The sequence below is a fragment of the Pyxicephalus adspersus genome, chromosome Z (genome assembly GCF_032062135.1).
Source record: "Pyxicephalus adspersus chromosome Z, UCB_Pads_2.0, whole genome shotgun sequence".
Taxonomy (NCBI): domain Eukaryota; kingdom Metazoa; phylum Chordata; class Amphibia; order Anura; family Pyxicephalidae; genus Pyxicephalus; species Pyxicephalus adspersus.
The window spans coordinates 10,143,800-10,277,517 of NC_092871.1; the positions used below are offsets into that span (position 1 = coordinate 10,143,800).

General features: G+C 40.0%; 3 protein-coding genes across 3 annotated transcripts; 2 read left to right on the plus strand and 1 right to left on the minus strand.

The window, feature by feature from the left end:
- The first annotated feature begins 2,267 nt into the window (after positions 1-2,267).
- LOC140343690 (histone H3-like centromeric protein A) lies at positions 2,268-10,216 on the plus strand. Its single transcript, XM_072430523.1, has 5 exons — positions 2,268-2,397; positions 5,236-5,350; positions 6,592-6,734; positions 7,813-7,890; positions 9,627-10,216. The coding sequence occupies exons 2-5, from the start codon at positions 5,272-5,274 to the stop codon at positions 9,759-9,761; spliced, it is 435 nt and encodes a 144-aa protein (XP_072286624.1). The 5' UTR covers positions 2,268-2,397; positions 5,236-5,271; the 3' UTR covers positions 9,762-10,216.
- Positions 10,217-15,376: 5,160 nt separating this feature from the next.
- Positions 15,377-23,515, plus strand: CYP21A2 (cytochrome P450 family 21 subfamily A member 2). The gene is made up of 10 exons (XM_072430733.1): positions 15,377-15,602; positions 16,307-16,396; positions 17,128-17,276; positions 17,426-17,605; positions 18,798-18,893; positions 19,458-19,568; positions 21,421-21,507; positions 21,598-21,809; positions 22,531-22,634; positions 23,011-23,515. The coding sequence occupies exons 1-10, from the start codon at positions 15,509-15,511 to the stop codon at positions 23,280-23,282; spliced, it is 1,395 nt and encodes a 464-aa protein (XP_072286834.1). The 5' UTR covers positions 15,377-15,508; the 3' UTR covers positions 23,283-23,515.
- A 6,470-nt stretch (positions 23,516-29,985) lies between these two features.
- TNXB (tenascin XB) lies at positions 29,986-108,489 on the minus strand. The gene is given in 25 exon segments (XM_072431773.1): positions 29,986-31,516; positions 31,655-31,818; positions 32,868-33,029; positions 34,308-34,404; positions 35,846-35,997; positions 43,780-43,912; positions 44,815-44,945; positions 45,243-45,386; positions 46,837-46,956; positions 47,045-47,182; positions 48,103-48,225; positions 48,783-49,079; positions 49,820-50,122; positions 51,634-51,906; positions 53,876-54,148; positions 55,711-56,001; positions 69,459-69,734; positions 70,623-70,736; positions 73,343-75,724; positions 78,952-79,215; positions 80,840-80,990; positions 81,686-81,810; positions 82,584-84,866; positions 90,513-90,742; positions 108,297-108,489. Coding segments are annotated over 24 exon segments (8,697 nt in total). The 5' UTR covers positions 90,715-90,742; positions 108,297-108,489; the 3' UTR covers positions 29,986-31,417.
- Between the last annotated feature and the right edge of the window lie 25,229 nt (positions 108,490-133,718).

The window sequence follows — 133,718 nt, forward strand, 5'->3', positions numbered from 1 at the left end:
ATAGAGAAGGGCCCTCATACATTGGTGGTCAATGGTGAAGGCCCTCATACATTGGTGGTCAATAGAGAAGGCCCTCATAGATTGGAGGTCAATGGGGAAGGCTCTCATACATTAGTGGTCAATGGAGAAGGCCCTCATACATCGGTGGTCAATGGGAAAGGCCCTCGTACAATGGAGGTCAATGGAGAAGGCCCTCATACATTGGTGGTCAGTAGACAAGGCCCTAATACATTGGGGGTCAACAGAGAAGCCCTCATATATTGGTGGTCAATAGAGAGTGCCCTCATACATTGGTGGTCAATGAAGAAGTCCCTCATATATTGGAGGTCAATGGAGAGGGCCCTCACACATTGGGGGTCAATGGAGAGGGCCCTCATACATTGGGGGTCAATGGAGAGGGCCCTCATACATTGGGGGTCAATGGAAAAGCCCTTATACATTGGAGGAGGGGGGCCAATAGAGAAGCCCTCATACATTGGAGGGTCAATGGAGAAGGCCCTCATACATTGGGGGGTCAATGGAGAAGGCCCTCATACATTGGGGGGGTCAATAGAGAAGTGGCCTCAGTCCAGCACTACACCAGAGAATTCCAGGGCTTCTCTTCCCCCTCCATTGGATTGCTCTGTAGCAGGACTCTGCTATGGAGAGGGAAGCTGATGATGAAGTTGTCTGAGTCTGGCCAGTTGAGGAGAATTAATGGCAGATCTGTCCTGCCAACCCATATGACAACAGATCACTGCTAGGGCCAGTGTCAATGAAAATGTAATGCAAATTAGTTTTTCATTTTCATATCAATCAACTTGCCGCAGGTTAGAAGATCACCTGCAGGTCAAATACACCTTTTCACTTGGAAGCGTCTCAAACTGATGACTTCGCCCACCTCAGCATAGAGGTCACAAAAATAATTGTTTTTTACATCAGTTATTCAGTGATAAAATCTGAAAGTTTATTGTTGAGATTTCCACGTCCTCTTCGGGGCAGGGTCCTCTCCTCCTCCTGTTTCACTGTCTGTATTCGTCTGTCATTTGCAACCCCTATTTAATGTACAGCGCTGCATAATATGTTGGCGCTATTGTAATACTGTTTAATAAAATCATAATCTCCACAAGCCCGATATCCATCCTCATACGCTCTAACACGGATTTATTGCTGGATGGTTACTGACAACGCATCACTAAAACATGTGATTGTTGCTGCAGAGCTGCTTCTGGAGATCAAATTCCTGGATAAAATGGGGGAAGAAAGTAAAATAGTTAGAAAAAAAAAACGAATCGTCTGCAAATGCAACTTGATCCCCTCTTGGTGATCCTGTTACCACAAAGTCACTTATAGTTTACAGTGTTCTCCCTAGCTTCCTTTAACTGGGCGCACCACCCGGCACTGTTCAGTAACTACCTGGCTGTTTTTCGGTGGTTACTAAAGAGTTAGGTCACAACACAGGGGATGACACCCACCTAATATTTCTTCCCACCCAGCTTAAAAAATATTCTGGGTTGAGCATTGCTTTACTATTTCTATCTACCTTTTAGACAGCCTGTGTTTTTAATATCCAACACTTTGCTGATTCCTGTAAGTATTTATCTGATGTGTGAAATCCGATCCAATCAACATTATAAGGATAAATATTAGGTCTTCATAACATACATTGTTATGTACAACAGTGATCTTTTACCTGGGCGCACCACCCAGCACTTTTCAGGGGCCACCTGTTTATCTTTATTTTTTGCTTGGTTGCTGAATATTTTGGTCACAATACAGGGTCTGCCACCCACCCACAGCTTCTTCCTACCCAGCTTAAAATCATTTCTAGGGGGAACGCTGTACAACACAACCATAGAAAAACGTAGAGACATTCGGTCAGCAGATGTCACTGTTCACATTTTAAAAATCCTAACCAGTAAGACATTTCCATCATTCAGCTTCTAAACACTAAAATCTATTGAACCTATTTCCATCGCTGCTATATAAATTTATACAATAGCTGTCTACTTTTATTTGATTGGAAGCTATTTGAAATTTCCCTATTTATACAGACATGAAAGCATGGGGCTAAATGACGACTGCATGCAATATTTTTTTTTTTCTCCACTTTCTGCATCCCTTATCAGATTACTTAGTTAAAAAATGTTCAAGGGCTTGATAGGGATTAAAGCAGCATGTTCTAAAAAAGAAAGCTTTAAAAGTGATTGGCATATAGCCTTTGATTTGACAGCCAGGAAACATGATAGATTTATGACACCAGATAAGACTTTACTGGTCCCAGCACACTGAATAAAGTGCTTTTCTTCACAGATATCCAGTCTTCCTGACCATTGGCACCCTTCTCTGGAGAGCTGCCTGAAGAATACCTTCTGCACCAGATGAGACGTCTTACTGTGGTCCATAAAAACCTAGAAGGTAAGTGTGTGGAGAGCGGAGTCTTGACAAATTCTGATTTGCTGCCCTGGGTGCAATAACTTTGCAGCAGTTGAAGCAGTACAAGAATCTTTTTCTCCAAAAGCAACTTTCTTTAATTCAGACATTCTACACCCAGCAATAGTTGCTTGTTCGCATTTGTACAGCTTCTGCTATACTCCTGGCACCCCAAGGACCCAGCACCATGCTTGTATCTCCACTTCTGCTCCTGCTTGTTCACCAAACACACAGCGCCTGATTAATTAAATCTGCCGTAGGCTGGAGAGGATTCACTTTCATCTTTTGTGAATCTGAAAGAGAAAAGAATGATGGAGATATATCTGTGGTGCTGTAGCAGCAAAAATTGAAATCTAGGGGAAAACTTTTAGTGAGGACATTTTGGAGGAATTTCCTCCTATTTCCTATCGTGCCTAACCATGCACAAGAAAGCCCACATCCCTACCAACCCCCTGCCACCTTTAAAAATACTTTGCGATAACTGGAAATTTTTGCCTCAAGTTATAATAATAACTTCAAATTGCGGCGCATAATAATGAAAAAAAAAACACTGATATTAATTTAATGACACATTGCAGCACATCAAGTATATGTGTCACAACCTTGAGTTTGACATTTAATATCTGACATGTGGTGTTGAGGCTGTTGTGCTGTGAATGCAGCCTGAAGATACATTTGAATGTGTGCAGAAAAGGGCAACTAAACTAATAAAAGGAATGGAGGAGCTCAGTTATGAGGAGAGATTAGCTGAACTGAATCTATTCTCCCTTGAGACGTATAAGGGGGGATATGATCACCCTGTATAAATATATAAATGGTCCATATAGAGAACTCTCTTCTCAATTATTCAATTTGAGATCATTACAAAGAACAAGAGGGCACTCTTTGTATCTGGAGGAAAATATGTTTAAGCTCCAGAGAAGGAAGGGATTCTTCACTCTGTGTGAAAATGTGGAATCGGCTCCCTCAGGAAGTAGTTTCAGCAATTACTATAGATTGCTTTAAGAGAAAGCTGGATGATTTCTAGAAGCACAGAATATAACTGGGGATTAAGGATTTAAAGTAAAGGTAACAGACTGTTGATCCAGGGAACATCCGATTGCCTCATGGAATCAGGAAGGAATTTTTTTCTTGTAGTAAACTAAACCAGGGTTTTTTTTGCCTTCCTCTGGATCCAGTGGAGGCTTCCAGTATGTTTTTCCCCAGTGGTTGAACTTGATGCTTTTCTTTTCAACCTGATTATGGAATACACTTCCTCTGTTTTTGTTTTGCAAGAAAGCAAAAAGCAAAAAAAAAAATTCTGCTAGCAGGCAGCTCTATATTAAAAATTTGATTCTGCCTAATCTGATAATTATAGCTTCTCTTCCGCCTGCTGGTATTGATTATATCCATTTTCAGATTTGTAGGGGGCGCAGCTTGGAGGGGTTTTCCCTTCATAGTAACTAGGGAAGGATAATATGGGAAACATTTAATAGAGAGTAACTGCATAGTCAGAGTCCTTTCATCAAGCAGTTATTAAAATTTGATTGATGGTTCTCTGGTTATAAGTCATTGGCTGCTCTAACCAGTTCAATGTGTGCTGTTAAAGCTAAATTGTGGGAAGGACAAGGATTTACCCTTGCAGTGAGTCCCCCCTCATCATTAGCTGCTCGTTCTGCCTAAAGGATGATGATAAATAAGGATTTTTACTTTATTATATACTTATATTATATACCGCAATCTCACAGGCTTCATCTCTATCCTCCTAACCTAAACAGACAGCAGCGGAAAAAAACAACTGTTCTCACAGTTCATCTTTAGTTTATAGAGCTTGGTGTTAATTTGTGGCAACTGTGCTTTCTATCTTCCTGCCTCATTTTCTATACAACTACTGTATTGGTCCCATCTACCTTAGATTGTAAGCTCTTTGGGGCAGAGTCCTCTCCTCTTGTGTCACTGTCTATATCTGTCCATCATTTTCAATCCTTATTTATTGTACAGCACATCCTAATATGTTGGTGCTATATAAATACAGTTTAATATTTAATAATCCTGTCCCTGGTACTGGACTGAGAATTGCCCCCGCTGTTTACTCTTTTATATAAAGTTTCCTACATTTTCCATCCGAAGTGTAACAAAAAGCTGCCAATTCCACAGTGAACATAATATCTGGCCTACAGGAAATTAAGAGAAGGAAAGAAGAAAAATAATTCCAGCGCTATTTAAATATCTTCAAAAATATCGAGGGTGGGAGTAACATTTTTATCTGCTTTAATTTCTCATATTAGCCAGACTTTTATCATGGACTATGCCATTGTTAGCACTTAAATGGCAATGAATGGTCCACAGTCCTTTGTCACACACGTGGGATCATTCACTAATTATCAGCAACTAGATGAGTGATTTCTATTTATTGATATTGTCTTGATTTTTCTTTTATTTAAAATGCATTTGAATCCATTTACTGCAGAATGAATTATTTCCTTATCAAAACTGAAATGTGCTGGACATTTGACAATGAAAAATTGCTGGACATTTTTCAGTGTGTGTGCCCATCCTTTATTACTTCTTGCATATTAAAGTTTAAAACACATGGCTAGTGATACACTTATAAAATGCAGGAAAATGGTTAGACTGGGCTTCCTTTACCAGAAATCAAAAGATCTTTACTTGGTGGTTTCAGTCATATATGCAGATCCTTAAAGCAAACCAAAATCCATAGTGCCCTGCAAGTTTTTTTTGTAAAACAATGAATGTGTCTGTGTGTGTATATATATATATATATTCATATTCTCAGCTAGGTAAAAAATTGACCCGTTTATTGCTTCACTTTTTGTTCTGCAGGATCTTGCCATTTTAGATGAACGGTGTAGAGTCAGAATGAGACCATCTGAAACCCCATCATCTCGCCGAAAGTCACGGCCTCCCAAGAGGGTGACTCCACCTCCACCATCTCCACGTAAGAATAAGATCTACAATATTCAGGAGCTTACACAGGGTTAGAAAAGGTTACCAACATAGGAGCGGAGAGACGCAGGAACCCTGAAGGGTAAGTATACTTGGCAGAGGATTTTGCCATAAGAGTATTTGCCACTTTGCTCATTTGAGACATTGGGCCTGATTTATTAAAGCTCTCCAAGGCTGGAGAGGATACACTTTCATCATGATTTCTGTATCACTTTATTAATCTCTCAGGTAGGATTTTGGGCTGAATTTTCATTGGCAACTGTTAAATGTTTTTCACTCATGAATAATCTTTAATACTATTGAATTATGGACTTCAGATTGTTTGGAAATGGTCCAATAAGCTTTCCCAGATTGATTGCTAGTTGCTTCTCTTAAGATCATTGCTGATGTCGATCCTCCTTAACACACACCTGAATGCTGCAGACTTGCAAACTGACAACATTTCTACTTTTAAAAAAGTGGTCACACTTCTCTATGATCATTAGTGCATTTGATTTACAGAACCTGGCTGCTACTTACCTTTTAATTACTGTGGAAGTGGTAAGGGTGTACTTAATTTTTCACACACTGCTTATGCATTTTTACTTAGCCTTTGTTAAATAATGCCATAGGGTAGTATGATATCTGTTGTTAATCTGACATTGTGCTTACCTTATTTTAAGTATGATGTTTTCTCCCGGTATGTCCAACCTTAGAATTGTAAGAGGGTGTACTGTTTTTTTTTTCTCATGACTGCTTACCATCTTTCTCATGACTTTGTGTGTTTGTATGTATGTACACCGTGTTAGTACTGAATTGGACCCCCTTTTGCCGTAAACCTTCATATCATAGATTCAAGAAGATGTTGTAAACTGTTCTGGGGGATTTTGGTCCATATTGACCAATATGTGCAAGAAATATCCCCCAAACCATTACACCACCAGCCTGAACTGCTGAGACAAGGCAAGATAGATCAGTGTCTTTAGTGTTTGGCATCAACACCATGAACTAAAGCCTGACACTAACAGCCGTGCCACATTCAAAGTCATTTAAATTCCCATTCTGATTCTCAATTAGAACTTCAGCAGGTCCTCCTGATAATATTCTCATCCTTTGAGTTTCTGCCATATGATTGGCTAATTAACTGTGTGTTTCCAAGAAATTGGAAAAGGTACAGGTAGGTTAGTATAAATAGTTAGGATTTGCATACACTTTGTTTTTCAAGGATCTTAGTAATTCAGTTTTAAAATGCAGGACCGGGACCGAGCAGAGAAAGTGCCCCCCGCAGACGGCAACGGGTACATCGTTATCGGCCAGGAACACGAGCGCTCATGGAGATAAGAAAATATCAAAAGTCAACAGATCTGTTAATAAGAAAAGCTCCCTTCGCCAGACTGGTGAGTGTATTGTTTTTGGTTTAAAGGGGGTGTACAGGGAGATACATTTAGGTGTGTAATATAAAACATTTTTAGTATTCACACTCATCACTTAGTTCACCAGGCTCCACCTTTTTATCTTGGTTGCTCCGGATGTTCTCCCTGACGTAATTCCAAATATTGGTACTTTTCTCCTGAGATTGTGTCCCATCGCATTTCTTCAGCCTTACCTTGTCTTTTACCACTGTTATAGGAGATCACGAGGATTGCACCCCCCGAAATGAACTTGTTTTTGCATAGCATTTTTTTCTTACATTACCTGCTGAGGTATAGATTGCAGTATTCTCCCCAGAAACTTTTTTTTTTTTTTATAGATTGCAGTATTCTCCCCAGAAACTTTTTTGTAGGCTGAGTGGTAAGAAGCTGAAAGCGGGTGATGGTCCCTGCATTGTGACCCAGCTTTTCAGTAACCATCCAAAAGTTGGTTTGTATGGTAACTGAAAAAGTGCCGGGTGGTGCACCCAGCTAAAAGGGCTGGGGAAGACACTGAATTGAGTGCTTTTAGCCAACTGGAGATGCTGATCTAACATCTGAGAAGCTGTCAACCAGCAGCAGTCTTGGACTTTTAGATGTCTACAGAGACCTGTCTTTTTAGGTAAAAAAAAATTAAAATGCATGTATATTAATATGGGCAGAGTGTTGTTAAAATAAATGATTTAGCAAAACAACATTGTCTTTTTTAATATATAGAACACAGAATTCATTTTAAAGAATTGTGTTGTAGCTAATGGCTCAGAATAACAGACAGGTACCTAGAATCTTCATCAGATCAGTAATGGTGCATTTGAAGATTGTGAGGGTTAATGTGCATTGAACAGCATGTGAAATGAAATTTCCGAAAGACCAGGGAGAGCTCCTGGTTGTAAAGAGCTGGGGAGAGAGGAGCAAGCTGTATGAGCAGCAGAGGATTCCTCTTGGGACAATGTTTGGAGATCAGCCAGGAAATACATAAATTGTGCACAGTAAATACCTCCCCTTTTTATTTTAACCTAGGTCATGTATATGTTATCATTTTCTTTACTATTTGTTTTATGTGCAGGTAAGAGAAGTCTGCATGGAGTATACTCGTGGCATGCCATTCATGTGGCAAAGTATGGCAATCATGGCATTACAAGAGGTCAGTCTTTGTGAATTCTTCCAAGTATTGGATATAGTGCAGTGTTTAACCCAGAAATATTTTTTAGGTGGGTGGCAGCCCATGTATTGTGACCTCACTCTTCGGTAACCAGCCAAACAGCCTGGTAGTTACTGAAAAGTACTTGGTGGTGTGCCCAGCTAAAAGGAGCTGGGGAGAACACTGGAGTGGGTAAGTTAGAGCCTCTATGAGGTTGGTGGGATGCACTCCTGAAAGGTAGGACCAGTTTACATATACACACTGTAGGAATATGCTCATTGCAGCAGTCACATAGTAGCGTGCATGGTGTGTGAAGCAGTGCCATTCATTTTTAATTACACCTCAAAGCACATTCAGAGTACATGCTGCTGCACTGCAGGGGTACACACTGAGTTGCCCATGGAAGAGGAATTATCCAGTAATGAGTTTTACAGTATCCAGTAAGAGATTTAAAGAGCGTGTTCTTGTTCTGTGCACTGGAATAAAAAATAATCTCCCCAAAGAAAACCATTTTTCGATGAGCTATATAAAGCTCAATCTCTTTTTCTGCCCATACCCTGCAGAACTAAGAGAAAGTCCAAGAATGAGGATTTTAGGCAAGTCACTAAACGGATGGGGAAAGACCAGCCAGGTTCAATAGCAGGATCTTCTAAAAGCAGACAGTGCTACTTGGTGGCATAGCCTGCAAGGAAGTTTTGTGGGCATCAGTCACACCGCACATTTGCAATGTTCTGTGGTGTTTTGTCTCCATTGCAGGAAGTTCCTTCTCTCAGCACAGATTTTTCTTGGATAACTCTGTTTCCCTTTCACTCTGCAACAAAAGTAAACTCTGGCAGGTGCTAAACTATAAACTGCTTTGGCTACTATACTACTATCAATTTATTTTAGATTTAAAGCTCCTCTGGACAGAGTCCTCTCCTCCTTCTATGTGACTGTCCCTGTCTGTCTGTTACCTGCAACCCCTATTTAATGTACAGTGCTGCATATTATGTTGGTGCTATATAAATAATGTTTTATAATAATCATAATAGGTTCCCCACAATCATTCTGTTCTGCCAGTAGATTCAGTCAGTCATTGTTTAACCTCCCTAGCGGTCTAATTCCGTTTAAATTTCCATGCAAAAAGCAGTACATTTTTTTTCATAGAAATTTATTATTCATTGTAGGCTATAATTCTTACATAACTCACCGATATTTAATATAAAACTTTAAATACCAAAACACAAAAATCTGTTAAAAAAATGTTAAACATGTAATATAACTGTACAGTAGCTTGTATAATATATATATATATATATATATATATACACACCGACCTCACCAGTAAACCCCAGAAATCAACGCTGCATTCGCCGGCTGGAGATCAGAAGAGCAGGAAGTTCCCCAGGACCCTGGGGGCATCAGCAGGATGCCGGGGCACAGAAACAGAACAAGGTAAGTGGGTTTTTTTTTTTTTTTTTAAGTTAAAAGCCACCCAGAGTGTGACTTGGGAATACTGATTTTTGCCTCAAAAATCTTCCCTGAGTCACACTTAGGATTACCGCTGGTGGTGGTGGGGGGGGTTAATGGTACCCAGCATCATTCATCCTGGAGGAATGAAGACATCTTGTGGGTACCAGTTGTCCTAGACCTGTTGCCTGTGCATCACCACAGCTCTAAATTGTAGTATAATGCTGTGAGCAGTGCTAAAATGAGCTCCCTGTGACCAAATGACTGTTTTGTTCTATTTTTATGAGCAGGCAGCTGAAGCCTTCCTGGTGCGACTCTTTGAAGACTCTTACCTATGTTGTCTGCACGCCAAAAGGGTCACCCTGTTTGTCCAGGACATGCAGCTCGCCCGACGAATCCGAGGAACACATGAAGGACTAGGATAACCTCACCTCCTTTTATTCAATGTTCTTATCTTTCATTTTAAATTTGGGTTTTAAGAATAAAGTAGATTTTCTACTTTCTTTAACAGATCATAAACCAAGCCTTCCTCACACAGTATAAGGGCTACCAGCCTTAGCTTGTCTTTTATGCCATGAACTTTACCAAGCCAGGTGAGGCAATACAAAACAAAATTCATTTGTTCCATCAGCTGGAGATATATAGGTTACAGGCCAGTAGTTATTTTTCTGTATATATGATTTCCTGTATATTTTTAAATTAAGTTTTCAATGGCTGGTCTGCTTTGTGTGGTCTTGACTTACAGAACTTGTGAACTGTGGGTTACTCTCAACAATGTGGATCATTCTTCAGTCAGGGGGTCAGTTTTAAATGTTAATATTTTTTCAGAGAATCTGCTTTTGTAAAGTTTTCTAAAATAAAAATGTCTGTTTTTACATTATATTTTTGATCTTTGATCCTTGGCTCATATATAATGGTGTTTAAAAAGACTTTTACGTAGCTCTTTCAGGGAAAAGTCACAGCCTCATCAAGTCTTCACAAACGCTGATTTATACTATGGATCCCGGCCCTGCATGCTCAACTTTTAAATGTCACAAAAAGGAGGAAGAGGGATTTCCAAACACTGGTGGCTAATGCTCATCTGCCTCAGGCTCTTCAGCACCCCCTAGTGCCCAGGATTCAGTTCTTCCACGAAGGGTGTATATAAAATCATGTTCAACCCCGATTGGGCCGGGTCCCTTGTATTTGTAATAATAAGTAATCTGACCTTTTCTCTAATTAGATTACTACACCGACCGGAGGGGGGTTTAACCAAGTTCTACTAAATTTACTTTCATATTGGTTCCTTCAGTCTATCGTACAACAGAGAAACATATTGCAAGGAGCTTTAATACTTAATTCATATAAAAACACAAGTTTAAATGTAAATTTTTGCAGCATTTTCCTATTTTCTGTGAATTTGTTCTATTCACAATGTCACTTCGGTATATACTTTAATACAATCCAATCTGAATATAAACCCAGGTTCCTGCTTTTACCTTAAAACAGGAAAATTTCATTGGGCTCTTTTTATAACACAGTGAATACCCTTGTTGGTATAAATTATTGCCATTAAAACACATTGACCTGAACAATACCCACAATGGGAGGTTTAAGGGAATGTTGGATTCTGTTTTATAAATAGAGCCCACTGACTCGATTATAAACCTAGGGAACAAAATGCTGAAGTAAATCTCTAACATTCAAAGAAATATTCAATAGAAACTACAATAAAAGTGATGTAAAAATACATCCATGTTGTTATTTTTAAAACCTTTAAATAAGGGGGATAAATTAAAATCACAAACAAGTTCTGAGACTTTTTATGTTTACTTTAGAGTCTGTTTTATTTATTTATTTTTTTAGTTGAGATCTTTGTAGTTAATGATCTATAAATATGGCAAGAAAATAGACCAAAGGAAAACAAAATATATTCGATTATATGGGGGGAGAAAAAGGTGCAGCTCATTTTTGCCCTGATGCTTCTATATTATTTCATTCTTAAATAGGCAAGTTTCTTGGGAATTGGAACAAAAGTTTTTGATGTTTTGTTAAAGCAGAACTAAACTTACACAATAAAAACAATTACAAATTGAGACCCTTTATTGCAGAAGGGCCAGTCAATGTCACTTTTCTAATAATAAAATAATTTTATCTGCCTGATCGCAAATTTTTGCAATCAACCCCCCTCCATTGTGGGTGCTGACATCTTCACTCAGCCCTTCGGTGGATTCTGGATCTTTGACCAACTTAACTGGCAATGCTGGAAAGATGAAAATCACAATGCATGCACACTGGAATTTATTATTTCCTAGCAGCCAGCTGTGCCAGTAATATACACTGAACTGAGCATGCTTAGTTCAGGGTACAATAAAGAAATGATTTGAACAGGCAGGTGAATTTGTTTTAAGGAAGAGACAAGCGATCATGAACCTCCTGCTCACATTTATCTGTTATTTAAAGCAGAACCTAACCCACGATACACTTTTGTCATTGGTTTAAGACAAAGAGCTGGGGAGTTCTGAAGTGGCCAGATATGATTCCAGATCTAAATCCCATAGAACACCTGTGGAGAGATCTAAAAACAGCAGTTGGGAAAAGGAACCCTTCAAAACAGACCTGGAGAGGCTGGCAAAGGAAGACTGATCCAAAAGTCTAGTAGAGATGTAAAAGACTCATTGTTACAGAAAGCGATTAACATCAGTTATTTCTTACAAAGGGTGTGCTACTAAGTATTAAGTTGAGGGTGCCAATAATTTAGTCTGAGAGATTTTTGACATTTTGTGTGGAATGCCTTAGATTTTTATTTTATTTCTCTGCTTTTTTGTGTTCTTTCACTGTCAACAAAAGAAATAAACATAATACCAAAGCATTCGTAATTGAAGCAATTTCTTGTAGAAGTGGAGCATTTTCTGACAAATCCAAGGGTGCCATTCTATAATATATGTAGGGAAAATAAATGTAAGCCGCTTCACTCTATTCTGTGCCACGGCTATCGCTTGCCCCATCTCTCCTTGACTTTTTTTTTTTACAATGAAACTGTTACTGACACCAAGGTCCCCTGTCACATCTATCAGATGAGGAGATAATGCAGGAGAAGGTCAGGGCTCCCTCTGCTCAGAGATGATTTATTTGTTTTTGGATCATCCATACGCTGGCTTTGTTTTTGCAGACCAATTTGTAACTCATGAAGAATACATAAGGCTTGCCTAAAACAATTTACGTGAGCCCACCTGAAACTAAAACCTCTGGGGGACCCTGTTGCAGAGGTTTGTGTGTATATATGTGCATATATTTTTTGTGATAATGTTATGTAAAGCTAGAACCCACAAAGTGCAATGAGAACTCTCTTAGATGGACAGAGACAGTCAGAAGATATAGGATTGTCCAGATGGAATACCCAAGAGTTGCAAGAAGCCCGGGGCTCATCACACTCCAACTATGAATAAATATCACTCTTGGGTGGACGGACCCTTTACATTTACAGTGATTTGTGCATAATGTATGGAGATAAAGAAGGAAGATCAGGAAGTGATCAGAGGATAAACACCCACTGTGTGCTAATCAATGGCTGAATAATCAAAGATTGTTCTTTTATACCAGGGGTGCCCACACTTTTTTGGCTTGTGAGCTACTTTTAAAATGACCAAGTCAAAATGATCTACCAACAATAAAAACGTGCACGCTGGAGTTTATTTTGAAAGGCAGGGCTCCGCGATCTACTTGCATTGCCTTTGCGATCTACCGGTAGATTGATATCCACCTGTTGGGCACCCCTGTTTTATACAATAGCTGCATGGATACACAGGAAACCATATGTATCAAAGTAGATCTGAACCCGAACTGAATGACACTTAATGTGATAAAGCTCTGTGTGGCGTAACAATTGCCATGTTTTTCTTTTAGAAAACACTGTTTTTAACTTTCTTTAAGCCTTTGTTGTAGCTCCATGCTAGTTCAGTGCTTCATAGGCACTCTGTCCCCAACTAGGTGCACATTATTACTCTGAATGGCACCCCAATGGTGACCACAGCGAAAACATTCACTGCAGCTTCAAAATGAACAAACCCTTCACGGCGGAGTCACCAAATTTTTTGAAAAGATAAAAAAAATTCAAATGCAATTAGACAAACAGATAAATACATAGATGACCTACATATATGTATAAAAAAAACATTTTACCTGCCCAAAATAATTTCTCAGTCCTGAAATATATGCAGCCCAACTTTGTATGATGAGGCATTTTTTTAGGGCATTTTTTTTAGGAACGGATACAAGTGATAGGTGATATACATATGTATATATATATATTTGAGCCTAAAAAAAGAAAATTTGCCTATGTGAATTCAGAAAACTTTAGGGATACTAAATGGGTAATGTTTGTTTGCTTTTCCCCTAAACACTTATTGGTTAGTTATAAGTAAGGTGGTGGTATATATTTTTAGTTGTGTTTTTTCTACACATAAGTCACTTTGAACGTATAAAAGTTTGTAGGATGCGTACAGGCATAATGTACATTATTAAGGATTAAACTTCAGTTAGATCATAAGCACATGTTAATGGGTAGTCACTTGCATGGAAGTGAGGTAGTAATAGAGAATTTCTTTAATGTCCAATGAGCACTTTATTATGGGGTTTATAATTAATATATAAATGTTGGCTGTGTAACTTGATTTAATCGGGAGTTAGGGTTGTATGTATTATTGTTTGAGGTGACCTTTTCTGACATTTTCAAGAAACACTTAGTAAACGGATGCAATTTTGGCTTTCTTTACACACAAGCATAGGCTCATCAATAGAGAACAACGAACTGCTCAACCTTTTCAGCATCATTACTGAAAAACTTTATGGTTGATGATGTCATCTGCTTTCTCCGGTATCCCTCTCTTCTTGCCTCCCTTCCCATCTATGTGAAGAGAGACATCTCATATGTGAGTAAGATATATATCTTACTCACATATGAGATGTCTCTCTTCACATAGATGTATACATGCTGTAATTTTTGTGTAAATATTCGTGGTTTTTGGAAAAAAAAATTCTGATTCTTTCTGATTGCACAGAAATTTATTTGGATGTATATACTTCATAAACTGCCGTTAAAGTCCTTCTTCTGTCCTTTTTCCAAATATCTGTTGATCTTGGGATGTGGCAAGTGTACTTTAACTGAGTTGGCTGTGGAATGTTCTGTATGTTTATTGCATCGGTTTCTGAGTACTTCTGCACTAGAGGTAATTTTGGAGCAAACCCTTTGCATCATATATATATATATATATATATATATATATATATATATATATATATATATGATGTATTGAGATCTGCCTGGAGTTCCTGGAGGTTTTGGTGGTTTAGGTTTGTAAGGGAAAATGATGTCAGGGATGTCAATGTTATAAGAGACATAATTTTCCCTTATAAACCTAAAATGCCCAAATCTTCTGGCTGAACTAAAACTCAACCCAGGACACAAGTTGATGATTTCTGATGAACTCAGGATAAAAAAGTTGTCTATTCCTAGATCAGCCCACAGCTGCCCATAATGTTATAGCCTTCTCTTTCTAAACAGTAATGTCTTCCTACAGCCCCCCCTGTGTCTTCTCCTTTATTGAGGCATTATGCAGAATTCTTGGTGGAAAGGTATGGGCCAGGTGACTGGTAGGTTAAGAAACGTTGGGTAAATCATGTAACAGCTGACATTTATTTGGCATATGTTTTGTTTTTTCCTAACCCCCATCTTCAATTTATTGTATTTATAACTGCGTCTCCATTTTTCTCTATAACTTCCTAAAAACAACCCAGCACCCTGATGTAGCCATTGGGTTGGCTTTTGGGAAGAGTTATGCAAATATTAGAATGTCTTGATGGGTGGATGACAGTCTGGAGGGCAGATTTAGTTTTTTACAAGGTGTCATATTTATTATATTTTCTCTTTCTGTTTGTTCTGTGACCTTTCAGTCATCACATCTCCTCCCCTCTCCAGCTCTCGGCCCTCCCAAGGTTCTACTCATCCCCCCTATACATATACTCCATCAGTCCCTGGATTCTGTGTGTCACTATGGTCCTGTACCTCCTGCTCCCTCCTCTCCTCCTCCTGGTCTGTCTGTACTTAAGATGTTCACCATGGAGAGTCCCCAGAACAGGGCCAACTTGCAGAAAGTACCCCCCACGTCCCTTGTCTCTACCATTGCTGGGTAATATGTTTGATCTAGGGCACTCAGATCTACCCCGCCATCTCCTGCACCTTTCCCAGAAATACGGTCCCATCTTCCGACTGAGCTTCTGGGGAAAAGGTAGGCATGCAATGCAGTGTATGTTTGTATAAAGTTTGAAAATTGTTCATGTAGTATTCTGGTATTGGTGTAACATTTGTAGGAATGTAGGAAATTATTTACTGGCTTTTCAACACAGCATTTTACTGCGTGCTGCTAAAGCGTAAACCATACATAGAATGAGAAGGTTGCAATGGTTTTCTTTGCATGTGTCTGAAGCTTTGTGTCACACTGTAAATGATAAGCTTTGCTGATGCATAGAATTACATAATGATTAGGTATTTTCACCGAAGGTTCTCCCAAAGCTTTACCCAAAATTTACACATCTACAATACCAAATCCAACACAAAATATACACTTTTTCCAATAAGATTTTATTAGAAAATGTGCCAATTAAATTTTACCTATAATTTATGTATACATTTCCTATGTCAGTCAATGGTAAGCTGCAATATTTTTATTTTTGTGTTTCAATACACTATAAATTGTGTGGAGTAAATGCAGCTAATGCAGTAATTCTGTACTTAAAATAGTTTGGGCTTTAAAGAAAGCTGACGGGAAAGAAGTAGTCTTATTTGTTGTATTTTGAAACTTTTGTAGTTAGGCAGTCTGTGTGATCTATTAAACTAAATCTGAGGATGGAAATCCTTTCACTAGCTCCAGATAAGAGCATTGACATGGCCTAGCATTCACCCTTTGCTGTTTTTGTTCTGTTCTTTGAATAGACATCGTTGTGTTGAACAGCGTCGGGTTAATCCGTGAAGCTCTCATCAAGAACTGGGCTGATTTTGCTGGGAGACCCAAGAGCTACACTGGTAGGTACATCCAATTTGAAGGTCTGCTTCTGGCACCCAAACACCATTCTTGTATTAAAAAATTTGTCTGGTAAAATATAAATATAAGGTCATGATGTTCCTGGGAGCAGGGAATAAATCCTGACTGACCTCTGTACATCATTAGCTCAATGATTCTTCATTCATATAAACCTCTTGGTGAGTTTTTGATCCCTTGGAGCTCTTTATCCTCTCACTGGCTAGACGATTTTCTGTAGAGTGTAAAAGCAGACAATTTGTTTGGCCCATGTATGGTACCCAAGATAACTGAATCTTAAAATTCCTCTAAAAAGCCGTTTTCAAAGTTTTTAATATGAGGGAACTCTTGGAAACACTTTCAGGTCTTCGGGGAACCCCTTCTGTAATTACTATATCCACAGATACACAGTACATTAGTGTGGAGGTAGGAATCCTTCTACATTGCTGACCAGTGGGAAGAATGTCATGAGATGCACCATTACTCATGGAACCCCTAGTAAGCACTGGAGGAAACCTAGGGTTTCACAGAACCCTGGTTGAGAAACTCTGCTTTAGAAAGTGTAATTATAGGACCAGAAACAGTCTAAGCAAGCATTACACCTTTATAAATGCATCCTTTTTGTCTTGTGCCCTGTGTATGTGAAACTGCTGTCAAAACGACCATTTTTTTATTGACCATTTGTTGTGAGCAAGGAAGAGGTAGATCTAAATTGTTTTTCTATTTTTATCAACAGACCTTAATATGACCATTTCACTCCTTGGCATTAACAATTCCTTAGCCAACAAATGTATGGTTTGTGAGATACTAGGAAAGTGTTGTGGTATACGCTTGGAATATCGGTGTAGAGACGTTGGGCCATTCATTGAAACCATCCAACGTGCAGCACAAATGTAGATGGGTGTACATCATGTCGAGTGTTTATCATTTAATGATTACCAAAGATTGTAATCGGTCTACAAGTAGACTAAAAGCCCCTTCTCATATAATCCAGATATTGGAGTTGACTGCATGTGACTCCAGATATTTTATAGGTTTTGTGTCTCCCCTGTGATTCAGGTGACCTGATATCTTTTGGTGGAAAGGATGTGTCACTGGGGGACTACACCGCCGTCTGGAAGGTACAGAGACGTCTCACACATTTGGCCCTACAGAAAAGAGTGCGCCGTGGCCTGGACAACCTGCTGGAGGAGGAGGCCAGGAAGCTGTGTCAGGTGATGGTTTGACAGGGAATGGTAAATGTTGCGCCTATTCTTTAAGTATATCTGCAAAATTCTCAAAAAAAAAACCCAATGGGAGCTGCTGTCTCCCAACATCCAAATATCATGTCAGTTCCAGTACGTCAAAATGTGTTGATGCCCTGAAAGTTCTGCAGCCAGGAGTCAGATAAGTGACTATTTTATTTTGTATAGTCCGGGGAAAGGTTGGGGCTTGTGTAACAATATTATTGCCGTTTGTACTCTATTTAGAAAGATTTGCAAGAACTTCTCTTAAGACAGAAAATTTATTAAAAATCTCCCTGGAATCTTCTCAGCAGGACTTTTTTTTGTATGGGCATCAGAGGGATAAGAGTGGAGAAAATTCTCATAGAAATAAATAAGAGGATCAGAAAGGTCCAAGGAAGGACTGGGCATGGGGGCATTTACCCCGGGGCCTCTTTTATTAGGCTATGTTGGGCTGGTGGCCCTGAGAGGAGACACTTTACCGGTCGTTCATTGATCACAGCAAGAGCCGCTGCCAGGGTCACATGCCGGGCATAATATTGTTATCTGCTGTCTGTTAAGACCTGAGATCACAGCATCTAACAGATGGAAGTCTTCAAACCTCTGCTCTAAAATGCCATGAGGTTAAATGAAAAAAACTGTAGGTAAGTCGTTGCTGCAAAATGTGTGATTTTTAAATAAACCATGTCTTTTAGGAACACCTACCCTTCACTATGCCAACCAATCCATAAACCTCCATGGCATATTTTACATAATATACTTCTTTATTGGAATTTACTCCCTACCCAGGCCCCGCCCTACTGCTTCGGTCAGGCGCTACTGCTTCAATTATCTCTTTGTGGATTTTCTCCTGATTTGCCCCCATAAAGGGCAATATGGTTTATGTTGGTCCCACAATCCAAAGTTTTCCACTCTTCCATTGGCCACAGCAAGGATGAGCAGGAGGATGAACTCCTAACTAGACAAAGTCATGAAATGATGGTTATCCCTGTTGGAGTCCCCAAGGTCTATAGAAAGCCAAGGGTCAATAGGCCCATAAGTAAAGTATTATTTTTGTGTGGATTGACTTTTAGGGTATGCTGTTATGAAGAAGCAATGCAACAGTCCAATAGGATTATAGAATATTGTCTGTGAGTGGGTATGGTTTGGATATCAACTGACCATGGTTGTTCTTTCTCTCCAGGATTTCCGCAAGCGACTTGGGGATCCGATAGATGTAGCTGAGGAGTTCTCTATGCGCACATGTAGGGTGATTGCAGTTATGACATTTGGAACCGAGGTAAGAATTACAACTGTTAAATCTACTGATAGTGAATTGCTTTTATTGTCAGAGAGGGGGAGACAAAATTTAGGGAATCATGGGAAAGAGAACAGAGGATAAGGCATTGAGAAAGTTCAGGCACTCTGTGATCGTTTCCACTACTGAAAAGACATCAGAGCAGACCTCAGCTTTAAATAATCTGTATATAGGTGGCTATGATTTCTTTTATCAGGATCTCTGCAGGATTTCTACAGAGATCCAAAACCTCACACCTATATGTGTTTCTGAGTGTTTCAGGCTTCTAGACCCCCTTGTATGCATGTTCACTGAAATAATGTGTTGTCATTTGTCTAGAAAGTCTTTGACTTGTTACCATTTCTGATACAGACAACATGTATTAATGATTTTCTTTTCCAGACTGAAGAACTAAACAAAGTAAATGTTTAAAGACTTAATAACTAAACATATGCATTAAAGACTAATTAAACATTGACATTGTGCTAAATATAGACTTCTGATGAGTTGTGATAAAAGGTAAATGTATATAGCAGGCATGCAAATTCTATCTCATTTATCTTTCAGTGTGAGCTCTCAGATCCGGCATTTCAGGAGATCCATCAATGTATATCTAATGTTGTGAAATTATTTGAGGCTCCAGCTGTCAATGTGTTGGACTTTATCCCAATTCTCAGGGTGAGAGATAAACATAAATTTATACAATAGACCTAAACAAGAGGCATTTTATGAGTCTGCCTCCACCCCCCGTATGTATGGGAAAGCTATGAATCTCTCCCTCTTCCTTCAGGGATACAATAACAATAGAAGGTTATGACTCTGTCCTTCCTCCTGCAAGGTGACAAACAGAAGAGGGTTGAGTCTGTTTTTTAAAGGTGTATTGGGGTGGGCATGCCGTGCCCTCACTTTTTTTGGAAATAGGCACGCATTCCCACTTTTATTTTGCAAGTAATTCTCTTGTGGTCTGTGGCTCTGGCTGGTCTGCCCCCCGCCTGCGGGGTAAGGAGAGAGCCCCCACTGAAGGGAAAAACATTGCTGCCCGCCATGTCTCCCGTATGGAATTGCAGGATCAGGGTGGTGGGCAGGTTGTCTCCATGAACACCCCAATGGGGGGGTTCTGGTATCATGACATCACATAGACAGGGCTATAGTGGGGCGGGCATGTTTACCGCACCCCCTCTTCTTTTTTTTACGACTAAACCCCCTCTGTTCTTTTTCCTGAACGTAACCTAGCTGTGAATTGGTCCCACTTCCTGTAGGGTGGCACAGGCAAAAGAGAACTAAGTCTGTCCATTGCCTGCGGGGTGACTCAGATGGAAAGAAGCTTATGAGACAGAACAGTCTGGAGCGGCCACGTGCAAGGAGGTGGGCGGAAGGCAGCCATGACCAGGGGGCTAAAGGAAGCATAGGGAGTTTGAATAAAAGGAAGTTTTTGATGGGTATTGTGAGAAGGTAGGGGATTGATTGGAAATTTGAAAATGGGGAGGATAAGGTGTAGGTTAAAAGAGAAAGAGAAAGAGAAAGTAGGAGGAAGTGAAAAAGTGAGGGAGCAAGCTTCCCTTTCACCCGCCGTATGGTATAGCTAAGGGGTTGAAGGTTGGGGTGTGGCAGAAGGGAGGACCATCAAAGGTGTGGAATCTCCAAAAGGTTAGGGTAATTGGGACCACCAAATCAAGGAGGGGCTGTAAGTAGAATACTTGTTTTTGAGTCGATGGGCTCTGTGGCTGACAACAGAAGTGATGGTTTTGGGCTGCTCCTTCCAGTGCTATAGTGTGGTGAGCAGCCTCTCCGAGGGTTTGCAACCATGAAGTTTTGAGTGAGGAACAGTTTTAGATTTGAAGGCTTCAGGGTATGGAAAAGTATAATTGTTATTGTTACATAGGGTTATTTATTATTTATTGTTGATGTAATGCTCGTTACTAATATGTTTTGGTTATGGTAAATGCCATAAAGCGGTCACTATGGCCATTTTCCCACAAAAAAGGAGTGTGTTAGTGTCGTAGTGTGGTGGTAAAATGGAAGCGGGTGGAGTGAAATAAGGGGAACAATAGGGCGTGGTAAGTATGGGGGAGAGCATCCTAGCTACCTGGGTCATGCCCCTTCACCTGCAAGGTGACAGACAGAAGGGAGCTTTGAGATTGTCCCTTACCCTACAAGTAACCCAGACAAAATGAGCTATAAATCTGTCCCTCCTCCTGCAGGGCGACATGGGCAGAGGGGATTTTTGAGTATGTGTTTCTTTCTGTAGGGTGGCAAAGAATGGAGCTAATAATCTGTTCCTCCACCTGCAGGATTGCAGACAGACAGAAGGGAGCTATGAATATGTCCCTCCTGCTGCAGGATGTCAGAGTGGGGAGCTTTGAGCCCATCCCTATTTTTGCAAGGTGACAGACAGAAGAGAGCTATGAATCTGTTTCACCTGCAGGGAAATAGTTGTGCTTCTTTATTCTTCTATAGGGTGACATTTAAAGAAGATTTCCGAGCCGTATGTGAAAATCCTCCATTCATATCTTTTTTTTTTTTTTTTTAGAAACTCCCAAATGGAGCCTTAAACCGTCTCCTAAAGGCTACAGAGAAAAGAGATCACTTTGTGAACGTTCAGATGGAGAAGCATAAGGTGTGTGAGCTTAACAATGAGCTTTGTTTAAAGTTTTTATCCTTAAGGAGGAAACTCAAACAATGTTGTAAACTGTTGTGTCCCCACCAGCGTGATCCCCCTACGGAAGAATGTCAGGAAGTCATATTGGATGAAATGCTGCGCTTTTTAAAGGAAAAGAGCAAGGATGGAGGCAGGGACTCCTCCGAACTGACACAAGAACACTTACACATGGCTGCAGTAGATCTATTCATTGGAGGGACAGAAACTACGGCTTCCATATTAACCTGGACTGTTGCCTTCCTTCTCCATTACCCTGAGGTGTGACCCCCTTCCCCATTAAAATATAATCCATGTTTGATAGGAAGAGGTGGCAGTTTAGTCCCTTTTTCTGTGCAATTACACCTAAGGCCCCCATTTTCCCATAATCTTCAAAAAATGAAAAAAGTCCTAAATCCCTAGGGGGTTACAGATTCTTTAAAGCTGAACTCCAGAAAACAGCTGCAAAAACCTATTGAAATTTAAATAAAGAAGATCCACCAAGTTGGCTAGATTTCAGCCCAACTGGGCAATCAAATATTGTTGATTGCTTTCTTTTACAGAAAGAAAAAACATTTTCCCAATGCTACTTAACACAACAAAGCCACCTTTACTTTGGTGATTACAACCAACTTTGTAAAATCTTCACTTTTTTATGTAATCTTTCTATTCTATGGAATATTCTTTGTCTACCTATTCTCCTTTTACTTTGTTGGGTAGCCCTACTGACCAATAGGGAAGGCTCTGAAAAAGCAGGAAAAAATCTATTATGGGAAATGTTGGGATTTGCCTATAACCAACTAATGATAATTGGTTACTTTGTTCCACATATGCATGTTTTTTGGTTATGCCTATAACAGATTTTTTATATAAAAGGGCCATATTTTGATTTCTGTTAACATAATAGGTGGTCAATGTACCTGTAACTGGACCTAGGAACAGACTATAGCTAAAATACAAATTTTTAATGGATTGACCTTTTTAATATGTTCTCCTCCTGTACAGTGTTGCAGGTTACATTATTCCCAAAGGCACAACCGTCATTCCAAATATCTTTGCTGCTCATCATGATAAAAGCATCTGGCAGAATCCTGAACAGTTTTGTCCTGGTATGTATGTTAATCAGCATCCATTGTTTAAATATTTACTATAGAAATTAGATACAAGAAGATTTATTGAACTTTTATCATTGCAGTGAGATGGGTACCAGCAAACCAATGGCACAAACCAGAATCACGGTTTTCATTGATTTGTAAAAAATAATGAAGGCTATGTAGTGTGGCATTGGGTAGAATAGGTACATACCACAATACCTCGGCTCTTTTCCCTTCTTGTTGGAGGCTTTAGGTACAATGATACACCTCATGCTATGATAAGTGTTCCTGATGACTTTATTTTTTTTAGAATTCACAGTTCTGCTGACCCGGTGTCACGTCCCTTCCTTCGTATTTTATTATTCTGATATAATATTACTTTTTTTTTCAGAGCGATTTCTATCTAATTCAGAAGTGACCTCCACCACACGCTCTCTCCTTGCGTTCAGCATGGGCGCTCGGCTCTGTATTGGGGAATCGTTGGCTCGTATGGAGATATTTTATTTCCTAGCTCACCTTTTAAAGGATTTCTCCTTTTCCCCAGCATCCCCAAACCTTTTGCCAAACCTCCAAGGCATCTTTGGGATCAATCTGAGGTGCCATCCTTTCCTAGTATTGGCCCTGCCTCGAGAGACCCTCATCATACCTCCAGATACCTGTTGACTTGATATGGATAAAGACTGACTTTTTCAAGAGTACCTGTCTCCCCACAACCAGAAGATGTTTTTAAAGGCTAAGCCCCTTACATTTGCTCGTTGCCTTCACTACTTACTTGCGTGCAAAACCTCATCTTCATGTGTAGTTTTCATGTGCCAGACAAATGATGTTTGCTATTTCACAATATTGTGACTTTTCCAGTCTGATATTTGTGTATAAAGTATGTTTGAAAAAATATTCATCAGGCCAGTGACCTCGCCTTACTAACTATCTTTGGCAGGCATGGGGGTGCATCTGATATTCATATTGCTAGTTGAAGTTAGAGTTAAATATTTAGACTGATGGGGTACCACACCCATGGAAAAGGTTGTTTTTTTAGCTAAGCAAAAAACATTTTCTATAGACAGTGTATTGTTAACATAATCTAATAGAGGGAAACGATGCAGCTGTCACTTTGTAAATGAGCCTCGGCATTACAATCTACGGGACACATACAAAGCTAGATAAATCTGGTGGTGGTGATAGGGGTTCCACAAAACCTTAAGAACCCTCCCCATCCTTCAATTTAACTGCTGGGGGAGAAATAAGTCTGAGTATTATAGTGTTGCTTCTGTCCCAGCTTTGACTCTACCAGGGCAACTGCCCTCACATCCAAGATGGGGGCACCCAGTAGCAGTCTTTTAGATGCCTACACGGACGGCCTTTACAGGTAATGCCATGCATGGCATATGTGAAATACTCACAGAGAACATTGGGGTCAAATGGCTTATATTGTGTTGGTCCCTTTTGTGCCACCAAAAGAGATCGACTGAGGCATGGACTTCAGAAGACCTGAAGGTGTCCAGCACCAAGACTGTAGCAGTAAATTATTTAAGTCTCACTGCCTAAACTAGCCTGCCTTCTTCCCGTAGTTCATCCAACTGCCATCTCTTCTCCAAGTAAATAGTGCACACACCCAGTCATCCATTTGATCTATTAAACCCAGACAATGCACCATAGTTCACTTGTATGCCCATTGAAAAAACTTTAGGTCTTTGGTTGTGTAACTACATATGGAAAAAGCTGTTGGGATTTGCATCTTTCTCTCAGCAATTGGTTCTCCAGTATGATGGCCTCCCAAACCCAAGGAGCCTTGGGTACGCATGACCCTGTTAGTGGTTGTCCTTCCATGGATCACTTTTCCAGGTGCCAACCACTCAATACAGGATAGCCCAGAATACCTGCTGATTCAATATGCTCTGACCTAGTCATCCAGCTCATCAAATTAACCTAAATCCTTAGACTTTCCTATTTTTCTTGCTTACACACATCACCTACAACATATGGCTATTCACTTGCTGCCTAATATATCCCAACCCATGACAGGTCCCATTTTAACCAGATCATCAATGTCATTCACTTTCTCTGTCAGTGGTTTTATTTAATATTGCTATTCATTGCATAATAATAAAGATAGGTTGCTATTAAATAATCTGATGACAGGGTCTCTTCAATTCCTCAATCCTGCAATTAAACATTTGAACAACCAGTTGTTTTCTTGCAGTGTTGGCTCAAACTACAAAATGGAATAAAAAAAAAAATGACAAATGCACTGGCTAACTGACTTTAACTGGGATGTATTTTGTTAGAAACACATGGGCTATCGATAAATTCTAACAAAATTAAAGGTTACGAGACATTCCTCAGAGGAATTATTGGTAGCTGTGAGCTATTACATATAACATGCAGCTGACTTGGGTCTGTATTGAGATTATGAAAAATGATGTCAATGGGAAGGTATGTTTGTATGCAGACAAGACGCACGCCATTACTCGACGTGTGATATAGCGACATTGAAGTCATGGATAATGTTGTGTCAACTTTCCCCTCGCGCCAAGCATGACCACACAGCCGTGAGCCATAAATATTGTTTTAATGGTGCTAAAGCTGTAACTTCACATGACTTAGAGCCCTCAGAGGTGTAAAAACAAATATCCGCTTATTCCATTGTTGTGATGGAGTAACCAACAACATGAACACAATAATACTTTATTTAAAGTGGAACCAAACCTTATTTTCACAAAATTGCAGTCAGGCAGATCCTATATCCCAGAATGGACAGACAATGTCCCTTCTGCAATAAAATAACCTTACATGGTTGATAGCCATCTTCTTTTCAATACATGGAAACAAAGTAAAAATATATTATTTAGCATTAAAAAAAAACTGGTATTGTACATGAAACATAAAAGCTCCTCTTGTGGTCTGGATATAAATAAACTTAGCTCCAGGAATAAAGCTATAAATCAATGGACCCAACAGCATAACTCTGAATATGGATATATAAAGCTGATTTATGGAAGACAAATCTCCATTCAGAAACAAATGCATTCCACATGATTTGATGGATCGAATCCACTGAATCCCATATTGTTCAGTGAAGTATACCATCTCTTAGTAATTCCTTGATCCATCATTAAAAAATATATCAAAAGGTTGAGTATTAGTATTTAGGAAATTCAATAACTTCTAACATAACAGCGTCTGCTGTATCATAGCTATAATGGTCAGGCTACATAAGGGGACATTTTGCTTTGCCATTGGGTTTAACTTAAAATAGCTGAAAATAAACCCTGTTTATATTTAAATCTGTAACACCAAAGTATATGAGATGGTCAAACAGATAAAAGTATGCCGTATTATGATTTCTGATGAACTGAGACCAACTTATAGGGGGAGCGGCTCAGTGTGCTCCACAAGTCTATTCCTTCACATTGAATCATGCCATAAACTCATTAAACATTCATTTTTCAATCTTGAACCACAAAGTATATGAGATGTTTAAAAACATGAAAGTATGACTTGTATTTAAGATTTCTGGTTAACTGAGACCAACTTAGGGGAGTACATAGTTCTTCAGTATGAAGCGCTGGCTCACATGGGTCTTCTTTAGAGTTGCCACCACAATCCAACCATTACACCAAGTTCCAGGACTTCATGTTCAATTAAGTCATATTATAACTTATGAAATAATGAGGTGTAAGGAAAATAGCTGGCAGTATACACTGTTCATATTTACACCCTAAACCCCCAAAAATATGAAATGGTCAAAAAGATAGAAGTATGACATTGTATTTATGACTTTGGGTCAACTGAGACCAACTTAAAGGGTTGGTCCCAGCTAAATATGTTCCACAGGTGAGTTTCTCTACATTGCACCATACAACAAAACTCGTCCGTACAAAGCCCAGGCTTACATGGGTTTTCTTCACAGTTGCCACCACAATCCAACCATTACACCAAGTTCTAACACTGCATGTTCAATGAAGTCATGTCACTCATTACGAAAAAATGAGTTGTAAGCAAAATGGCTGGCAGTATACACTGTTCATATGTAAATCCTAAATCCCCAAAGTATATGAGATGGTCAAATAATCGAAGCATGCCCTTGTATATATGACTTTGGGTCAACTTAGACCAACTTAGAATGTTGGTCCCAGCTCAGTGTGCCCCACAAGTGTGTTCCTCCATAATATACCATACAAATAAAAGGGGCACTTAGCTCAGAGTGCTCCAGGGGTGTGTTTCTGCACATTGCACCGAACAAAAAAACTCATCAGTACAAAGCCCAGGCTCACAGTTTTTTCTTCACAGTTGCCACTACAATCCAACCATTACACCAAGTTCTAACACTGCATATTCATTGAAGTCATGTCACTCATTCTGATATAAGAGGTGTAAGCAGAATTGTGATGCAGCATCATATACATAGGAACACTGTTCGCTCCATATGTACCTACTTCATATAATCCAAGCAATTATCTCACAGATAGTATCCATATGCTATGATGTAATAAAACCCAATTATACAATGATGTAAAAAAAATTGCTGTAGTTTTCTGCTGGTACATACATTGATATTGTGGTGCTTAGATCCAGAATCAGAGAATAAATCCTAAAAAAATATTAATATAGTCAAAATTCAAATATATCACCTTGTTATATAGGGATATGTATCAGAAAGCCTTTAGGCAGATCATCTCTTTCAATGCAAAAAAATATACTTATATTAAACAATAAATATTTATTGAGATTCCAATAAAATCATATACATATAGACAGTGTTTAATCCTGAAAAAAGTTTTGTTTGAAGACATTGTGAAAAAATCATCCATGGCTTATTTTATCAGCTGGGACTGGTTGACTCTGCCAGACTGGCCACACCACTCTCTGGGGCATTTACCAGGATACCCTCAAATGTTGCACTCATATTCCTGTTTAGATACAAATTTATATGTTCACATTTAGGAAACTGTTTCTGAAATGTCTTTTTCTGACTTGAGGCTTTGAACAAGAAGACTCACACAAGTGACATGGCAGCAGATATGAAAGTCTGCATTAAAAAGATAAGGTAAGTCTTCATTGTATTAATGTCTATCAGTACTGTACATTGGCATTATAGAACCAGGCAAGTTGCCCTTTTTTAAAAAATTTTATTACACCTGCCCCAAGGTTCTGGTCACTCATCTTCTAATTGTATAATATTGGGGTCACTTACCCAGGTCTAGTATGCAGCAATGTCATTCCTCCTAGTTTGCGCTCAGGGTCCCTGACCTACTGAATGGTAAAGCCAAAGGTTGTGTATGACAGAACAGCTGGGGATGGCAGCACATTGACTTGTACCATGACAGGTTCCCTTTAGACCTATAAGGCCTGCCAACGCATTATCTTTTCTGAGTTGTATTTCATAACAATTGCAACAGCGTTCGGCGCCGTCTGCCGTACACGTGTGATGGGGTGTAGTGAACCTTGCATTGTGTTTGTCATTGTGAATCAATTTATCGTTGTGAATGTATGAATCAGCAGCTGTTTATAGCTTTGTTTATCTGTGGTTTTAATTGTCTGCAGCTGTGCTTCGCGATGAAATGGTGAATCATTCCGTTTTCTGGAGATGAAAGTCAGAGGAGCTTGAAATAAAACCAAATTACAGACCAACATTCCCAGTGGATCGCCATTTATTGACCTCTGTGTAAGAGGTTACAAGGCGTAATAGTGCGCAGGAACTCCATGGCAGCCAATCAGAAGACTGTCTGAATGGAGATTCCTGGAAGCCACCATTGACCTACCGGCTTTTATATAATTTGTAATCTACCTGCCAATCTGTTCTTTTGCTATTCATCATGTCCATCATGTCAAATATGTCACATCATTCCCTTGTTCTTCTTACACCTCCTTTGCTTCAGACCATTGTGGTCTTCACAGATTTATTTTAACCCTTCATCCTTTCTCGACCTTTTTAACATGGGTGACCCCTTGAAATAACTTTAAGGTCTCCAGGGAAGCCCGGCTATAATTACTATATTCACACTCGCAGTACATTAATGTGGTCGAAACTGAGAAGATCCCTCTACTGATACACTCCAGAATTCTGTCTATTTGGTGGAATCAGGACCTCCTTCCTGCTGTTGGTTATCCATTTACCAATACACCCCAGAATGCTGTCTATATAGGGGACTTAGACCTTCTTCCTCATGCTGGTGATCCCTCTAGTGATGACCCCAGAATTCTGGCTATATGGTGGAATCAGGACCTCCTTCCTGCTGCTGGTGATTCATCCAGTAATGCACCCCACAATTATATCTAAATATGGGAATTAGGACCCTTTTCTTTTTGCTGATGAACCCCTAGTAATACAACTCACAATCCTATTTACTGTATATAAGGGAATACTGTATATAGGGGAAAACCCCTTTCCTCCTCTTGCTGGTGATCCTTCTAGTGTTGCATCCCAGAGTTCTCTCTACTTTTTCTACTGGCAGGCGCCGCTGTTTGCTCACTTTCCAATTAACAGAAACCTTATTAGTTATTAGTTATGTTAAAGAACATCCAGCGGCCGGTTTATAACATATACCCACCTCCTAGATTGTAAGCTCTTCGGGGCAGGGTCCTCTCCTCCTCCTGTGTCACTGTCTGTATCTGTCTGTCATTTGCAACCCCTAATGTACAGCACTGGTTATATGTTGGCACTATATAAATCCTGTTTATTAATAATAATATTAATATTAATTGGATAAATGGCCAGGAAATGGCTTTATTTATGTTACAACATTTTTGAATGAAAAAGGAACTGTGACTTATATGTGATGAGCCTTGGTATAAGGCGACATTTTACCTTGGCTTAACTTCAGCCTATCTTAAAGAAGGAAAATACTTGGTTACCATTGTAGGTATTACCTTTGAAACTGATATTTTTAACTAAAATTGTGTAGCTGTGCTTGGTTGCAGCTGTGCACCTAACCACTAATGGAGTGGACAGACAATGGCACTGGATCGGCCATTTTCCCCCAACATAGGAAACATCAAGGGATCTGTAGAGTCAATATTGTGTACAAGCATGTCGTGGTGAGCTGCAGTGTTGGTCCATCAGTTCTCAATGCACTGTACTTTGCAGTGCCATTCATACACTCCCTAGAATACCATGCATTGTGGTGACCAACAATAAAACCATTGTCAAAGTTCCATTTGTCATTGTCAAAGACCATTTGTCATTGACAAATAAAACCATTCCTGTCAAAGTTCTAACCTTTCCAAGACTGAATTAAGAATTTCCTTCAAAACCCCATAACAGTCAATGGGATTCTTTTATTTCATAAGAGTTGGAATCAACAAATTGAGCATGGAATAGAAAACCAATGTATATTCAAATTCCCAATCCACACAAATACCAATGCCATGTCCCGCCATGTTTTATTAGAAGCAGTTTACAAATAAAAAAACACATTTACCATCTGTTCCCTCCCATAACGCCCCTTCAATACTGTGTTTTTATAAAAATAGACAGTGTATACATCTGCTATATATATATATTTATATAAAGATGGAGGGTAGAGGGCCAAATCAAGCCCCAATCCTGCCACCATTTTTTTAGATACCGTGGCACTCTCCTCTTCCCCCACCCTGGGTGCTGAGGGTTCAGTCCTTCACTCTTTTGTCTCCATTGTCTATGTGACATTTCAGGTTTTTGTATTTTTTTCAGACATCTACATTTTTTTACTTTCACTTACAAGCTTATTTATTGATAGCTATGTGCAAAATGCAACAGCCAAACTTCAAAGCAATCCCTTCCCAAAGTCCTGGGAATCCTGAACTTGAAAGGATAACAATATAGAACAGCTATGACGTACTGAAATCAAATATGGCTGAATGAAAAGGGGAAGAGGGTTCTACCCTGGGAATAGACATTCAGTAACAGAACATTTCCCAATTCCCTCAACTCATATCCCTGCTATAGCTTGGTGTAAAGCAGCCCCCTTCATTTGAGTTTGTGTTTTTGGCAATATGGTGGGCATGCAACTTTAGCTCAGGTAGGAGAAGTATTGGCAAATCCTTTCCTGCCTTTCATGGTTACAGGTCTGGTAACATTCACAGACCTGTAATAAATACATCACAAAATAATGGAACATTCGTATTGTGTGAAAACAACATATGAATAACCCTAACAATAGATGACCCATAAATGAGCCAAGAAAAAAGGGGATTGGGGTGGGCTTATATTCCCCCAAAAACACCCACCTGATATGGCTATTCTAGAAGCCCTGGAACTCCAAAATTAAATGTATATGATTTTCCTTTTTTATATTTGAAATGAATATATCAGGGTAAGATATGAAGGTAAAAAATTCAGTCCACACAACTCCATGTGTTACCCCCTAAATTGTTGATCCCCCCAAAATATATAGAATGGATCCCTTAGCTTTCTTTTTTTAGTCACTATTTATCTTCCTCCTGATAATCCACAAAATTTTAAACCATTTTATATTTTTTCTTACTCCTAATTAAGAATTATATGTCATTGTCCGGTCAATATCACTGGGAGTTCCTTATACTTTGGCGGTTCTTCAAGACCTTGAACATCAAATGGTGGCCATAGACCCAGGATCACTTCTTGACTGGAAGTCTCTTAACCACAAACAGCAAACCAGACAAAAATCACAAACGTATATATGTTAAAAGTTTTAAAGCCACTTCAGATTTCAGTTCCCTTGTGGTTGACCTTGGTGGGTATCCTGTAGTGATGTTTGGACTTGTGTTGGGGTTTCAGGAGATGCCACGTTGCTTCCAGTTTTCAGTTGAGCGATTCCACATTGTCTTAGGGAGGGGTTCTATAGCCGGCGCCAGTTGCCCATACCACGTGGGCGCATTTTCATCTCGGTGAAGGGGATGGAAAACTCAAAACCTTTCCACGTCTTCCAGTTTACGCCCTATAAAAGAAGCAGAAGGGTGCGTCACACAAGAATTTTGGAACATCCCACCATCAGATGTATGTGAGGGTGCTGGACCTCCTATTTCAAAACCATAAATATAAGATACAAACATACTCTAGTTAAGAAGTTATTTACCTGATGGTCTCTGTTGTTTCCGTACAGCCCATTGAGATTGGCATAGTGGCAGTTGCGATACCACCATGCTCCTCGGTATGACATGGCACATGGCAGGATCCTTCGTTGAGTGTCTCGATCACGGGTTGAGAAGACCATGTTGTTGTGATAGTCCATAGAGTCACCTGGAAAGACAGCAGCTGTTAGCACCCCTCCTTATACTTCTCATATTGGCAACTATCACTTCTTGTATCTCCTCCTAATAGATATTAGGCTCATCACGATAGGGATTCCTATTTTCAACAAAGTGGAGTCCAATGTGGTTTCACATTGCATTTAGCAGACAGTAATGTGCACCAGATGCAATGCTTTGGATGCATTGTATGAAAGCCGAAATGTGTTGTTATAATGCATTGTAGTGCTTTTTTCTTTTATTGGAAAATCAGCATCCCTGCCAGCCCTGTCTCTCTTAAAAATTATAAATTGGCAGTTAATATTTCATGTAAATACTGACCCAATTCTTGTTTCTGGGTGAAGTCACCACTACATTGTTGCCATCAAAACGCTGTAAGAATAGCGCAGGCACTAGACATACTGCGTAAAGTATATTTGCAGGAACTGAATGGCCAGAAAGCAGCAGGGATGTAACCTTGAACCTTGAAAAATATAAAATATAGTTTGTATTATTTAGTTTTTGGCAAGTTTTGATCATTAAAAAGTCAAGAGGTTGCCAGGAAAGCAGTGAATAACATTTTTATGCACTGACACATTGGCACTTGCTGAAAAAATATATTTTCATCATTTGATGTTTATACTATGGTAAATTAATATTGCCTGAGACTTCATATAAGCCTCAACAATGTGAATATAAGCCTTTAGGTTTCAATGGACACAAAGTATGAGATCGCCTCCTCCAGTGTCTCTTGCTTGAATGATCACTGATCCAGACAATTGTATTGATAATTCATTGAAATGTAGTAAATATTTGCAAAGCTTTGCTTACACCACCTGCTGCAATTATTAGGCTTCTAAAAATCCTCATCCTGGGAGCTGCAGCGGTTAAAAAGACCCTAAAACATTTTTAAAATAGAATCTATTTGTATTTTATCTCCTATGGAAAGAAGAAAAACTGTGAAGAGCAGAGCCATGAATAGGGAAAAACTTTGCCCCTCAATATCCCTCTGGAAATAATTTCCACAATGTGCATGAATTCTTATATTTTTGCCCCCCTGACCTGCAGTTCCTCTGTATTTTCCCAGCCGTAGTCTAAATTGTTGAGCTTCACCCTCAACTCGGAAATCGTCATACACGGCATAGGCAGACTCGTCTCCAGCACGCAGGTCAACACGGAGCTCATAGGGGGCAGAGGAAGTAATCTGGTGCAGAGCAATGTTACCTGGGGAAAAGCAGAAACAGGAATTCATTTGTATTATGTAGGAAGAGAACTGACTTCCTTAAGAAGCTTTTTCATTGGTGCTTATTTAATTTATTATTGTATTTATTTGGTCTATAATATGTATGGTGATTGATGCCACGACCATTCATCATAATTTAGGGTGAGGATAAGGTTTAACAACTTTTTGGATTTCAACTCCAGCGAGGCTGGACATGGGGAGCCGGTAAGGTTCTGCTTTTGCAGCATGCATGTAAGAACGCAAAGGGCCAACTTGGCTCCCAACCTAACTGGTCCTGGCTATGTGGGTGATGGCGGTGTGAATAGCATTATGGATAAAGACTATGTAAAGACTAAATGCTACTATTTTCCTGATATATTAGTCACAATCCATACTGCTGCAAAGGGGCGATTTTAGGCAAAATAGGCCCCTGGACAAATATGAAGTAGGGGCTCTAAATGCACGGCATTCCTGCTCCCTGCACACCCCACCATTCTGTCCAATCGGACAATTACAAAACCAGATCCTGCTGCTGCCTAAATCAGGTTCTATGAAGAAAGGTGCTGCTAAGTTACTGCAAAATATTAAATCAGTATCAGCATCAAGCATCCAAACAGCTTGTATAAATGTAAAAACAAATATTTGATTTACAAAGTTTCTGTTCTTAGGCATCTGCCCCATGTGCTTAAAACTTGAACTTGCCCTGGTTAGGGGCAATGAGATGGCTTCCTAATATTCTAGATCATCCTTTCTCAAACTTTTTAATATGAAGTAACCCCTAGAAATAATTTCCAGGTCTTAGGGTCCCCCTCCTATAATTAATATATACACAGCTCACAGTATATTAGTGTGGTGGTCAGTGGGAAGAATTCCTCCTACATTTCTGGCCATTGGGAAGAATGTCACCCTTACACAAAAAGATCATTGGTGTCACTTAGACTGACCTGAGAGTCACAAATTGCTCCCAGCGACCCCTGAAGGAACCCTGGTTGAGAATATTTGTTCTAGAATTGGCAATAACTGGACATAACAGACACTCAGCAATCTCCACCGGACTTTGGATTCATTTCACTAAGTTGTACCTGTCATTATTTATCCTTACTATAATAAAAATTATTTTCAGCATGATCAGCCAATGAGAGCTGAACTAACAGTCACATGGCGGAAAAGAAATCATTTTGAAAAAAAAGAAAAAAAAAAACATTATAGAAAAGTGAAATGAGCTGCAAAAGTTGCTGCATTGTATAATAAAATGTTTTTCATCACCAGGGATTACTTACCAAGCCAAAATTCAGAGGTCATGTTTCCAAATCCATTTTTATAGTCCGTCCAATTCCGGTAGAAATCGGTGCTACCGTCCATTCTCCTCTGGAACACCTGCACAGAAGAATTACCATTACTGGAGAAAAGGTGCTCTGGGAGTTCTCTGTCTGTAGGAGACAGCAGAGCAGCAATTTTGTAAAAAAAAATCTTCATATATTTTAACAGGTCCTTATATACTAAAATAGTTTGCTCGCCGCCTCTGTCACTGAACATCACTTCCCTGAGTTTGCTTTACAGCAATGGACACAGCTACGCTAATTATCATTTACTGTAGGGGAAATTTTATTTGCAAGGAATGTGCTTTTATATTACTTTTGGAACACTTTACTAAAGCAACGTGAACAGTACGCATTTTTACATTCTTGCTATTCCATAGTTTCCATTTGTGATGCAATATGCTAGGGTTTGTATATCAGATAGCTTAGTCAGCATCTTAGGTTTAAATCAGCTATTGTGTATACATTCCAGAGGTATCCAAAAGATGTGAAAAATCATACCGCCTGCTTTCTTTGGAAAAGAAGCCACAGTTTTGCTTGAGCTATGTTCTCTGCATGCATGCCAATAGAGATAAATGTTTGCTATCTGTGTGGAAGCAGTAGTCTCTTTGCAGAAGTCCAACATACCTCATGCTGAGTGAGCAATAGGGACCCCCAATCAGTAGAAGAGTTCTAGGTCTGATTTAACATGGTAGAGTGCTGAATCTCTGCAGAGAGATCATTGCTTTCACACATGAAGTATGCTGGCAAGGAACAGGCTTTCTTTTTAGAATGTGACTGATTTCTAAAGAAAACATCTTCCACCTTTTCACACCTTTTGCTTTGATACATGTATCCTGAAAGTCAGGACCTAAATGAAACCTTTTCATAGGGTATGCAGGTTGCCATTGCTAACTTTTTATTTTGCAAATGCTACTTGACTAGCCATCATTGTTAATTGGCCATCATCCTGACTCCTTTAGCATGGCATCCATGCTATGAGTCAATCACCAAAAAGCTGATAAAGCCTTCTGAATGCAACCACTTTTCTGACCTACATACTTCCTCTAGATCAGTAAGTCAGAAAGTAACAAAGGCAAAGACTCAGTAGAATAGCCAAGCAACTTTTGTTTTTAGAAGGAAGCCAGCCCAAATATTTCTCTTAAAATTATTTTATAGTCTATAAAATATATTATGGATAGAAGATGAGCTTCTGATCGCTGAGTAAACAGAATAGGAAAAATTAACTAATAGTGAGCAAACCAAATCTCATTCCAAATCTCCTGAGACTACCAGTAGGTGGCAGCAGCACCTAGGATCCCACACTGCAGATATACAACTATGAGACTGTACACACAGGGGTGCCTAGGCATCCTCGCATGTTAGAAACTCGAGGAACCTAAGACAAATGGTAGATTTTTTGGGTACTGCTCAGTTGCCATTTTCAGATGATCCCTATAACATAGCAATTCTTCACTTTTTATATACATAGTCATATGTATAAATACATATATACTTACAATCCAGCCCCCTCCGTCTGTCTCCATATCACAGTATACTGTCAGCTGCTCTTGCCTGTTTCCCCCCAGATATATAGTGAATGCTCCGTTCTGCACCTCCCCATTCATCCTCTGCTCCCAGCAGTCCCGAGGATTGGGGTATCGTATCCGACCTGCAGAGTACAAATTAATGGTCAGATAGAGCAGTCAGTTCTGATATTGGATCAGTACTATTTCTCATTAATTAATGATGGGTTTATTTATTACACATTGCTATATTATAGTGCCAGAATTTTTCTCAGCACTCAGTAGTAGGCACCAAACATTGATCCTAGAGGCAAAACCAGTCATGTTGGATATTATCTGGACATGAGCTTCAATTTCTCACCAGCACCAAGCCTATGAACACCTTTCACTTCTCCACCCCTATATAAAGAGGAATCATGTGACTCTCTTTCCTTTTTTCTATGATGTAGTGCAGGGTTCATGTATATGCAATGGCTAGATTCAAGATGGTCAATGGGGGCAAGAGAAGAGTCCTTCAGTGGTGGACAGTGGGCCCCTGTGCAGAACTGACTAGTGGGCCACCTTCCACCGACACCCCACCATGGTGAGCAGCAAAGCAAAAGCCTGCAATCTTGAACAGACCTGGAAGGAAGAAGTGGCTGGCACAGAGGTTACTGGAAGAATTTATTCACCTGCCATAGTCTCCAGCAACACACGTTGCTTGCCTAACCTGGCACCAAGGGATGCATAACTGGGCTGCATGAACAGGGTCCTGGGGGCACTTGACCTGTCCTAAAGGGCGGCGGTTCAAGCAGATGTAGGACCTGCAAGCTGCGGAGGGTGTCCCCGCTGGTTAAGAAATGTCCACTGGAATCCTATGTCCACCCTTGGTCTTGGTTTGTTGGTTATCCTCGGGGTTGAACCAGAGTTCTTTTATCTCTTGCTGTATAAAACAATACACTTCTGCAGCCTCTAATAAACATTGTAAGAAGGTCACAGTGTGCAGTGAAATCAGAGGAAGTCAATATAAAACTGGAAAGGAGCTGTACAAATGTCCAAGACTGAAGGGAAGGCCGATGGTGCTTTTCCAGACCTGGAACATCCAGAATATGTTCATACTGTATATACTGTATATCATAGATATGAAGATCACTTCATATCTAAATACAATAATTCCTTTTCTTTTACAATCATTTTTACTGTTATTTTTCTCCTGCACTCCGCTCTTGGAAGCTGTGTAAATCTATTGGCATGATCTGTCTCTGTTTTAGTTCAGCCCAGGAGAGCGGATTTTGTGGATCCGCCTAGATGATTTCAGACCCGTAGATATCACAGACTGGGGGTGATGTGTCAGGCTGCGGCTCTTCACCAATTGGACCATGATTTCAATGCCGCATTTTGGCTTCTTTTTCTTTTCCTCTCTCGGACGTCCATACAGCATAAATCAGAATAAAATAACTCTGTATTAGGTGTTTACTGATGGATGGCCTGAGGTCCTGTTAGAAAGATTTCCTATTGTCCATATCACAAATAATTTTTCTATTGTAAGCTTTCTAGATACATCAATGTAAAAAAAAAATTAAATCACAGTTATGAGTGCAACATGTTAAAGGATAATATCTAGGGGTCTATTATTAAATCAATGAATCTGACATTCACTAAACATTCCCAGGAGGAGAATCTTCCAGGTCCAGGTGTTTTCAATGGCAGAGATTGATTTTTACTCCAAGAATGTTTGATATCAGATTCACTGCTTCATAAAGAGCTCATATCGTATATTTTAGTATGGATTTATTTACTGTAACAATTGTGTAATGTGAAAATCATGATTAAATGGTAGAAGTGCGTGAGTGACCTGTGCGCCTGGCTCTTTCCAAGGTTGCATAACTGAGAGTTTGAGATTCTTGGTAACACATTTTGGGTATTGTTTGGGCAGGAAGGTCTTGGAGAAAATGTCTGGCTGGGAGTTGGGATGAGTTAGGGAGCACAGCAATAATGTCTACATAGGGCAAGCATGTACTGGGTCCATGAATAAATAAAGTGCTTGCATACACAATTGTGGCCCCCTTATGATCAGCTGGAAGAACACTCTTTAAGATAATACAAAACAGTTTATTCCAAAGACAATGGTTTAAAAAAGCTCTTCAAGACTGGAGAGGATACACTTTTATGAGTGAAGTTGGGTGATTCAGCAAACCTGGAATGGATCTGGTCAAGGATTCAAATCATTTGCATAGCAAACATAGCAAATGACTTTGAAGAAATCCCTTCCAGGTTTGCTGGATCACCCAGCTTCACTGATAAATGTGTATCCTCTCCAGCGTTGGAGAGCTTTATTAATTCAGGCCCTTTGGCTGTACAAGAGACTGTTCCATTCTGTCTTTTCCCATGGATTACAAGTTGAGGCATCATTGTACATGGTTGATTTGGAGTTTGAGGTAGGGTTTTTGGATTTGGATTCCATTGTGGAAATAGATATTGGCCAAGACCATTCTTTTTATGTTCCCAGTTAAGTCATTTTTGGTATTCTAGAACAGTAGTACTCAACATTATTTACATGGTGTAACCCTTGAAAAACCTTTCAGGTCTTCAGGGAACCTCTACTATAATTATGTTAGCCACAGCTCACACTATATTAGTGTGGTGGTCAGTGAGAAGAATTCATCTTGCATTTCTGGCCAATGAGAAGAATGTCATCCTTACAGACAGACAAACATACCATAGGTATCTATTAAACTGACTGGAGAGTTGTTCATTGCTCAAGGAACCCCTGGTTGGGAAACGCTGGTGTAGAGTCTCTGAGCCTTATTTTTTAAAGCTATCCAAGCCTGGAGAAGATACACTTTTACCAGTGAACCTGGTGATCCAGCAAACCTGGAATCGATCTGGCCCAGAGTTGAAAAGATTTGCTAACAAATACCAAATACCAAATGAAGAAATCCATTCCAGATTTGCTTTGATCATCCAAAAGTGTATCTTCTCTGGCCTTGGAGAGCTGTAATTATTCAGACCCTCTAAAGCTACGTACACACTTCCAATTATTATCGTTGGAAAACGAACGACGAACGATCCTGCACGATATCTACGAACGATCGTATAGCACCGATCCTGCACATAGAGATAGCGACACGATCGTTCGTAGATATTGTACACACAATAGATACGATCGTTTGAGCGATACAGGAACTATGTGCACGACAGGAAAGTGAACGAATGGACGATCAACGAACGACCGTACACACGAACGATGTTCAACGATCGTCGTCCAATCCGATCTGCCGGTCCGGACGTTCGTTTCCAACGACTTTCCTCATTCGTCGGCGTCGTTGGTTACTTTTTTACGAACGATTTTTTGCCCAATCGATCATTCGTCGTTCGTTTTGAACGATAAAAATTGGAAGTGTGTACGCACCTTAAGTTTGTACAGCATTGTCTTTCCAGCAATTGCCTTCTCTTTATCACCAGTGTCTGGAGCTTAAAGGTCAAGGAAATACTTATTCTTATAGCCTTAACCCCCATCCCTCTTGTATATTGAAGATAAACTGCTTGTTATGTCTAGGTGGGGGTCCTTCATTGCATACCTTCAGGAGCTCTTTGTAGCTCTAAAACAATAAAACCACCCTAATTTCACATTTACCTTAAACTTTTCTGCATCTTGCTAAAATAATTGGGAATTTCCTAAAATATTGCTTTTTTGTCTAAGGTTTGCCCGTCGGTAGTGTTTGTTTTTTGGAATGGTTGCAGGTCATAAGAACTCAAACAGATCAATGTTAAAGTCTTGCTGTGTCCCCCCTCAACTACAAATGAATGTAAGCACTCATTAAGTAGACGGACTCCACAGAACAGACATCTCAGCAAATATTGTGCTTTTATAATTCGGAACAGAACACCCTCCGTCACCAAATAGAAGGCCAGTCATATATCTAACAACAGTCGTCAACAATCCGAAAAAGTGATTTGGAAGGCGAGTTGCTTTTGTCAGCACAGCTTAGTTGCTGTGACACCAATGATATAAATCAGATGTCAGAAGTTCTGGACCGGCTCCTTCAGAACTTCCAAGAGCAGTGCCAGGAATCTGAAATCATTAAAGATATCTTCCTGTTTGTTAAAAGTCAATTAGTTCAACAAGAAAATGCCGCTCGGTAATGCCGTGCAGAATAGAGCCATGCAGATGTTAAAAGAGCAAAAACGACAGCTGAGAAGGGCTAATTTACACGCACAGGAGATGTTCTGCACATGGAGATGGTGGAAATTCGATGAAACGCTCCTGGACAACTACACAGAGGCCTTGTTTACAAGTTTAAAAAGAGACAGTGGCATTTTAATGGTCCAGCTTTGCCCAGATTGGGATGTGCTGGAGTCTCTATGTTCAGCAACCAGATTCCGGTAAGGGAAGCTTGTCAAAACAGAAGAATGGTGGCTACCATTGCCAATTTTTAAAGGCTGCCTGTGCTAGTTGTTTTAGAATATGCTAGCTGTCTGGCTGCTTACTTGGCTGACTGTTGGTTGAGACAGCAGCTGTTAGCTGTTGGCTGGGCGCAGTGGCACGGTGCACCTCCCTATGCCCACCGTGTGCCCCATACTTTCTGAGCCAGTGAAAGTATAGAGATTACAGTTTACAGGGAGGATTAGTGTGAGGGTTGCAAGGAAGTCTATGGTTACAAGAAGGGTTAATGTAACAAGGACAGTTAGTGTTAAGGTTACAAGTAATATGGGGAAGATTGGTGTTAGGGTTACAGGTAGGCTTAGGGTTACAGGGGGGTTAGTCTTGAAGTTATAAAGACAGTTATTGTAGGGTTTTAAAGAGGGATAACTATTAGGTATAACAGGGTTAGTGTTAAGGTGCGTACACACTTCCAATTTTTATCGTTCCAATCGAACGACGAACGATCGATTGGGGAAAAAATCGTTCGTAAAAAAGTAACCAACGACGCCGACGAAGGAGGAAACTCGTTGGAAACGAACGACCAGACCGGCGGATCGGATTGGACGACGATCGTTGAACATCGTTCGTGTGTACGGTCGTTCGTTGATCGTCCATGTTCAGAGCATGCGTAATGAACGAACGTTCGTTCACTTTCCTATCGTTCACATAGTTCCTCTATCGCTTAAATGATCGTATCTATTGTGTGTACAATATCTACGAACGATCCTGTCGTTATCTCTATGTGCAGGATCGGTGCTATACGATCGTTCGTATATATCGTGCAGGATCGTTCGTCGTTCGTTTTCCAACGATAATAATTGGAAGTGTGTACGTAGCTTTAGAGCTACATGAATGGCCAGTGTGAGGGTTACAGGGAGAAAGGTTTACTGGGAGCGTGACTATAGGCGTGATTGGAAGGCTATTGTGCAGGTTACAAGTAGGATTAGTTAGTAGTATGGTGCTTTAGGTTCAAGCATGCCTATCTGCGGCAGTAACTCTCCACTTACTATGTATACCAATCACCTGGTTCTAAAAGCTAATGTAACACATGCCCCCTGCTCAATCGCTCTAATTATCATCATCGAGATCATCTGGGGCAGTTGATCTCTCGTTTGCCAAGTGTTCTATGCATAATTGCTAATTATGGCACACTTCGACCTTTTTCTTAGCACCCTGCAACCATGACAGGTCCAGGATCCCATCACCACTGCATCCATCTTAATCTCCATCTTCATTGCTGACTCTACTGGATCCACCATGATCCTTTCCTGTGCCACTGATGGTGTACCTCCTGCACATACACAGGTGTTACATAATCCCCAGCATCTAGGTATATTAGTGGTGGTGTATTGGTGCATACCCCATGCAATGTAAGCAGAAAACAAAACACAACCATGAGAGAGAAAAAGACTGTCTACAATTCGAGTTTAGTTCTGCTTTAAACCCATATGATTGCCAGATTATTTTACATGACCCAGAACATAACTTGGTCAAGGCGCCCTGTCTTTTTAAGATAAGGATCCCCCTTTACAGATCCATGTTATAACGGGCTGCAGAGACTTGCCCCCCCCCCCCCCCCCCCCACCCAAAGCACTGAAAAAAACCCTTCTGAAAAAGGATACTGGGATTTTTTTATCTGGTTGCTTCCATCAGTGCATAATACCCAAAATGTTTTGCTCCCTTAATGAAAGCAACTTCAAACCTATGAAGCTTCCTCTTAAAAAAGAAGCAAATCATCTGGAAATTTAAACACCTTGTGTGTTCTTTTTCAACACCCTAAAACAAGGTGTCAAGAGACAATTTACCTCTCTGCACAATGTTAGTAATAAGGTAAAAAAAAAAAGTTGAAAATCAACAGTGTTGTAATATCTAAAATTGAGTTATTGCATTTGGCTATTGAATGGCTTTGACTCCAGCATGTCTATAAAAAAGCACAGATGTCCTTTGTTATAAGAATCCTTCTTAGCTTTATATAATGATGTCTACTTTAAAACAATCTCCCTACCCCAAATGATTCAATGCTGTCATTTTTTAGAGGTCCTCCGCTTATAAAATAAATATTTATCGGTTCCTTTGTCATCATATAAACATTCAAATTAAAAGCAAATTACAAAAATAAGAATGCGCTCTCTGAGGTTCAGCCACAGCAAACAAATTTGAGTTTTGGCAAAAATAAAAATAAAAACAGCTTAAAAAATGTTTGTTAGAGAACCAATCATACTCTGTAAACACATAAAGTGTATGCACACTTAGAAATGTTTACACCCTTCTTGGAAATTTTTTTAAATCACAATTGTTCCTCAATTTAAAGCAATAGTTTTGTTTTGAAAAAGAGTAGATCAAATCTGAAGATATGCCCAAAATATCCATTGCCATAGCTGGTAGGTAGACAGACATTGGTGCCCAAAGCAATAATTTTCTTTTATGACTCTGCTGTTACAATGTTATTGGTTTCTATGTTTTTCTAGACCTGGCAAAACAGTGGATATGGAAAATTCTTGAGCCTGGAGACTTTTTAACAAATAATGGATGTTGATATCCTTTAAACTGATTTGGGGAAAAAATTGCTGACATATAATAGACGAATGCCCACATGGGCAGAATAAGGTGATGATGCAATGGGTGGAAGGAGGAGAGGACAGAACTGGCTTTTGGTGGAGAGGATGGCAAACGGGAGGTTGGATAATGGAATGGGCAGATGATGGAGAGGACAAAAAAGTGCTGATGCCAGAATGGATAGAAAAGGATGATAGTAGATTGTCCAAAAATGAAAATTACAGTGAGGGTCAATGATGGAGTAAGTGGAAGATGTAATATACAGAAGGAATCAATACCACTGTGGGCAGAAGTTGGGGAGAGAGGGACAAACATGAAGACAGATGATGGAGAGGATAGGCAGGAACAATGAGGGAGTGGGCAGAAGATAGAGAGGGTCAATCATGGAGTAGATTGAAGATGGAGTAGAGAGCAGGAATCAATACCGGTGTGGGCAGAAGTTGGAGACAACAGGTAGGGACAACAATGGAGTTGACAGAAGATGGAGAGGATGGGGGGAGGGGGCAATGAGGGAGTGGGCAGAAGATGGAGAGGACAGAGAGGGCTCACAAAATATCAGACAGACATCAGTTGACAGGGCAAGCCAACAATTGGGTAGTTGGATGAATTGGGCTGAAGGTACATATAAGGCTAATGATATAAAGATGGAAGATGGGGAAGACAGAGACGGTTGATGAAGGAATGGGTATATGGAGAGGAAAGTGAGTGTGCAGAAGCTAGATTTGCTTTCAAAACTTTAGGAGGAGCAGCTAGGGACATCCAGCGCTCATTACTAATAAATTAATCATTTGAACCACTAGTTTGCCCATTTTTGTTACTTCTAAAAAGTTACATATGGATCTAAACTGTGGTGAATCATGCATTTTGGAATCCAAGCAACTGTGATTCATAAGTAGTCAAATTTCCAAACTGTTCACTCAACATTATTTCTGAAACAACCACCATAACATAAACTATTATCACTCACCCGTGGTGAAGGAAGTGGAGATGGGAGCAGAGGCGGCACCATGCCGAAGGGTATGAAGCTGAACTCTGTACTGTGTGGATGGGTCAAGCTGACTCAACAAGAAAGATGTAAGACTGAACCCCAAATGGATTTCCTACGAGAGAGAGAAAAAATGTGTGGCAATGCATAAAAATCAGGTGTTAGGGTTGGAAATGTATCCCATGTCTGTACGAATTTCATCTCCCACCCAATACCCCCATCCAATACAAGGGTGGCAAGCAAAGTGCTTGTTTCTATTTTTGTTAATATCGTCTGTTGGTTTTGTTATTGCAGCTGCTAGTATGCTATAGAAATGCTATAGTATAACCCCCAAAACATGAAAACCTTGTAATGAATGATTGCACACAAAATAGGTAGCGGGGTACAGAAGAAAGTTAAAGTAACATCTCTTCACATACAAGAGGCCACCAAGAGAAAGGAAGGGCTACCACTAACTTTATGGATCTTCTGAATTTATTTAGCAGCTTACAGTGCATATTCTAAGTCTCCTTTGTACTTAGTCTACAGGCGTGCACTGCACTGGTAGGTAGGTCAATCTCAGAAGATCTGGGATGCATTAGTGAAATGGAGTTTGATATCATCTCAAAGACCTGGATCACCCTACAACATCAAAAGGATAAATCTGCATCATGTAAAGATTTTCATCATCATTTACCATAAGTGTTGCCACATGATAGCTATTTTCAAATCTTGCTGTCCCTAACAACAGTCGGTATGGCAAATAACAATTTTGATAGATTAGTGAATTGTGCTTTATGTAAAGATTATTTAAAGTTGAGATAACACATGTTAAAAGTGATGGGTGACTATAGGTGAGGCATGGAGCATAATTCTGATGCAAGTGATTTCAACATACCTAAACCATCACTGTAAGCTTACTACACTACATGCTTACTTCTAAAAATAAAGATTTCAATTAAACAATTACAATTTTTGTGTTTTCCTTCCAACATAGGATAACCTTGACTTATTGATTTAGCAAAAAGTCCATCCTACCTTGACTTCACCTTGTGGCGTTTGGTAGGTGAGCAGATAGGCATCAGGTACAACGTCTGGTGCTTTCCAAGTCAGCATAGCAGTCCGGGGTGTTATCTGAGTGGCCTTGAGGTCCCGAGGAGTGTCAGCACCTGGACAAAGAGACAATTTCAACATTCTTTAATAATAAATCTATAGTTTAATTTTATTTCCCAGGCCTACCAATGAGAGGTTTATTTTGTGTCCTACACTCATGTTTCAAAATAGATGGGCCATATCTGGCTTAGCAAATATCGCCACACTTACATTTCATGAGATTGTTCTGGAACCTAAGATCCATACATAAAATGTTGTCTTATATATTTGAAGAATATTGTTCTTTGTATAAACAAATTAAATAATTAATGGGAGCACAAAATGTACAGCAAGAACAGTAAATGATGGCTTACTGGTGGTGAAGGAGGTGGACGATGATGCACTGGTTGCTGATCCATGAGTACTTTGCACGCTAACAAAGTATTGTGTGTGAGGATGTAAGCCGGACAGAGGAAGCTCAGTTCTGTCTCCAGGAACCGGTACTGTGATCAACGGGACTGCAAGAGAGCAATGGACATCTGTATAAGAGGAAGGATGGATCCAAGGCAGATCATAACAGACTGGGATTCTCAATGAAAGAGAGAGGCAGTTATGGATATATTTGAGAGGATGGCCATGATGAAAGTGGAGGGTCATTGATGGGAGCTATGAAGATAGTGAACTGAACAGTCCCATGCTAAGCATTTTTATGTATTATAATGAGAACATTACAGCTGCCATACCAGTAAAAATTCCACCCCTAGTGGCCATGGAAGCCATGTGTGTAATCCAGCCCTGGTGCCATTGGATGTGCCACAGAATAATTTTGAAGCCCCTCTGAATAATCACATGTAGCCTTTTTCTAAAACCCTTTTAGACTCTCAATTTAATGAAGCTTGGGGGGGGGCTCCTATTTCCAGAACACCCCTGTTCACCCTGCCCATGCTGCACTGTTACCAGTTTTCAGCAAACTTTGCAGATTACAGAATACCTGTTGCCTCTACTATTATCACAAGAAGATGACATTGGCGGTGTTTTGTTGTCCTAACACACTGACCTGTGTATATACTCATGCGCATAGTAGTTACTTTGTCCCAGCAAAAAATTGTGCTGAGCTTATCCGAGGGGACACAGGTAAGAAGAGACATATACATACAAAAAACAAACCTGTGCCTACCAGCATTTTTTTATTAAGCAGACTTTAACTCCCCTTTAACAAATGTAACATATTGGTCATTTTGGGTGAAAAGAAAAAAAAGGCAATATCTATGTTTAGTTTTCAATTACCTTTTGCCTTTGACCTGATATTCTGTAAACTTTGCATTGCTCTGTATATTTATAGTTCCCAAAGTCTGGTCTCTTTACTATTATTTCCTTAGACTAGGTACACATGTTCAATAATTGTCGTTGAAAAGGATCTTTTACAATCCTTTCCAACCACAAAAGACTGATTGAGTGCTGTACATACAGCACTGTTCTGCTATATGGAGAAGGGAGGTGGGAGAACGACGCCGCGGCATCCCGCTACACTCTCTCATCTTGTATTGGGATTGTTCATCGTTCGTGGATCCGCCAGAATGGATCAATGAATGACCTCAGACCAGTGCTGTATACATGCCAGTTTTTCATCCGATACCAGCGCTTTTATCAGAGGAGAATCAGACCAGGCGATTATCAGACGAGAATCATCTGACATGTGTACGTAGCCTTATCCATTTTGCTGTTCTTTTTTTATTTTGTTAAATTTATGCTCTTCTAAATAAACATTTATTGAAAAATCAATGCCAAGGATGCACTTTGTATTGAAATCTAATGTCTTCTTTAGGCACAGTTTTCACAGTTCAGGTCCACTTTAAAGATACAATAAAATTGTGTAACAGATTTGGCCCTGACTTCCTATTCCCCAGGAGCAGCTACACCCAACATTCACAGACATCTAGACAAAACAGAAACATTCATCTCTCTTACTGTTCTCTGCTCTGTAGGTTATTAAATATTGATCGACAGGTCCTGTGGGGGCTTCCCAACGCAGAAGTGCTGACTCCTCAGTCACGTCATGTGCACGCAATGAGCGAGGGCCTCCTCCAGCTAAAACACAAAATTCAATATTAGAAAGATCTATATGTAAAAATGTTTGATTGGTCTTAGCAGAATGTTGCAAGGTCTTAAGGAGTACTTGTGGTGAAGTAGCCTGTCAGTGGTGAGCTTTCCTCAAACCCTCGCACTGAAACAACGGTAACCTCATACTTCGTTCCTGGAATCAGTCTTTTTAGTGTTGTGCTGGATCCAACCACGCTTACACTTTCCGGTTCTCCTGCAAAAAGAGTAAAACAGGAAGCATTTTTTTAGAGCGATTTTGCTTAATTACTACGTACAACAATGTGTATTGTAGAAAAAGGAAACCTGCAATGTCAAATTTGGAGGATATTTGGCATCATGTACCTCAATTTCACTGGAAAAAGGATTATTGGGCCTGGATGGGGCTGTCAGTAAATGTATTGCTGGAGAATTAAGAAGTTATATTTGGGATCCAGGCTCGGAGTGTCCTGGAAGGAATGGATAGGCCAGGCACTCCTCCCTTATCTAGGCCAGAGATTGGGAATGGCTCCGGAGCACCTGGCCATTGATAAAATGGCACCTGGCCTTTGAGACCAAGGGAAGTGGCAGCCTGAGGCCAGGTGGGCCAGCAACAATAGCTGTGTGCTGTATGCTGGCAGTGCGCAGGACGTCTCCCAGAGTTGAGGTCTGTGGGGCCCACAGAAATAGCCAGTAGGCTAAAATTTTAGGTTTTTTTGCATGCTGTGGATGACTTTGATCTCCTATCTCCTATGAGAAAAAAAACTAGATACTGATTTTTGTTGATGTTTTGTGAATAAAAGTGGGCAGGGTGCCCTGAAATTGAAACAAAAGTTTGAAATAGTTAATAAAGTGTTGTCACTGTGGTACAGTAAGTACCTGAAAAATAACTCCCTGGGCAGGATCAGCAGATTTTTTAAAGCTACAGATTTTTATAAGATTGGCTTTTAAAACCACATTATCATGTTAAATTTAATAGGAGAGTTTAGCAATTAGGTTTCTGTATACTTGTAACATTGTCTTCCAAACAACAGATCTCTTTTCCAACAACATTTTTAGTTCAAGATTTTTTCATATGAATTCAAAGTGACTAGGATAATAGAAATAAAAAATCATTACAGATGGATGGAGCGAAGAGATAAAGACAGAGACTATTACCCCCATCGGCTGGCTCATAAGACACTTTGAAGGTGGTTGTCTCAGAATTTGGTGGATCCCATGCAACAATAGCTGATTTCTCCTGAATGTTACTGAATTGCAGGTTTTTTGGGGCTTCCAGATCTGTAATTGAAAAAAAGAATGACTCATCAGTCGTATTTAAACACATTAACTTTTTTTTCTTTAGTTTTACATTGAGTAAGGAAACTACTTTATTGTTACCATCCATGTCCTATTAGGGAAAATCTCCCAAATTAAAGAAAGTCCCATTAGACAAGACAGGGGGAATCATTAGAAGATTTCTAAAGATTCATCCTATGATAACATTTAAGTTTGGATGCCTCCCCACCTTTAGTCCAAGAGACAATGATCACCATGAATAGTAAAGGGGAGAATATTTTCAGAGAGAACACAGACACCAATACCATTCTGGCAGGGGTTCCCAACCTACCACACTTTATCCAGGGCATAAAAAAATGGTTTCAAATACAATTTAATTGCACTTAAAAGTTATTTTTTTCAGCAACCAATGAGATGTTTGAAACAAAAATACTAGAATGTAATTGGTGATGTGATTCTAGGCTTTCTACTTAAACTTAAACTTACAAACCAATAAACAAATAATATATTTTAATATAATTTTTGTAGCAGATATGGGTTAGGAACTGGTTTTCCTTTACCTAGAGGAGCCGTCTTTCCTGTGTTTTGCATACTGCTTTGCTCATTCCCATCTCGGATACCATGTAATGTGACTGTGTAGATGGTGTCAGGTTGTAGACCAGACAGGAGAAGATTCCGATCGGTACCATCAGCTGTCACTGTGTTCAGAGGTCCATCCTGGCCTTGAACTTTGTATCGGATAAGGAAGGAATGGAAAGAACCCTCTGGAGCCTCCCAGGAGAGGTGAATGGCATGTGGACCATGAGGAGAGATGTAAAGATCAGTGACAACAGGGGGACCAACAGTCTCAGGATAACCTAAAAAAGCAAAAGATATTTTGGAAGAATGAAAATACATACAGCCACCTAAACACAAAATGCCAATACTCTGTCTATAGCCCATTTGGACTCAGATTTCATTTTCATTGGAGATGCCACTGGGAATGCAACAGGAAATAAGAGAAAATCTCTACAAAGTTGGGTTGACTACAGTTGTGACAAGAACCAGAAGCATCACCATTGGAAGATTTCCCACCATAGGAAAAGTTCCCTTGACAACTTTAAAATTTGGTAAGAAGGACAGGAAGGTTGAATCTCACCAGATTCTTACCACAGGGTGTACAGGCAGGAGACAAACTTAACATGGGTTCCTACCCTCCCGGACATAAACTTTAGGAATTGAAATATTTGTAGTTGAGAAAAGACATCTAAAGTTGACATTCCACTATAATAGAACATCTGTTTACTTACTAGGTGATTTGGGGAGGGGGCCCAGCTAGCTTAATTGGACCGTCCATTGTAGTAGAATGTCCACTTTATTGGGGGCAATGAACATATTTTGATTAGCCATAAAGAAATATTGGAGGAAAGTTGTTTGTTTTAAGCTGGCACAATAAACCTTTTGCAAATTAATAAAAAATAGGCCAGGGTCTAGTTTATTATAAATTATGGTTAGAAAAGGTAAAATGAAAACCTGACTGGTGGCTATGGGCATCAACATGATTTTTCCTTTGCTTTAGTTTTATTGAAATAAAACAGTGGTCTTGTATTTGGAGTACCTGTCTGGACCTCAGTGGTCAGCGACTCGCTCCTTATGTTTCCCTTTAGTCCATACACAGTGAATTCATACTTCTGAGATGGCAGCAGTCCATGAACGATGGTGCTGGAGTCTTGTCCTGGAATCTGAAGTTCCCTCATTCCTCCCTCGGGCTCTCTATACTGCAGGACAATCCAGTCAAAGGGCACTTTTCCTTCCACCAGCCATGACAATGTCACCGAGTCCTTTGTTATGTCTGAAGACTTAAAATCTATCAGACGAGTGACTATTGTACTAGCTGCAGTAGGTACAACTTTTCTTGGGACTGTAAGAAGGTAGAACATATAAATCATGTCAATGTTATCTTGTAGTGTTCAGTCGGTGGTGCCAAAAACATCACAAGGAATTAGGAATCTTTTGTGCTCCTTATCATCAAGATACACTTAAAGATCAGTAAATGCTTCTAATTCACCTGACCTCTGAAAGGTTAACCCAAACACATGTACTCTATTAAGCTGATCTTTGGGAAGATTTTTTGTTCTAGAACCACAACCAATGATAAGATGGGAAAGTGCATGCTAAGGGTGCTAGTTTTCTTTTGACATTGGGATTAAGTCAGTTTGGCAATTATTTGGGGTTCTCTTTTGAAAAAAAAGCATACTTATATGGAGACATCTATTTTTTACACATATTTTTAAACAGTTTAACATAGGCCTCCAGTAAATGCAATACAACCCTTCAGAAATTGTCTTAAAATAAACACAGTATCGATATCAAAACACCCCCAGTTGGCCCCCATTTTGAAAAAAATTCAACAGTTGCAGAGAAATTCCGCCACACCAGATATTTTAAAAGCAAGCTAGCCAAGAAGCTGTATTTGTTTCAAATAAAGTTGATCTAGTTTTTAAAAACAAAGATAGAGTTTCAAATTTAATACATTTCCTTTTAATGTTTTCCTATCTGCATGCATCAAATGGCTCGCCAAACTTGTCTTGGAAGGAGAAATATAAATATAATTACTCTATATTTAAGGAATTATGATGACACTGTCACTAGGTAATTCATTGAATTTCAACAATTTCAATTATTTTAGTTATTTCCCATGTCAAGTTTATTGCTGTGCAGATGGTAGTCCTCTTCTGTATGAAAGGCATTAAAGTGATTGTCAAAGATGCTTTGGAATGGGAAATATAATTATTATCACTTCAACCTAAAGAAGCTCTGTTACAAGACCAAATGTTTAAGAATAGTCCAAACAAAAGATTGTGTATTTAACATATGCATGTCATTTAACTGTAAAAGCCTCAGTTGTGTGAACATCTAAAACATGGAACTGTTTATGGCCGCCATCTTGGAAGTGTTGTTCACAGCCCATGCAAGCTGAAAGCCGTCACCCAAGTCACAATCTGTAGCAGTGTTTCTAAACCTGTGTAGATGGTGTCAGGTTGTAAACCAGACAGGAAAAGATTCCGATCTGTACCATCAGCTGTCACTGTGTTCAGAGCTCCATCCTGACTTTGGACTTTGTATTGGATAAGAAAGAACTGGAAGGAAAGGAACCCTCTGGAGCCTGGAGTTCCCTAAAGACCTGAACGTTATGGGTTCTCCTATGTAAAAAGGTTGGGAATGGCTGCTCTATAGTATTTAATTTTGCCTCTCATCTGACAGCTATGTAACGTGTCATGTAGAGGAGCTGGGCACAGACAATGAAGACATTGTGGAACCAGTCCAAAGGATTGGGAGGAGAAGGGGGGATCTTAGAAACCTAGAGACCGTTTTACACCTATAAATGGACAAGTTGTATTGATTAATATAAATTATTGGTATTTCCATCACCTGTGGTGGTCTCCAATGTAACAGCTTTGCTCCTCTTCCCTCCAGTAATCCCATACAGAATGAATTTATACTTCTTCCCAGGTTTCAGATCTTCAACACTTAACATGCGCTGGTCCCCATCCAGTATGACTTCTTTGGGTTTGGCTTCGGCATCACGGTATAGAAGAAGAAAAGACTCAAACTCCCCTCCATTCACTTCCCAGGAAAGACGGAGGGAATCACTGAGGATGTCAGACACGGAAAGAGACTCCAGACGAGGAGGGACGGATTTCTCTGGAAAAGGGCAAAATGTGAGGTTAACATTAGAACTGAAATTCCGTGACCTATTAAATCATTGTTACATAAACTATAGGATTGGACTCTAATTGGGTTGCAGATGTGTTTGTGTTGTAGCCACATGACTTTGTACATTATTTATCTATGTTTCATATCATACCACAATCTGAGACATAGCCTATAAACAATGCGGGTAATGTATAACAGAGAGTGTTTATTCCTATGGGAATACAAAGTAATAAATATTACCACCAGGGATATCATCACCCTTCTTTAAATAGGAGAGTCAATTAAACTGCTTTTTTTGTGATTAACTCACAGTGAGGATTTTAAGCAGTAACTGACACCACGCTGCCTAACAAACCAAACGCAAAACTTTTTTTTTTTTTTTTTGGGGGGGGGGGCAGGAGAACTCCTGTTGATAGTGCTTGGTATTGCTTTCTATGTCTCCATGGGAAGATTCACTCTGTTTATCCTGGTGACCAATATACCTAGGATTGAAAGTGAGGTGGAATCCAAAATTATTGTCTTCAAAAAAAGGACAAAATATTCCAATGGGATTTTTTGTTCTGTAGACAGATGTGTACATTCTTGTTTTTGAAGAGATTTTCCTGATATATCAGCAGGACAAGAAAAGAAAGGAAAATCTTCCCTATGATTTTTCTTTATTCAGCACTTCTGACTAGACAATAAACCTCACCAATAAGAATGACAGCAATGAAAACTTCACTTTAAAAAAAATATATACAACAATTTTTTACCTTTCGTTTTAGGAGTAATGTTTATGGACAATAGGAAACAGACGAATGGAAATATTAAGCCTCATTCAGATGTACCCGCTCCACACTCCCGGCCCAGCCTTTGATCACATAAAACGCATTAAACGTTATAAGAATATGTTTATTTAAGGTAGACAGTCTTATTAGCGAACTGAATAAGATACATCTTACTTTTCAGGAATGATTCCCAGGATGACAGTAAACTCCAGATTAAAAACATGTTCTGGGATGAAATCTGGCTCCAAGTAAAGGAATTTAAGTTAGGAGTTTTACAGCCTGTCCTATGAACGATGGCGGAGCCAAAGCTCTTCTCCTAGGAATCTGTTTCCTATAATAAGAAGATCTTCAAATTCATTCAGACACATAGGGGAGGGGACTGGCGCTGATTCAGACATACTGGGCTGTATACAAGATTTTTGGGGTCAAGAAATTTTGAGCTGAAGTTTATTCTGCTTATATTTTGCCTTTTTCTGGTTCCTCCTTTCCCCCTAGGCAACATGGTAATTAAATTCAATAAAACCTTTCCATTTTTATCATATACCTTATTTTGGACCCTGTAACAATTATTAATATGTATCTGTGTAATGCTAGCAGATTATGGTTGATTGGAAAGTGCATAAGCTGCATTTGGCTTTCCAAAAAGTAACACATCATTATGGGCCAGAACTCTTCTCAAGAACCTTCAGCACTGATGAAAGCAATTGCCTGGCTTATAGAAAGTCTGGGAAGCAGGAAAATGGATTCAGACTTGTCATGTCCAAGGTTCCAAAAATTGGTTTTAAAAAATGAATTTCAACTCAGAATTTCAGAATCTAGTTGCATTTCTTAAACATTCCAAACAGAATTGATTTGAGTCATATTTCTTTCCACTTTTCCACTTTAAAAATGTGTGATCAGAGAGGTCTTGCAGAAAGGGACAAGCAATGGTCTTTCTGTAAAAAAAAGCATTATCACCTGCCTAATCGCTCCTTGGAGCTGTGAAAATTGCTGAGCTGCACATGCAAGCAGATGTCCACACACTATGAGGGAACGGGGACAGGTGAATATCATAGATCAGTTCCACTTTAAGGTTCACAATACCTCAAGGTTTATTTCCCTCTTCAACAATTCCCAGCCCAACAGCTCATTGAAATGACAGGTACGCTTTAATTTTCCATCTAACAGCTTTTCCCTCAGCCTCCTCTCACCTGTGATGATTTCTGTAGTCACTGGTTTGGTTTTCTTCCCTTCTGTTATACCATGAAGGATGAATTTATATTTCTTCCCAGCCTTTAATTCTTTCACATCGTAAGACCTAACGTCTCCTTCCAGAGGAATTTCTTGCAGCCGGCCTTCTCCATCCCGATAAGAAAGAAGAAAAGAATCAAAGTTGCTACCTTTGACCTCCCAGGTGAGATGGACGGAATCGCTGTGGATGTCTGATGGAGAAATAGACTCCAGGCGTGGAGGCTGTGGCTTTTCTAGAAGACAGAAACAGAATAAAAGGTTTATTAGGAAAGGGATAGAGATGTTATGAAACATGGAATAACGAAACTGTTGCTGCGGAGGGGATTTGTTATAAAAAAAATTTAGGTGGAAGTGTCTGTAAATCTTTAGATAGGAATTTGAGGGCTTCAGCAACAACTCTCTGGGTTACCATTCCTATGAGGAGGTTATTTCTGTATCAGGGTTCATGTTAGGGATATCGTTACAAGGGTCAGGGGTTGGTTGAATTTGCCTTTGTTTAGTTCACTGACAATTCACTGGAATTGATCCCAATGTTTGGGTTGTTTCATAGCCAAACCTAAATTTAATTGAAGTCAATCCTAGGCAAAAGTAGCCAACACTACATAGAGCATGGCTTAGCCAATTCTGTTGGCAGACTATGACAGCTGTCATTGTCAACCAGCCAGGTTGGCTAAATCTTAAGGGTCAGCGTGAGGTGGCGGATTCCCAAAAGACCCCCCCATCCGCAGACCACCACAACACAGGGGTTATGTTGTGGGGATGAGCCACTTTCTCCAACAATAGCCCGTGCAACCATTGGGGGTAGGCAAGCGTCTGTTTTCTCCCAAACATGTTTTTGTCCCTTTCCTTTTTGGCAAAATCATGTTCCAGAAGACCATTTATGGATAGGAGAGGAGGCACATACACTCGTTGCCCCATTTCCTATCCAAGAAGGTCCCATGATAATTCAGGGGTCTGGTTGCAATATAGTATGGGAGGTGGGGGTATGCTGGCTAGCAGACTATTAGAGTGAATTTGGCCAGCTGACTATGATAGCTGTAAAAGTCTGCCAGCAAAACAGGCTGAGCTGTGCTATACTGTCAATAATGGTTAAAGCATATGGATGTATCCATTTATAATCCATTTATTCCAGTCCAAATGACTAATGTTCAGGTTGACCTTGACCCAGACCTATAGTTAGCCTTAGGAGTGAAACTGAATGTTAAGATTGGATTGCATGCTTTAATAAAAGGGGTTCCTTTTAGGTACCATAATTACAAAGCAAGAAATATGACTTTCTATAAACATTCAATGGTGGTGAATGAAGTACACACCAAAAATATTTATTTCCAGGGAATGTTTTATGATTGTTAGCAATTTCTCTTTTATAAATATGGCTCTTATTGTTGGAAGGTTAGAGATAGAGCCCATTCAGACTTTTGTATTAGGGTAACTTGGGGTGAGACGCTGTTTCGATTGGCATTAACACAACTAATCACTGTGTAATCTACTGCCATTTGTTTAAAATGGCAGCCTCAATGCAATGGAAATTGTACCCCTTTATTCTCACAAGTCACTGTGTCTGTACCTTCATTGCCATCTGAGGATTCTTGCAAACCCGCCATCTTGGAAAGGCCATTTGGAATTGCATTGTGGCAACACTTAACTCCAGTCAACAGATTAGTTGATTAAAAACAAGACCTATCAAGCATTATCTTTTATCTTATTTTTCTAAATTGAAACATGATAGCTGGATTCTGATTGGTCTATAGACATCAGGTATTATATATAAAGCCCCCACAACCTTGTGCCTTACCTGTAAACACATGGGCTGTTTCCGGCTTGCTGTAACTGTCTCCCCAGACACCTCGGATCTCCACTGTGTAATTAACATTGGCCTGCAGTCCAGTGACCACCATAGTTGTTTCATCCCCTCGTAGAGTCTCCTCCTTAAAGGGACCTCCAGGGGGGCCATATTGGATGACAAAAGCATCAAAATCACCATCCAGGGGCTCCCAGGTTAGACGGAAAGAATCTGTCCGCACATCTGATACAGAAATTGGGGAAAGACGAGGAGGTGTAGGGATTTCTTCCCCAGGAGCAGCATCTGTATAATAATATAAATGATATCATGGTTATTTATGATGTTTAAACAACTGAATATTACAGACATAACCTGCTGTATAGTGATTTTAAAATTGACACAAAAAAGGAGTACAGGTTTTATAATTATGTATTATGTACTTCCACACTATGTGTTTTTGTGATTCAGTTTTAGAGATTTATCAAAACAACTTCAAGTTATCAACATTCCTTCCATGTTCCTTACGTAGAATAGTCCAAAGGTATTAGGCAGTACGAGGTGCAACATAGTGGGTTTGTTTAAGACTGGAAGCCACCTTACAAACAGCCCATCCAAAGCTGAAAATACCGTATATGTGAAGCTCTATAAAGTCACCACATCATTCCTAGATCTTTTCCAGTCTATTGGTTTACCAAATTCATGTTAAAGTGTGAAAAGAGAATGTCAATATGATAAGTATGTGACTAACAATCCTGGTGGTGATACTGTGGTCAGCTCACAATGAGGTGCTAAGCCACCAAGAGATGTATGAAGATGGTGATTGATTGCTACAAGTTTGTAATGTCTTCTAAATAAAATACATAGGATGGAAACCTGTATTAATGTCATTTTAGAAAGCTTTAATGACCAGACCTTTACATTTCCATGCTCCATGCTTTCCGAAACAAAGCTGAACTGTAAATATTTAAATAAAGCACGATTCCAGACAAAGCTTATGTTTTTTGGATAGATAAGCTGGTGTCGGAGCTCTGCAGAGAGACCTGCTTCTGCCACAGAGCAAAGGTTCCTTTCTGCATCATGCTGGTAGGGCACAGGGTTTAGTCTACTTAGACTGTTGATGCTGAGATTGTATAGAGAGTGATGTTCGTGATGTAGACCCCATACAATCAAGGTCTGTATAAAATCATCAGTCATCTCCTTTACAGCAAGAATAGACACACACCTGAGCTAAGTAACATTCTGAGCATGAAAAGGCATTTGAATTTGAATATAGTATGGGGGGGATTCCACTTTACAGAATAAGTATTTTGTATCTCTACAAATAACTGATACATTCAACTACAACTGACCTTTAATCATGACTTCTATACAGCACACACATTGTCTTCAATCACATATTAATGTTAATATGCTACAGAGAGATAGGGCAAGGCTACAATGTTTCCAGTGTTATAGAACAAAGAATCCATGTCCTTATTTTTGTACATTTATAGCTCATCGCTACCAGGACGTTGTGAGCCAGTGCAACCAATCTAATTTAATTCCTTGGTTACCTCCTTGTATATAATTCTGATTGCATAGAGCCCTTTGTCTGCAGAGGATGATCGGAAAACAGAAATAAATTAAGGACTTTTGGTGATTTTTTTTTTCATTTTTTTTGTAATCTTGCCTTATTGATTTAATGAGCAGAAGTGTTTTAATCGATGCTTATTCTTTAAAGCAGAGGTCCCTAACCACAGGTTCCAGGACATTGGGCTGCAGTTGTCCTTGTAGCTAAATCAGGAAGGATTTGTGTCCTCTCTCCTGTCATTTTATTCAGCCATTAACAGCAAAAACTGCAGCCAAAAATGAAAGCTCCACCCTCTACCCTTTAAATTTCTTGCATGAAACCAGGCCATGGTGCAAAAAAGGTTGGACACCACTCAGTTGCAGGCCTAGCCAACAGTGACCTCTGTTCAGAGCTCACTTGAAGGCATATACTGCCATGCAGGTCTGGCCCTAGCTGTGGGGGCCCCTATTGGCTGTGGAGTGCCCAGGACCCACTTTGCACCTACCTATGTCTTTCCCTGGCACAGCTGTTTTATAAAAGGTGTTGTTTATGTTACAACACACATAGACATTTTAGACAATTGTGCACTTTTGGTGAAGGCTGTTTTCTGTTCCAGCATGACTGTGTACAAAACCAGCCCAATGCAGATATGGTTTGGTGCATTTGGTGTAGAATAACTAGTAGCCAACAAACAGTCTTGACCTCAACTGTATTAAACACCTTTGGAATGAACTGGAATGGCAACGGAGAACCAGTCCTCAGTATCTGGCCTGACAAATGTTCTTTTGGCTGAATGGGCACGAATCCATGCCAGTACACTTTTTAAGTCTTCTAGAAGGTTTGGCAGAGGCTTTAATAGCTGCAAAAGAGAGGCTTTATATTAATTCCCATGGTTTTGGAATGGGATGTCCTACAAGCTTCTATAGGTGTGATGGTCAGTGGCCCACAAACCAAAGGCATGTAGATACTTTGGGCATACAGCTTTTTATACTCCAGCAGCAGTGAATACAAGCAGCATCATTTATTTTTGTGTGAATATGAGAGAGCAGCATGGTATCAGCATGTCCCGTTCATGGAGGTACAGCATGTAAACTGAATTTCACAAACAACAGCTGTGTCATTTATTTTCAGCCGGGCACATCACATTCTCATTATCTGTTGTACTAACAAACAAACCCACAGTCTTGTATAGTTAATTTCTTCCATGCACTATTGTAACGTTCAAGCCCAGGGCATGGAATTGTATGATCACCCACCATTCCCTATAAAATACACAGCCAGATCATGAAGAGTCATAAAACCTTTCATTTAAATATACAAAGAATAGTATTTATCAATATTTATACAGGAACTGTATTGTATGGCATGTAATTTCCTTATTACTTTAAGACTTACTTTTTTGGTGTAACTTTCATTTTTTTTTTTTTCTATATTTCCTTTATGTTTCCAGGAATATATTACTTCTTACAGTGATCCCAGTACATCCTCGACAATGTTTTCATCTCCTTTTCTCGCTAAAAGAACAGAGCCACCATTGTTTCGCCCTTATACAAGCTCACCATACACTTTCTGGTCTGCAATGCTGGCTCAGGAATACCACAATCATGGTGCCTGGGCAGTTCTTGCCTAAAATGGATTGGCCCCTCACCTTGCTACAAAGGCACCTGTGAAGGGGTTGAATATATTAGGCATCACGTGAACAGTCACTTCTTGAAGGTGATGTTTTGGAAGAAGGAAATTGGGCAACAGTAAGCATCTGGGTCATTTGACAAGGACTAAATTGTGGTAGCTTGATGGCTGGGTCAAGAACATTTCCAACATAGAAGGTCTTGTGGGGTGTTCCCAGTATGTGGTAGTTAGTACCCATCAAAAAAGGTTCAAGGAAGGACAATATGTTAAGCCAAAACAGGGTGATTGACACCCAACCAAGGATCATTGATGTGCATGGGGGGGAGGCAAACTGATCCCACAAATTGCTACAAAACCTTATGTTGCCCATTGAAGAAAGATATCAGGACACTAAGTCCAACACACCTTGCTGGGTATGGGGTTGACCTCTGTCTGCCACTAGTAGTGCCTGCAATGGTCATGCAAGCATTAGAATTAAACCATAAAAAATGGCGACCTTGACTAATGAATCATGCTTTTTAATACCACGTGGATTGCCCTGTGAATTTATCTTGAGAAGAGATGGTGGCAGGATGCACTATGGAAAGAAGGCAGGCCAGTGGAGGCAGTATAACCTAATGCAGCTTTTATCAAACTTTTTAACATGGAGGAACCCTAAAAAATATTTCAGGTCTTTAAGGAACCCCTGCTATAATTACCATATCCACAGCTCACAGTATATTAGTGTGGTGGTCATTGGGAAGAATGCCTCTTACATTGCTGTCCCATGAGAAGCACGTCACCCTTACAGATGATAAGTAGTAGATTTGGGTAGGAGGAACAAATTGTTCATTGCTCAAGAAACTCCTAGCAATTTCTGGAGGAACTCTGGTTGGGAAACAATGACCTAAACGATCTGCTGCTGTTGTGTTGGTGGCAGATACCACAGAAGACCTTCAATTGTCTTGTCCATGTTTCAAGGGTGAGAGATATTTTGGTGGCACAAGAGGACCTACACAGTATTAGGCAGGTGATTTTAATGTTTTAGCCAGTCTATATATACGGCAGCTTACCAGTCCTCATTGTGGTGGCTGCAATCAGTTCCTTGTCAGTAATTCTTTTCCTAGACTGATAACTCTCATTGACTGTATTGTATCCCTGGAGAAGTACCATGATCATGATGTCAGGACAGGAAGAATATTAGGACAGTGGAAAATGAAGGTACTACACAACACTCCCACCTAGATTATGACATGAAGAGGGAGAAAACCCTCTTCTCCAAGCCATAACATAGATTGGGGTGTTCTTTAGCCCTTAAAAAGACCTGGGCAGAGCTATATATTTTAGATTTAAGTGTAGCACAGGGAGTTTCAAGATGATTGGATTTCTGGATCAATCCCAAGGTATTTGGTTTGCACTTATCGAGCAGATTTAACAAAACACTTTATTGAGTCTGTTAACGGTAACCAAACCCTGCTACTCTGAATATGAAACCAGATCCTTTACTTCAGGATACAACACCCTAAACTTTCACCAATCCGGCTCACAGATTATCACCTCATGAAGTCGGTGTTCTCTTGTAAATCATTTAATGAATGCAAATGGAAAAAAAAGTCAACTGACAAATCTGAGCGATAAGAATATAATTTACAGCAATGAAATGTAGCTCGCTTGGCTCTGTGTAACTGTTCCATGAGGGCAGGTGTCAGTATTTTGTAATGACAGATGGTAAAAGAGTTTCAGCATCGAGGTCTGGCACACATTCACAAGTACAAATCTCAACGAGCTGCATCCCAGCGGAACGTCAACAATAAATTCCCCCAGAATTCACACAGGAGGATTTCCAGAGAAATGGAAAACTCTACTACATATGATTTACATCTATGCTAGAAATATATCATAATCGCAATGTACTGTTCATGGGTACCTATAATTCTACGGTCATTTATAGGTAAAAAAAAATGCATATTGATAGGTGAAATTTGACAGTTATATGTCAATTATGTTGCCATTGTACTAAACGTTTTTTATATCAAAATTTGTTCTTATTTTATTTCAAGAATCTTAATTTGAACCTTTTCTTATGAATTCTAATGTAACCTAAAACCGGTCATAAATATGGCAAATTTTAGTTAATTTTACCCACTTTTCATCACAAATATAATTGCAAGTAATCCCAAGAAACAAATAATCTATCACCCATGAACTTAAATGGCCACTAGAAGCTGGACAATTATTGTTGGGCAATAAATAGATATTCAATATATTTTATTGAACAAATAGAAAGTGATCAAAAGCAATGGCAATATGTGGCATACTTGTTTATTGGCAATAATTGGATGTTTGGGCAGTTAAACCCAACTTCGTGCAGGGGTCATGATGAGGTGGTAGGGGTTCAAAAACCTAATCAATTATTCACTTAGGCTAAGGTTTGGCACTGTTCCCTTTAACCCTCTAACCCTAGGTACTGGACAAGGACCCTGCGCATAGACTTTCAAGCACGCTCAGCAATAGTCTACGCACCAGCAGGCCGAAGAGGGGTTTGTCACGGGGCAAGGGTAACCACTCTGGTAACCCTTGCCACACACACTATCACAGGTATACTGTCACCACGTGCTTAGACGTAAGCACGCACCGTTACCCTTGACAACCACAGTTATGCTTCTGCTTCTTTAGTGTCACCCGCTGCCACTCCAGACAGGGAAGTCTCAGAAATCACAATGTTATAGTAGCGCTTTGGGTTTGCAAGTTACACTATTTCTATTTGGAGCATTCAGAGATTCAGCTTACACCTTTTATAGGGTTTTAAAAGTAAAAGCATACAAAAACACAGAGCATAAACAAATTATAGAAAAATAAACACTAATCTAAGAATATTAACAGAACAGCAAAAAATAAAAAGGGAAAACTGTGAAATATTATTTAGGTAGACTTGGTTTTCCTGGTCCAGGTTGCTGTGTAAAGTCCAAGTTATTAGTCAGAGTCACTGGGCTCCCTGCATTGCTCAATGTGTCAGTGCCGTTGTCCTTAGCAACAAGATGGTATCAGTGAGAGCTCCCCCTGCTAGACTTACATGGCTTTTTCTAGGCCAACAACAGAGGTGGGACTAATACAACAACCCAATAATAGCAGGGTGGGGGCTGTCTGAGGGGCTATGTCCACATGGAGTATGGACACTTATTATTAATATTATTATTAAACAGGATTTATATAGCGCCAACATATTACCCAGCGCTCTACATTAAATAGGGATTGCAAATGACAGACTAATACAGACAGTGATACAGGAGGAGAGGACCCTGCCCTGAAGAGCTTACGATCTAGTAGGACACTTCCAAAATGCCCTTATTATAGCCATTATTAATATTTTTATAAGTACAGATTTTATGAACTGCCATCCCCCAAATTATTTATCACAAAAATACGATGTTCATAGAGATCAAACTAGGTATGTCTGGGACTTATAGTTCCCCAGAGCAGGCAAAACATGGGTTCCAGGTCTGCCTGTGGGCTGGGAAACCAGTTCGTGGTCTCAAAATGCTCACCATAATGATCTAGCTACAAATCCGTCATCTATTACTTTATACAGAATGGTATATTGGAAATATAAAGATTAGGAATAAATGTGTTTCAGAATACATATCAGAGACACTCTGTCTGGCCTTATCTGAGGTTTTTGACACCTGGAAAAACTGGAAACACTGACTACAGACAATTAATTAACAGCAAGCTATTACAACTTAGGACTCTTTGTTATTTTAAAGGGGAGAAAAAATTCAATTAGCACAAAGACCTTACACAGGAAGACCCTTTGGTAATTTTAAAGGGGAAATGTGGACTTAATATTTCCACCATATCACACTAAATATTTTCCGCCATATCACACCAACAATTGCCATTATGATAAACGCAGCCTAGATTATGGCACCAGAGTAGACAGGGCCTCAGCTCACCTTATTCTCTGAACTTGTGGATAGATGGCCATGTATTTGTAGGTGGATAAATACACCAGGCATAGTATAAAAGACATTTTTCTTCCTCGCGCGGATAAAACAGATATGCCCAGGAATTTAAAGGCATTTTAATTAAAATTTACAATGGGAGTTTATCACATATGGGCCAGATTTAGCTCAGTCCTAGTGATGGGGATAAGCACAGATTGTGAAATGACTTAATGTGCCGCTTCTGGGAAGGTCAAAGATATTTCTCAGCTCTCGCTCATCATATACTAAGGGATTACTCATTGCACTGCTATTTATTTTCTTGTAGAGAAAACAACAATGTTGTTGTGAGTTTGGGATTCTCTGTGTTTTTCTGGAGGTCTCTTATGAAAAATGTCTGTCTCTGTTATCGTAGAGGTGAAATGTCCATCTGATGATATCTCTGATCTCCATTAAAGGGAAACTAATGCAAGTTCAGAAATGTAACGTTTTTGGGTACTGTTATAAATGTATCTTAATGTATCACATGGATTTGATGTGTTTTTGGTTTGCTCCTCCATATTTTAATAATGTATTTCAGAATTATATGGGATTGTTCTAGTAGTCATCTTTATATCAAGGTTTATGCTTAGCATCCTTACATAGAAATGAATACAAAAAAATTTAAACATCTGTTTGTTTTTTTCAGCCTTTGTCCAGTTGGGAAGATTTCAATTTCATTCTCTGCCCAAGGGACACAACAGGAAATGAGAAAAAAATTTGTACATTTCAGTTCTGGTGCTATTTTTAACAAATGCTGCCAAATAAGTGTCCCATTCTGAAATATCTACCTTTTCTTTTGGTGACCGGTGTCAATGTTCCTGTCACTTTCTGTCTTGGTAGCATTACCTACCAGGATATGTAAATATGGTGACTCTCTCCAGATGGGGGGATTCCCAACATGCTGGGAAAAGGGCAGTGACATCACATTCACCCAAAAGAAATGGCATGAAGACAGGTTGAGGGGTGAGTAACATTTACTTTTTTCATCTAATATATATTTCTTCTTTTCTTTTACTAAAGTCCAAGTCAAAGTTGCCGCTTTGTTTCCGATCTGTAAGGCCCTTGTCTAGCAACAGTACTCACCAGATGCCAGTCCCCCAATCTAATGCCCCATTCTTTGCTTTTAGCAAGCCCCAGTTTGCACCCTCCCAGCACACAATTTCCTCCAGGATATAGTGTGCAAGAGATGGTGTCTGACAAGGACTGGCAGAGGATCAAAAGCCCACAGATGATGCAGTACCAAGATTCCGGCAGAGACAAGTCCAGAATACAGAGCCAGGGATCATTCACAGGTAATCAATCTACCAGACGAGGTACACAAGGGCAAAACAAAAGCAGTCATGTCGGGGTCACAGGCAAAAGGTCGGTCCAGGCAGCATAAACTCCCAGGGTCAGAAACAGGCAGCAACAGTAAATCAGAAGAATTCGCACTCCAGCAGCAAGTCAGCCCAGCTTAACGCTACAAAAGGCCTTGGTGACTATGAGCAGAACGGCTATAAAGTCCCAGCAGCCAATAACAGCGTAGGATTGAGTCAGGAACTAATCTGCCCCTAAAATCCCTTTCAGCTGAGCACAGCTTTAGAGTTTGAGCTGGAAATACCGATAAAATACATCTCAGGCTGCATGGCTAAAGGGAAGCAGGGGCTGTTGCTATTTCTTTGTTCTCCTTGCTGCTGCAAGTGACATCACTGGACAGAATAAATGGTGTTTGATACTGCAATGGCACTAGGGTTGGGCGAGCGAATTTATTAAATTCGGTCCCTCAGCGAATTGGGCCGTTCTCGCTTACCAAACATGTAGGCGAGAACGGCCTTTGTAAATTCGGACTGGGAGACCAAAATTTTGGGACCTGCAAGAGCAATCAGGGGAGCGGAGCTGTTGGCTCCGCTCGCCTGATTGCTGTTTCAGCCCTGTACTATGTGTTCTATGTGTTCCTGGATAGAGTTTGTCTATCCAGGAACACAGAGTTTCCTATCAAGGAACACAGTGTGAGTCTCACGGCTGGCAGCTCATGAATGAATGCAGCGTGGGAAAAATCCTCTGATTTTTCCCACGGCCGCGGTTATTTCCTAATCGGAACCCGCATGACTCACTCTGAGAGGAGGAGTATCGCGGCTGCATTTATGAATAGAGCTGTGAGAATCCTCCTCCCAGTGAGAGATCCCCGGGCACTACAGGTCAGAATGAGCTGTAAATACAGCCACGATAATCCTCCTCCCAGAGGATTGCCGATGGTTTTGGGAAATTTTGTGGGCCCATTGGAATTTTGAGGAAATTTTCCTCATCCCAGAGGCATTCTCCCTCATCCCTAGATGGCACATAATACGGGATCGCCGGCCCAACATGGGATCGCCGTCCCGATAAGCCTCTCCTAACACCATCTTTTTAGTTGGTAAGTACATTGTGTGTACTAGTGCTACCTTATTGGACACAAACTGTCCTAAAAGATGTATGACTATCACCAAAAATTGCTAGTTGTCCAACTTCAATTCTTTCTGATGAGGGTTAGAAATTTAGAGTCAGAACTGATCTACATACTTGCTCCAAATACTTGCAGCAATAAAGATGTAATTATCAGCAAGACATCCAGGACAATACCAGCAAGATTGCAGGATAAGCTGTGGGCAGAGTGAAAGGGTCATAAGAGACCAGAAACATTGCTGCTATACATAAACTGCTTCTCTTTCTGCTTCTCATGCTTGCTATTGCTTGTCTGAAGAAACATTAAAGAGTTGCTTTTTTTTAAAATCCTCTGTGCCAACTAAAAATTATTAGTTGGATCTGTTTCATCTCTCAGTGCCTGGGGTTTCACCGAAGCATGAGATGTGGAGTGGCGGAGTGCAATCTGTCAAAAATCTTGGAAAATATCTGATACAACGCTGCACGCTTAATAAGATGACTACACTCAGGAATATGTATCCACTCCCAGTTACAATGAGTTCATGAATGGGCAGTTGTGCTGTATCTAGAATATTAGTAAAAAGGGAATAGAATACAACAAAATAAATGGTGTTTGGTTTGTAACCCAACATACATATTCTTGTCATCTACCCACATCCATGTATACAACTTTTTGGCCTGATCCCCACCATTCTACTGGCACACCCAGGTTTAAAGTGCTGTTTGAAACGTCTGAAAGTTTTATATGTGAAGCAGCTGGGCCATCTCCAAGGAAGCTTCATCTCTGCTCTGCGTCACTTTGCTTCAATTGCAATGCATTATGCTGCCATGGAATGTCAAAGCCATGTTGTTCTGTGTTGTGCTATATGTTTCTGAAACTGAAGCAAAGCTCTTGATCGTTCCCAATGGTTTCTGTAGATCACCAACTGTAACATATAGCTGTATCCTCGTTATTTGTAACAGAAGTTAAATTGGGATGGTGTAGAATGGGTTAAGGGATTATCATTCCACATTCCCCCTCTTTTCTCTGGACAGTTAATGGATAACACTGCAATGGTGATATGTATCATCCCTCACCCACCCTTGTATCAGCCAAGTAATAAACCACGTGGCAGAGACTCACACTGCCAAGATCAAAGTGAGAATAAGTTTTATGAATTTACCTTAGCTGAACTAAACCTCATTCTATTGTCTAGTGAAGTAATATATAAACAAATGTTATTGAAATCTGTAGTGTACTGCAAAAATGAATAGTTTTTTGGTGACCAGAAGACCACCACTATGTCAAGAATGGAACATTGGACCATTATCAAGGCGTGCCCAATACCACAAAGTACACTTAAGCCACAATGGAAACCCAAACCTTGAGATCTATACAGGGAACAAGGCTTGGTGCTGGGGGTATAGTTTTCAACCAGACATAGCTGTAGCTTTACAGACCACCCTTCTCCACTGGTCAATATTCTGGTGACCTATGAACCCCAGAAGAGCTGTTCCCAAACCTACCCATTGCAGTCAGTAATATAGAGCTTTTCTACTCACTTTATCAAACTTGCCACTGAAGTTCTAAAGGTGATTGGCATTTAGGAAACCAAATTCCATGAGACTCTATAAGCCACTTTTTGGCTGCAGGGGATTACAGAAAACACAAATGAAGGTGAACTGGCTAGAGCACAGCTGTAGAATTTGTTGCCTTGCTGAATGAATGTACATAGCAGCTGTATTTGCTCTTTAATACTCTTTAATATTTCAGCAGTAGACCATCACTAGAACACCAACAGTGCATGGAGATTATGACATACCACCAGCAGTGCGTCATTAACCCATCTTCAAGCTGTTAGTAGATAATTCTTTAAGAGGGGAGTAGTTTAAGAAACACAGTACAACTAAAACATTGTGTTTTTTATCAGTGTTGGGCCAATATTGCTAAAGTTGCCCATAAATAAGGGATGGCAGTCATCCAATTTCATATTTACAAAATCTATGCACATCAACCACACTTTAATATTCTGGGGGGGGGGGGTTCATACAATTTGACAACTGTTCAGTTTTAAGATCATATAATCTCTCACTTACTTGTACACATGTACACAAGTCAGATGATGTTTGCTTGACATGAACAGTCATACTCATCTTGAGTGAACATTAGACATGTGTACAGAGGTCCCCAGATGTCATTCATCAATCCACCATGGCGTGGTGAACTTATGCTCTCCCCGTGTTTGTGTGGGTTTCCTCCCACATTCCAAAAACATATAGTTAGGTTAATTGGCTTCTCCTCAAGCTGACCTTAGAATGTGATAATGACATATGACTATGGTAGATTGTGAGCTCCTTTGGGGTACAGCTAGTCATATGACTATGGAATTTGTAAAACTCTGCGTAAGATGTTGGTGCTATATAAATACAAGCAAATGTAAATGTGTAAATGAGTACTTAGATGATCATTATTATACTACCAAAGGAACTTCCCGCCCTATGTAGAATACCATCAAAGTGACATCAGTAATTTACAAAACATAGAAAGCACCACGATAAAGCCATCATTATATCTTATAGTGATACCTTTATCTCCATTCCTGGTTCTCTGCCTATATCAGGGAATGACGAATACAGCTTTCGTGGGAAAGAACTTCCAGCGGTTGAGTTTCGAAAAACTGCAGATGTTGTCTCTCTAAAAATAGATGCTGTTTTTTGGACTAGTCCTCATTTGTATGAATCAGATGAGCTGAACAATATACAGAAACTTTTTAATTGGACAATGAAAGTGCCGAATGTTGTGCAGGAAGACAGAGGTGCCTGCATTGCCTCCAGCAACCAATTACATTCCAGCTGTAATTCTTCTAGTGCTAATTCAAGAAATACAATAACACTGATGGTTTCTACTAGAAATAAGGACAGATGTCTTTTTCTGCTGGGTTTATAAACAATTCTGAGTTGTTCTGCAAATTTCTAGGTTTACTCTTTAGAGGTTCTATGGCTCATAGATAGAAAACTGACTGGAATATCACATTCAACTTCAACTGCAGGATCTGGAACCTCTGGGTAAAAGTATCATACAGAGAATTAGGATCAGTGCTTCCAACAAGTAAAAAGTCTTTTTGTACTTCTATTAAGTTAGTCTTGTGATTTAGGAACTGCTGCCATGAATAAGATGAGCAGTGGTCATTGCTGATAAACTTAATACTAGTCCTAGCACTAAATAGAGTTCCAGGGTTCCTCCAGATGATGCTAGGGTTTCTTCGAGCCATAAGCAAGTTGTGCCTCTCATGTCAGAAATGATCTTTTAGGCCATTTGTAAGTATGACATTCTGTCTAATGGCCAGCAATGAAAAAGATATTCTTCTTACTTATCACCACACTAATATATTGTGAGATGTAGATATAGTAATTACAGCAAGGGGTTCCCTGAGACCTGACAGTTATTTTAAGAGTTCGAAAATGTTTAAAGGTTGAGAAAAGCTACAAAAAACATTAACAGGTCCAACCTCTTGACCCTCCTGACCCTAAATGGTGCTGAGCAAGGAATTATATGAAGCTACTGATGCTTGCTGTATATAAAACACATTATTTGTTTTGTTCTGGTTTTACAACCCATGGTCATGTCACGCATTTCAGGACCAATATTTTATTATTCATATGGGGAATATTGATTTCACCTTTTTTTATAGAGCCGATCTGTCTGATAATCTGGTAAGTCTGCTTTGTCTAAAATTGTTGCAGGAAATGTAAACCAATCTAATTTTTTCATGACACCAATCTGTCTGCAGGTATGGTATAATAAAGTTCAATACCACAATTCTATATGTCAAGCTTTTTGTCCATTGAAATATCATTTCTTTATCAATATGTAGCGTTAAGGTATATGTAGTAGGGTAGGGATCAAAACATGTCTGGGCTTTATATACACTTTAATGGAATTTCCTTACCTTTTTGTATAACCAACATTTTGGGGAAGTGGAGAATTATAGGGGACTGCCATTTAGAGATTGCTCAGGCAGAGGCACGGCCCTGGTGACCTCACAAGAAGTGATGAGATCTGCCCGACCAAGACAAAGGCTGCATATCCGAATAATATTTTCACCACTCTTTCCAAAACACCAAAAAATGTTTTGACTAGATTTGGATTTTCATTGGTAAGTACAGAAAGAATGGTGCCAATTAGTAAATCAGCTCAATTGTATTATTCCAACACTTGTAATATCTCCATTCTGACATACCTGTGGTCACCTCTTCTTTCAGTGGCCGTGATAGCTTCCCTCCCCTGATGCCATACACTGATACTGCATATCTGGTGTTCCCAGTCAGATCCGAAAGTGTCACCTCACGCTGGTGCCCGGGAACAGATGTCTCCTTTGGGGTGGCGCCATCACTTACATCTTCATACCGGACCAGGAACGATTCAAAAACATTAGGCTTAGCCTTCCACACCAAGGTGACAGTGTCAGTTGTAACGTCTCTCACTTGCAGACCCCCTAGTGGAAATCTTGGAGGCACTAGAGAATAAAAGTCCATTTTTAAAATGAGTAAAACAAATATAACAGGGCAATACAAGGTAAAATAATATATTATATAACAATATTATATTAATGTAATCCTCAGGAGATGTTTGTTGGGAGTTGTCCTACAGTGTCAATGGTCATTTAATGAACTACCTATGAAGAGCCGGTTTTGTCACCCTCGCACAGGACTACAGATTACTCCCTCCTTTCCTTTTCTCCATAAGCTTTAAATGTTTTATATTAGACAGAATAAAAAGAGCTAATAGGTGATGTTCACTGAAAAGGTTTGAATACAGTTGAATATCAGGAAGACATCCAAAGTAAAAGCTTCAGCCATGCTGAAGGCGGTGAAAAATACCCCAAAAATGTTGCCCCTTTACCAGATATTAAGACCAATATATTTTATCTGGACTCCAATTCTGTTTTGATACGCTTCTTCTGCTATATTTCATAATAAAGAGGTTCTAACTTTATCATCAATAAACCTAACCCAACATAATTTCCTAAATGAAACTTACTTAATTTAGAAAAATAATGTTTTTATATTGTCCCACACAAATTTCCCCTCACTTCTGGGTCTGGTAGCAGGATGTAAAAGGAGAGCTAAACAATGAGGACATGAAAACCAATAAAATCCTGAAACAGCTGCACACCAGTCAGTACTACAAATTAACTAATTCAATGTTACACTATTTACTTTTTAGGGCTGCAAGTCATCCAGATCCCTCTGTAGAGATACCCATAATGATATATTACACAAACTTGGTTATACCTTTCTCCTATTCCATCCTGAACCCTGTGCTGGTTGCCTTATTTCATACAGTGATTGATAACAAGAGAGAAAGCAGAATTCTATATTAAATCTAAAACCATTGGTTTTACCTGTAGAAGCCACGGTTGTGGTTGTGGTTGGTGGCGGAGTGGTTTCTTCAATCGGTGGAGGAGTGGTCTCTTCAATCGGCAGCTGAGTTGGAGATACCGTAGTGGGTAATGGAGCTGCGGTTGGAGGCAAAACAAATTGTATTATTTGTGGCTTCTGCAAAAAAAAATATATATATTCTTTCTTGTTGTGTTTTTTGGACAACCACCCCCTTCCCTCCCCTTCATAACCAATGACATGCTGAATCATGGAAACATTACATGCAACATGTGCTCGATGACATGCTACAAAGCAGTGAGCATATATGATTATGTATGTATGGGTTACTGCTGGGTGCATGGACATTCATAAAACCTTCTCCCATACATACACAAAAATATATACCAGCTGTATGTTCTATATACATACACCAATACCAGGTGTATGTATATCATACATGGTTTAAGAATGATATTTAACCTTATACTGCATCAAATAATGACAGATGACATGGAAAGCATATTCAGATCTGTCATTAATATATATATCATACACACATTCAAGCACTTTTACACTGTTCAATACACCGATAACTGTGTGTGGGGTATAGATATACATTGTATAATTTTATTAAAAAGCAAAAGTTAAAGAATAGAGATTAAATCAAAGATGAGATGAATACATTTACTTTTAGGTTTTCATTGTAATTGGTTTGACGGTTTTGAATACTAACAAAACTGATCTGCTTCTTGCTTAAAAGGAAAGTTTACTCAAAATTTGTAACTGGTTTTTGGGTGAATATTTAAAAGCTCAACCCCCCTTTATTTATTTTAAGGTCCCTCCAAAAGACAAGGGTGCAAGAGGCCAAGAGGTTTCAAATGCACATAAAGAAGACTTTCCTAGGAGCAGTAAATAGGGGAATGCACATTTAAAAGAATTTTGTATTGCAAACTGGGTAGGTTGCTTCAAAATACAGGATGAATGTGTTCTCAGGAAGTATTTCATTGTGAATCAGGGACCAGGAAGGTTTTATTATTTTAAAGTAGTTTATTATCTATGCCTATGCCCCCTAAGTTCTCAGTCGGGGAGATGTAGGATTCAAGAGCCCATTTGTGTTTGAAATCAAATGATATTGGTTAACCATGTAACTATATCTACCTTTCCTGTCTCATTATACTGTGCAAAAAAAAGCCAAGTGCCTCCAGGGGAAATTTCCATGCTCGTGGCCCCCAAAAGGCTAAAACAGTAGTGGCCAACAGCCATGTTGCCTCCACGGACCCCTGGTTGAGAAACACTTCTTTATACTAATAAGTCAAGGTGGCAGTTGATGAGGCTTCATATGTCCTAATCTGATTCTGCTTTCAGTGTTTTGGCCATAAGCATGTTCCATTTCATTAAACTAACCCACAAAAAAAATGTATATCTATATATCTACACACACCTATGCACATCTCTTGCACATTCACATCATTCTTTTTCAATATGATATATATACAATTGTGCGTTCACATTGCCTGAAGGGTAAAGGTGTTATCAGCAGGTCAGTCGCGGTGTCATTTTGCCATACGGTGAGCACAGAGCGAGCGGCAGAGGAAGAGATAGGCCTGTGAGGTAAAACTGTGTTGTTATTCATCTGTAAGTGGTCAAACGGATAACGGAAATCAAGACAGAGGGGTGAAGTACTGAACAAATATAAATAAGCAAAAGAAAGGGTAAAACAACTATTGGGTTTTGTGGAACATAAACAGAGCTGAAGTTGATCTGTCTTTACAACATTCATAGGCACAGCATTGGCATTGCTCATTATGTCTAATTAGGTTTTGGTTTCCATTTTCCAATTTATCATAAATACTGTAAATGACAGCTGGAAATGTATAATTGTATATTGAAACTTTGCTAGTTAACAGCATAATTCTCTTTCATATTGGGTAAAGGTTAACCAATAAACTTGTAGCCTTCAATTAGGAATACATAATTTGCTTGTAATCAATGATCAATTATTTAAATCAATCAATTATTGATGTTTTTTAAACAAAGACATAGAAGTGTGAAAACATATCTTTGTAAGCCAAACGTCAAGCTTTGATTCTGCATAAAACTTATAAGCCTGGATGGACTATGTATTGATTTGTAGTCATTAAAGTTTTATGCTGCTGAATGGCTCTCAAGTTTTTGTATGTACCAATATGGAAGACTTGAATGAACCTAGTTCTGGGCCTGCGTCCTGGATTAGGAGAAGACTGATTAGCTAAGAACCAAGCTTCTCCATATCCTTGACCTGGTAAGAGATAGGAAAAGAAGGGTGGAAAAGAGTTCTAAAAAGCTTTCCTTCAATGTTGCATAGACAGGTCTAGGTACAGGATGACAAAGAGAAAAATTTATGAAATATAAAATACTGACCAGACAGAGTAAAGGAAAGATAAAGTAGAATTTAAAAAATAATGAAAACCATGGACGAAGTGTTGAATTTAATTGAAAGATAAATTAAGAAGACAGATCCCAATGTTTAGCACTCCTATAAGAAGGAAAAGAAAAGCACATTGAGATATAATTCAGACAAAACCTTTCACAAAACCCATAAACAAAACTTTTTGTTTAGGAATGACCGTGTACCAGTAAAATGGAATCTGGGTGCATGGCCAAGTGAAAAGCAGATAACTTATAGGACAGCCAAAATAATAGCTAAAATATCCCTAACTTCCCACTTTTTTGCTCATTGATTGCAACCTAGCTGACGTAGTACCTGTGTCTGTCACCAACGAGTAAGACTTGGAAGATCGGCCCCTCAGAAGCCCGTGTAGGTCAAATCTGTAGCTGGTTCCGGGGCTAAGATCCTTAATTTCCACCTGCCTGACACCTCTTTCCACCTCCATCTTCTGAGGAGTGACTCCATCTATTGGTGGCCAAGAACTATAAATAATTATTACCCTGTCCCACAGAAATCCAAGACCTTCTAATGATATAACAAGGCTGGTGGGAGTTCTCTGGTGAACGCTAGGTCTTCCTTGAGCTCCTGGTCCTGGGACTTTTGCTATAGTGGGACTTTGGAGCGGATCTGCTTTACCTTGGCTTTCCCCAGCATCTGGAATCTGGTTAACTACCAAGGATTTATCTTGATTATTGTGTTCATCTACAATTGGTCCTAAGTGCTCCCTTTCATCTTTTCCTTTTTTTGTTGAACTGGTATCTATTGTGTGGTCAACATTTAGTAAACTGCCTTGTGGATCAGAGCTTATGGAAGGTTTTTCTTTGGGTTTTTTGGTCGGCCTTCCTAAAGTGATTGTTCCTGCTTCATATTCTGGCATTTTTGGACGTGATGAGGGTGTTTCTAGTTCATCTTTATTAAAGCTCTTGTCTACCTTCGTTGTTTCAGAGATTGGCCTTTTTTTATCTTCTTTCTTCTCATTTTTTTTCTGTGGTATGGTAGGCTTTTTAGGAGGTGTTTTTTGTGAAACTTTACTTTTATCCAATACTAGCTTTGAAGGAACCTGTTTAGAAATGTCTGAATCAATCACATCCATTGTTTCATAATTTGCTTTGTCGGGTACATCCACATTCCCATCTGTAACTTCAGAAGAAGAGCCATAATTTCCTACTGGTAATGTGTCAGGAACATCTATCTCTCCAACAGCTTCTACTCTTCCTAGTGTTTTCACATTTGGAATAACCGAAACTGTTTCTGAAGAGTCTGGCCTTCCCAGGGATACTATTCCCTCTTTTGTTGGATCTGTAGAACTACCTAAATTCTGTTCTTTGCTGTCTACTACTGAATTTCCAAAACTGCCTTGCAAATGTGATGCCCCAATAGGTTCGGAATACCCTGTGGCACCTGGAGTCTTTTGAGGTAGGCGATCATACACCATTCCAGTAAAACTGTCTGGCTTCCACTTGATTAAATAAAGAAATATTGCCTTGGCTATAGATTCAACTGTTTGATTCCCTCTCAATGGGTATGAAGTAGCCCTTAAGTAACTCTCCAAACGCTGAATAAAAGTTCCATTATATGAAGAAAGTTTTTCTGGCAAATTCTCAATTACAGACTTCATATGGGGTCCCAATAGCTTGGTTTGATTCTTAACCTTTCCTCCAGGGTTCCTGACAGTTGCTCGACTTTCTGTCACTACTGTCTCATTGTGGTATACTTTGTCCTCATTTCCAACTATTACTTTTCTTCTGGTGGTGTTAACAATTCTGTTTATCTTGATTAAAGTTGTAATCTGCTTTTTGGATTTTGTAGGATCAGAGGGATCATCTACCAAAGTAGTTCCTTCATCAGTTCCTTTTTGCTCAGTTTCAATGTGGCTTTCTGTTGGTTTTTCTGGTGTCATTTCACTTTTTAAAATATCTAGATGATCTAGATGTGAAGAAGGTGGAAATTTAGGAAGATTATCTTCAGTACGTGATGGACCAGATGGACCCTCTGGATAAAATGGTGTTGGTTTTCCATCAATATTGGACTTGCTTGCAGTTTCCTTCTTCAACAATTCAATTTCTCGAAGCTTTTTGGCAACACTGGAAGTTTCTGGTAGCCGTCCACCACCAGGAAAACGGACTTTAGAATGAGTGCTTGTGGTTCGATGTACATCTTCTTCTGTTTCCCCTTCTTTCAATTTGGTAGGATCTTTAGAAACTGTTGTGATATGAGTAATGTTCCTAGTAATCACCCATTTTTCTGCTTTCCTTCCTGGTAAATTGTTTTCACTGTCTAATGGATTTATTTTGTCTGAACCATCATCTACCTGCACACTTGTTGTCACAAATTCCTCTTCACTCTGGGATGGTAGGTTAGAGGAATAATCTGAATCACCAGTTTCATGGCTGATGTTAACTACCTTTCCATTCTTAAGGTGACGGGTTTGGTATATAGTTGTAATAATGGTTGTTATATTTTTTGTTGTATGTATTACTTTGCTTCCTTTTTGTCCTTCTGTAATGATCTCTTTAGTTTCCTTTGTAAGAGTTCCATCATCATCATCCCCTCCTAGTGAGAGGTCTTTTTTCGGTTCTGAGGAAAAATGTTTTCTTTGTATTGTAGTTTCAGAGGTATCGACAATACGAGAAGTTCCCACTGATCCTCGATCCTTGTCTTTTTCCTCAACATTCATACGCTTTCTTTCTTCTCCAGCTAATAAAGCACCAAATTAAGAAGATGACAGTTACCCTAAATATAATTAAATCTAAGATGAACTATATTGCTTAAAATTTCAAAAAAGTAAACTCGTGTAAATTCATGATGAGATTAACAGTCCTGCCATTAAGAAAAAATAGACTTTCATTAGCAGTCCTAGAATTGGAGTGAAAATGAATGCTAAAAATTAGATACATCATTATTTTTACAAAACATCTTTCCTGGAATGCTTTGTATATTATTTTTGAATATTTTTATAAAAAAGTCACATTCATACCTTGCCCCTTGCATTAATTATCAAATTTTGAACTGATTCACATGGAGGATCTAAAATTTGTAAATTTAAATGTTTACATATTATTATACTATAAATAATTGGTAACTTATGATTGTAATTGTAAATATTTTAACCCACAGAAAAACCCAAGATCAATACAATGAATATATTGCAGCAAACCACTTCTTAGATGTGCTACTTTAGTTTTCATTTTACAGAGAAGTAATAGACAAAGATGCTGGGTAATCTTGCCAAAAACACAGTGTACCTGTCACTTGCTGTGAGCTGAACTAAAAGAACGAGCAATGATATCTCTTTTTTGTAAACCACTAATCCTTTCATCCCAAAATTATTATGGATGTAGAGGGAAAGGGATGGCTAAGCTCCAGCTTGGGTGGCAACCATGGCCCTCCATAGCAGAGTGAAATGAGAAAGCATAGAACAGGGGTTGCCCACACTTTTTGGCTTGCAAGCTACTTTTAAAATGTCAAATTGATCTACCAACAATAAAAACTTGGACTTAATAACTCCTTTGCTCACTAGAGTTTATTTTGAAAGGCAGGGCTCTGCGATCTACTTACGTTGCCTCTACCGGTAGATCGGGATCCACCTGTTGGGCACCCATGGCATAGAACTGCTCAAAGGGGTAAACAACCAAAATAGAAAGACTGGCAAGCTGTAATATATTATATGTTAGGCTTTGTTACAAATTCCAAATAATATTAACAGCTACATACACTATATGGCCAATGTTCCTTTTCACCTTACCATCGCACCAATATAAACATTATCATTGCACTGGACTTATCCAACTTATTGCAGCTATACCAGGCTCCACTCTTCTGCAAAGGGACTTACACAAAACATTGAGATATGTCTGTAGGAATGTGTGCCTATTTAGCCAAAAGAGCATTGTGCGTTCAGTTATTGATATTGGACCAGAAGACCTTGTTCGTTATTGGCATTCAAAATATTCCCAAAAGGGCGCAGAAGGTAAGAGTGCCAGGGCTCTGTGCACTTGAGATCTTCGAAGCAAACTCAATAAACTCTAGCTTTATGTAATTGGCTTTATGCACAGAAGCACAATCATGCTGGGTCTTCCTTAAAGGCTGGATGTACACAATTGTCTAAAATGACTTTGTATCCTGTAGCATTACCAGTACCCTTCATTGGAAAAACCTGAACTGAAAAATTTGGAAGGGTGTAGCCTATAGTTTTGTGGTTTACTTACAATTTATATAGGATGGTCAGATGCACACAATCTTTTGACGATATAGTGTAAGACATGGCTGTAATTTAGACCTCATCTCATATAAAACCTGAATTGGATGAATAGCAGTAGCATTCATTCAAAAGTGTCCCTACAGTCAAAACTGCTGAAAAATTAAACAAAACCTGACATCTGTATAGCGCCCATCCATTCCTAAGGGATGTGGAAATAACCTACAGTCACCTACAGTGACAATAAAAGTGAATGAGAATGAAGCTGCCATATTGTGCCTGGAAACAGGCAAGTCACCAGTTCCCATGCCAAAAGTGGTCTGGTATTTATATGTCAGTATAATAAATAATGTTTGAAACTGGGCAAACCATGATATTTTTGGTATACAGTAAACAAATATATGGGGAAATTGGAAACCAGGTATAACTGATAGACCAGTGAATCAGTTGGGGCTTCAGGCAATGCTTTCTCAGCTCTCAAGGGCATGTTAATAAAAAGTACTTTTTTAGTTATATTTTTTAATTTATTTTAAATAAAACTCTTGTTTTAATTATTCAGCCACAAAATTCTGTGAAGATACGACTGAAAGAATATTAGACTGCAGGACTAGGTGACACAACTGCTAACCTATAGGCTTCTAGTGATGACCCCAAAATAACTGCTGAGTAATTATTAATGTTGAAAAAAAATATTTTCTATCTCTAAAGTGTGGCCATCAGAGGAGTTAGAGTCCCTACAGACATCTAACAGGAAAATGGCTGCCCAAAATGGTATAGAGACATCCACAACTGTGTACATCTTTGAAAACTTTAAACATTTACATATCAGGAATAAGAAGAAATGCAGTTTAGAAATAAGATTAAATGTTCTTCACTGTGCCTGGGGAGGAAATCCTGCAAAAAGAAGCATTTAATGTTAAAATAAAGTCAGCTAGTAGTCAGCTCCGAAATGTCCATCAAGATCACTGTTCAGCTTTAACTGAAAACACAAAAACACGTCATGGAACACAACATTTGTAAAAATTGATTTATGAGTCACTTTTGAGTCTTTGATTTCCCATCCAGGCTTTCCATCTAAGACCCCAGCAGGGATATCACCATAAATTACCTTACTTACAAACCTTACTGGTTTAACGTTCCCCTTTTTTGGAGTTCAGACTCTACACACCACTATGGAGAAAGATCTGATTTTGCCTAGATATATATACTGTATCAAAACCATGTACAGCAAAAAAGAGAACAGGTAATCTAGCCCTTTCTTTCTTCTCCTAAAATTAATTAATTAATTTCCCCTATTAAAAAGATGTTACCTCGATCAAAGAAAATAGGAGTATCTTTGGATGGGTTTTTAGCTGGTTCCATTGTTACTATTGTTCAACTCATGTCAAGTTTCAAATAATAAGTATGAACACTACAAGGAGGTCTCACCCTCCCTGTTGAATGAATTATTATTATTTATATTATTAATAACCATTATTATTATTATTATTTTATTGTACTACCTTACTGAATAGAGAGCAATAAAGGTCCTCAATAGGACGCTTTGCCTCTTGTGAGAAAAACGTATCAGGATACCAATGACAAAAGGTAATTTAGCCCAACAGAACCTATTAAGGATAAAATATTAATGGATTGGACCAATATGGTCATTATAGACTGTTCACAGATTGTTCGTTTTAGCGCTTATTCCTTTTCACCTCCTCCCTCACCATTGCCCTTTTGTCACCTGTGACTCCGGTGGTCTCTGCATCCTGGCTTTGCTCCTGTTCCTTCTCTGCCCTCAATGTCATTCTGTATTCTGTATCAGCCTCCAGTCCTGATACCTTGGCTCTGTCCATCTTTCCGGGAATTCTCATTTTCTTCTCCTTCCCATTTGGTTGGGTTAGGGTCACAATGTATCGATCAGGTAGAATTTGGGGTTTCTCCCATCTTATAAATAAAGAGGACTGGGTGGTGTCGGTCACACGGAGTCCCCGTGGAGCTTCAATTTCTTAAAAAAAAGTGAACACAGAATAACATTGGGGTATTACTAAAGATTAGCTGAACATGCCAAGCTGCTAGTTTGTGTTTGGCATTTTTTTTTAATGACACACAGAAAAACAAGACAATCAATTATCTATACAGCGTTAAAGCAGAACTAATTCCTAACTTATGAAAAATTGCGACCAGGCAGGTATTTTCAAGTTTTACTTGCTTGATTGCAATATTAAAAATACACCCAACCATCCCTGTTCCATTGCAAGTGCCACCATTTTTTCTGCTCTTCTTCTGGGTTCTCGATTCATCTGTTTTGATTGGCTAGGCTGGGACGATATAACTACCTCACATGTGATGGGAATTCATTCAGTCCCAGCATATCCTGACATCAAAAGCTGGGCTGCGAATGTCTCTTAATTTATCCTCTCAAGGTCTTGAGACCTCTGTCCAAAGCAACCCACTTGGAAAAACTTCCAAATCTAGTAACAGCAGGGGTCAAGCCAGAAAATGCTACCACACACCCACTGTCTACCACTGGTATGACATGATGATGTCTTCAATAAAAGAGCTCTTTGGGCAGAGGTCAACTTTCCTATGAAAGAGCCGGAAAAGCTAACTGACCTAAATGAAGGCAGTAGGACACCTTCTCTTTTACTCCAGCCAGGTCAAGGCAGAAGTGAGACTCCCACTAAACTAGTCTAGCATGAGTGCACAATAATCCCATTTTTCTGTTTTTTTCCAAGCACATTTTGCTCTCAAAATGCCAGTGGTGGTCATCCTGCACAGAGGTGCAAATCAGTTTAACGAAATGCATGTTTACTTGGAACCTAAAAAAATAAATTACCTTGTAAATCTACATTTCCTTACAATCAAGAGCCTCTTTCACTCTGCTTTGCCTCATTGGTATTTTTTTCCAAAGCACAAAAATTGGGAGTTCAATCCAAGTTTTGTTGGACGGATCTAATATTTCCACTAATAAAGCTTCAATTGTAGAACATATAACTCGCTACCAGTCCGCCTGCTGAGTTACAGCTTCTTTGCTTTCAGAGGCTGGCTTAGAGTTCTGCAGGGGAAGAGTATGGGCTCTCTTTTTCCCAACATGCTCTGCATAGTCATAGCTGTCCCTTTGGGATAGTCACTTCAGTCATAGCTCAATGGAACACGACCTTCCTCCATAGTCTAAAGCCCCATACATACGACCAGTACCCTAATTGTCACTGGAAATAATCAGAAGTGATCCTTCCCAGCAATAGTAGAATGAACAAAGGCTGTTCTATGCCGAAGAGAGGCACCTAGCTGAGATCTTCTCAACAATTAGATAACCATTTAGTGATCCAACATGGTGGATCATGAATGACATTGAGGGACAGCTGTTCAGATGGTAAATTTTCGTCTAAGACGATCGTAAACCTTAGTCATAAACCTAGTGCCTATACGCAACTTAATTTTATGTTCAAATACTTTTTACTGCAGCTCCAGTCTCAGCTTCTGCTCTGGCTGCCTGTTAGAAGTTAGCATACGAGTCTGCATTTATGTCCAGAGTCATGCCATGGATTAAAGTTTATTTTAACATAATGGCACAGTGGAAGAGACAGTATTTTGGTTTTGATAGCATAGAAGGCCATATATGCACTTACTTGTATTGGCAGTTATTGATGTTTCCGGTCCTAATGTTGAACCTTTGCGAGGTTGAATGTTTATAATATATTCTTCACCAGGAGCCAGCCCGGTCTGATGGTACGTGATCAATGAGCCCTCAATTGTGGTGCTTATAACGCCATTTTCCTTCTGTATAGCAGGGAAAAAAAGTAAATATAAATATATATATATATATATGTATATATATATCTCAAGCCAGACTCCCTGCAGTTGCATGCACCAGTGCAATCTGTACAGCTCAAAACTGCATATTTTATCTGTAAATGCTCAGGTTTTATTATTTGTACTGCAGAAATGCATAGCAATCAATCAGATTTAAAGATTACAGTGAATCTTTTTTCTTCACCCATTCTTTGAAACTCATGGATGCCAGGAGAAATTCAAGTGTAGACTACTGCTTTTTGCCAAAATACATAATCACAATGAATCTAGTTTGTGTAGGCAAACAAAGCTATACAATGGCTATGGAGAAAGAGAATGTGTGTTTATATGATGGAGGTACGAACGGTTTAATTCTCAGGTGCCATTTACAGAACTGTAAAGTTCCTTGAAGGCAGAACAGGAATTGTGTTGTCTAGAGGCAGGGTAAGAGATTGTAAACTTCTTAGGTGCAGGATAAGGAACTCTTAGTTCCTCAGGGGCAGGGTAAGGGATTACAAACTGCACAGGAAAAGAAAAGTGATATGAAATGGTTCTGTAAAGTGGTGCATAATAACTTGGTACCACAAAAAGCCCTTGAGGCACTCCCAGGTAATGATTTACTATGAAGACAGTAATGACTGAGATTTAATCAATAGAATATTTGTTTTTGTTTTCGTGCATACCTTAGTTTTGAAAGAGATCTCATATGAATCAGGGGCAGCCTGTGGCTGATCCCACTCCAGGGTGATAGTGGATTCTTCTTGTGATATCACTTGAAGGCCAGTAACAGCAACCATGTCTACAACCTCTATAAAACAAAGGATAACTCAGAAAAACTCAGAGAACAGTAAATTGCACCTTCCTTTGTAAATGATTCAGTGGCAAATGGCTCATATATTTAGGACCAGCAAAAAACTGCACTGCACATGGGATCATCCAATAATATTAAGTAAAAGTTATTGGCCAGGGGTGCAAAGTAGTAGATGGCACATATTCCAAGGTGTGTTGCTTGGGACTTTATGCTAAGTAATGATTTTTTTGCAGTCAGTAACAACAAATGACATAATGTATTTTGAAAATATAATGTAGTGCCCCTTTAAAATTAGGGCAATTTATAGAAAAGAGGGTAGGGGGGAATATAGATCCATGAGCTAGACATGCTAGAAAATTCAAGATTCTGATTCTTCCATCTGAGTGATGGTTGTAAGTAATCTGTTGCCATGAAGGCACCTGGTTCTAGCAAGAAAGGGAGCCTTTTGTGTCAAATGTATTTGTTTGACCACCAATAGGCAAGTTTAGCACCCATTTGGGAAGGAGTTGCTGATTAAATTATTATTTTGATAACAGGAGAATCAGGGTTTTCCAGGAAAGATGGAGATGTGGTGCATGAGGTGTTTGGGGCCACTGACCAGTGTTGTTCAGGGTCATACTAAGAGCTGCTGGGGGAAAGAGAGAACTTTTCAATTGATTTTGAGAAAAAGATGTTGGAGAGAGGAACCACTGGAAGAAACTCTAGGACAGAAGCATATTTAAGCTTATTTTTACACTATTTTTAAAACTAGTTAAAGTTCCAAGACTCACCCATTGAGCAGTCTGGGCCGGTGTAGCCCTTCTTACATGTGCACACCCCGTTCACACATTTGCCGCGACCTCTGCAGTTCTCTGGACAGGTTCTTGCCCCACACACTGGCCCGGTAAAACCAGCATCACAGACACATTTTCCATTTACACACTGCCCATTGTTGTTACAATTTTTAGGACAGGCTTTGGATGAACAGTCAGGCCCTGTAAAACCAGAGTTACAGATACAGACTCCGTCTTGGCATTGTCCATGGACATGGCAGTTTTTTGGGCAAGCTTGAGACCCGCAGTCCAAACCAACGTAGCCAGGATCACAGACACATTTCCCATTTTCACACCTTCCATGGTTATGGCAATCTTCTGGACAAGTACTCTCACTACAATCTTGGCCTGTGTAGCCAGGATTACAGATGCATACACCGTCGTCACATTGTCCTTGGTTCTGACAGTCATTCAGACAGGTTCTCAGACCACAGTCTATGTCCGTATATCCAGAATCACATATGCAGAGGCCATCTTCACACTGGCCATGATCATTACAGTCATTGGGGCAAGTTCTGGATCCACAATCCAGACCTGTGTATCCAGAATAACAAACACACTTCCCATCATCACAGGTGCCATGATCATTGCAATTTTTAGGACATGTTTTGACAGCACAGTCTTGACCGCTATATCCACCTTCACAGATGCATTGACCATCTTCGCACTTGCCACGGTCATAACAATTGTTTGGGCAGGTTCTAGAACTACAATCTAAACCAGTGTACCCAAAATCACATACACACACCCCATCCTCACATCGTCCTCGTTGGTGGCATTCTTTGGGGCAAGTTCTGATGCCGCAGTCCTCTCCTTTATATCCAGCATCACAAACACAGAACCCATTTTTACAGTGTCCCCGGTCATAGCAGTCATTGGGGCAGGTTCTAGACCCGCAGTCTTGCCCGGTAAACCCATAATCTCAGACACATATGCCATCCTCACAGTGGCCCCGGTCGTAACAGTCATTGGGGCATCTCTTGGTGCCACAATCCAGACCATTAAATCCGGGTTCACAAAAACATACCCCTCCTTCACACCCACCTTGGTTGTGGCAATTATTAGGGCAAGTCCTGACACTACAATCTACTCCTGTGTACCCAGGCGAGCAGACACAAGTTCCCCTAACACAGCGGCCATGGTTGGAACAGTCAGCAGGACAAGATCGGGTCCCACACACTGGGCCAATAAATCCAGGATTACAAATACATTTGCCATTGATGCATTGCCCATTTCCACTACAATTTTTAGGGCATGCTTTAGACCCACAATCTGGCCCTGTAAATCCAGGGTTGCACATGCAAATGCCATTTTGACATCGGCCCCGGTTGTTGCATTTGTTGGGACAGGCCTTAATTCCACAGTCTGGCCCTGTGTAGCCAGAATCACATATGCACTTCCCATCATCACATCTGCCTTGATTGTGGCAGTCATTGGGGCAAGTTCTGATCTCACAATCCGGCCCTGTGAATCCTGGGTTACAGATGCACTCACCATCCTCACACCGGCCGCGTCTCTCGCATTCTGGCGAACAGATTCTGGTGCCACAGTCTGGCCCAACAAATCCAGCATCACACACACATGTGCCAGAAATGCACTGACCCTGCTCGTTACAATCTTCAGGACAACCCTGATACCCACAATCCTCCCCAGAATACCCTGGGTTACAGATGCAGACCCCATCAATGCATTTGCCATTGTCATTACAGTCATGGAGGCAGCTTCTGGAGCCACAGTCTGGTCCAGTAAAACCCGTGTCACACACACAAACTCCATCTTCACAGTCACCCCGCTCATTGCAGTTATTAGGGCAGCTTGCAGAGCCGCAGTCCACCCCTGCGTATCCTGGATAGCAAATGCAAAGTCCATTTTCGCATCTTCCCCGGTTGAGACAATTTCTGGGGCAGACTCGGGAGCTGCAGTCCTCATCTGCAAATCCAGGGTCGCAAATGCAAACTCCATCTTGGCACTGCCCATGATTGTGACAATTGTTTGCACAAGTTTTAATGCCGCATGACATGCCAGAATATCCTTCAAAGCAGATGCAACGTCCGTTTTTGCATCGACCCTGGTCATTGCAATCCTCAGGGCAGGTCTTCAGCTGGCATTTGTCCCCCATGAAGCCTTCTTTGCACTGGCACTGCCCATCAACACAAGTACCTCTTGCATCACCTCCACAGCCCCCTGGGCAGTCATCAGGTCTGGGGGGACAGGCAGGGGGCTTGAGACTGGAAGGGTCATCTGAAAAAAAACAAAAAGAATATAGGATTACCATATATGCACTATATTACAATAGGTATGGAAAAATCAAGCCATACCAGTAGCCATAACCTTCTTTTTGCCTACAATAGTGGTACAATGTCAAATGTTCTCTGTTTTATTATGTCTGTGTCCCCATTGGAGGTATGTTCTTCACTTTTTGTCCTGGTGACAATCAGCCAAACATAGAAGAGAGGTATGTGTTAGGTGTTCTATCCTTTCCCATCTCTAGCCAAGCCTAAAAAAAAAAATTAGCTGGAGTTGGGTATTAAACCTGAAACCCAAGCCAACAGCTAAATAAATAGATGGAATAAAGGAGCTGTTTTATAGTTATGTCAATACATATTCTTCTCTCTCCCTTAACTCATGATTGGACAGTCATGGGAGAAGCAGTGCCTCTGTTCTCATCTCTTTGACACTTTGTCCTCTGAGCCTATAAGAAAGTTAATTGTTAACACTTGTACAGCATTCTGCACATTGAATTGGGAGAGACTAATACTGAGTCTAATAAAATTGGATTATTCATTTATTAAAAATAAATTTACAAAAGCTGTATTAATACATGAAGAGCTGCATAAATTTGTGTCTTCTATATCTGCAAGGAGTTCAGCTTTTTGGAAAAACTCTGATGAATGATGACCTAATTCTAATTTACAGAGGGCTTATGGTGCTAGCCAAAATCTTTGCTAAATGTTGGATCACTTCAACTTTTCCCATGGTGGAAAAACGGGTAGCAACAATAAATGTTATTTTTCCATTAAAGCAACTTATGATCACAGAAATCTTTGTGTTAGACTCAACATTTGGAACCCTGGCTGGAGAAATATTCATTTTCTCTGACATCTTAGTTCTCTTATGTCATTTAATTCTCATAATGATTCCAAATGCAGTACAGAGGCTCATCTAGAAACCATCAGACAAAATAAAGATTTACAAGGTATCTGAACCTGATAGTAATTATCTACCTGTTCTCAAAAAGTTCAGCTGCTTCTAAAATCTAGAGCAATGCTTAGACATGGGGGGCCACTGAAATAACTTTCCAGTCTTAGGGAACCATTGCTATAAATACTATATCCACAGCTCACAGTTCATTGACCTGGTGGTCAATTACATTGCTGGCCTTTGGGAGGAATGTCACCCTTACAGATAGCCAAAAAGATCATTGGTGTGACTTAAACGGACCTGAGAGTCACAAACTGCTCATCGTTTAAGGAATCCCTAGCAACCTCTGGAGGAACCCCAGGGTTCCATGAAATCTTGGTTGAGAAACACTGCCTTGGAGACTGGCAATGCCCTGGTGCCAATCCATTGACATAAAGCAAATGTGGTACTAATACGTATAAAGGTAGAAAAGTCTTTATTCAGTAACTACAACTACTATGGAGAGGGGAGGGTGGAGAACTAGCAAGTTGCACCCTTCTATGGTTTCATCCATAAGAATTTGCTTAATTGATGAATGGCACTGAGCGACTGTTAGGCAAAAATCTGGCATTTGTACAGGACGAGCACAACTATTATTCTTGGGCAACAATAAACTGATGGGTGTACATAGCTTTACTTAATCATCTAACCTTATGCCTAATGGTCAGCTTCTACTATCATTGGTCTGCCTTGGCCTGAGTACCATGGTGGTTTGTCATTCCCCTTCACTCCCTGTATACCCCCTGGTCCATAGTCCTATGATGTGATAGAAGCATCCCCAAATCTCTTATATGTAGTATTGTTTAACTCCAGTGCTCAATAACCAGGGTCTGAATATATTTTTAGAATTTCTCTAACAAGCCGCAGTAAACTTAGTAAGGTTTACAAAAAGTCAAGAAATGACCTGTTTATAAAAAAATCTTGGCCTGTTTTACCCCAGCAAGGACTGGAGTTGAACACCCCTGGTATTGACAATAGGAGATATAATTGAAGGTGTGGGCACATATTTGAGTTTGCCAGGTAGTAGAGTGCGAAGTTTTCACAATAAAAATTGAGCAGATTAAGGTATTTAGTGCTACATTTGTATGAATAAAACAAATGCAAACAAATTGTTACAAAGTTGTTTAAACCATAAATTGCAGCACAATGTGTTCCCTTTTATTCTTCGATTCATAAGGCACATGATACATTTTCTTTGCTGGAAACAATCTTTCTAGTAATCTTGTTTACTTAAAACCAAGATTAAAGTTGAACTAAATGTCTGAAAATGTTTTCATTTATCCAGGCCATTGAATAGCTAGCAGTAGTTCAGCTTTATAAAACAAGTTGTGCTGACTATTTTTATTATACTGCATTGGAGGCTCCCTGACGCAGACTTACATGAAGAACCTGGAGTTGCCCTTTAAGACCTTGAATTTGCTGGACCAAATGCATTAAAGTAAGACCGAAGGCTAACTGTATAAACGATCCTAAATAAATCCCTAAACTGTTTAAACTATTTAAAGCTGGCACAGATTTTGCAACATGTTTTTATCTTCTACTCCCACAGAAAAAAAAGCCCTGAAACTGAGCCAGTTACAGAGAGTATTTCTACAGTCAGTGGATCTGGATAAACAGCAATTTTATGTCTCTAGAGGGAACAGAGAGATTTGAAGTCACCTTTGCCAAAAATGAAGTAACCCCCACCCCCATTTCCATCCTGAAAAAGAACTATCAGCGTCTCTTTATCAATGCATCTAACGGGCAAATATTTTAAAGACAAAAGCACCTGGTTATGTGCGCCTTCATTCTAATCCAGCAAATAATTACCATTCCACACACTCCAATGGCAGATAATATCTCTGGCACAGCCTAAATACTAGGTGGCTACCCAATTAGAAAGATCCCGACAAACTTTATAAGACATCAAGGGAAATGAAAAATGCACTTCTGTTCTTGTATAAAAGGTCTTTGGTATGTTGGTTCCATAGCCGCTGGCTAATCAGACTTTTGAATTAAGTCTCTGGCTGGCTTTTTCGGATCTTCAAAGAGATGGTCGGACATAGGCAGCACACAGTAATAACTAGCTGTTTACCTGGATTTTCTTTTTTGTTTTTGCAGCGACTGTAGATGGGAAATAATACTACACTAACATAGCCTGGAAGGATAACATGGGTTTAGAGTTATGTTTGGGTGCAGGTTTGGCGCCTTTGCTCCCCGAGGAGACGTCCTGGATAAGGTGAGTATATCGTGCAGAATAGGGCAATTTATGGTCCCATTTTATCCTACTATAATTAAAAAAAAACAAAAACATCTATATAAAGCACAACACTGTACTCTACAGATGTGTATTATGCCTCTCTTAAATCAAGACTCGGAATTAAAAGGACCACTATTTAGACTAGTGAAGGCGGAAGAGACCTTAGTATTGTATATGTCAAAGTTATGTCACCCCAGTCCAATGAGATTTCTCTCTGCTGTGTTAAATTCTGAAATGACACCACATGACACTGCAGGTATATTTGGGTAAAAACACAATACAAAAAATATAACCCATACTTATATTTCCAAGGGTGCTTAAAAAGTATTTAGCGCATTAGTACAAACATTACATTGACTTTTCTATGAGAAATGCATGATCAATAATGGAACTTAAGCTTGTTTATTTTAAACTGATGAGAAATCTTTTTGGAAATTAGAAAAAAAGAGTTTGAGTTTAAAACTGTTTCTTTTATTTGCAGGGAGTACAGAATGACAAAGAAGTAATCACTTTTGTGGATTTTGTAATAAAATTGTAAATGGCAGGAGATTTTGAGAGACATTTTTTGTTTAATTATCCTATATCATTAAAGTGAACATGTGCTTTGTCTATGCAGGGCTAAGGAACAAGTCCATTTTAAATGTTGGTCTCTGCAATATCATATCCTTACCTACCCTTTATTCCACTACAACTTCATTTTTTGGTATGTGTTTAGCAATTAGACATATGATGCTGCTAATATGAACAGGGAAAGGGTCATCACCTCTGTGGGATCAACATTAATCTTACAGAAGACTTGTCATTTCTCCCATTGGAGAATGGGGAAGCAGGAGATTTGAGGGATGACAGTTGTAAGCATCTTCAGAAGCTTTCAAAGTTTACAAAATCTTTTCGATCATTTTTAGTTGTAGGAACAATTTTTAGAAGTTTTACCTGATGTCTTATATACTTTTTATTCTTTATATAAATCTTGTTTTTGCAAGCACATACAAAGTGCATCTATGACACAGAGCTTCTTTAAAAAGTTACAGAACAGAAAGCATTTGCAATCAGACTCTTTCTCAGACTCTTTCTCTCTTGTTGAAAGTCTGCAGAATTGTAAATATGGAAAGGGGAAGGGAGACTCCTCACTTTCATTCATTTGTATGTATATTTAGAGCCGTAACTATTGAGTTCTGTAAACAATTTTTATTAGCAAAGCAGTATCAATTAGCATGATAGACATGCAAGCCAAATACTTTACTTTCTGCCTAAATTTTGGACAACTACTGAAAATTGGGAACAATAAATATTGAATATTTCAAATGCATTGCACTAAACGTTGAATATCTTTTGTCTTAAAAGCAGAATTAAAATTTCCCCTCTGATGCCTGGATTTGTCACATCATTATTACGTATTGAAACATTTAATAAAGCTGGCAAAATGATATGACTTACCGGTACCACTCTGCACAGTGTGTATTGGCGTTGGGAGGTGCGGACTAACTTCTCCATTACCCATAGGTCTGACACTTGTGACTGAGTGAGCTATCCGTTGGCTTTTGTTCTTAACTTACACTGGTAAAAAATATTAGGCTGGAACATCTGTATAAAAGTTGGATAAGCTATAATACTAGTGTGCGTATGTGCTATAAACCAGGCATGCTGGACGTATAGTTGGCCAAAGAGGCATAATGGAATAATTTTATCTCTTTGTCTACTATCATAAAGATTACACCCTCTGGACATTAAGGGTGGTAGTTATTATCTTCTGTTTAAGCAATAGTTCTACAAAAATTATTTAAAAGACCATAACCAGATAGTTTTGGGAGGGGGTGGATGCAAGGGAGGGTGACAGATAACTGGTGGAATGGAAATATTCCATTTTAAAAAATGTTTCCATTAGGAAAGGCCTTTGAAAAATGCACACCACCCTAAATATTACAGCAGCTCTGTCTATACTCCTGTAAGATGTGTGCTGTAATGTCTAATGATAATGTAATTTTATACATTGGTTTGGGTCATGTAATGCTCTGTAATGCTTTAGCTGTATTACCATTACATAGGACTGGAAAACCTCATATGGAACAATGATGATCTGCTGGTTACTCAGAAGCCCCATGGGGGCCCTCCAAGCATGTTCCTGTAGCCACTGGATAAAAATCTACTTATTCAAAAGAATTTAAAGCTTATCTAAAATCAGGGCCAAAATGAAAATATATATCACGCTATTTTGCTTTTTTTATCAGTTGATCCACCAGCAGAACACAGTCCTTCAGTGACAAAATGTACTCACGGTACAATGGAGGACCGGCAATGTCACCTTGGGCTTCTCTCCCAATTTGGACTAGAAACAACTTTCTCCCACCCTATCTCTATATCAAAGAGGTCTGCAGAAGTGCAGCCACCTGCTCAAAGTAGGGATTGATTATGAAGCCTTGGTAATTTAGAATCTTGACCATTAGTGATAAAGATATCTTCTCACTTACCAGCACCACTCTGCACATTGCCACAGCAGGGTGTTGAGCATTGTCCCTTTATGTCCCTCACCAACTTTTCCAGAATGGCCAGGCGTTTCAGCAGATGCCGGATTCCCTCTGCCTCTGGGCACTGTGGCTGGGTGGTGGGAGCAGCAGAGAGTGATCCCACCAACAAGAGGATTGTGAGGGACAATCCAAGGAGGGACATCATAATTGGGATTGGAGAAAAAGTGAATCACCTGTGAAGAAATGAAGAAGATACATAGGTTATGAGAAAGTCGATGAAACACACTGAACAAAAAACAAAGAAATATTAGGATGAAGAAGATCGAAAAGATGGGAAGAAAATGCAAAGATCAAGATATATAGGGGAAGACATGAGGGATGCAGGGAAGAGAAAATGGTGGGAAGTTGGAGAAGAACCTGGGAAAAACAAGACGTAGGAGTGATTTGTCACTGCACACTGCAAATCCATGGTAATATTTGTAATATCCAGTGTGATATTTTCCAGTCTATACAGTGAATCTGAAGAAAGCATGCAGTTCAGTATGATTTTTTAATATGCGCAGTATTTATTTCCCAGTGGGGACTTCAAAAGTTGGTGCATATATGCAGTGCACACTTGAATTCAGTGAAAGCATACAATCCAATTTGATATTTTCCTTTGGAGTGGAAAGTAGAAGGGAGATATAGTGGAAATAAGAGAAGGGGAGTGGGAGGTAGAGGAGCAGAAAGGAAAGTTGAGGTGGAGGGTGAGAAGAGGTCAAGTGAGAAGGTGAAGACAGGTGGAGTGGAAAGATAAATAGAGGTCGAGTAGGTAGGAGAGGACAAATGCAAAGGAATGCGAGGAGAGGTGGAATGGGAAGAATAGAAGAGGTGGAGTAGGAAGGTAAGGAGTAGTTGATCAGAACAGTGAGAAGAGTTGGAGTGGGAAGGTGAAGAGAGAGTGGGAAGGTGAGGACAGATGGAGGGGGAAGGTAAGAAGGTGGAATTAGGAGGGGGAGAGATGTCAATTGGGAAGATATAGAAACATGCAGAGGGGAGATGAGGTGGAATGGAAAAATGAGGACAGAATAGAGTGGAAAGTTGAATTTGGAGAGGTGGAGTGTGAAAGATAGAAGAGGGGGAATAGGAAGGTGATGAGAGGTGAAGTGGGGTGGTAGGGAGAGGTATGGTGGAGGTAAGTGGGGTGGTAAGGTGGAGTGGAATGGAGTGGGGTGGTGATGGAGTGGGAAAGTGAGAAGAGGTGGAGTGGGAAATTGAAGAGAGGATTAGTTAGAAGGCTAGAAGAATGGGAACTGAAGATAAGTTAAAGAAAAAAGCTAAAAATGGAAGAACAGGAAAGAAGAAAATTTGGAATTGGAGTTCTAGCTGTGTCATAGTATAGAACTGATAGACTCATAAAAGCAGAGCGTGAGAAATAGTGACAGAGGGAATGAGAAAAGAGTTGGAAGGGAATAAGAAATGAGGCAATCAAATTGGAGAGGAAAGAAGAGGGAACCACATACATGGATAAGTAGAGACAGGTGAGAGAGCCATGGACGTAACAGTTGAAGGGGAAGAAGAAGAAGAAGAGGATGATTACCATCAATTAGAGCACTTGAGTTGTATGAAATCCATATGTTTGTTATAGCCTGCACAATATCAGCACAAAGCCTGCAAACAATCTGTGTCTGCCCCCAGGGAGATCTCTGACAAGGTCTCCCAATCAAGCCTTGCTCGAGGACCGTGTAGAGTTCCCCCCTGCTAGAGACCCCGCACAGCATCACATCATTAGACAACAATTAAAACTGACTTCATGTAAATACAAAGTACATCCAGCCAAAAACCTAAACATCCTTCTTTTTATAGAGCAAATTCCACAATATAAATTTAAACTTCGTACCTCTCATGACGAAATGTTGTAAGCTCCAGATGGACTTACTAGAATGTCATTATGACTGGATATGTAATCATTGTGCACCAATGTAACATAAAGAGTGAATTACGAGGTCTAATGTTTCTGCATTCTCATGGTTCATTCCTAATTCTATTTGATTATCACTTGATATCTAGGCAGGAATGACGTGGAACTGGAAAGTCACAGTGAATCAATTAACATCCGGAAGATCAGCCAAGAAATAGCTGGAAACACTTATATTCATTAATATTGTAATGAAAGGGGTTCTCCACATTAAAGGTGGTTTCTGCGATGGATGCAAATTGGCAAAATGATGTCCATGTGTTGTTTAGCAAAATCATAAAAAGGATACAAATGTGTAGAAAAAAATGGTAAATATGGTGCAATTTCTGGGGGAAACCTATGAGGAACTGATGAATGGTAAATGTGAAAGCATATTATTGTGAGTGTGTGAATGTGTATTTCTAATTACATAGATAGAGTTATCCAAATATCAATGGAGCCTTTAAAGGGTATAAATTCTGACAGAATTCAGATTGTTTAATTATTACCTATCCTAGCCTGACCTTTCCATTCACCCATGGATGTATATCCAACACTGGAACAGCAGACGCACTTCTTTAAGCCCATAAAGCAATATTCCTCTTGGAGCACAAAGAACATTTTTATATGTCCAGTGTCTATTCAGCGAGATGTCACTTTATTTCTTCTGCAGCCTATAGGCTTGTGGCTACTTACCTCTTCTTCGGGAGGTCAGAAGATGCTACACGGCTTTATGCAATAAACAGTTATTCATTTATTAGTCTTTTTAAGTTTTATAGACCGCTAATTAGAATTCAGTGAACAAAAATCAGTCCATTGCTTTCTGTTGCAAAGCTTTTTTAAAAGAGACTTTTCTTGGCAAAGAAGAAATCGAATACTTACCTTTTTCTGCTGCCCCACCACTGATCCCATAATAAGATATTTGAGAGCCATAGAAGAATCTGCAGAATTGAATCATTTTAGGAGTGTTGGATTCCAGGTCCCCTGCTGTACTTAGTGGTCTAATCTGCTGACCCCTAGTCACTACTTCATGCTGCAGTGATCTCAAGTAAGTAGTAGATAAGTAGGGTGAAGCCAGCCTTTGGGTATTGTGACATGGGCTTCACGGCCTCTGGTTCCTCTCCAGTGAATAAAATGCAACATTATGGCTGGCGGGGGGAAACCATGAAGTGCAGCGGGTTTCTCCCACAGGACCTTAGAGGAAACCTTGATTCCTGTCCCGATATGAAGTGAGGTGAAATTTCCCTGACAGATCACAGAAGTTGGTCCTGTACCATGCCTCAAGGGCCTCTGAGATGTCAGAAAAATGGAAAAAAAAAGAAATTATTTTGTGCTACATAGCACCATCATTTTGGAACTGCTCAGGACCCATTTATCAATGTACATGTAAAAGATTTTCATCCATTTCATACATGGGACTATCATGGCACCAAGATGTAGGTCTTATATCACATTAGTAAACTGCTTTTACGTGCAATAAATACATTAAAGTTTGTTGCCATTTGTTTATATCTAAAGCCCTCTAGCGAGACACATGCAGCAATAAAAACCTTATTTTATTTATGGAGACTTAGAAAGGCATTCCTCTTATGCATGCAATTCCAAGCAGGCGTTGGGAAGACCATTTAGCAAGAGCTGTGGGGTAAGTAGGGTGTAGCCAGCCTTTGGGTATTGTGATGTGGGCTTCACGGCCTCTGGTTCCTCTCCAGTGAATAAACTGCATCATTATGACTTAGCCTGGGTTCAAATTTGTGCACATGTTAGGGCTATGTTCACAACGGCAGTGAGGTTGCAGTGTGTTTACTACTTCTGCCTATGCCAGGTAACCGCTGCCTCGAGGGAGACGCTATGTTTAACCTCTCCCAGCAGCAACTCTATAGGGAATGAATAGTGAATGGTAATAGAAAGTCATTGCCTCCAGCTGTCAAATGTGCAAATGCTGGTTAACTGCAGTGCGGTGCTTGGTTTGCTGAGTGGCAGTAAGGCTGGTGAGGCACAAGCTTTAGAAAGCAACCCACGATGTGCAAGCATTGAAAATATGTGGTGGCCCCGCGAAGGCTTCCTGTCGACTGAACTACAGATTACTGCGCGCTGTGGTACAAATTTAAACAAAAGGCACATGCAATTCTTTTTATGTGCAGCCAAAGGATAGGCAATCTATTTAATTAATTACCTTCCTTACCTTCCCCCTGATCTTAGATTGTAAGCTCTTCTGGGCAGGGTCCTCCCCCCTCCTGTGTCACTTGTCTGTCATTTGCAACCCCTATTTATTGTACAGCACTGCATAATATGTTGGCACTATATAAATACTGTTTAAGAATAAAAATAAAAAAAATCACGTGGCAGGACCAAGTGCAATGCAGAACTCTCATGGCTGCATAGATTTGATCCTAGCCTTAAGCTAGCCATACATGAATCCATTTTTTCTGATTTCCATGTGGCTTTTTCTATATAGATTGTACATAAATTGATTGTAATACCACATACTTCAATTGATGCACAATGTGTTTGATACAATTTATTCTTTGTAATAAATCTCTATCAGGTTCTCAATCAAAGAAAATAATGGTGTCAGTGTGTTCAGTATTACCAGCAGTCAGTAGGTATCATTATTCACACGAATGTATTGTATTTCACATGTGTATTTAGCTGCTTGGCCTGGAGCTTTGCTCTTTTGTAATGACTCTTATCTTACATCTAAAAGGGGCTTTTTACAGTCACAGATGATTTTATATTTCTGGCTCCATTCTGCGGTCAGATGCTCATTGTGTTGTTTTTGGAATAAAGCACAAAACCGTCTTCTCTGTGCATGTCTGCACGTTTCTCCAAAGACGTGACTTTATCTGTTTGTCTGAATTTTCATTTCACTTAGTGAATATCCCAAGAATCTTACAGCCAAGACGCTGTGCAGAATTAGGTGAAAGCACACAAATGGCTGAGTGCATGGACAGGTGCTGATCACATTATGTGCAATGTCTCTTCAGTTACTGGAAAGGTAGTGAGAACACTTGGATACTTCTTAAAGGGTAACTATGCTGGGTTCATTTAAACTGAATTAATATTTAAGTGATTTCATGCATCTGGGTGTATATATGTTCCTTACAGGATACGGTATATGTTTTCTGAAAAGCTGGACCTTTCATAATTAAAAAAATTGTAAAATATGAATGGAGTGCTTGGTGTTCAGTTCAGTGACGGCCAGGTGGAGAGGATGCTATGGCAAGTTCTGAGCTGATTTGGGATAAAGCAATCCCGTACAGATCCCCGCGGCTGGCAAGGTCACTCACTCTGCAGCACTGCTTCCTAAGAACCAGAATTTGCACATTTTACAGTTGGTGACAGTTAACGGCACCGGTACTGCTCACTGCTGCTGAAGTGCTGCGCCAAATAGCTACATACAGCATCTCTATGAGAGGCAATGGTTCACTGGCACAAGGAACTGGTAAAAACACTGCAACCTAATGGCCAGCCTATAAACAAGATGATAAAGCAACAAGGGCAAAGCAAGCTGCCCCATGTGTGGGCATTTAGGTGACGTTTTGCTCTGCCTTGCATTGTCAAAGTACATGCTTGCTTTATCAAAGAGTGAACAGCCTGTTTGTCAAAAAATGGTGTACCTATACATAAATGATTATTTAGAAAAGTGGCTGAAAAGGTCATCACGTCTTAGCTGAATCACCATTTTTTGAAGATCACCAGATTCTCTGCATTTGCCGGATTTATCAAGTGGCAATCAGCCCAATCCTCACTTTCTGGTTTGCCAAATCACATTATCCACTTGTGGGCCACAATGGAGATCCAATGTGTTTGTTTTAAACATCCAATTCATCACTTTCGCTGTTTGCCAATAACCAACTGCAATGGAATTCTACTTCCAATTCTTTCTACATTGAAAACAGCTGGGAAAAACATGTGGATCACTATTATATACAAGAGAATGGAACTTCTAATCATCAGTTTAAGTGTGGCACTAAATCACAGATTGCCATCATAAAAAAATTTAAAAAAAGTTCACCCTTTCCTAACCATGGAGAAAAATAAGGAACAAAAAGTGTCATTTTGCAACTCCATCGCCAGTATTGATAAATGAGCCCTTTATTTTTTTTCTCCGTGTCATTTCTGGGCAAGGCCGGCTGCTATATTTGATTTTTAATTGTAACGTCTTTGCTTCTCATCAATCAGGGTTTGGCCTGAGCTGGACTTGAACGTAACATTAACAAGGTGCCATGTATCCTGGATAAACAATTCATTTATGAACACCTCTTTCCTATAACTAAGTCATTCCATTTCCTGTAACAATATTTCTGGCTGTCGTTGAATTCTTGTTACATAACTTGCATGCTGAATACAGAACCACAGTTATTATAAGGAAAGGCAGAATTAGGTTTTGTACACTTGCTTGAAATGATCATTATAATATTTTAGTAAATCAACACATTGTCAGTATTTGGCGTTAGACAGACAAATACTGTATATTGGGCCAGATTTTTGAAGATTTGCTGGTCATCCAGGTTCTTCCATGTTAGTCTTTTCTCTTGAAGAGCCCAAAAGGAGTATATTGGTGTTTCAGTTTTCCTGCAATCCCGGCCCGGCCCTTTTTTTACCGCTCCTAGACCACATTGTAAGCTTTGCCCAACAATAGTTTGCATCTTCTACAAGGAAGGAATTACTTTTAATTTTAAAGCTTTTCCTTATTTCATTTAATTGAAAAATCATCAGGTGGGTGTGTTGGGTTTTGCAAAGGCCACAGAAGGAACAGGAATTTCTGATCTAGATATGAGAGTTCTGGAGAAATGTAAGAAGTTGGCATACTACTCAGCTTGCTAGATGCCATTTAAAATGCCAGGCTTGGGTGGCACCGACCTTAAAGCTGAAGTTTAATTCAATCCAACTTTTATCTTATTCTCTGTTTATAATACTTCATGGCAGGGTGAAAAAAAGGAGGGAAGCCTAGAGAGTGTTTTGTACACAAAAATGTGGGGTGATGTATAGGGCAGAGATGGTATTGGCTGAATAGGAAAGAAGTGGGGTGTTAAAGAGCTGGAGGGTGTTAGGTTAAATATAGGGGATTAGAAGCTTCCAGAAAGCAATTGTTGGGAGCAGTTAAATTACCATCCTTCATCCTCCATCACTTCCATCCTTTTTTTTTGAGTTGGGTTTTTATGTCTGGGGATTTTACTTAGCTTTATAAGAGTTTGTCAGTTAGGGTCCTGGAAGGTTTGAGTTTTGCTGGTGTGTACATGATGGGGAATCCTTCCTTGGTATGGTGTCCTCTTAAAAATTTAAAGGAAAAGGAGTTTGTGATGATCGGAGTGCAAAAGATATGGCCTGTGAGGCAATGTTGGGCGGTCTGAAATTTCTATTGCAGGGGCTTGGTGAGAGTTTTCCACTGTGAGGTGGCAATGGCTTCCAGAACCTTCTACCAAACGGTTTATTAGAAATGTTATTGGGTACTGGGTATTGTGTTAATATAAGTTTATTAAAGTGATGGTGATATTGATTTATTTGTTTTGAAGCCTTTGTGTTTGGTAATAAACAGCTTCTATAGCCATTTAATCTCCAACAGAGAGTTTGTGTTTTATTTATGGTTGGAGTAAAAGGGAGGGGCTGGGCAGCTGCAAAGGGCAGGTAAGACAGGTGAGGGGGGGAATCTCAGCTACCCTGGTCAACATAATGTTTTATCTGTTTGTATTTTGCCTTCCCTGGTTCCTCCATTTCATCTCAATAACATGCTAATGAAATGAATAAATAAAACCTTTCCATTATTGTCATTACATGTTTTATTATAGATCCAGACACTGGGTTTCTGTACTTCTCTGTGTAATGCTAGCTGAGCATGGTATGTCCGAGGGGCCAGGAAGGAGCATTCATACTTCCTTCCTGCAAAGCCTTGCTGTTAGCATGTTGCAGTGCCATTCATTCTGCAGGCAATGCAGCTTATAACATGTGCATTGTAGTGCACCACAACTCATGGTAATCCACTACTGTGCACTATGCTCTGCTGCATCCAAAAAATAGTATGTCTGATATTTTGTAATGCAATTTACTGAGCTGCATTTAATGCAACCCATATTAATGTATTAAATAATACGAATTATTGCTGAATTGTTAAAGAAAGACGAGGTTACAGCAACACATCAATGTGAATGGACCATAAAGCTTTATGGCTCCTGTTGCAATTAAGATATTTCCCTCCAATGCCATAAAGCAGTTCACATTTTGTTGACTGGTGTCAGATGCTGCCAGAACATGCTGGATCTTGTAGTTCAACCCTAGGAAAAGCTACATACAGTCTATAGAATTTGTGACCATCTCAGGTAAAAGGTTAGTGTCAGTACAGCGTCATTCAGTGATCCATCCTGCTAGACCGACAGCTAATTGCCTCTGTTCTTTTCTATGGGGAGAACACAGCAGGGTGCCTTCCACTCGTCCTCCCCTCTTCATAGAATAACCACTTCATATTGGTTCATAGTAACAATCATTCCAGTGACCATTACTGCATGTGAATATGTAGCCTATGCCTAGCGACCAGCAGCAGTCTATCAGCATTTTGCTATTTGAGAAGTGACAGCCCAAGGCCGGAGCCGTAATGTTTTCTTTATGCATCCAATGGAAGACAGCCTTTTTGGCTAACCTTCCGCTATAAAAGCTGCAGCCAAATTTCTATTCAAACTTTTTCCCTGTATGACTTGTTTAAGATGTATAATGACCTCTCACATTCAACTGATGAGGAAGTTGAAGAACTTCTCATTGTTAAGCTACAAGTCAGACCAATGACGCCATTAACTCCCTGAGTTACTTTTTTTTCCACATTCAAAAGTTTTAATTACATGATTACCTTGCATAAAATAAATATATTTCCACAGCTGGGGTGGGGGGAGAGCCAGGAACAACAGCTGAGAAATCAGCCCTTTTGGTTCGCTATGGGATATCAGGTGCTAGCGGGGAATACAGTCTACCGACCTCCACCCATAGGAGGAATGTCCATTTTTGGGTAGATTGCTTCTTTAAAAGTGAACCTGTCACCTCTATACATGCGCTTCCTACTGAACTCCAGCCTTCCTTTCAGTCATACACAAAATTCTACCGACTCCTCTCTTGGACTTAGTATGTTTCTTCTGATTTCACTTTACACTGTGAGCTTCTCAGGATTTGCATTAGAAGCTGAAGCAAGTCAGATAGAACCAACCTCATTTCCTATCTGGAGCACAGTTAGCATCATTTGCCCCTTTTTACCCCACCCTCGCTGTCCCTGGCATTCACCTAACATTCATTGGATTTCGATTCTTTTTAATCATGGAGGCTGAGTGTGGGAGCTACAACATACAAATCACATCACATACAAATGTTGCTTACCTGGGAATGTCCATTCCTTCACACTGATATACAACTATGATGACATTTTGACGTATGCAAAATTCTTACGAAGACTTAGCCAATTGCTTCTACTAGCCCAAGCGATGGTGTTGTGATGTTTTCAGGAAGCTTCACACAACATCATGCCAGGCACTCCAAGAAGCCATGATCTGCCTGAAATATAAATAAGATCCATCCATCACTGTGTCTACAATAAGGTACGTAATGGAAAATTGAAAGGTTCCTTGTAAAAATGTATATAGCACAATGAATCAGGCAAGCACAAATTGAAGCTCAATAAACCTTTGTATTAAACCAAAGTCATTTATCACAGAGCCTTATTTTTATTATTGGATAGAGTTTGAAAGAGGTAAATGTTCTTTTTAGGATTTTATATCTTTCTGTGACCTGACTGAGGCGATTCTTTTAGTCTCTGATGTTTTTCAAATAACTGGTTGTCTCTAGGATTGAAAAGCATAAACAGCAATAAAACATCAGCAGAAGTTTAATCAGTGTTCCCATTAGAGAGATTTGCCATGACTTTCTTCTACAAAACAAAGTCTTGCCTGTAGTCATGTTCAAATTGGGCTTTAACAAACAGAAGCAGCCCTTAAACATGTCCAGACTACCCCCTGGGGCCCATATACCACTTACTGAGAATCTCCACCCTGTGTTGTACAGAACTGGAATGATATATTCAATTATAGATGCAAGACCACAATATTGTGAACCATCATCCCCAGGAGATGCACCAGATGTGACGGAATCCCCTGTCAATACACTGCAGGCTTCCATGAGATTATTAGATGTTTACTGTCCTGGTGTGACTGACCGAGTGCTGACTTCCAGATAACAATTTCTGCTGCCAAAACTTTCTAACTAGAATGTCATCAGCTAGAAGGACTTGGCACTAAAAACTGCCCATATCTGCAATAGCCCGACCTACAAGAGCTCTGGATGTCCATGATCTAATGGCTTGCGTGATGCCAAAGTGAAGAGAAACTCATAGACTGGCCTTTCTCAACCTCTCTTAATCCCTGAGGAACCGTTGAAATATTTATCAGGTCTTAGGGAACCCATGCCAACCGATTAATCATAATTCACTGGGAAATGGTCCAACTTTGGTCTATAGAAAGAATGCCATCTCATGACATTGATGGTCAGAATGCCACCATTACGGAAGGATGAAAAGATTTATGGTGTCATGCTTCTGACTTTTCCAGGTGACATTGGACACCATCAAAGTGGAGGTCAATCAGTGACAGCTCAAGGAACTACTAGCAACCTCTGAAGGAACTTTTGTTGGGATTGGCGGTCTTCAACGGTTGTCACCAGGACAAGTGGAACATCACATTGCCTATTCTCAACCAGGGTTCCTCCAGAAATTGAGGGCTTCTTAAGCTGTGAATGACTTACCCCCCGTTTGGTGTTTCCTGCAGAGTCCCAAGGCCAATGCTCTTTTTGTAGAGTAAGTTGCATGCCACAAAGGACTGTTTTACAGATCAGAAAGTTCCCCTCACCTTCTGTTCAAAGATTTCCCCTCACTTTCTATTCCAATGACAGGTAAAACATTTTGGATCTCTTATCACTCTCTATCCTGGTGGTCTTTAGGACAAGTGGTAAGGATGAAACTCCCCAACAGGGAAAACTATACATATTGGACAGAGGTCTGATTTATCACCATTCCAGCCCAATTTAGACAAAATGTGAATTGTTTGCCTTTTTTTTTTTTAAATGCTACTAGTATAAGTACTTGAATATGGTGTCTTATAATTATATGCACAGCAGGATGTAGACTGTAGAGACAGTACCAAAAGCCAAGCTGGACGGTGGTTATACAGAGATAGCCTGGAGAGAGCAGAGGGATGATGTCATCAATGGGGTGTTTCCCCTTCCGTGACCAATCAACATGCTTGGGGGCGGGTTACTGACCAAACCCTACTGTTTACTTGCACTGGAGAAATATAAGGTCACTGTCCTCTCTGTGCTGCCTAATAGGGGATACCCATATTGAAAGACTGGTTAAAGAGAACTAAAAATCTTTGGGCAATCGTTCAGTGGGCCTGATTTATTAAAGCTGTCCAAGGCTGGAGAGGATAACTTTCATCAGTGAAGATGAGTGATCCAGCAAACCTGGAATGCATTTTGACAAAGTAATTTGCTAGAAAATGTTTTGAATCCTGGACCAGATCCATTCCAGGTTTGCTGTGCAGTTAACAGTTTTCCTGTAGTTCAGCTTTCATTTGCACACACATCTTTGCTTACAAGATTGGGACCACACATCATCCATCCAGACGCTTTCTTTCATTTAACCCACAATTAATCAAAGTGTAGAAGTTTTTATTGTGGGTTTCTGCACACCACTAGTTAATATTCCTCACCGCCGGTTCTGGATCACATCACCGTTAAACCTCAAACCCAATCACAACATGCACATTATGATTTACGTCTTTGAAATATCATTGAATTCAGAGGCATTCCATGAACGTGAGCCAAACAGACTCACTTCGCATTCACATGCATTGAGTTTATTTATTCAGAATTGTAGCTGTTTTCATGCACAAGTCCTCCATGTACACCTGCAATGTATTTAAATCACTGACACAATCGGCGTTCAAAGTCAGATGTAAACCAAAAATCATAACTGAAAAATGACAGCCACATCCTGCAGGTTTATTTTAGGCATAAGCAGGCTACAAAGTTTATAGAGACATTTGGTGATGCAGCAACCCGCAGAGTGCAGACACCAATGATCATTCATTGTCTGCACTGGGATCCAGATAGGCAACACATGTTGACCTGTGTCTATAGGCGTCAAAGACTAAAAATGGGAATTTTAAGTGTACCAGACATTACTTTATCACGATCAGAAATATAGACATGTCTTCGTAAATTTAAAGGTAACCCATCACTTTTCCATCCCAAGCAAAGTGGCAGGATTGCTTTATAACCAACCAGCTGTACTTCGTAGAGGACCCCACCACTGCGTCCTCCACCCCAGCTACTGCAAAAGATCAGATAACCGCTAGAGCTTACATAGAGCACTGATGTCTAAATCACGAGACACTGCCACATGGCCGGGCTTAAGCATCCTCCACCAAGCTCCTCTGTACTCCAAGCATTGAGTTTTTGGCAAAAGAAATGTAGGCGTGTTGGAGAAGTGCTGTGAAGTTATTTGTGGGTTCAGGGTTTCGCTTTGAAGAAGCCCCCTTTTTTTATTCTGAGTAAGCAAGATTAGGAAAACTAAACGCCAACCCAAAGTAATTTCATTGAACCCCCAGTTTGTGTAGTAGAACCGCCAATATGCTGGTTTGGACAGCAAGTCAATGAGAGCATGATCATCAGGAACAACTATTTTACCCCCTGGGAAAATGCATTGGTTTCTTGACCCCAAATATGGCCTATTATACTAGGGGCAACTGGGTAAGGAGCTAAATATGATACTGAGATGGCACCCATGCCAAACATATCTGCAATGTAATACACAAAGAAGCACCTAAACACTGAGAATGTCAGTGCAAGAAAAAATTGTTGCCAATTATAAAAGCATTAAGAAAAACTCCCACCTGTGCCAGTCCAATGGCTCACACCAACCACTGTCATTCAATGCTTCATCTAAAACAGCCCTTACCTATTAACTATAATTCTATTAACATATAACAAGGTTAAGGTCTTGAAAGGTAACATTTACCAAATCCCAAACTATCACCAAACTTTTTCCTAAAAAATAATGATTACATACATAACTGCCACACAAACCATTCTGTAATTAATTGGTATTATAAATAACCTTTCCATTTCACCCTGCAGCTGCTCTAATTGTCTAAATCTGCCAAAAAATGAAAATGTTACAGTCTTGCAATATGACAGAATGTGTGCAGAATGCTCCTTGAAAATGAATTTTCTGCTTGTGTGATTGGCTGCCTGCTTTTCTCTGAAGCTCTAATAAAGTTCAAAGTAAATTTGTGGCGATAGTTTGTTTGTGGTGAGATATTGTAAATGAAGAAACAAGAAAAATCAGGGTATTAAAGGTGCAGCAATATATTGAAAAACCAATGGTGGATCAAACACATACAATGTTATACTTCATAATTGTATACATGTGTGAATTAATCCTAAATTTCCTTCCCTACTGGACAAAATGCAGTGGGGGGTGCAAAAACTAGACAATGATTATTTAGGATAAGGAGAAGTAAATGTCGTGTCCCAACGCGTTTACCCATATTGGCTTCCTCAGGGGACATGTGGACATCGGAGTGCAACTGTGTACAGAAAATATTAATACATATGTTGACTGTCTACATACACGCATAAAAGTAATAAATAGATTGATGAATATTTAAAAATGTAGAAAGATAACACTGTAGTAGCAAGTTATAGGTACAATATAGATGGTTTCTAGGGTACATATGCTATTTTCTGCATTTTAAGCTTTTTTTTAAACAAGATTTTCTCAGTTGTTATAAGGAAGGCTTATCTGTCTATTCAGAATTTGGGACACAATGAAACAAGCAGTACTCTTTAAAGAACAGAAATAAGGTAAATAATTACAATATTGCTTTCTTGCTAGCAACTTGCATTTAATGAGAGAACAAGGTGCTCATCTAGTTAGCAAGGGAGGGGTGTATACAAGAGTATTTTTCCTACCATGGGTCCTTTAAGATCTTTCCAAATATGAGTGTCATGGGGGCTAAATGACTAGCAATGAGAAATAGTATCCCTGGTTAAAGTCATCACAGTGTACATTGTTTGTGTGAGTTCTTATGGGTACTTCTCCCACATGCCAGAAACATAAGGTAGGTCAATTGGCCCCCCAAAAATGGGCTATAGACTTGGTTAGGGATCTTAGACTATAACTACAGAAGGAACATTAGATTGTAAACTCCTCTGGGGACAGACTATAGAAGGAGCATTAGATTGTGAGCTTCTCCAGACAGACTATAGAAGGAGCATTAGATTGCGAGCTCCTCTGGACTGACTATAGAAGGAACATTAGATTGTGAGCTCCTCTGGGGACAGACTATAAGAGGAACATTAGATTGTGAGCTCCTCTGGACAGACTATAGAAGGAACATTAGACTGTGAGCTTCTCTAGACAGACTATAGAATGAACATTAGATTGTGAGCTCCTCTGGTCTGACTATAGAAGGAACATTAGATTGTGAGCTCCTCTGGGGACAGACTCTAGAAGGAACATTAGATTGTGAGCTCCTCTGGACAGACTATAAGAGAAACATTAGAATGTGAGCTCCTCTGGACAGATTATAGAATGAACATTAGATTGTGAGCTCCTCTGGACAGACTATAGAAGGAACATTAGATTGTGAGCTCCTCTAGACAGACTATAGAAGGAACATTAGATTGTGAGCTCTTCTGGACAGACCGTATAATGAACATTTGATTGTGAGCTCCTCTGATAGACAAACTACAGATCATTTTGTAAGGGAAATCTATAGATTGAACATTATTATTATTAAATTATATTGGTATAGCGCCAATATATTACTGAGCACAGTACATTAAATAGGGGTTGCAAATGACAGAACAGATACAAACAATACCACAGGAGGAGGAGGGGACCCTGCCCAGAAGAGCTTACAATCTAAGAAGGAGGGACTGTCCACCTGTTGAGGTAAACCCATACTCTCCAAGCACAGTATTCGGGAAAGATGACACAGATCGAAGTAAGTTTCCTTCCCTCCCTTCTCCTACTTTTGTGATTTTATCAGAATTGCAGACACTAAGAATTCCTTATTCTTAGAAAAGACCCACTAAGAAAAACCCAAGTTTTAGATTGTAAGCTCCTCTGAGGGACGGACTCTAGAAGGAACATTAGATTGTAGGCTGCATTGGGGTACTGACACTGTACATGACCATGGTCTCTATAATGTGTTACATCATATAAATACCCCTTATGTGTGGCTGTTTTCTCACAAGTCCACCATAGTATATACTTATATATGCTGTAAATGCCTCTTGAGTGCTTGCAGGTACTTCAATCTGTTCTCTGCAGAATAAATAACTTTACAGTAATGCTCACTTATTCCATGCAGGTGTTTGTACCACAGACTGACAAAATCTGCTCTACATAGGAATTTATCCTTTATTTTTTTTTACTTTTTATATTCTACAAATCTGAAACATCACATATTTACCAACTCTGGCAAAGAATTAGACCCCCAAATTATTGTTTACAAAGGCGGTTCTAAACGCTGACTTATTTTTTGCTTTTTTTTCACCACTTTTTGGCTGATGTAATAATTCTTGTGCTCGTACCTGGTATATAAAGCGGAGGTAGGTGAAGACGTAAAAGTAAATTCACTTTGATATTTACACTAAGTTTGTCAATTCTGCAATAATAATACCTTAAATAAAAACTATACCAGTATTTTAAATAGCGGACAATTTTTTTTTATCATACGAAATTGCGTTTTACAATGCAGAGCCGACTCACAAAGAATTGTAAGGCAAAATATGGTTTCCTGTATGTGACTTATACATGCAGGTACATGTAATATTTTCTACATTCTGATTCCTTTTTCCAAAAACATTTGACATACCTTTGGTTTTTTTTCCTCACATTTGCATGCAGATCAATCTGTCCAGCAAAAGTGACAGTTACAGGACTTTGGGAAAAGACTGCCAGCTAGAAGACTGCCAGGGGCACTTACAGGAATCGCTTTTTAATCCCACGGTTTTAGCCTTGTTTATAAATTTCTGTCATTTTTGCAGAACAGCTCAGCCTGCTAGATACAGAGAAAACTCTAAATATCATTATTTATATATTATAACAACTAACATTATTATGTAATATTGTGACTGTATATATAACATTGTAATATTATATATGATAACAATTAGGTGTTATAAATAGGTATTACCTGCATACAATTATCAGAACATTATCATTCAAAGCACAGTGATCCTTATGGGATTATTATAGCAATAGATCAGCTCCTAGCTGTCAGATTTCTGAAGCAGCTTAGAAGATGAAAGCATCCGACTGGATGCCGCAAGCAACACAGAAAGCTTTTATTGCACTCCTAGAGGCTCCATTCTGGGCACTACAGCAGTCAAAAGTGTCACAGTGATAACAGCATGCAATCAGTAACAGTGTATTATTTCTTACATTGTTCCACAATGTTCTTGGAGCAATGAACTGTAATATGCTATCAGAATTTTACTTTTCATTGTGATGAAAGAAAATACAAATAAGGTGCCTTTAGCTAGATTATAAGCGCTTTGGGGCAGGGTCCTTTCCTCCTGTGGCACTGTCTGCATTCGTTCGTTATTTGCAACCCCTATTTAATGTACAGCGCTGGGTAATATGTTGGCACTATATAAATCCTGTTCATTAATAATAATAATTAGCAAGTGAGACACAAAAAGAAGAATTCTGCAACTATATGCATTGAAAACACTTTGCTGCAGTAAAGCGCACCCTATACCCTACCCCAGGGGTTCCCAACATGTGGATCGCAAAGGCAACGTGAGTAGATTGTGGAGCCCTGCCTTTCAAAATAAACTCTACCGCGCACAGGAGTTATTAAGACAACTCTTTATTGCTGGTGGATCATTTTGACTTGGTCATTTTAAAAGTAGCTTGCAAGCCAAAAAAGTGTGGGAACCCCTGCCCTACCCTATATATATATATATATATATTTTTATACTTGAATAGTTGTAATCTATGTTCATCGCCAAAATCACAAGTGTCTGCATATAATTGGTGACCACTTGGCCACTCTGAGCACCTAATGTGACCACAAAAGTCAAACATGATATACAACTATAAAATTATAGTATTAAAGCTATTATGCAGATATTTTTATATATGTTGAAGTGTATATACATTTTTCGGCCCCTATGCATATAAATATACATTTATATATAGATGGTGACACTAGTTGATAATTTATAAAGCTGTATGTAAGATATAGATATCTTGTGTCCTGAAGAAGGTTTTGCACCTAAAACTGTCTTATATAAAGAAATATTTCTTGAAATAGATAAACTATTTACAGGTGCCACAGTCATTTTGTTCCACATATTTACTGGATCTTTGGGTGCCTTTGTGTGCAATGATGAGCTGTTGTTTTGCACATCTAATATATATATATATATATATATATATATATATGAAATAATTAGGTGTACAGCACAACAGCTCTTATATATATAAATATATGTATATATATACATATACAGAATTTATCTATATAATATACACCGCAGGAAGATACACTCTGCTTTATAAATACTCAGAACAATATGCACAATTAATAAATGTAATCACTTTTCTTTGCCCTTACAACACTATATAAATACATTGTAACACTTAATTAGTTGTCATTGGCTTCCTTCACTTTATTGCTTAAGTCCAGCAGGAAAATTTTGGCAGCTTGCTTTTCAAATCTTTTAGCATTCAGCAAACATGCATACTTCCCAATGAAACATGTTGCACATAGAGTAATAGAGACCTTACATCAGTGTCTTACCTCTATAGAAGTGCTGGGAATAAGCACAAAGCCCCTTATCTTTAGATGACGCAGAACCTTCCAATTGTGGTCAGCGCTCTACCTGTTGCTGTCTCTTTCCAGAGACAGATGTTGTGGTCTCTGTGCGGTCTCTCCAGCTGCTGGTCCTGTGTGTGTGGATGGAGGTGGCTGTTATCCACTGTCTGACTCTCTGTGCTATGAGATGACTGACACATGGAGAGAATGAGGAAGGGAGGGAGATACAGGTCCAATTTATGATGTCATGCTAAAAGTTCTGATACACATCTGTAATGACATCAATGCTTCTTACACCCCTCTCTCCTCTGGCTCCTTCCCGCTTTCACCACTTCATTCTTCCCCCCTCCTCTCTCTCTTTTCTTTTGCCTTGTCCTCCCTTGTATTTTTAAACTCTCTCCATCTGCCCCCTTTGTACAACCAGATCCACCATCCACAGATCTCGGCAACTATTTATTGTTTGTATTGTCTCACTTGTTAATATTCCGCAAACTTTTAGATCTGAACTTTTTTTTCTTGTACTCATTAGAATATCTTCTTCTTTATATAGAACATGTAATCACACTCCATAAATTCACTATGTGTAAACCGATTGTTTCATGAGCTAAGATTGTAAAACCTGTGGAGTTCATTAAAGACATTCTGAAATAAAGGGTGTGCAGGGTCTCCAGGGGCCTATAATGAATAGAGAACAGGAACATGGCGTTATTAATGTACAGATCAGACCATTTTTCAGTTTGGAATGTTTCGAAAAGTGGTGATTGGATGAAAAGATTGCAGAAGGATCGCCACTTTTGGAAGACGAACATGTTGACTGTTGGCGGTCACTATATTTAATGATGTTGAGTGATTTTAAGTGATGGTGAGTTCGAGAGAAAACATTCCCCAGAGTAGAGAACGTCATAGTCCAAAATGGAGATCAATAGCTTTTGTTTTAAAACCCCTAATCGCCTCGTTTGCTTCTTTTGCAATGTAAGTCTATGAATGCTGATCACTCCTTTCAAAACTGGACGCCATGATAGGTTATTAGTCCTATTGGACATTATATGTTGGCATTGTATATATAAAGGTATAATAATAATAATCATTAATTTATTTAAAGCAGAAGTAAACGTGTTGATGGCTGGTAAGTTTCTGCCATTATCAGCCAGTATGCTCAATATACATGCAGATTATAGTGCAGATTTACCCTGTGCATCTGCCCTGCAGCAATGTCAGGTCCAGTTCTTGTCATTGCTGCTTCCAGTTCCATGGTTCCTTGGTTCTGTGAAGACCGATAATCCTTCCAGCCATTGGATGGCCACTGATGAAGTTACATAGTCTTCGGGGGCTGGCTCTATGTGTGGCTCCACCCCTGCAGTACATGTTCCATACGTCGTAGTGCTTAAACAAGGAGTCACCAAGAGCAAGGATATATATATATAAATATATATATATATATATATATATATATATTTACAAACCAGACATTGCATGTATCTTTTGTCAGTTAGTATGACTTCCTGGTGAATTTTTGTTTTCTGAATTTAGGTATGCTTTAAGGGAATAGAACTCCTGACTGCTGATTTAGATTATTTAAAGTTAGTAATAGGGATCAATCAATTCTGGCTAAGAAAACTGCCATTATAAAAATGGTGATCAGCAATGAAAAAAAGTGAACCAAGAAGTGGTAATCTTTTTCTGATTGCCAGCTCTCTCTATAAATATATATCCATTACAATTTATTTTTTTCTAAAAGAGCCACAACTGGAGTAGAAATGCCTACACACAACTTTCTGATATAAACGTATAGTTCTGCAATCAGTAAAGCTCATGCTCCCTGCCTTAATATGAACTGTATCTCTTATTCAGTATGGGGTGTGCAGAGTGACCGCTGTTTCCAAATGTAAATCAGAAAAACCAAGGTCCAACTGTACACCATGCTGGTGGTTTGGGGGGGGGGGTCGTAAATCAGATCAGATCCTATTCCATTATTATTATTATTATATACAGTGCCAACAATTGACGCAGTGCTGTACATTAAATATAGTTTGCAAATGACAGACAGATACAGACAGTGATGCAGGAAAAATGAAGACCCTGCTCAAAAGAGCTTACAATCTAATTACCCATGTAAATACACTTACATTCTCGTGCTGATATATACAATAAATGCAGGTGCACCCCTATAAAAGGTCCCTAATAATTGGTACTAAAAGAACGTCCCAAATCCATACTTCCAAGTGAAATCCACTGATTGTGTAGGTACACCTGTGAATTCCATTCCTGTTACATGAAGTTAGCTTTAGGACAATGCTCCCCATTACTCTCACATTCCTTGCCACATTGATTGTGAGGAAGATCTGAGAAATGTGTAAAGAGTTAAATTACCTGTCTTGTATTATTCTCTAAACAGGTCTGTCAAACAACCAATCACAGCCATTAAAAAAAGTATTGAGATGCAAAAACAATGTCAGCATGAGAACTTATATTGAAGAATGCCTATAGTAATCCTGACCCTGTTACTCCTCTGATGTATTTTTGCTATGGAAATTGGTGTAAAACAGGACTAAAGTTTAATTTTATTTATATACTTTATTGAAGAAAGAGACAGGCTAGAAAATATACTTCATCAGAATCGCTGAGCTGGTAGCATTGGTAGTTGGGATACCCGGCACATTCCAGCTTCCCCTGTGGCTGCTGGGACTGAATGAGCTCCTATATAAGCGAGTAACACCATTCTGGTCCAGCCAATCGTGACGGTTGATGATTGATAGAAGGAGAAGAAGGAAGAAGATGGCGGTGTCCATTAGTGGAAAAAGGGTTTCGTTTTTGCTTTAACAGTCGGGTTCTGATATGATTAAAGCAGAACTAAACCCACATTTTTCACGTGTCCCTGATTCCTTGCAGGGCAATGTCATCTTCCTTCTATACTTCCTAAAGACGATCTTTTGCCATCTTGATTAGCCATGCCAGGATGATGTGCAGGCATGTGTGATTTTATTCATTCCCCGCACACACAGAGGAAGCTGGCATTGCTGGGTATCCTGGCACCAAAGCTGACATGGTTTGCAGCTCAGCTTTTTAGCCAGATACCCATAGTGATCATGCAGGCAAGACGTATTATTGCAGAAGGGCCTCCGCCTGTCCCTACAAATATTACCAGCCTGATCATGGATTTCTAAAAGTGGAAGTTTGGTTCCACTTTAAACCCATTACCTGATGGAAATGCATCAGTGGCTGAGACTAGCAGGGATAATCTGCCTTCCCCAATAAACTTTTATTAACACTCACAAATAGTGACTTCCTTATCGTGTGAAGATGAAAGAGAAACATGGACGTCCACCAGCACCTGCAGCTGACATTTGCATCGATTTACAGCACATCAAATGCTAAGGCTTGTAACACTTGGCATGCTGTAGTGCCATTCATTCTGCAGAGTTGCACGATTGCAATATCTGCCAGGTTTTTATTGCTGTCCTTAGTGGAGGTATTCTGCCTCTCTATTTATCAATGGAAACATTGTCACTGGCATTGAAAGTGCTGGAAAGTGCTCAAAAGTTTTGAGTTATCACTGGAACAAAAGTAGGAGAAAAGTCCTCCAATGGGGACACTTGTTCCAGTGCCAACTCTCTAAGAGGAGATTCCTTCTACGTTGGGGAGATGTCTTCTCAAATCCTGTTGTGTCTTCAATCAAAAGGTGAACCCTTCTTTGCTCTATCCATAATGAGAAACATATTTGTGGCTTGATATACTTTGATATCACAGTTCCTCTATTCCCTAAATACCGCTAGTGGTTTGGAGTGTGATTTTCCGTGTTGCCTGGAGTCACGGTTTATTAACGGGGATTTATAGTTTTTAAAAGAGTAAATCCAATTTTAGTAGACTTTTAGTGGTATATAGGGCCAAGCTAAAGCATAAAGCGATTTCCTGTCCTTGTTCCCCTAAGTGACCGGCAACCTCTCTAGCATTAATCACACTGCACTACACCCATTCTGGCTGGATCTCAGGAGAGGGGTTTGGAGCCAGCCTGGCCAATCAGGAGCCAAGCCTCCTGCAGTCCATACACCTAAAGCTAATCTCTGGCTAAATACTACAATGAAGTTGCAGTAGGTTCTTCCTACATTTTCAGATGATGAGAAAGAGTGAAGAATCCTCAGAGATACCACTTTTTCAATTGTATATATTTGGTGGTTGTGTGCATGTGTTTTTTATTTAGTGATTATGGACAAGTTCTTTAATTATTTAATATATTGCATTATGATTTGTTCATAACAGCAGGTGGAGCTCTCATCTACTTTTTACATGTTTTACAGGCTCTGCCCTGTTTAGCTAACCTATGGTGCTGTAGGAATCCTTTAGCATGTATAATAGTATATATCAAGCCATTTTTTTCTAGATTTCTGCTAGGTTCTGCTATATTTTTTTTTTTTTTGCAATCTGGTGCTCCGTTGCAAAGATCTACAACCACATCCTGTCCTGATGACAATGGTTTTACCAGGAAGTGAGGGAAACTATGTAACAAGGACAGTGAATGAAATAAATATCTGATATGAGTTCATTCATTTCCTTACTCCACTGGAAAAAAAACATTTTTTTATATCTGTCTGTATTGCTGTTAAAGAGCTTTCTCTTCCTGTTATTTTTATTTTATTGATGTGTCCCCGCTGGAAAATTCACCCTCCCAGTTTGACCTGTCCAGTATTATCACTGAAAGAAAGTGAAAATAAGTTGTCACTGGAATATAGGTGGAACGCTTTAAATAACTACACTCAGGGCAGAGTCCTCTCCATACACTGTCTGTATCTGTCTGTCTTTGCAACCCTTATTTAATGTACAGCGCTGTGTAATATGTTGGCGCCATATAAAAACTGTTTATTATTATTAGTTCAATTATACCAATGTATGTTCTTCACACCTGTTTTTCGAGGTTTGCTTGAAATTCACTTTCAGAGATGCCTATTACAGGTGTCTGGCATGCAGATTCTACAGACATTAATTAATACAAATATCATATTAACATGAAACAGCAAAGTTTTAAAATGTCAGAATGGTATTAATTACCATAATAATTTAATATTAATTACGGATTACAATCCTTTAAACCCCAAACAATAGTAATTCCGATTCACTGGAATGAGACTGAGCTTCCCTTTTAAAACTGAGAGTAAAACTTTGTTTATTACAGGATTTCCGAAAAATCGGACACACCCGCTAATCTGGCCCTCCCTCTCGCTATCTCCCTCCAGCTCATCTTTTCCATTTGGTATATTTCTATCATTTGTCTCTGGAACACAATGGAAAAAAAAATATGTCCGTCAGTGAGCTGGAATGACAATCTCACACACGCACGTTACGTGTGAAACACACGACTTTGCATGCCTCATTCTCCCCCGAGGGTCAGCTGGATGGAGCTAATGGGGGACGGTGGGGAGAAGAAGGGGGGAGTGTTGGAAAATGTGTGTCTTACATGGGAGACAAGCTGATTGCTGTTTGACATTTTAATTATCATAATTGAGAGGAAACTGAAGGGGGGAGAGGTTCAGGGATGAATGAAAATGAGAAGCGGGAACGGAAAGTGACTCCGCAGGACAGATAAATGGCTGTATTGAACAGCATAGTGCAGAGTGCAATGGAGTGTGGCAATGTGACAACCAATCAGAAATGGAGTTTAATTAGTTTGCCTGCAAAAATGGAACTTATTACTAATATTAGCCAAATGTTGTACTTGGTATGCCGTCATCAAATGTAGGAATATATGTAGGTAAGGGATACCTTCATACCTTCAAGAGTTGTGGTAAGGATCAGGAATTGTCCCATATTCCCATATTAGTCCCATATAAAAACAACATCCTTAAAGCTGAACTTCAGTTACCACTAGAAATTTCTGGGCCCCATACTTGGTAAACTTCCTTGGCCTCTTCCCCATGTCTAATAGTTCCAGCATTGCAGAAATCAAGCTCCTTTGTTTAGGGTCTGGTACAGAAGTACCCTTTGTTTTCCCAATGGTGGCTCTGACTCCAGACTAAAAAAATTATATACCCCAATAGCCACCGAGAATTGATATCCAAATTGCACCAACCACCCTTTCAAAACCCAGAAGTTATTATAAACAAGCACACCAAGAATACAGATGACTCACACTGATACACTGCTAGGAAAAAAGTCTCCAAGCCTGTGGGGCAGTGTTATGATCTGGGGTGTCTGTAGGGGCAGTGTATGATCTGGGGTGTCTGTGGGGGCAGTGTTATGATCTGGGGTGTCTGTAGGGGCGGTGTTATGATCTGGGGTGCCTGTGAGGGCCATGTTATGATCTGGGGTGTTTGTGGGGGCAGTGTTATGATCTGGGGTGTCTGTAGGGGCAGTGATATGACCTGGGCTCCCTGTAGGGGGCAGTGTTATGATCTGGGGTGTCTGTAGGGGGCAGTGTTATGATCTGGGGTGTCTGTAGGGGCAGTGATATGACCTGGGCTCCCTGTAGGGGGCAGTGTTATGATCTGGGGTGTCTGTAGGGGCAATGATATGATCTGGGGTGCCTGTGGGGGCTGTGTTATGATCTGGGGTGCCTGTTGGGGCAGTGTTATGATCTGGGGTGTCTGTGGAGCAGTGTTATGATCTGGGGTGCCTGTGGGGGCCGTGTATGATCTGGGGTGCCTGTGGGGGCCGTGTTGGGATCTGGAGTTGCTTAGGTTTGTCAGGTCTAGGTTCAGTAAAGTTGTGTAAGCAAAACATGAGGTCAGCTGGTTCCCTGAATATATGGATTGATCCGGTTTTCCCCACAGGCACTGACATATTTCAAGATGACAATGCCAGGATTCACTGGGTTTAGATTGTGAAGGAGTGTTTCAGGCAGCATGAGACATCAGTTTCACACATGGATCGGCCACCACAGAGTCCAGATCTGAATCCCATTGAAAATCTTTGGGATGTGCTGGAGAAGACCTTACACGTCACCAGCTCCAATACAAGATTTTGGGTGTAAATGAATGCATCTCTGAATGGAAATAAATGTGACATTGCATTACCAAAATTATATCAGGAGTGCTGTAATCAAAGGAAAAGGTGGTCCAATGACAGATTGTAAGCTCTTCAGGGCAGGGTCCTATCTTCCTCCGGTGTCACTGTCTGTAACCGTCATTTGCAACCCCTGCTTAATGTGCAGCTGCGTAATATGTTGGCGTTATATAAATCCTGTTTATGAATAGTAATAATAGTATTAATAATAATATTAAATTGTTTTTGGTTTTTCTGACCATGGGGGAAATGTATGCCCTTATTATATCCCATCCTGACTACTCCAGCCCCCTCCATTGGTCCACCGATGAATCACCATATTACTATTCACCTCTCTCATCATTTATCATATTCTGCTCCTCTTTCATTCTTTATTCACTGGCAGTTATAATCAAAATCATTCAATCTTTCATCTGTATCTTGAAAATGTCTCTCTGCACTGCAGTGCAAATAATATTTCCATGCTGACTTCTGCATCCTCTTTGCTATACACAACCTTTCCCTCTCCGCTGATTTAGTAACAATTCACCTCCTCGCCTTCTGGACTTTTTGTTTGATCCTTTGGACTCCTTTCCACTCACTATCCAAATTTTCAGCCCTCAAAACACATCTAAATCTATAAACAATTTATAGATATATTGGAGTTTATCTGACACACACCTAATAGAATGAAATACATACAGCAGTCAGGGAGCAGTCAGGTGGTGCCACATTCAAGACACAGGAATATTATGTATTGATGAGTCGCTTTATTACAGCTTAATGATCAAGTGCTGCTTTCTCCTCCATATCCAACAGGCACACACTGTCTTATCACATATGGATTAATGATCCTTTGCTATCTGACAAGCACAGACTTCCATATGATTTACTGATCCACCACCAGTGGTAAAGAATATGACCATGCATTTCCTGTGCCCATCTACAAATATTATTATTATTATTATTATTATTATTATTATTATTAATAATAATAATAATAATAAACAGGATTTATATAGCACCAACGTATAACACAGCGCTGTACGTTAAATAGGGGTTGCAAATGACAGACAGTGACGCAGGAGGAGGAGAGGACCCTGCCCCGAAGAGCTTACAATCTAGGAGGTGGGGGAAGTAGCACACAATAGGAGGGGGATATGGAATGGTGGGTGAGTAGTGAGGGTTTAGGAGACAGAAGAAGATGGGTAGGCAAGTATAAAAAGATGAGTTTTAAGGGTTCTTTTGAATGTGCAGAAAGTAGTGGAGTTCCAGAGAGTTAGGGCAGGCCTAGAAAAGTCTTGGAGCTGTGCGTGTGATGAGGTTATGAGTGAGGCAATACACCTGGAAAGGTTTTTTTATTTCATTTAAGCATGCACATGAGTTGCTCCAATCAAGATGACTGAAGACACAACACTGGGATGAAGACCAGGTGAAGGCGGCAGCACCAATGACAAAGTGAGGACAGCTGGGTGAAATTAAGAAATTGTGATCAGACACATGATCTGGCAAAGGCATGAGACATCACCTGGCACAGGAACAGGGCATCACCTGGCACAGGAATAGGACATCACCTGGCACAGGAACAGGATATCACCAGGCACAGGAACAGGGCATCACCTGGCAGGAACAGGGCATCACCTGGCACAGGAACAGGATATCACCAGGCACAGGAACAGGGCATCACCTGGCACAGGAACAGGATATCACCAGGCACAGGCACAGGACATTACCTGGCACAGGAATAGGACATTACCTGGCACAGGAACAGGACAGTACCTGGCACAGTAACAGGACATCACCTGGCAAGGGGACATGACATCACCTGTCCTTTTTGCAATAAAGACTTGTATGGAAGGAGCTGAAGTCTGATTAACAAAATAATCTACACAAACCTTACGAGCAATTAAAAAAGCTGACAAACATACTTTATGCTGCCAGCAACATATCCAAGGCAAAGTGTTTTTTATTCTTTTACAACATGGTACAAGCTCAAATTTTCCTTTAATTCTGAAAGGTTAACAGACCAAAGTTTTCCTTGGGAACAAAGAGTTGCTATGTAAAAAATATCCTGTTTAATAAACTTGTGTTGTGAAAAATGTTAATCTGCTTTCCATCACGCCGCTTTGGGTCTGTTAGCGAGCCGCTGCGATTTGCCATAAAGTCAGTGGCTGAGCGCAGGGTGCAGTGATTCATCCCGGGGCCCTGCCAGCAGAGGTGACCGGGGCCAGGGCTGGAGGAGAATGGAGAAATGCTTGGAATCATTTGCTTCCCACTCCTAAAAAACAACACAGCTCCACAGACAGGCGGAGGGCAGAGAGAGCGCACCAATGGGGAGGTTCACTCATACAAATGTGTTGCGTGATAGATTGAGGTCAAAGGTAAATTCAACACAAGTGAGCTCAAATAGTGAATTTAGAAGTAGCGCATGCAGCGCATGAGAAGCAGAATGGGATCATCCAGACAGACAGCATGCTGTGTGGTGGGGTCAGCGCAGGGGTTGAACAAATTTGCTATCAGTCATTAATGAAGCTCCAGCAGATTCCATTTATTGCATTTCATTCTTCATTAGGATAAAGCAAAATACATACAGTATATAGGATCGGCTTTACCTGCCTTATGATATGTAACCTTCCAACTCTAAGATTTACACAGGCTTTCTAGCAGGGTAGAAGACCTGATATTTCTGCTACAGTAAAAAACACCAACAGGTCTTGTCCCTCCCCTAGACTGTGATTGGACCATGAAGGAGACACAACACACTGATGAGCCCATGGTCTTGTCCCTCCCCTAGACTGTGATTGGACCATGAAGGAGAAGCAACACACTGATGGGCTCATGGTCTTGTCCCTCCTCCACACTGTGATTGGGCAATGAGAGGAGAAGCAGAAGACATGACAAGAAAAAGCATGATGAGTTCCTCTCTTTCTCAGTCTGCTTTCTCCTTCTTTCAGAATTGTTAGCATATTAGCATTGCAGGACAACTGACCGGTTCCTTGAGCTGTTTTATCAATTTCAGTTGCACAAGGGACTGCAAGATACTGTTAAATGATACTATTACATTAAAATTGGGTGCTTGCATTGCTTGTTTTCTCTACCCTCTGTATCCTTTATACCATAATAGATTGTAAGCTTTTCTATCTTTTGTATTCTCTCTTATACTCAAAATATTGTAAGTTCTTCTACCTTCTCTATCCTCCTTATACCCTAATAGATTGTAAGCTCTTCTCCCATCTGTATCCTTCTCTATACCCTATGGTAATATTTAGACAGATGTCTTTGGAGGTTGATAACCCGGTATTTCTCTAACCAAGGAACACTGAATATGCAGCGTCATCTAAATTCAGTACAGGACCAAATAGAGACGTTCAAATAGGTGTTCAAGTCTGGCATCTGATCACCTGCATGTTACAAAATATGAATACCTCTCCCTTTCTTTATCTTCATAACTTGTAAGTTAAATTGCCATCCTATATTCCCCAACAAATTGCAAGCTCTTTCAAATTCTATATCATTCATTTATACCCTAACCAAGTGTAAGCTTCTTGACCAACATTATCTTTCTCTTAAAATATTAAAATGTGTAAGTTTGATCTTACCTAATACCACAATAGGATGCATCTTGCACCTTCCCTTCATTTTGCAAATTGTAAATTGGATGCTTTGTTATACCATAATAGATACCTTCTGTCCCCCATTCCATAGACATTCCATGTCCATTAGACCCTAAACTTCCATTTTCTGTTTTCTCTTTTATGCTACAATACATTTTAAACCCTTTTACCTTCTGTATCCTCCGTTATACGATAATAGAATGTAAGCCATTCCACCTTTTATATAATCGTATATTCCTATTAGATTGTAAGCTCCTCTGTCTTCCCTATCCTCTAATACAGGGGTGTCAAACTCAAATACACAGTGGGCCAAAATTTAAAACTTAGACAAATAGCACCGCTACTACAACTCCCTGCGTCAAGAAAACAGTCCAATGTGGGGCTTAATGTTATGAGTGGCTGGAACTCCCCCTTCACTGAAATAGCACCGCTACTACAATTCCCTGCGTCTATGAAACAGTGCAATGCGGGCCCAGTCCAAGGCAGAGAGCCCGCTGGTTTACAGACACGAGTGATGCCAGGAATTGTAGTAGTGGCGCTATCTCAATGCAGCGGCGGGCCAGCTGCAGTTCATATTTAGGATTCCTTTGGGGGCCAAAAAATGGATGTTGCAGGCCACATTTGGCCCGCAGGCCAGAGTTTGCCACTCCTTCTCTAACATTACACAATACATTGTAAGCTCTTCCACCTTCTATATTCTCCCTTAAACCATTAGATTGTAAGCTCTTCTTTTTTTCCCTATCCTCCTTTGTAACATAATATACTGTAAGCGCTTCCACCTTCTGTATCCTTCCTTAAACACTAATAGATTGTAAGCTCCTCCACCTTGTGTATCATCCCTTCTTCCTTTTAGATTGCAAGCTCCTCTGTCTTCCCTATTCTCACTTATAGCATATTAGATTGAAAGCTTTTCCACCTTCTGTATCATCCCTTATAAATTAATAGATTGTAAGCTCCTCTGTCTTTTCTATCACCCCCTTTAATATATTAAATTGTAAGCTCTCTTTTTTTTTACCTATGCTCCTTTGTAACATAATATACTGTAAGATCTTCCACCTTCTGTATCCTTCCTTTATTCCTATTAGATTGCAAGCTCCTCTGTCTTCCAAATTCTCCCTTCCACCTTCTGTATCTTCCCTTATAAATTAATACATTGTAAGCTCTTCCATCTTCTGTATCTTCCCTTATACAATAATAGATTGTAAGCTCCTCTGTCTTTTCTATCCCCCTTATAAATATTAGATTGTAAGCTCTTCTAACTCTGTATCTTTGTTTCAATTCCAGACAAATACATGAAACTTGATGCAGCACCCAAGCATCTTTTATTCTGCAGAGGAACGGACCTACCAAGCATCCCCTAGGCATACTGGTGCTTTGAATTCCACATCAGCCTTTTGGCCTTCAGGCTAACAATCTAAACAGTAGAAGTGAAGGGTGGAGGCCCTGCAACTCAAGGTCAGAGATAAAGTCAGTGGCAGAGCAGAGCCAGGCGCCTTTCTCTGTACATATTCAGATAAATAAACATTTAGCATAGCGGAGAGATGACATCATTCCCCCAAATATATGAGAACTCTTATCGACCCCCTCCCTTTTCTGTCAAAAGAAAAAAAGAGGGAACTGCTGGGAGGAAGAAGAAATTATTGAAAGCACTACTGGAACACTGTGCACCTGTGTGTATTGTTTAGTCATAAGTGCAATCCCAGCAGGATAAGAGGCGGCAGGAAATAAAAACATGGAGAACAAACATGCGCCCCCTATATGGTCCCACTTCCCTTCTGTCCTTGTTGTTCTCTCCGCCATTCCATGTCCCAAGCATTTCCTCCCTTGTCTCCTTCTGGTTCATGGAAGCGGTGAATGTGGAAGGAACAGAAGGAGAGGAATAGATGACTGAGCCATGAAAGAATGGGTAGGAAGCGGCAGCCAGGGAAGAGAAGGAGGCTCTGGACACAGCAACAGAGGATGTGTCACAAACAGATGTGCAAAAACATTACAGCATCACAAGACATAGAAGAGAGGGGAAGAAGAGAGAGGGAACTAAGGAATGTTGGAGGGAGAGTGATAAGAAAGGAAAACTTTCATAAAGAAAACAAATCTTCTGGTTCCAGTCTTCCCAAAAGCAAAGCTCTTGTGATAGATTTTGCTGGGCAGGCTGTGGTTTCCTAAATACTTTGAGTACTCTAACACGGAGCTTCCCCTGCCTTATTATCTATCTGGGATGTATAGGTGTTACCGTCCACCTTTGTGTGCTGTATATATTACAATATAGTGAATACGGATACCCCTCATCTTGGTTCCAATTATGCAATATTTGGACACTTCCCATCTTGGTTCTAACAGTAATGCAGACCTGGGATGTCAAGCGAGCTTCTTGGTGTTTGGTGTCTGGGTCACACGGGTAAGGCTCCAAGGTGCAGATGAATTTTTCTCCATGGGTTATCACTCCATATTATTATTACACAGTATTTATATAGCGCTGACATATTACGCAGTGCTTTACAAAGTCCATAGTCATGTCACTAGCTTTCTCTCAAAGGGTGCTCACAATCTAATGTCCCTACTGTAGTCATGTCTTTAATACAGTCTAAGGTCAATTTCTGGGGGGAAGCCAATTAACCAAATTTTTGTTTTTGGACCCGGAGGAAACCCATGCAAACACGGGGAGAACATGCAAACTCCATGCAGATAATGTCCTGGCCGAGATTTGAACCTGGGACCCAGCACTGCAAAGGCCAGAGTGCTAACCACTGTCCATATTTTTGTGAAATTTGGAATGATAATGATGGAGCAGCAAAAGAAATCATGGGGTTCAGCCAGAAAGGGACCACACGAATGGAGTAGCTAACTGAAAGGATCTACTGATGGTAAGTTGAGATAAGAGGCTTGGCCTTCTCCATTTTCTACCAAACAATTGTGGGTGTACAGATTCTTTAAACTGTAGAGTTAAGTCCATTTTAATAAATCACCCCTGTTGGATGGGTGCGCAAACATCTTATGGGGGCAGCATAAGCAGTGAACACCCCAATTGTATGCGGGTCACCAAAAAATGCCGAAACTGTAATAATACACAATGTAAAAAAAAATGGATGAACACTAATCTTTCACCAATTTATTTTGATTTGTATTTTTTTATTATTATTATTAATATTATTATTATTAAAAAAATTAAACAGGATTTATATAGCGCTAACATATTATGCAGCGCTCTACATTAAATAGGGGTTGCAATGACAGACAGATACAGACAGTGATACAGGAGGAGGAGAGGACCCTGCCCCGAAGAGCTTACAATCTAGTAGGTGGGGGAAGCAGCACACAATAGTAGGGGGGATATGTAGTGGTGGGAAGTAGTGACGGTTTCACTAGAGACGGATAGAGACGGATCCTTATTCTTCCTGTTCTAAAGGAGCTGAAGTAAATTAAGGATCCTGGCAGATCACATTGTAAATATAATTACACAGAATGATAATTAGTTTGCTAAAGCACCATTTTCTTGTTTTTGTTTTTGGTTTATCTTTTGTTCAAATTGTTAAATTTGAAATTGTTTCCTATCAACGTGTATTTGCCCAAAGATGGCTGGATGCCATTTCTTAGCCTTGGTCTTTTTAGCGATAGTAACATCAGAATAAGGATGTGGAGCGATCAGTTACCCCTCAGGATCCTTCTTATGGTATTCGCCCTGTACACACAGTACAAAGCCCTGATGAAACGGGACCTTTTCTAACCCCCGAAATGAGTATTTGAGACATAATGGTCTGAATAAAAATAGGTCCAGACTTTAAACTTGTGACTCATTTTGATGCTTTCCTATTTACAATCGTCATGTACACAACCTCAGTCTTTGTTTCACCAGTTTAAAATTAGCCAGTCATCACTTTTCAAATTCTTAGAGGGAGGTAAGTTTAAAAAGCAGACACCAGGTAAGAGTTGTATGTATGTTCATTTATGCTATGGGACCCCCTGGGATGGATGTTCAGAGCAGCGCCTGGTGATTAGCAGCCTCATAAGTCAACAAGGATGTGTGAGGAGGCGTTGGTGGAGATTTGGGGTTCTTAGGAAGATGTAAAAGGTGGGAGGACAGGTGCAGATCCTTGCAGGTACACACTCATCATCACACTCATCGTCAGGGTCACTGTAAAGAAGAAATTCATCTAGAAAATATTTCACCTTTAAAAGCCCTATTGCAAATATGAAGCAGAAGAAAGATCGCAAGCTATAGCAAAAGAGGAATGGTTATTTGGAAAAAGAGGGGCAAGAGATGTAGTGATGGAGCAGAGACTTATAGGCTGCAAAATATGAAAAAAAGAAACAAGACACCAAGAAAAATGATGAGAAAACAAGGTGAGGTGAATGAAAGGACAGAGGCGATGGGAGTGCAGGAGCAGGGCAAAGACTGGCAAATATATAATATATAATGTATTTATGGACATATATAAATGTACAAATATACAACTTTCTGAGCCAAGTGGGCATTAGTGCCTGCCAAATCCACGCTTCATGTTATTATCTGCACCAAAATCAGTTCTGCTATCCACCCCTGACCCAGCTGCTGTATTACACATAGTACTAATTCTCCCTTGCTTCCCTCTTTTCTCTATACATTATAATACTTCCCTTCTGACATCCTTCCAGAATCCATACACAGTAATACTTCCCTGCTGACATCTCTCATCTCTCCATACACAGTAATACTTCCCTGCTGACCTATTCTCTCTGCATATGCATTAGTGCTTCCCACTTTCCCTCACTCCCTTCTTAATACACAGTAATACTTCCCTTCTGATCTCCCTTTTCTCTCCATACACAGTAATACGTACCTTCTCACCCCTCTCCATGCACAGTAATACTTCCCTTCTGACATCTCTTCTCTCTATATACACAGTAATACGTACCTTCTCACCCCTCTCCATGCACAGTAATACTTCCCTTCTGACATCTCTTCTCTCTATATAGACAGTAATACTTCCAATCTTACCTTCCTATCCTCTCCATACACAGTAAAACTTCCCTTATGACCTTACATCTCTTTCCATACACAGTAATACTTCCTTTCTGACATCTCTCCTCTCTCCATACATGGTAATACTTCTTTTCTTGTCTCCCTCTTCTCTCCATACACAATAATACTTCCCTGCTGACCTATTCTCTCTCCATATGCATTAGTACTTCCCATGTCCCCTCCCTTCCTTCTCTATACACAGTAATACTTCCCTTCTGATCTCCATCTTCTCTCCAATCACAGTAATACTTCCCTTCAGACATCTCTCCTCTCTCCATACGCAGTAATACTTCCCTTATGACCTTCTGTCTTTTTCCATACACAGTAATACTTCCCTTATGACCTTCTGTCTCTTTCCATACACAGTAATACTTCCCTTATGACCTTCTGTCTCTTTCCATACACAGTAATACTTCCCTTATGACCTTCTGTCTCTTTCCATACACAGTAATACTTCCCTTATGACCTTCTGTCTCTTTCCATACACAGTAATACTTCCCTTCTGATCTCTCTCCTCTCTCCATATACATAGACTGTGTATTTCTCTATTCTGTTTCCATCCTCATTATCCCTCCTCATCTGTTCTATTCTTTTCTCTCTCTAACCACCCTGTCTAGCCATATAAAATGTTTTACAGGAGTTTTGTCTCACACATTGTGTGCACACTGTGACTGCGCAGGAATCTGTGTGCAGCATCTGGGCAACTCACCAGCTTTCAGTCCATCACCAGCGGGGGCAATGCCAGAATATGTCTCACAGGGCACCCCAACAAAGCAACCACATCCTAAATTACTCATCAATTTCACACTGCTGTCAGATACTCCGATGTACGGCCGCTATATTACACATTACGCCCATTGTACTCCTCGCTGCCCCATTTATATACTGAATGTCTCTTTTCTGGAACCAATTCACTCTGGCCTTCTTTCCTCCCTAATTTGTTTATCAATGTAATCGAATGTATAGGAATCTAAAAAAACAAAATGTATTTCATGATCAAAAGTGTTTTACTGCACTAAATGTATCATTATTGCATCTGTCATTATTATATTATTATTATACAGTATTTATATAGCTCCGTCATATTACACAGGGCTGTACAAAGTCTATCTGTCATGTTAGAAAGCCATTAAACAGGAAAGTTGTTGTGGGTATATTACCTCCTCATGGTCTGCAAATTTGGAAGCATAAGATTAGTGTTTCATGACTAGGGTAGCTTGGACCTTTGCCCACCCCACCCATTCACTCTTACCTCCCCCACCCCCCGCCCAACTTGCCAGCCCATACCCCACCAAGAACACACAGACAACCTAATGGACTAAAAAATGGCTGGCAAGCAGTCGTTTATTTACCACAAATAAATAAACATTTACAACAATAAATAAATAACAAATAAATATAAAATCTATGCAAATGTACAACTAAGCATAAACTAACATACAAATGAACATAACATTAACAAATTCCCCAGCAATTTAACCCCCCAAAATTTACTACCATACTAACAACCATGTTCCGTTTGTACTAACACAACCAACCTGTTTTAAACCCAAACAACTAAACTTCAGGTCTTGGAAGGTAAAGTCGGTATCCAATAGCATATACAATTCGATCATCAACCATCACTAGCCGCCCCCGCCTCAGGGGCTCACACAGTACCACACTTAAAGGGGCCCCCACCAGCTTGGTTGCCCTTCCAGCAATTACCACCAGGACTCTTACTTTCCCCCAGACCTTAACCGCCCTCCTTAAACCAACAACCAACAGAAAGAAGGATGGGAAACCTGAAGCCTCCAAATAAAGAGAAATGTGTAAAGAAAACTTTCCAATGTATATCCATACTTGTCCCAGAGGCTCAAATCTTCATTGTCACATGCAGAGGCATAAGAACTAGTTCTGGGGAGAAGTTGTATGGATGCTACATTTGTCATGTTCAGTTTACACAAGGTGGATTGAAGATTACGGCGACAGCAACCATGTCCTTCCCGAATGCGCCTATCAAAGGGTTCAATTATCAGAATGTTGATTGTGCTCCCGCTCCAGGATCGTATGATGTAAAAATGGCTGATGGTCTCATGGGACCCGTGTCATTTGAGAAATCTTAAAGGTTCAGAGGAAAAGAAAAAGGTTCTAATGGTGAAGGTCAAGAAGGAGTGCAGATGCCCTATCCTGGGTTAATTGTATTGAATAAATGTGTCCAACCCCACACACGGAACTGCTGCTAGCCCTTACACGCACCGGTGGTTCCCAAGTGACATCACAGTCATCATTATCCTCAATTTTCATCTATGCCAACCTCTGCAAATGCAGCCACTGATGCGGAACCCTCCCCCAGCAAGTGCTGACCACACTCTCCAAGGTTCTCAAATTCTGTCTCCTGTCTGAAATTCACAATGACAGATCCTCAGGCTGTTTGTCAAACAACAAGGGAGAGTCATTGGGAGGTACAGGCACATTAGTCACGCTAACTCTTGTCTTTGCTCTTGTCACGGCTGTGCTGGTTGCTGCTGCAGAAGAAGAGCCTGCTGCACTTAAGGCCCCTGACACCCAGTCCACAATACTCTCCATATAACGTGGGTGTATGATTGTAGTACGCCCTCTCAAACAATCTATCAGCGTACTGGTGCTCTGCACACATCTCAGACGTGTTTGACTTGTGCTACTGCCTTCAAAAGTTTGCTGCCGCTGCTGTCCTACAGTGGGAGACTCCCGAGCAAAAATGTACCTGTACCAAATGGTTTCTTTGGTAAATAGCAAGTGGTATCAGAACTAAATATCTGTATTTTTTAGAGAGAAATACAGACATTTTGCTGTTTTTTTTTATAGATAGTAAGTGGTATCAGATTGAAATATCTGTATTATTTTGAGAAAAATACAGAAATTTTTCTGGCTTTTTTGATAGATAGCAAGTGGGATCAGAATGAAATATCTTTTTTTTTTTAGATAAATACAGAAAATTGTCCGGCTTTTTTGAAACATAGCAAGTGGTATCAGAATGAAATATCTGTATTTTTGGGGAAATATACAGACATTTTTCTGGATTTTTTTTGAGATAGCAGGTGGTATCACAATTAAATATCTGTGTTTTTTTTTAGAGTAATACAGAAATTTTTCTTGTTTTTTTGATAGGTAGCAAGTAGTATCAGAAGTAAATATCTGTTTTTTTGAGAGTAATACAACATTTTTCTTGCTTTTTTGATACATTGCAAGGGCTATCAGAATGAAATCTCTGTATTTGCAAGTAGTACAGACATTTTTCTGGCTTTTTTGATAGATAGCAAGTGCTATCAGAATTAAATATCTGTATTTTTAAAAGAGAAAAACAGATTTTTTTTTCTTTTTTGATAGATAGCAAGTGGGATCAGAATGAAATATCTGTATTTTTGTGAGAGTAATACAGAAAATGTATGTCTTTTTTATGGGGAGTGGGATCAGAATGAAATAACTGTATTTTTTTGGGAGAAATGCAAAAAATTTTCTGGCTTTTTTGACAGATAGCAAGTGGTATCAGAATGAAAGTTTTCTAGCTTTTTTTAATAGCAAGTGCTATCAGAATGAATAATCTGTATTTTTTTGGAGTAATACGGAAATTTTTCTGGCTTTTTTGAAAGATAGCAAGCAGGATCAGAATGAAATATCTATATTTTTTTGGAGAGAAATACAGACATTTTTCTGGCTTTTTTCATAGCAAGTGGGATCAGAATGAAATATCTATATTTTTTGGAGAGAAATACAGAAATGTTATGGCTTTTTTGATAGATAGCAGGTGGGATCAGAATTTAATATCTATATTTTTTTAAAAAGAAATACAAAAGTTTTTAAGTTTTTTTTGATAGATAGCAAGAGGGGGGGGGGGGGGGGCTTTCTACGCTATGGCGCTGTAAGGCAGCTTGCCAAGAGAGCTCCTGCAGCCACCTCTGCATCCTCAGTCCTGGCAGCCTTGCATCGGGTACTTCCCCTTCACCAACCAAATGCCGCGCAGTATGAAGACTCCCAGTTCCAGGAGAGCAGGTAAGAAAGCCGATCTTACCCGCTATTTCTCCTCCCAAGCCTCCCCATCCTCTGACCATGAGGTGTCCAAGATGCCGTCCTCATGCTCCTCACCTCCAGGCACTAGCACAGGAGCACGGGGCACAGGATCTAACAGCCCCACAGCCTCAATATTAGCTACCCCCAGGAGCCCTTCTCTTTTTTCAATATTCCTGCATTGGACGCAGCTGACTCCCCTGTGCAGCCATATGTCTCACATGCCTTACTCCATGAACTTTTTTCCACCCTGCCTACTAAAAGTGACATGGAAGCCATGTATGGAGAGCTCGCTGCGCACAGATTTAGAAATGCGCTCACAACTTACTTCCCTGTATCTTCGAACCGATGACTTGGAAAACCGCAGCTGCAGGAATAATGTCCGTTTCCGGGGTATCGCTACAGCTAACGCTGACCTACGTGCCACTGTTATTGCCATTTTAATATGCTTTTTGACCTCTCACCGGATACAGCCATTGAACTTGACCGGGTACACAGGGTTTGCAGCATCGGTGATAGAAGCCCTAATCTGCCTAATGATGTGTTATGCCGTGTTCATTACTACAATCTGAAAGAGGAAATTATGAGGAAGGCATGGCTCCATGGTCCTGTTGATTTTGATGAGGCGAGCATACAATTGTTGCCTGATGTTTCTGCACAAACTGGAACTGATTCGTTCTTCTGGTGCCTATTACAGATGGGGACATCCGTCCATGTGCTTGTGTCAAAAGGTGGTGAGACTTTTGCCCTCCATGGCCATTCACACCTTCCTGCGCTGTTTACCATGTTGGACGCAGACCCTATTAACATTCCGAATTGGCTCGACTTTCCCATGGATGCAGTGCCCCCCTGTAGATGAGGCCTCGGCTGGGTATGCCACAGAGGCCCCGCCGCAACACCATTCCTACTGCGCGGGCCACCCCGGCACCGCTGTCCAATGAAACCTGATTTTTTTTACCTCCTCCAGGAACCTGGTCATATACCTCCAACATTGTTATATGCTGCTTTATATAAAAACTCAAGGAGGCATGACCAGCTTACACTACTGTTGTTTTTAATGTACCTATCTGGAATACCAGGTTATATAAGGTTTGAGGGCTGATTATTAGCACATATATTATTATGCTGGACTTACTAGTTAGTCTTGGCTCTGGCTAAGAAGGGATTTGTGCTTGGTGGCCCTCTATACATATTGTTTGTATTGTGTATGCTTATTTGTTCTCAGGTTTACAAATGATGATTGCACTTGTATTTTCAATGAGGAGACCATATCTGAGGAGCCGCGATGTATTCAGTAATAAATGGTTTTTATAATATAGCTGATATGTTTTGACGGGCATACTGTTTTTTAGATGGCCCCCCAGTCTTCAACGCTTCTCGGGATGTTGCCATGTCTTGCTCCTTGTATCCCTGGATTTGTGGATTTAAAATATATGTATGTATTTATTTGCAAAGTGATGCGCAGTTTTTTCCTATGTCTTTTAGCATAACATGTCCATATGCTCCCCAATCTGTTTTTATGCTGTTTGTGGTTAAATTGGGGACCGAATATTTGTCTGTTTACTGTACTTTTATGGCTATCTTACACTTTATTGGTTACTAACCAGATGCAGAGGAGGTGAGCAGTAACATGCTTGCTTTGCGCATCACATTCCCCCACTAGTTTGCTCCCATTCCTGGCGAATAGGGGCTAGTTAATTACTTTGTAGTATTACTTGTTTTGACCCCGACAATAAGTCAGGGACATTTTTTGTGTGTTATTTTTCTTCTCCTGTTGTTTATTTTCTTTCTCTGCCTTCTCTTTTTCATCCCTTTTTCCTTTTACTACTTCTAATTGAGTCCCCCCCCCCCTTCCCTTTTCCCCCCTGGCAGTCCCTCCGTTTCCTAGGCTCATTGGCTCTGTTTCAGTGGACCCGAACATAGTGTCTGGCCCTTGCTTACCACCCCCATGCCGCTACAATTTTTGTCAATTAATGTTAAGGGTCTCAATTCACCAACCAAGCGGTTGGTGGTGCTAAATGCCCTCAATCGCATGAAATGCCAGGTGGCTTTTTTTCAGGAGACTCACTTTCGCCACAATGAAGTGCCAGTACTTAAAAACCGCTGTTTTCAGATTGCCTATCATGGCTCCACCCCTGATTCAAAATCAAAAGGGGTTAGTATCCTGATCGACAAATCTCTGCCCTGGTCATTGTTTGCTGTGCAATCTGACCCTGAGGGGAGATATCTAGTAGTCAAGGGGAAAGTGCAGTCCCATATGTTCACTCTGGTCAATCTATACCTCCCCAATACCAACCAGCTACCCTATCTGGAAGAGTTCCTTGATATTGTGGAAACATTTACAGAAGGTGTGTTGATAGTAGGTGGGGACTTTAATTTTGCATTAGATCCTGTTCAAGATGTAAATAGGGGGGCCTCCCACCTCCTCTACTCCACTCTCCAGCGGCTTAAAAATCTCCTACATCAACATTAACTTATTGATGTATGGAGAATACAACACCCCACTTGCCGTGATTTTACCTTCTTTTTGCCGGTCCATAAAACTTATTCCCGCATTGACCTTTTTCTAATATGACATGATGCTATTTCCCTTGTCCAGGCCTCTGAGATTGGTAATATAACCTTTTCAGACCATGCCCCTATCTCCCTCACTATTGAGACAGCTTCCTCTTCCTTAAAGCATACTTTCTGAAACTTTTCTTAATGAGTGTCTGTTGACTTCTGAGGACTTTAGACCCCAGTTGGAAACTGAGCTTCAGGCTTTTTTTTCCCGCAATGCAACCTCTGTCTCCAATCCACTGACTGTATGGGAGGCTCATAAATGTTAATACCGGGGACTAATAATCCAGAAGGGTCACAGATTTAAGATGGAACGTAAGGCTCAGTTAGAGCAAATGTTTCATGATTTACATATTCTAGAATCACAACATAAGCGGGGTCACTCGCAAGACATAGAGGCCCAGCTGACGGTTTTGCGTGAGAAGATTAACATGGACTGCTGCTCCAAGGCGAAATTTCAACTTGACAGCAGTAGGGCATTTTTCTATGAATTTAGTAACAAATGTGGGAGGGCCTTGGCTCTAGGGCGGTGACGGCAAAAAGGGCCCGGGCCTTTATTCTCTGTATAAATTCTAACTCAGGTGACCCGTTACACAGCTCACAGGATATTGCGGACTCTTTCAGGGATTTCTATCCAAAACTATATAATCTAAGGGCTAACATGGGTGCCCCCCCATCTGCTATGTTGACGGCATCTATGCAACAATACCTCGCCTCCTCGGGTATGTCTAAGATCCCAGAAGAAGCCCTATCCACCCTAGATGCCCCAATTAGCTCAGCTGAATTACAAGCAGCTTTGGACAAAGCGCCCACGGGCAAAGAGCCTGGCCCTGACGGCTTTACACTTGCCTATTATAAGAGGTTCCTTCCCCAACTCACGCAGTCATTTCTAGACGCCTTTACTGCCCTTTCCTCGGATTACCCCCTTCCAGCAGATGCCGCCAGAGCCCATATCACTGTCTCACTGAAGCCGGAGAAGGATCCCAAGTCTTGTGCGAGCTATAGACCAATATCACTTCTTAACTGTGATGTTAAGCTATTCTCCAGTATATTAGCGCACAGGCTAACGCCCCTTCTCCAAGGTCTTATTCACTCAGATCAAAGTATATTCTTACCCTTTCGTGAGGAAAGAGATAATACCACTCGCAAACTAAACCTAATCCATCATGTCAAAATTCCTTCCAAGAAGGCCTTTGATCGGGTAAATTGGGAATATATTAGACAGGTCCTCACCTGTATCGGTATTCTGAGCTGGCCTTTTGACTGGATCCAAGCCCTATATCAATGCCCCACTGCCTCTATTCGATGGACTCTTATCGCGTCCCTTTTTGAATGCTAACGGTACCAGACAGGGCTGCCCACTGTCCCCTTTGTTGTTTGTTTGCTCCTTGAACCCCTCTTGATGCATATCCATAATAACCCGAATATTAAGGGCGTATAAGTGAACAAAACAGAACATAAAGTTTCTGCTCATGCGGACGATCTCCTTTTCTATTTAACCTCGCCTTGTATTACTACCCCGAACCTTCTTAAGGAGTTGAACAGATACGCCCAATTTTCAGACTATAAATTCAATCTACCAAAATCGTAGGTGTTAGATGTGAATTTACCCCCGGCGCTCAGAAAGACTCTATCCCCTTCTTTTCCGTTTAAATGGTCCAGATATACCTAGGTACTAATATCCCGGCAGATATTACCAGGGTGGTAGAACCTAATTTTCTGCCCCTGCTGAAAACTATTCGAAGTGATCCCCAACGCTGGCGGCAGCAAGCTTTTTCATGGTTTAGCCGTTGCAATATTCTTAAAATGAATATTATGCCTTGTCTTCTTTATTTACTGCAGACCTTACCTGTCCATATGCCCCCTCACATACTACACAAATTTAGATCTGAATTTCTTAAATTTGTTTGGTTCACCGACACTCCTAGACTTAACAAGTTTCTCCTGCGACTTCCAAAAGACAAAGGTGGGATGGCTTTCCCTGACCCCATTTTATACCACAGAGCTGTCCTTTTGACCCGTCTGGTGGATTGGTGCAGACACGCTGCTTTTAAGGCATAGTTAAAATTGGAGGATTCTGTGTCTCTCATTTTACTAAGCACTGTAGCATGGTCTCCCCCAGAAGCCTGCAGTTTCCTTCGTCACCACCCATTGGAGCATTGGAGCAACGCTGAAAGTAGTGTCTAAATATTTTTATAGGGAAGTGTCTAAAAATTTTTATGAGGGAACTGAGACATTCCCTTCCCCGATGTCCCCTGACAGACCCGGTCTTTAAGCAGTCGATTGAACAGAATATTTTTAGAGCCATGCATTTCTTACAGCCCCCTAATTGGATCCCGATTGGACAGCGTCAACGGGATCACTCTCTCCCTCCACTAGACAACTGGAGAAAGATACAATTTCAGTATTTTCCTACCTCGCTGCCCTCTGCCCCAGTTTTCCATACACCCCTCACCCTCCTCTTAGAGGGCCTAGGGACCCTCTAAGAGGAGTCCTATCCTATGTCTATAAACCGCTTTTGACATCTGGTGATGTGTCACCACCTGTTTCTTTCCAGATGGGAGCGGGATCTACCTTTACTGACGAACAGGCAGAGCGTGTTTTATACTATGGTCACATAGCCTCTATAAAGAAACGCATAATAAGTTGCTTACAATATGGTATAGGACACCGGAGCTCTTGCATAGAATCTATCAACAGGTGAGCCCTTTGTGTTGGAGATGTGGGAAACACACATGCACTCTGATGCATATTTTCTGGACTTGTACTTCCCTGACACCCTCCTGGGAGGGGATAGCTAGAATTATTAAAGAATTGACGGGGACATCTATTTAAATAGGCCTGAATTAGCATTACTACATGTGTCTGCAATCTCAAAAAACAATACAAGCGTTCCCTTTTGCGCCATTTGCTAAAGGCTGCTAAAGCATGTATTCCGCCATTATGGAATCATACCGTCCCCCTACAGTCAAACAATGGATTGCCAGGATGAATGACATACAATATATGGAAGAACTGACAAAACCAAGGGAGCAGCCATCACAGAGACCGACACACACCTGGGATGATTTCAAGAGTACAGCTGCTTATAGACAGCTGCTTGGATCATCTGAATAGTGCCCTTCTGTTTTGTGGGTCGCCCACTGCCCTTACCTCCCACACCCCCCCTTACCCTCCCCTATTTCATTCTTCTCCCCCTTTCTATCTCCTTTTTCTCTTCTCTGTTCTCTTTCTCCATCT

What these genes read in the sequence shown, in the direction of transcription:
- LOC140343690 (XM_072430523.1), top strand. Translation starts at nt 5,272, where the DNA reads ATGAGACCATCTGAAACCCCATCATCTCGCCGAAAGTCACGGCCTCCC. An exon ending in TCCACCTCCACCATCTCCAC is followed by an intron (nt 5,351 to 6,591) that starts GTAAGAATAAGA and finishes TTTAAAATGCAG; the next exon opens with GACCGGGACCGAGCAGAGAA. An exon ending in CAATCATGGCATTACAAGAG is followed by an intron (nt 7,891 to 9,626) that starts GTCAGTCTTTGT and finishes TTTTATGAGCAG; the next exon opens with GCAGCTGAAGCCTTCCTGGT.
- CYP21A2 (XM_072430733.1), top strand. Translation starts at nt 15,509, where the DNA reads ATGTTTGATCTAGGGCACTCAGATCTACCCCGCCATCTCCTGCACCTT. An exon ending in ACTGAGCTTCTGGGGAAAAG is followed by an intron (nt 15,603 to 16,306) that starts GTAGGCATGCAA and finishes TTCTTTGAATAG; the next exon opens with ACATCGTTGTGTTGAACAGC. An exon ending in CTTCTCCATTACCCTGAGGT is followed by an intron (nt 21,810 to 22,530) that starts GTGACCCCCTTC and finishes CCTCCTGTACAG; the next exon opens with TGTTGCAGGTTACATTATTC.